Source organism: Rhinoderma darwinii, chromosome 9 (genome assembly GCF_050947455.1).
Source record: "Rhinoderma darwinii isolate aRhiDar2 chromosome 9, aRhiDar2.hap1, whole genome shotgun sequence".
NCBI classification, from domain to species: domain Eukaryota; kingdom Metazoa; phylum Chordata; class Amphibia; order Anura; family Rhinodermatidae; genus Rhinoderma; species Rhinoderma darwinii.
The window spans coordinates 52,089,912-52,234,090 of record NC_134695.1 but is presented as its reverse complement, the minus strand read 5'-3'; the positions used below and the strand labels follow the sequence as shown (position 1 = coordinate 52,234,090).

At 42.2% G+C, this 144,179-nt stretch overlaps 2 protein-coding genes and 1 non-coding gene across 9 annotated transcripts; 1 reads left to right on the top strand and 2 right to left on the bottom strand.

Annotated features, from left to right (window-relative positions):
* Positions 1 to 8,688: 8,688 nt before the first annotated feature.
* LOC142660809 (dispanin subfamily A member 2b-like) lies at positions 8,689 to 12,792 on the bottom strand. The gene is made up of 2 exons (XM_075837695.1): positions 12,341 to 12,792; positions 8,689 to 9,225 (listed from the first exon to the last, which is right to left on the bottom strand). Exons 1-2 carry the CDS (start codon positions 12,581 to 12,583, stop codon positions 9,046 to 9,048), a joined length of 423 nt encoding a protein of 140 aa, XP_075693810.1. The 5' UTR covers positions 12,584 to 12,792; the 3' UTR covers positions 8,689 to 9,045.
* A 13,281-nt stretch (positions 12,793 to 26,073) lies between these two features.
* On the bottom strand, positions 26,074 to 110,744 carry PPP6R3 (protein phosphatase 6 regulatory subunit 3). 7 transcript variants are annotated; one of them, XM_075837687.1, is made up of 26 exons: positions 110,613 to 110,744; positions 87,597 to 87,728; positions 84,495 to 84,628; positions 80,155 to 80,387; positions 77,799 to 77,985; positions 75,689 to 75,826; positions 73,123 to 73,188; positions 69,345 to 69,457; positions 68,562 to 68,675; positions 68,149 to 68,278; positions 67,872 to 68,024; positions 66,586 to 66,732; positions 66,437 to 66,501; positions 59,773 to 59,888; positions 53,793 to 53,878; positions 52,234 to 52,320; positions 50,073 to 50,170; positions 48,298 to 48,352; positions 47,447 to 47,577; positions 41,534 to 41,655; positions 39,127 to 39,289; positions 38,097 to 38,194; positions 36,019 to 36,163; positions 30,370 to 30,387; positions 29,985 to 30,107; positions 26,074 to 28,699 (listed from the first exon to the last, which is right to left on the bottom strand). In XM_075837687.1, the coding sequence occupies exons 3-26, from the start codon at positions 84,504 to 84,506 to the stop codon at positions 28,648 to 28,650; spliced, it is 2,652 nt and encodes an 883-aa protein (XP_075693802.1). In that variant the 5' UTR covers positions 84,507 to 84,628; positions 87,597 to 87,728; positions 110,613 to 110,744; the 3' UTR covers positions 26,074 to 28,647. The 7 variants fall into 7 exon arrangements, with proteins under 7 accessions (XP_075693802.1, XP_075693803.1, XP_075693805.1 ...); XM_075837688.1 differs by having other exon boundaries at positions 39,136 to 39,289; positions 110,613 to 110,743; XM_075837690.1 differs by having other exon boundaries at positions 39,136 to 39,289; positions 50,073 to 50,152; positions 110,613 to 110,743.
* A 608-nt stretch (positions 110,745 to 111,352) lies between these two features.
* TRNAA-AGC (transfer RNA alanine (anticodon AGC)) lies at positions 111,353 to 111,425 on the top strand. The gene has a single exon. It is a non-coding gene; the product is annotated as a tRNA-Ala (tRNA).
* The last annotated feature ends 32,754 nt before the right edge of the window (positions 111,426 to 144,179 follow it).

Sequence of the window (144,179 nt, the reverse complement as noted above, 5' to 3'; positions counted from 1 at the left end):
CACGCATGCCCACTCCTTCGCTATCACAGCGCCTGCACGCCATTTTGTCCCCCCTAGCAGCAGACCTGAAACTATCAGAAGAATGTATGTGATGTCAGGAGCGAGCAAGGAGCTTGTTGCTAGTAGGGCTCTGGACAGTGGATAGTGATATCAGGGAATTCCCCAGAGTCCCGGAGCAGAGTCTATACCAGGGGCAAGTCATAGTGCCCTGCCAATTGCGCCTTTTATAGACGCAAGCGGTGCGATGACGTTATTGCGCCACTTGCATCTTTGAATGGCGCTAATTGGCAGGGCAGAATAACTTGCCCTGTCAATCAGCACCTTTCAATGACACAACCGCCGCGATGACGTCATCGAGACGCTTGCGTCGTTCAACCCCAGTACACCGGCCCAGAACAGAGCAGGTCTGCATTGCCACCGGTCGGTGCGGAATGGGATTAAGGTATGTAAAGTTTTTTGTATCCTAATAAAAACGTGAGTGACATTATCTACAGGGGTGGGCTATATGTGGAACACTATAGGCGGAGCTATATGTGAGGCACTATATACATGGGTGGGCTATATGTAGAGAACTATAGAGGGAGCTATATGTGAGGCACTATATAGAGGGGTGGGCTATATATGGAGCATTATTTATAGGGGGAGATATATGCAGGGCACTATCTACAGGGGTGGGCTATATGTTGGACACTATATATAGGGGTGGGCTATATCTACAGCGTTGCTATATACAGGGGTCGGTTATATATGGAGCACTATAGGGGAAGATATACATGTGGCACTATATACAGGGGTGGGCTATATATGCAGCACTATTTATAGGGGGAGATGTATGAAGGGCACTATCTACAAGGGTGGGCTATACATGGAGCCCTATAGGGGGAGATATACGTAGGGCACTATCTACAGGGGTGGGGTATATGCTGGATATAATATACAGAGATGGGCTATATGTGGAGCACTATCTACAGGGGGGGCCATATGTGGAGCACTATTTTCAGAGGGGGCTCTATGTGGGGCACTCTATGTAGGGGCTATATTTAGGGCACTATCTACATGGGTGGCTATATGCGGGCACTATCTACAGGGACCTATATGGGGGCACTATCTAAAGGGGGCACGGTGTGTGTGTGTGTGTGTGTGTGTGTGTGTGTGTATGTGTCACAGTGTATGGTGCTATTACAATTAGAGTTGCAGTGTATGGCGCTATTATAATCAGAGACACAGTGTATGGTGCTATTATTATTAGAGGTGCAGTGTATGGCGCTATTATATTTAGTGCAACAGTGCCTGGCAACATGAGAACTTTATCTTTGTTTATAGGTGTAGAAATGTTTGAAAAGTGAGAAGCTGAAGACATTTGAGCGGAAAACGGCAGAAATGGGCTGTGGCCGGGAGAAGTCATCATAGAGGTCTGGACCAGAGGGAGACGAAAAGAGAAAAAGAACTATAATCTGAGATCGTCGCCTGTGAGTCACTTAATGTAAATGTTTATTCTGCCTCTAATCAGCACTGTAGTCACTGTATGATCTGCAGTGAGATGATGGTGGTATGATTTATTTTTTGTGAAACAGCATCTGCCAGCATATCCTTACCATTGTTTGGGCCATGCTGGGAGCTGTATACAATTTAGTGCAAACATATACGGCTGGTGTTGTATTTATGTACTGAACTTGGTTCTGGTGCTGTATAGATGTACTGAGCTTGGTTCTGTTACTATATATATATGTATTGAGCTTGGTTCTGGTGCTGTATATATGTACTGAGCTTGGTCCTGACACTGTATATATGTACTGATCTTGGTTCTGATTCTGTATATATGCACTGATCTTTGTTCTGGTGCTGTATATACTAGTCCTTCTCAATGAATTAGAATATCATCAAAAAGTTTATTTCAGTAATTCAATTTAAAAAAAGTGAAACTCATATATATTATATAGGTTCATTACACACAGAGTGATCTATTTCCAATTTTTTTTAATTTATTTTAATGTTGATGATTATGGCTTACAGTTAATGAAAACCCAAAATGTAGTGTCTCAGAAGATTAGATTATATAAACCCAATCTCAAAAATGATGTTTAATACCGAAATCTTGGCCTACTGAAAAGTATGTACAGTATATGCACTCAATACTTGGTCGGGGCTCCTTTTCATGAATTACTGCATCAATGCGGCGTGACATGGGGGCGATCAGCCTGTGGCAGTGCTGAGGTGTTATGGAAGCCCAGGTTGCTTTCATAGTGGCCATAATCACAATTAAAAGAAAGAAATGCTGGAAATAGATCATTCTGTGTGTAATGAATCTATATAATATATGAGTTTCACTTTTAGAATTGAATTACTGAAATAAATAAACTTTTTCATGATATTCTAATTCATTGAGAAGGACTAGTATGTACTGATCTTTGTTCTGATGCTGCATATATGTAATGAGCTTGGTTCTGGTGTTGTATATATGTAATGAGCTTAGTTCTGGTGTTGTATATATGTACTGTGCTTGGTTCTGGTGTATATATGTAATGAGCTTGGTTCTGGTGTTGTATATATGTACTGATCTTGGTTCTGTATATATGTAATGAGCTTTGTTCTGGTTCTGTATATATGTAATGAGCTTGGTTCTGTATATAGATGTTGCATATAGATTTATATTGCTTGTAAAATGTACAAATGCCTTTATGCTCGAGTTACATAAAAAAAATGTGGAAGAAAATGACCCCTCATTGATTGGTAGAGAAAACAAACATGGCGAGGGGGAAAGAGAATAATGGTAAATTAAAAATGTAGATGACGATATTCAGGGGGCATTAATAGATAAATTGAGAAGCGTTGCAGCGATTTAAAAAAAAAAAAAAAAAGTATTGGGAAGACCACTTTAATGAGGGTTGTGTATTTTTTTTATTTCAATACAATATTTTTTCTATGTCTTTGTATTTTTTTTTTTTAAACGTTATTACTACCGCCTTAGTAATGGCCGCTGGCTGATTGATAACGTCCATTACTAAGACGAGGCTTAGTGTTTGCCGGTGAAAAGGCTAACACTAACCCCCATTATTACCCCGGTACTCACCGCCACCAGGGGTGCCGGGAAGAGCCGGCTACGATCCAGTACCCGACCATCTGTAGTGATGGTTGGGTACTTGGGTGGCTGCAGGCTGGTACTATTAGGCTGGGAAAGCCCAAAAACAGTGGCCCTTCCCACACTGGTAAGGCTAGTCTGATTCTGCTGCTATGTTGTAGCTGACTGGTTATGAAAAATGAGGGGGGCCCTACGTCATTTAAAAAACCCCAGTAATAATTAGAATAAAAACTATGTGGTGTCACCACCATTTTTCATAACTAGCCAGATGCAACATAGCAGCAGCAGGCTAGCCTTTCCAGGTTTGGAAGGGCCACTGGTTCTGTGTTTTTTACGGAGTCTTTCTACGACCCGGACACCTTCCCACAAATATATGGGAAGGTGTCCGTGGGCCATAGAAATTAATGGGTCCGTAATTATGGACGAAATCCACGGTCGTGTGCATGGGGCCTAAGCTAGTAACATTGTAGTTGCCACATTGCATTTTGTAATCCTTACGAGCTAGGTGGCAAATGGAAGGTGTTGAAATCAGGTGAATCTCCTTTGTCAAGAGGAATAGTGTACCGGATTATATGTGTTACACATGGGAATCCATAGTTTGTTTAGTAACTTCTGTGACATTTACAAATCCTCGGTGTTGAAATGTATTTGTTCTTTTAAATCATTGTGAAATGCTCTGAATCTCCAGTAACAGATCTCATTATCTCTTTAACCTCTTCAGGACCTGGTCAGTTTTGAACTTCAGTAGACAAATAATTTTTTGGTTTTTTGCCTTCTTACATTCTGACCATCATAACTTTTTATTTTTTAGTTTTACTCTGACATGACTGTACTTTGTATTTTGTACTTTGTATTTTGTGGTGCAAGTTGTACTTGGTTAGGGCACCATTTTACAGTACATATCTAAGGCCGGGTTTCTATGTAGCGTAAATGCTGCGGAATTTCCGCAGTGGAATGCTGTGCGGCAATTCCGCAGCATTTATGTCAGCAGCAAAGTTAATGAGATTAAGAAAATCTCATGCCCACGCTGCTGGAAAAAAATGCAGCGTAAGGGTCAGTTCACACGTTGCGTAAATAACGCGGATTTTCCGGAAAATCTGCAGCATAATTTAGTAGCAGCAAAGTGGATGAGATAGAGCTAATCTCCTCCACACTCTGCGTAAATATGGAGCAGAAAACCTGCTCAGAAATTTACATGCGGTGCGGAATTTCATTCCGCAGCGTGTCAATTGTATTTGCGCCAACGCTGCTTATTTGTTGCGGATTTTCCCCATTTAATTCAATGGGGAGGTAAAACCCGCAACAAATACCAGTTGTTGCATTTTTTTGCAGCGGGTTAGCAGCGATTCCGCTGCAAAAATCGCAACTCACAAAAAAAGAAAAATCTTGTACTTACCCAGAGGTCTGTGTTTCTTCCTCCAGGGCAACCTCCAGGGGTGACGTTTCATCCCATGTGACCACTGAAGCCAATCATAGGTTGTAGGGGCGGCACATGGGACGTCATCCCAGGAGGCCGAGGGAACCCGTGCAAAGGCTAATTCTCCATGTGATGATGGTTAGCCCCAATTTATCTCTACCTCAAAATGTTTTGCCCCTGACATATGACTTTTGAAGTAGTACAATGTGCCTATGGAACCTCAAAATAATACCACCATACAGTGACAGAATTATACAGTGAATAAATAAAACCAATCAATTACACACTGCGTTCATATAAAGTTTATGCCATACATCAGACCAAGACGCACTTTTGCTAAAAAGTCCCTGCATCTTCTAGTCGGCAGTAGAGGGGCTCAGCTGCGCCAGACCCCCTAACTGCTTCCTTAACCCCTTCCCAACCCATGACGTGCCAGCACGTCATGGAGCAGCGGGTGATGTTTGGAGCGGGCTCATGCTCAATACACTGCAAGTGTCAGCTGTGTTTTACAGCTGACACACTGCTCTAACGGCCAGGAACACGTTAAATGCCGCCATCAATAGCGACCGCGGCATTTAAACATTTAGCAGGGGAACGGCCCCCTCCGACAGCCCAATACCCCACCCCCCAATGTGATCGGGCCGCTGATGATTGTCATGGCAGCCCAGGGACCTAATGAAGGCCCCCAGGTATGTCTTCTGACTGCCTCTGCTAAGCCTTGTCTCCGGCAGGGCTTAGCAGAGGCCTGTAAAACTGACAATATACTGCAATACATTAGTATTGCAGTGTATTGTACCAGCTATCTAACGGTTCAAGTCCCCTAGGGGAACTAATAAGATGTGTAAAATAGATACATTTTCAGGAGTGTAAAAAAAAAAAAATATTAAAAGTTAAAAAAAACCTTTTCCCATTTTTCCCCGAGCACAATGTACAAAATGTAAACATTGGTATCGCTGTGTCTGTGAAAGTCCAAACTATTACAATATACCACTGATTAACATGCACGGAGAATGGCGTAAAAAACCCCCCACAAAAAACACTTATTAACACAAGAATCATTGTTTTTTGGTCACCTTAGCAGCAAAAAAATGAAATAAAAAGTGATCAGAAAATCTTATGTGCCAAAAGATGGTGCCAATAAAAACTACAGCTCGTCCCGCAAAAAATAAGCCCTCACACCGCTCAATCGATGAAAAAATATAACATTTATGGCTCGCGGAAAATTGGCAAACAAATTTTTTTTAAGCAAATTGTTTTTTCTTTGTAAAAGTAGTAATAAATTAATTTTCTTTTCCCCCCCTATTTTCTGTTGTCTAAAACCTGGGGGCGTCTTATAGCCCGAAAAATATGGTAAATTTTTTCCAGAAAAACTATTTGTCTTCTCTTTTTAAAATATAAAATATATCCCCACACTTTCTGGCAATACATAGCCTGCTCTGGCATAATTTACTTGTGTATGTGCTAACCAGAAAAAGTCATCCATTAACCAGTTCAGGACCGGGCTATTTTGCGCCTTCAGGACCAGACACCGTTTAGCCATTTTTAGCACGTGTTAGTTAAATGGCTATAACTTTTTTATTTGTTGGGCTAACGACGTGGTTTTTGCGACGTTTTTTCCGTAGACAATGCAGGTTTCTTTTTTTATCGTTTTTATACACACCTTTTTTGCTATTTTAGAATTTTTATTCATAAAGTTTGAAAATAATAGTAAAAAAATAAGCTTTTTTACGTTTCAGCTATTTTTTTTTGGTAATAACATTGTTTTACCCTAAAATAGACCTTTTATTTGTGATCGTCATTGTCTACCATAAATTTTAATATATTACATGTCTATATTAGGGTAATTGGGTCAGCGTTAGCGTTACAACAATGATTGGCGGGGGGGGAACGTTTTTTTTTGGGGTGGGTAATTTATGTGTATTTATTATTTTTATTTTTTTTGCACTTTACTTTATTATTTTTTTATTACTATGGTCTGTCCCTCAAAGGTCAAAAAAGACCTTTGGGAAACTTTATATCTTTTTTTTCTTTCTTTTACACCATCTTTTCCCCTGTAACTGGAGCTGAACAGCAGCCCCAGTTACAGGGGAAATCAGCCCTCTCATAGTGACGATTGTCACTAACTGGGCTGTGCTGGGTCTTGTAAGACCCAGCAGCAGTCTGTCACTAATGGCACCCGGCGATCATGTGACCAGTCACATGATCACCGGGAGGAACAGAGACAGCGCCGCTGCCTCTATTCCTATACACAGTGCGCATTGAGCGCTGTGTAAAAAGACATCGGAGAAGACAGAAGCAGCAAAAGCTGCTTCTATCCTCTCCTCAGGGTCCCCGGCAGTCACTGACACGCGGGCAGCAAGTTAAAACCTGAGCCATAAAAAGTCTATGGCTCGGGTTTTAAGGACCCTGACCACTGGCCGTAAAAATACAGCCAGCGGTCGGGAACCTGTTAAAACTAGATTTAAAATAACAGGAAGTTGCCAATGAAAATGACATCCATGGTGTTGCCCCCCACCCCATATAATGTGCCCATCAGATATATTACATTTAAATAGAACCTGGCAGGTAACCCCCATACATCATATCAACCAGAAAGTGCCCCTGTTAGGGTAGCTTCCTTCTCCCTGTTATTCCACCCCGAATAGCCACCTCTGTAAATTGGAAACTGAGTGCATGCATGGAAGAAATATACCAGGCAGAATAGTGTTGGTACAGATCCTCCCTCAGTGAAGCAGGAAGGACAACTAACTTTATTGAACAAAGAGGTTACAAAAAAAATCTTCTCTGGAGGAAGGTGGAACGTGCTTAAGCCCCATTGGCTCTATTCAGCTGTAAGTTCATCTGTACACTCCTCTTGCATTCCAGGGGCGGTGTCTTCCATAGGTGTGTTCCTTATACAGGCTCCATCTTCTTACATAGATTCAAGCTCTTTGTGTAATATACTGATATATATATATATATATATATATATATATATATATATATATATATATGTAAGGATAATATTTTTGCAAACAATATACAGGCTAATGATCCCTGACACCCCCAGATACAGTGCCTGCCAAAGAGAGCCCCCATATACAGTACCTGCCAGAAAGTGCCCCCTACACTATTTCTGCCAGAGAGTGCCCCAACATACAGGGCCTGCCAGAAAGTGTCCCCATACACAGTTGCTGCCAGAGTGCATCCTAAAAATAGTCCCTTCCAGTGAATTCCCCCCATACACAGTGCCTGCCATACACGGGCCCCATTCACATTAACTAAAGCTCTTAGGCTTTGTTCACATCTGCGCTAGGGCTACGCTCCGATGTTCCGTCTGAGCTTTTCGTTGGAACGGAGCCCTGACAGACACAAACTGAGGTTTCCGTTTCCATCACCATTGATTTCAATTGTGACGGATCTGGTGCCAATGGTTTCCGTTTGTCTCGGTCGTTTTGACTGACTCAATACCGCAGTCGACTACGCTATTCATTCCATCAAAACAACGGAACCCTTGCAAAACGGAAACAAACGGAAACCATTGGCACCAGATCCGTCACCATTGAAAACAATAGGTTCCGTTTGTGTCTACCAGGGCTCTGTTCCGATGGAAAGCTCAGACGGAACGTCGTAACGGAGACCTGGCGCAGAGGTGAACGAAGCCTCAATAATGCAACTGAAATGCAAGGCTTTATTTACATAGCACCAGATAACCCCTTTAACCTTGATGACAGACATACCTGGGAGATCAAAGTACAAGGACTCATGGCCTGAAGGGACACTCTACGTTGGCAAATGGGAGTCCTAAATATAGACCCGTAGGCACTCTGTGTTCCGCTGTATGATGCCTGCATTAGGTGCCATGTTCTCCTCTAGTGGCAATTCTACAGGGTAGGAGACCTACGTATAACGGCATGTGATGGTACAGTCCACGCATTTTTTTTTCTTAACGCAGAGGTAGCAAGCTCTTATGGATCCATATAACACTGAACCATAATACGGCCATATGTATGATGTCTAAGAGCAAGGCAAATTACATTTATTTTTGGCAATAACTAACTATAATTTTTCAATGACTAAAAATATTTCACAAATGTATCTGATGGTGAAACATACAGCAAATACATAAAATGTATAAAACTATGGATAGTAAATCCTGTTATGATGAAATATCAACATATCCATGGTTCATCATAATTGACCACATTCCAAATATAAGAACATATACATTTATTTAAAAAATCCATTGAGTAATTATCACAACATTTTTGCATAAAGTGAATTCTACAAAAGCCAACAAATAAGTACACCTTCATTTCGTAATGAGATTTTCATACTAAAGATCTTGGATATAAGAATCGGTCTTGGGCAGATTAGATCCTAGAAGTCACAACGATGATATGTTGTATGTCAAAGTCTTTCAGGTAAGGCCACACATTATGTGTACGGAGTTTCAGCCGGATGGCCAAGACACGGCCAGACTCCGAGTTGACATGCGGTTTCACCTCATAACGGCACTGTGTTGAAATGATTGTTAATGTCCGTGCGTTTTTTTGCAGGTTAAATTGCCTTACTTCCCAAACCACCCTGTTATTGTAGACCACAGATGAAGGAGATTGAAATAAAGAATGGTTGCCGTGATTAGGAACCATAGTATGGTCAAGACTGAAGCGGCAATATTTAAGGAACGGGCAGTGGCTCCATAATATCTGGCTCTATTTTGATTTCTTACCAGCTTCTGATCCCGAGACTGCAGGAAGAATGAACAAGAAATACATCATTAATTGAGATGGACTATTATCAGCTATAGATGTGACCTTGTCTTTATCGTAAGTAGTCTTAGTAATGAGGTTCCATCTTGAAGGTGGTGATGGTCATTTTTTAGAGCCCTTTGCCTTTTAAATAAGTTATCCAGGATTTTATATTGATAGCATTTGGATTGGCCATCAATGTATGATCGGTGGGTGTTCCACTTCTGGGAGTTGTACCAATCCTCTGAATGAAGGGACAGCAGCACTTTCTCTGTAGTCCACGACACAGCAACGTCCCCGTGCATGGCTGTGTCTGATACTGAAGCCCCCCCCCCTCATTCTCATGAATGGTCTAGGATGCGGTACGAGACAGAGCCACATCCATATGAACGTTATAGTGTCGGTTGCTGTAACCCTCCATTGAGCACCGTCTTTCCTTCATTCGCATCACTCTACTGTTCAGTGATGTCCCACCAATGTAAAATCCTAGAAAACCCTTTAATTCTTATCATCTCCTTGAGGTGTTTAAAGGAGACCTGTCAGCTCGTCCCCTTTCAGAACCTCATTCTCGAGGACATAGTAATGAGGGTATATTCACACGGCTTATTTTTGGCCGTTTTTCAGGCGGCTGAAAAACCGCAAAAAAATGGGAAAGCAGAACGGAAACGTTTTTCAAAACGGCCGCGTAAAAAAACGGCTGTGAAAAAGAAGTGCATGTCACTACTTAGGATGTTTTTGGAGCCGTTTTTCATTGACTTTATAGAAAAACAACTCCAAAAACGGCCGTTAAAAATGCGGCAAAAAACGCGACTTTAATTAAAAAATGTCCGAAAATCAGGAGATGTTTTCCCTTGAAAACAGCTCTGTATTTTGAGATGTTTTTTATTTTGTGTGTGCACATACCCTAAGTGTTTCTCCAGGGCAGCCAACCATTTCCACTGTGCAAACATGCCGGGGAGCAGCTGCCTAGGATTATGTAACTATGCTAGTGCCAGGAGAGGGAGGGGTTTGAATCTGCAAACCTCCTACACTGTGTGCCGCCATTTTCTGAGCAAAGTAAAAAGTAGAACACAAATAAATAACATTTATGTTAATATCATATTAAAAGCAATATGATAAAAAAAAAAAAATAACAACACCTTCCCATTAAAGAGGCTCTGTCACCAGATTATAAGTGCCCTATATCCTACATAATCTGATCGGCGCTGTAATGTAGATAACAGCAGTGGTTTTTATTTTGAAAAACTATCATTTTTGAGGAAGTTATGGGCAATTTTAAATTTATGCTAATGAGTTTCTTAAAGACCAACTGGGCGTGTTTTTACTTTTTACCAACTGGGTGTTGTACAGAGGAGTGTATGAGGCTGACCAATCAGTGACTAATCAGCCTCATACACTTCTCATTGTTCCAGCCCAGCATGATCCACAGCACAGTGTGATTGTGCAGTGAAAGAAGCTGGGCTGGAACAATGAGAAGTGTATGTCACTGATTAGTCACTGATTGGTCACTGATTGGTCACTGATTGGTCACTGATTGGTCAGCCTCATACACTTCTTTACAACACCCACTTGGTCAAAAGTAAAAACACGCCCAGTTGGTCTTTAAGAAACTCATTAGCATAAATCTAAAATTGCTCATAACTTGCTCAAAAATTATAGTTTTTCAAAATAAAAACCACTGCTGTTATCTACATTACAGCGCCGATCAGATTATGTAGGAGACAGGGCATTTATAATCTGGTGACAGAGCCTCTTTAAGCTGAATAGTAGAATAAATATATTTTAGTCTGCACCGTATACTATCTAAACTATGGATTGCCCCCTCAGACTGAATGATCCCTGATAAGTTGAAAGAAAGATAAGTAAACACAAAACATATGTATACAAGGGAACATCGGGAAAGGGGGCAAATATTTGTTCATTGGACTGTACAGTACAGGCATGTTCATATTCTATATAATCATCAGAAATCACAGATGCAGTCTTACAATTATAGCATTTATTTATTTTTTAAACATTACATTCAGTTTCAAGAGATCCTATGGTGTTTCAATCATATATGACAGAGCCATATACATGCACGAAAGTCAATTTTGGGATTTAGCGAAACTAGAGCAGAGGAAATGTTGCTATTGCTTTAGGGTATGTTCACACGGCCTATTTACGGACGTAATTCGGGCATTTTGAAAGCAATGGGCAGACGTTTGTCTGTTCACAAGAGGCGTAATATACGCGCCGCTGTCAAAAGACGGCGCGTAAATAGACACCCGCGCCAAAGAAGTGACCTGTCACTTCTTTGGCCGTATTTGGAGCCGTTATTCATTGACTCCAATGAATAGCAGCGCTAATTACGCCCGTAATGGACGCGGCGTTCAAGCGCCTGCACATGCCGTTACGGCTGAAATTACAGGGATGTTTTCAGGCTGAAACATCCCCGTAATTTCAGCCGTTACGGACGCCCTCGTGTGAACATACCCTTAAATTTCCAAAGAAAAATTAGAGCCTCAAGCTGTCTGGATGCAACAGACAACTCCTCCACTTTTACATTACATGGTTGATAAACCTCTCCCATATCTTTATAGTGGTGGTCTCCAGCCTATGGCTCTCCACGGGTTGGAGATCATTGCCCTAAAGTGTCCCATTCTATACTGCCCAATATTATTTGACCTTTATGCCTAGATTCACATTCAGTGTTTTTCTTTATTTTTTTCTGGCTTTTTTTATTGGCGTTATCACTGCATTTTTTTTAGGTCAAAAACGCTGTGGCCAGATGTTACTTTAAGGTCTACAGTGAAAAATAAGAAACACTTTGGTTTGTAGTGTTTTGTGGTCAGTGCTTTGGGTATGTCATTTTTTTCTGCCATTTTTCCCATAGGCTTTTATATAGGACTTTAAGAACTCCAGAAAAATCTCCTGTTCAAAATGTTACATAATAAAAACCACCATCGAAAACGCTTCTAAAAAAAAAAAAAACACTATGAAAAACACTTGAAATTCATGACTTTGTTTGTTTTTTTTTACAAGCGTTTAAAAACACAGAAGAAAAAATTCCGTCAATCAGGCCAAACGTCTGTTTCTTTGACATTATTATTGTGTTTTCTTTTTTTAACTCACCTTGACAGAAAAGATAAGTGCAATAAATCCAAGGCAGCAGAAGTTCATGTAGAAAGTGTTAAGTATAGACCAGATTATGTGATCTTTTCCAGGATGTTCAGATGTTATGGTCATCATGGTGGGCTCAACTTGAATAGTGGTGTCTTTCAGAGGAATCATCTCTACCTTTAGCGACTCATCCTCTTCATTGGCAACACAATGAAGGGATGACTTAGATAAAGGTTCTTCAACCTTCGTTTCCATTTTCTAGGAGGGTAGGAATAGCAGATGACTTGATGTTGGTGATACTAACTAATGATACAAACGGTGGAGCTGTGGAAAGAAGGTGGTTGAAGAGGGAGGAACAAGTAACATAGGTTATTTTGCTTTTCTTTTTGGTCTTTTAGGGCTTTCCAAAGCCAACAATTCCACATAAACTCATTCTGTGCTATGTGTTGCAAATTCCTGGATGCCAGATCAGAAAGAGATCATTGTGAAATGGAGTAAAGGGTAAAAGATAAGCTAATGAGAGGCAGTCAAAGATAAACAATAGGTTGATCATTAATGGACAGAGAGTAATGGCTGCCTAAATTGTATTTACACTACATGAGATTACATGACTGGGGTATATAATCAACACATCAAGGTAATTTACTTAAATCTGTCCCGGAATATCCCGTCTTTATTGAAGAAAAATAATCATATCTTGGATTCTAATAAAAAGAGGGTTGTGCCTCTCCTGGGGTAACTTTTTTAAGTTACCGCTGCTAGAAGGTAATCAGACATTGAATCAAATTTAAGGGGAACCTATCAGTAAGTGTGGAGCTACTGAACCACCAGCATGTTGTTATGCAGCTGGAATTTAGGGTTTCAAACCTGCCTTACTCAAGCACGGACATTTCAGTGAGGGTATGTTCACACGGCCAAATTTCAGACGTATACGAGGCGTATTATGCCTCGTTTTACGTCTGAAAATATGGCTACAATACGTCGGCAAACATCTGCCCATTCATTTGAATGGGTTTGCCGACGTACTGTGCAGACGACCTGTTATTTACGAGTCGTCGTTTGACAGCTGTCAAACTACGACGCGTAAAATTACTGCCTCGGCAAAGAAGTGCAGGGCACTTCTTTGCCACGTAATTTGAGCCGTTCTTCATTGAAATCAATGAAGCACGGCTCAAGGTTTACGAGCGTCTCAGACGCCTCGTAAATTACGAGGAGGAGCTTTTACGTGTGAAACGAGGCAGCTGTTAACAGTCTGTCTTTTCACACGTAACTGCCTCTCAGCGTGTGAACATACCCTCATAGTAAAGTAAATCACAACTTATCCAAAGGAGTCCGGCATCATCACATGCGTGTGTTGTGCACATAAAGACGAGGACAGTGCACCTTGCTTCACAGCGCATACGCAGTTTACATTCCTCGGCTTCGTATACGCATGCGGCCAATGCTTCTCCTGGTCTCATCTCGGTAAATTGTAATTTACTTCACTAACTATTCCCAAAGAGGTCCGGTTTTGAGGCAGGCAGGTTTGGAACACTGTACTGCATAAATGCATGCTGGTTATTTAATGGCTCCAAACCTACTGACAGGTTCACTTTAATAGCTGGCAGATGACGTTGGCACCAGGGGTGTGGGTACAAAGACCTTTAGTTAGAGTTTCCAATATACATTGAGCATGTAAATAGCTCTTCTATAACCCTGACGTCCCTTCTGTTATCATCACTGTGAGTTCTATGGCAATATTATCCCAGGATGCAGGGCCAGATCCTGGTGCGTGTGTCTGTGCCACTGTCTACCTTGCTCTCTGTTTGATAACCATAGAGCGTAGTGGGCCCTGGCATCTATTCAGGTTTGCTTGGTGCCGACGCCAGCACTAAAAGAAAGAGTTTTTCCACTTAAATTTATTACCATGTCTTTAGTCCTGCCAAAACTTCTTTCCATTTCTTTTCCTTCAGTTCAGTAAAGATTTGTTCTTGAGCTGAAGACCAGAGTAATCTGATCGTTTGCAAGGGACATACAGCCTGACAACCCCTTAGCTGTGTATGACTATCAACCGGACACGACAGATCATTTTCGGATTAATGTCAGACTTTTGAAGAAGCCTGGTAGCAGTCAAGCGCCGTCATACCTTATCTTAAGCTACAGTATTGTATTTATTTTTGTAATCTAGTTAGGAAAACCTACGAGTCTACCTCCACCCAACAGGCTGGTGTCTTTTAAAAGGAGATAACTCTCACAAGAACTCACACTGATATATATCTTGCCATCAAATTAAAAAAAGTACATTTCTACCATTGACAAAATACAATGGGGATATGACATGGTATCCTTGGTACACAACCTGGAGTAACATAAATCATGTTTGAGATATTGGAATACCATTCATTGTATCTACCTTAGATGTCCAAATTAGAATCATAAATATTGAGCACAGTAGTCTCCCAAAGTCCAACCAGCGGTTGAACCGGTTGCATTGGGGCACAGGGGACAATCACACCTTAGCTCCCAGTGGTGCTGCGTTGTAGTGGTCTGGTAAGAGCAGAACACTCGTGTTCCTGAGACTACATATGAATACAGATAGCGACCTGGGGAAAGGAAGCCATACTTGAGCTGTGGCTGACTGGCTGCATGACGTGAGGTCAGTGAAAGATAGAAGAGGCATTAATGAGGTAACTGACCGGCACTGTTGTATTTGGGCTTCATTTGAAGGCACTATGACGATGGGCATGGTCTGGATTTATGGACTTGTGCATTATGACTGGCCTCATCACATGTGGATAGCTTTATGGTTATGGGAACTACAGTTAACATAAAGGCAATATGGCTTTTATTATGTTAGAACTATAACTGTTAATATATGGAAACTAAAGCTAATATAATTATATATGCAATAGAGTCGGCCTATGGATCCAAGGGGCATGGTATAGTGAGAGGATCCCTTCTCATATTCAGCTTATGCAGGCCAACAATGTAGCTTCAGAAATTAGTACCAAGTGCTCAGTCCCAAGTAGGCTGATGTTACTCAACTAAATACTACCACTGTGAAATGGTGGGTATTTCATGTTAGGTCTGATTTTTAGTCCTAGTCGGTCAGGATGCCCTCTCATAATAATCAGTTCTGTTAGGTAAAAAACAATTACAATAATTGCATCACTATGCTAATAATAAAAGACAGTGTCGACTCATCAGGTCTCGAGTTGGGAAGGGCAGACTTCTACTCTTCAAGGACGTCTGGCTCTCTTAAATCCCGATCCCTTGAGTGCAGGGAGTAGTCTCCTCAGGGTAGAAGTTCAAGTTTCTAAGTCTTCCACCTGACAGGTTATTCCAGTCCACACCCCCTCTGTCTCCTGCCAGGGCAGTCAACTTTTTTGAAGAAATAGACTCTGCCTTGGTTCAAGGTTTCATCGTCCCTGTTCCTCCAGACCAGGAATTTTTGGGGGTTTTACTCGAACTTTTTTGTTGTCCCCAAAAAGTTGTTTCATTCTGGACCTAAAATGACTGAACGTCTTTGTCAAGATATGTCATTTCCGCATGGAGTCCCTCCGGTCCGTAATCGCCTCAATGTAACAGAAGGATTTCCTTTCCTCGGTGGCCATCAGGAATGCGTGCCTGCATGTCCCAATTTGCCCGTCCCATCAGCACTTTCTGCATTTTGCAGTCCTCTCTCACCACTATGTTTGTGGCACTACCGTTCGGCATCTTGATGGCTCCACTGGTTTTTACAAAGGTTCTCTCTGGGATCATGGTGATTCTTCATTCCAGGGGGATTTCAGCCGTCCCATATCTAGACGAAATCAAGTCCCTATCCCAGGATGACAACTTGATCAGCCATCCAAATCCTGCCCGACTCCCTGTAAGCGAGTCACTTTCTTGGGAATAGTGTTTGACACCGACTCAGCTCAGGTGTTCCTACCTCTGGAGAAACTGTCCACCCGGCAGCAAGGAGTTTGCGCTCTGCGACATGGCACTCACATCTCTTTCTGCTTTTCTATGAAAATTCTGAGCACCACGGTGGCTTTCATATAGGCCATTGCCTATGCAAAGTTCCACATGTTTCTGCTCCAGAGAGCGATCTCTCCAGGTGAAACTGCTCTTCGGACTACCTAGACCACCGAATTCTCCATTCCTTGATTGTCCACAGATCTCTTTTCTGGTGTCTCTCATCCCTGGCAATCCCTCTGGGTCACGCTTTTCTCCCGCTCGGCTGGCAGGTCTTCTCCACAGATGCCAGCCTTCGGGGTTGAGGGGCATTTCAGAAATACACGGCCCAGCGCCTCTGGTCCAATCAGGAAGTCATTCTCCCCTGCAACCATCTGGAACTGAGGGAAAACTTCCGGTTTCAGTCACTGGACGTCCGTTCGGTCTGTGTCCAGACAGACAATGTTACGGCAGTCACCTACCTCAATCACCAGGGCGGGACACAGAGTTTGGCAGAAGCATCCAAGATTCAGGAATGGGCAGAGCTTCACATCCATGCTGTCACGGCAGTCCACATTGCCAGGGTCGACAGTTGGTTTGCGGATTATCTGAGTAAGGAACGGGTCGAACCTTCATCACAAGGTGTTCTAACAAATCTGTTCCAGGTGGACAAGCTGGATGCAGACTTGCTGGTATCTCGCATCAATTGCCAGGGCACCCTCTTCAGCTCCTGATCTCGGGATCCCGAGGTCGATGCTATGGTGGCTCAACAGAATCACTAGAGCCTGTATCAAATACTTCCCCTGCTGCCTCTTATTACCAAGCTCCACAGGAGGATCAGGGTCGAAGGGATTCCAACCTTCCTTGTCGCTCCGGACTAGCCATGCCGCTATTGGTACACCGATGGCTCTGCTAGCCGACGTTACCTGGCCCTATCTCCAGCCGAGTTTAACGGCGTGGCTGTTGAACCCAATGTGCTAAAAGTTCAAGGCCTATGGCAGTGGGTAATTCAAACAGTGTTAAAGGTCCAGAAGCCTTCTTCGCCCTGCATTTATCACCGTACTTGGAAGACGTATCTACAGTGGTGGGAGTATCGACATCTCTCTGCACAGGCTCCTAAATTTCCTCCAGGTGTTGGATTGGGGCTTGCCCTCAGCTCCCTTAAAGGGCAGGTATCTGCGCTGTCTGTTTTTTTTCACCAGAAATCTAATGTACATACTTTTTTTTCAGGGGGTTACAAACGCTGTACCCCCTACTCCGTCTCAAAATCTGATCTTTGTGTTCTCTGCTATGTAGTCCATTGCTATATACCTCTTCGTGAGATTTTGTTGTGACTACTCACCTGGAAGGTGGTGTTCCTTGTAGTGGCGACCTTCAACTAGGAGTTTTTCGGAGCTGATTGTTCTACCTTGTTGTCCCCTGTATTTGACTCTCCACCAAGATAAGGAGGTGCTCCGCAGTGACCTCCTTTTTGCCCAAGGTGGTCTCCTCCTTCCACAAGGATATCTTTTTGCCGTCCTTCTCCTCCATCTCTGGTGCACCCTAAGTAACTTTGTCTTCACAATTTGCGGGTTTACCTTTTGGTCACTTCCTACTTTCATCATTCCAACTTCTTGTTCGTAGTCCCGGTAAGCCCGGGAAGGGGTTGTCTGCAGTTGACTATTCAAGAGTTCTACCGGATTAAAGGTAAGGAACCTCCGTTCTCGATTACAGACCATTCCATTAGGGCGGTTTGTGATTCCTGGGCTGTGTTATCAGGCTTCAGCTCTTTAAGGCGTCCTTGCACACGTTCAACAAATTTCATAGGGTGCATACCTTGATGTTTGCAGACGCTTCCCTTGGTCACAAGGTGTTGAGGGCACCTGTGGAGTAGATGCCTATGTCCTTTCTTTCGGTTCCCAACCATGTGGACTGCATTAGGACATCCCATTGTCACGGATCTGCCAGACACAGTTTCTGTGTCGACGCCCGTGGTTAATCAGTCTGCATCTGTGCCTAGGTCTGATAGAGTGACTCCATCTGCCACCAATCAGGCTGGGAGGCTGAGGAGTGGGAGAACCTATCACAGCCTGGCCAGACGGTTCTAGCTCTCGCCCTCGGTCTATTTATACCTTCAGTTGTTGCTTGTCCTTTGCTTGTGATTTTCCTGTTTTTCCTGGCCCTACTGCTCCTGCTATTATTATTGACCTTGCTTCATTTTGACCCTGGCTTTACTGACTACGCTCCTGCTCTGCATTTGGTACCTCGTACACTCCTGGTTTGACTCGGTTCACTACTCCTGTTGCTCGCGGTGTTGCCGTGGGCAACTGCCCCATTTCCCTTAGCTTTTGTGTACCCTTGTCTGTTTGTCTATCGTGCACATATTGAGCGTAGGGACCGTCGCCCAGTTGTACGCCGTCGCCTAGGACGGGCCGTGCAAGTAGACAGGGACTGAGTGGCGGGTAGATTAGGGCTCACCTGTCTGTCTCCCTTTTCTGTGAGCTTCCAGCAAGCCACGCGTAATCTCGCGAGATTACGAGGTAAACGAGATTTCGTTTCCCTTGCTTGAAATCTCACAGAAAAGATTCAGAAGTGTCAGGATTCTGAATACACATGACGTCCAGGCTGGAGGTCATGTGTATTCATTATCAGGACACGTGTATGTGGCTGCATATCGTTCTAGTAAGAACGTGATGCTGCTGTGTAAATGAATGGAGAGGAGTGCATGATGCTGATTGGTCACCGATTCGTCAGCATCATACACTTCTATTCACAACGCCCAGTTAGTAAAACAAGTAAACACGCCCAGTTAAAAACACAATACACGCCCAGTGGGACATACGAAAAAAAAACACGCCCAGTTGTCCATTTCAAAGCACATTTGCATATATATATATATATATATATAAAATAGCTCATAACTTGGCCAAAAATGAACGTTTTTTTTAAAAAAACTAAATGCTACTGATATCTACATTGCAGCGCCGATCACATGCAATAGGAGATAGGGATTTGAGAATCTGGTGACAGAGCCTCTTTAAGCGTGGTTTCTGATGCAGTTTTTTTTTTTTTTTCAAAATCCATGAGCAATTTTAAAAGGAATGGGAATAAAAAGTAAGCACTTAAAATGCATTAAGAAAGTCTTTAGACCCTTAGAATTTTTTCACATTTTATGTTGAGGCCTTGTGCCAAAATAAAGAAAATTCATGTTTTTGCCCATCATTCGGCACTCAATACTCCATAATGGCAAAGTGGAAACAGAATGTTAGTAATTTTTGCTAATTTATTGAAAAGGCAAAGCTAAAACATTGCATTGACATAAGTTTTCAGACCCTTTACTCAGTACTTAGGTGAAGCACCTTTGGCAGTGATAATATCCTCCAGTCTTCTTGGGTATGATGCCACCAGGTTTGCACACCTGGATTTGGGGATTTTCTGCCATTCTTCTCTGCAGATCCTCTCAGTTCTGTCGGGTTGGATGGGGACCGTCGGTGGACAGACATTTTCAGGTCTCTCCAGAGATGTTTGATTGGGTTCATGTCAGGGCTCTGGCTGGGCCACTCAAGGACATTCACAGAGTTGTCCCTTAGCCACTCCTGTGTTGTCTTGGCTGCGTGCTTAGGGTCATTGTCTTGTTGGAAGGTGAATCTTCGGCCCAGAGCACTCTGGATCAGGTTTTCATTAAGAATATCTCTGTACTTTGCTCCATTCATCTTTCCCTGAACCCTGACCAGTCTCTGTCCCAGCCGCTGAAAAACACCCCCACGGCATGATGCTGCCACCACCATGCTTCACTGTAGGGATGGTATTGGGCAGGTGATGAGCAGTGCCGGGTTTCGAATAGAGGCCAAAAAGTTAAATCTTGGTTTCATCAGAGCACACAATCTTGTTTCTTACAGTCTGAGAGTCCTTCAGGTGCTTTTTTTTTTTTTTTTTCAAACTCCAGACAGGCTTTCATGTGTCTTTCTGGCCACTCTGCCATAAAGCCCAGATTGGTGGAGTGCTGTAGTCATGGTTGACCTTCTGGAAGTTTCTACCGTCTGCACACAGGATCTTTGGAGTTCGGCCAGAGTGACCATTCTTGGTCGTCTCTCTTAGGGTATGTTCACACACAGTGGTTTCAGACGTAATTCGGGCCGTTTACGCCTCGAATTACACCTGAATAATAAGGGCTCCATTACGCCTCCAAACATCTGCCCATTGCTTGCAATGGGATTTACGGTGTTCTGTTCCCACGAGGTGTAATGTTACGTGTCATCGTGAAAATACTGCACATAAAATGACAGCACGTCAAAAGAAGTGCAGGTAATTTCTTGGGACGTTTTTGGAGGCGTTTTTCATTGACTCCATTGTAAAATAGCTCCAAAAACGGCCGCAAAAAACACGAGTTGCTACAAAAACGTCTGAAAATCAGGAGCTGTTTTCGCTTGAAAACAGCTCCGTATTTTCAGACGTTTTTTGCTAAGCCGTGTGAACATACCCTTACCAAGGCCCTTCTCCCCCGATTACCTAGTTCTAGTCAGAGTCCTGGTTGTTCCAAACTCCTTCCATTTAAGAATTATGGAGGTCACTGTGCTCTTGGGAACTTTCAGTGCAGCTGAATGTTTTTTTTGTACCCTTCTCCAGATCTATGCCGCCACACACTCCTGTCTCTGAGCTCTACAGGCAGTACTTTCCTCCTAATGGCTTGATTTTTGCTTTGAAATGCATTGTCCGCAGTGAAACCTTATATAGACAGGGGTGCATGTTCCCAAATCATGTCCAAACTAATTTACCACAGATGGACTCCAATCAAGGTGTAGAAATATTTCAAAGATGTTCTATAGAAATGGGAGCCCCCTGGAGCAAAATTTCAAGGGTCATAGCAAATTGTCTGAATACTTATGGCTATGCGAAACAAACATTTTGAATCAATTTGCAAACATTTCTAAAATTCTGTTTTCACTTTGTCATGGTGTATTGAGTGCAGGATGGGGAAAAACTTGATTTCTTTAATTTTTTATTTTAGCACAAGGCCTCAACATGACAAAATGTTATAAAGGGTCCGAAGATTTTCCGAATGCACTGTATACTTCTCCTTCCTGCTGGATCAGCTTCTGGCTTCAGCTCAGAAAAACCACATCAAAAACTGCAGTGGCGTTTTTCCAAAGTGAAACTACCCTAAATCTGCTTTACCGGTTGAGCATTAAATTACAATCTTGGATGTCTATAGCCTGCTTGAAGTAGTATAAAATAAAACAAAAATAGAAGAAAAACCACATATGCTAAATTCTTATAACACATAGAAGCACACTTAGGGTATGTTCACACAGCCTATTTTCGGTCGTTTTTCAGACCGTAAACGGCCAAATATCGGAAGCAGAACGCCTCCAAACAAGTGCCCATTGATTGCAATGGAAAAACCAGCGTTCTGTTCCGACGGGCCATTTTTCCACGCGGCCGTTTATCAAAAACGGCCGCATAAAAAACCGGCCACGAAAAAGAAGTGCATATCCCTTCTTGGGACGTTTTTGGAGGTGTTTTTCATAGACTCCATTGAAAACCGCTCCAAAAACGGCCGTGAAAACCGCGAGTTGCTCAAAAAAACTTCTGAAAATTAGGAGCCGTTTTCCCTTGAAAACAGCTCCGTATTTTCAGACGTTTTTGAGTTTGTGTGTGAACATACCCTAACAAATAATTGCACAAAAATCCACATCAGACTTACTTTTTCGCAGCTCCTTATCGCCTATAGTCCAAGTGTCAGTGTAGATGCTGGATTGTCTGTATATGATAACTAAAGGCAGGACATAGAGTTCTCAGAATTGGACTATAGCTCCACCCTGACTCAGGCCAAACTATTATCTGATAAAACAAGAAAATAGAACAGCTACGCACAAGGATGTAGTTTTGTACAGATAAAAAGACACGTTTACATAGAATTTCAATACGTTGCTATGTACCGTTGGACTACTCAAAATATAGTATACATTAAACCATTGTTTCTGAAACTTGGTTCCACAGTCTTTGGAGTTCCCCAAGATGACTATCAGTAGACAATGGGAGGACATGGTGCTGCGGGTGATTTATCAAGTGTTGTAAGATTAATTAATTCAGCAGGATTAAAAAGTGAATATATTAGTTGGGAATGTTGGGACACATTTCTCATTGCTGGCATATAAATATCCGTTCAAAAGTATGTGGACACCTGATCTGCACACCTATATAAGCTCGCTGGACATCCCATTCCAAAACCATGGCCGTTGATATGGAATTGGGCCAAACAGCCTCCCCTGCTGTCAAGGCTTCCAATAAAACGTTGTAACATGGCTGTGGGAATTTGTGCCCATTCAGGCAAAAGAGCATTTCTGATGTAGGTCTGGCTCACAATCGACGTTCCAATTCACCCTAAAGGTGTTGGAATGTGTTGAGAGCCCTCCACCCCAAACCATGTCTTTTTGCACCATCATGCTGGAACAGGAAAGGGTCTTCCCTAAACTGTTGCCACAAATTAAGCCACATACAATTGTCTAAAATTTTTTGTATGCTGTAGGTTATACAGGACACTTGAAAATCAGCAGTAGGGCAGGGAATGGCATTACATAATACACTAAGGCTGGGTTCACACGAGCATGTTACGTCCGTAATGGACGGAACGTATTTCTGCCGGAAGTCCCAGACCAAACAGTGCAGGGAGCCGGGCTCCTAGCATCATAGTTCTATACGACGCTAGGAGTCCCTGCCTCGCTGCAGGACAACTGTCCTGTACTGAAAATATGTTTTCAGTACAGGACAGTAGTTCCACGGAGAGGCAGGGACTCCTAGCGTCGTACAGAACTATGATGCTAGGAGCCCGTCTCCCTTCAGTGTGTTCGGTCCGGGACTTCCGGCCGAAATACGTTCCCTCCATTACGGACGTAACATGGTCGTGTGAATTCAGCCTTCCAGATACTCACCAACATGAAGCGGTCCATACCCAAGAATGGACCGTGTATATGGGAGCACAGTGCTGTGTGTGGGGCCTGAAACAATATCTTTGCAACCACTTGGACTATCACAACTATTTTTACAAGGCTTACTCCATTTTCTAATTAGTTTAATACATTTTTACTTATGAGAAGACTGAACTAAATTTGGTTAAAAAAAAGTTACAGCTCTGTAAGTGTATGTGCACACACAAAATAATAAAAAAAAAAAGTCTGAAAATAGAGCTATTTTCAAGGGAAACCAGCTCCTCATTTTCAGACGTTTAAGCCACTCGAGATTTTCATGGTGTTTTTTTATGGCTGTTTTTCAATAGGCAATGAAACCAGGCTCCAAAAACTGCTCAAGTAGTGACATGCACTAATTCGCTGCCAGTTTTTTTTTACGCAGCCATTTCTCAAAACTGCCACGCAAAAAAAACAGCCTGTCGGAACAGAACACCATTTTCCCATTGCAATCAATGGAAAGATTTTTGGAGGCATTCTGCTTACGATTTCTCGGCCGTTTATGGCTCGAAAAACTGCCGAAAATAAGCCGTGTGAACAAACCCTAGGAGTTAGTCTTCTCTCTCCAGTAGCCTGGATCGCTGTGAGATGAGAGCGAAGAAAGCTACTATATTCACACGACGTCTTAAAAAAAAAAATAAAATAAAATAAATAAAAAAAAAAGAAATAAAATAAAAAAGCCAGTTAAAGGATCAGCTTTTCATGGCTGTTTTGAATCGGTGAATCAAAACATGAAACCAGTTCCCAGCTATGTGACAATTTTTAACCACCTGTCGCCATCTATTTTTCATGGGTATAAAATAAAATTGATTACTTATTCATTTGGTGTTTTCAGGGGGCTGGAACAAAAACCCCACAGTGCCTGTGTAGACAGTCACCTAATCTCCCTGTAGTAATGGAATCCCCGAACAGAGAGATCTGGCCAGGTGATTCCACTTCTAGAGGGAGCCCCTAACGTCACTAACCATATATGACAGGGACAGCAGGGGCTACTCCTGGAGTAGAATCACGCCAGCGATTATATTCCTAGAGGGAGCGGAGGTGGCCCCAGCCACATGAGTGCAGCAATGCCTACACTGAAGCTAAACCCCATTCCAGGCTGCCATTTATATATGTGACAACTGCACAGGGCATCGGAAGTTGGCATGTATATAACCATATGGCAATCTTTAAAGAGGCTCTGTCACCAGATTTTGCAACCCCTATCTCCTATTGCAGCAGATCGGCACTGCAATGTAGATAAGAGTAACTTTTTTTTTTCAAAACCGAGCATTTTTGGCCAAGTTATGACCATTTTTATATTTATGCAAATGAGGCTCTTAAGTACAACTGGGCGTGTTTAAAGTTATGTACAAGTGGGCGTGTATTATGTGTGTACATCTGGGTGATTTTACTTTTTACTAGCTGGGCGTTGTGAATAGAAGTGTATGATGCTGACGAATCAGCATCATCCACTTCTCTTCGTTAACACCCAGCTTCTGGCAGTGCACAGACACACAGCGTGTTCGAGAGATCACGCTGTGACGTCACTTCCCCAGGTCCTGCATCGTGTCGGACAAGCGAGGACACATCGGCACCAGGCTACATCGACTTACCTGCAAACGCCGATGCTGCTGCAGAATCAACTGTAGCCTCTGTCGCCTGGTGCCGATGTGTCCTCGCTCGTCCGACACGATGCAGGACGTGACGTCACAGCATGATCTCTCGAGAACACGCTGTGTGTCTGTGCACTGCCAGAAGCTGGGTGTTAACGAAGAGAAGTGGATGATGCCGATTCGTCAGCATCATACACTTCTATTCACAACGCCCAGCTAGTAAAAGTAAAAACGCCCAGATGTACACACACAATACACGCCCACTTGTACATAACTTTAAACACGCCCAGTTGTACTTTAGAAAGCCTCATTTGCATAAAAATGGTCATAACAAAAAACGTTACTGTAATCTACATTGCAGCGCCGATCTGCTGCAATACGAGATAGGGGTTGCAAAATCTGGTGACAGAGCCTCTTTAAGGGATGAAATATAACTTAATGAACCACACATTTAAAATCCCAATGTGATCTAATGCAGAGAGTGGTCGTGCATCAGTTTGCCAACTACTACAGCGTCTGTAAAGTAACCACGCTGAATGGTATCTAGACTAGCCGCTGCAGTCCGCTATATAGTAAACACAACTCTTCGGCTTTATTCAGACGAACGGGAAAAACGTCCGTGCAATGCGCGTGATTTTCACGCGCGTTACACGGACCTATATTAGTCAATGGGGCCGTGCAGACATGTCCGTGATTTTTACTCAGCGTGAGTCAGCGGAAAAAAAAGTCACGACATGTCCGTTCTTTCGGCGTTTTGCACGAATCACGCACCCATTGAAGTCAATGGGTGCGCTAAAACCATGCATGCCGCACGGAAGCACTTCCATGCGAACTGCGTGATTCTCACAACAGCTGTCAAAAGGATGAATGTAAACAGAAAAGCACCACGTGCTTTTCTGTTTACAAACATCCAAATGGAGTGTGATAATGATGGCGGGTGCGCGAAAACCACGCAGCCGCGCATCATATGCTGATGCCCCACGGAGCTGTTAAGTGGTTTTTGCGCACGCAAAACGCCACGTTTTTGCATGCGCAAAAACGCCACGCTCGTGTGAGTGAGGCCTTAGATTGATGCATTGGTTTGAAAATTGCTAAACTGATGCTTTTTTTTTTTTTCTTTAAACTAGTCACCTACAATTCACAAGTGGAAACAAGTTCAATTGATGTGCTGTGGATTTCTTGAAATCTCTTCCGTTTACAGGAAGGCAGCCTTTCATATGGTGGCAGGAAACCAGAGTATTCAATACTAGAATTTTTAGTCTTGTTGAGCCAGTCACTACACGCACACATGTTGGTCTTGTGGTTTTATTTACCTTGACTTTGGGAAGTCTATAAAAATAATTTACAGCTAAAAATTTCACCTGCACAGTATTCTGCTTACTCGCATGCAGTACAGTTAGTACTGTAACAAAGGACACCAGAGGGAGCAAAGGCAGGCATTAGAATTACATGCCACAATTTTTAATAATGCCTGAAAAAATAATCTCATCTTCTGCATCACTTGTCCCTTCCTCCTACTCCTAAAGGCTGCATCTAAAAACTCCTGCATGACCTGAGCTCACTGTTAATCGGCTTCCTTGCAATAGTCCAAAATACTACACCAGAATCAGACAGTATCAGTGGCGGAGAGGGCAGACCCCTAATGAAGTCCTGTCCTTTTACCCAGTTACGTGACCATACGCACTTAGGCACCTAAAAAGGGAGTACTGATACTTCAAGGATATTAGCAAGTGCCCCATGTATGGAACCATGTGATATGTTCAGAAAATCTGATTTTAGAAACAAAATCGGCACATTAATCCTCGTACAACTATATTGAAGAGTACTAAAGGCCACACTAGATTTTTGCCATTGCTTTATGCCCCACCGTCTGAAAGACTTCAGTGGTGGTCCTGCTCGTATCTATCTAGTTTGGAAACACCCACTAGTTTGGAAACACCCAACCCCCCCCCCCCCCACCGCTCCTTGACGGGTACATCTTTTTCTTCCAGGTTCCTTTTTATAGCAGCTCATCACACCTCCCCTGACCCTTTATCATTTTTAAAAAAAGGAGATGTTCGCTCTCCCTGACATGTTTATTATAGTAAATAATTGTCTTCCTCATTAAATAATTTTAGAGCTTCCTTTTCTTAGAACTTGTTAATTTATTCACACATTTCCAGGAGGAATAAACAGAGGAACAGCACAATGCAGAGCTCTAAGAAAAGATGCTCTAGAGTTATTTTATGGGAAATGTAAATGGTTAGTAAAACAGACATGTCGAGAGTTGACAGGTAAGACTTCTACATACTTTGTCCTAGTATTCAGGGAGTCAGAAACACACTAAGTATAAAGCAGCACTGTATTGTTTGTACTCTATGAATACTGATTGATTAAAAAACACAAAAACAAAAACTTAAATTCAATAGCATGCAACCCAAATACATCTTAAAATGAGGTAAAAGGAAACGATACGCATATTTTCCTTTTTATTGTAGTATGCAATGTAATGCTTAGGCACGTTGCATTGGAGACTACGCCTAAAAAAATTGTTGGCCTCAATCTAGAGTTAACTTTTTCTTTTAAAATAGCTGTCTAGGAGAAGTCTCACAACCCATAATAATCTATTCATGAAATGAGACAGATTTACATCTACAAAAGAAAAAAAAAGTGTGCAAGAGGTGGACAACCCTTATATCAGACTGCCAACTTAACATTGCTTTTTTTTTTTCCTGCTTCAAGAAGGCAGACTGGAGTTTTACAGGAATATAGAAACATTATAAATTACATGGAATTCGCTTTCAGTCACTACCTATGTACAAACCAGTTTCAGACAAAAACAGGGGGGGGGGGGAAGAGAGACGGGACAAAAAAAACAAAAAAAAAAAACTGGTTTTGAACTTGTATATAAAAATAATTCACAGATCGGCACAAACAGATGACATGCAAATTTAAATTTGATCTGTATATTAAAAAATACAAAAATTTATAATAAAATGCCAGTCCTGTTCTAGGAAAAACAAACGACTAGCATTTTATTTCACATAAAATTAAAACAAAACCCAAATATTAAATGTGCATAAAAATAAAATGGGTAAAAATGTCCAGGTGAAAAGTTCTCATTAAGATTTCCACCTGTTGCTTAAGCAAAACAAGACCATGGAGCGTATGGCTTTACATTAACAATCTGTCAGAACTGTAGTAATAAATACTTAAATCTCTACCAATAGACATTTGATTTGAATTGGAAAACAAAAAATACAGCAAAGGATATCCGATAAACTTGCTGCAAAAATGAGGAACACTGGAACAGAAATCTCAATGTTTGAATCACTTTTTGTAACCTAAATACAATGCAAACATTTACAGAAAGTTTTTTTTTTTATCAAAGAATAAGTCAGTTTGAAAAAAAAAAAAAAAAGTGACTATTGTACAAAGTGGAAAAAAATAATGCATGAGCTGGTAAATACTTTGGTCACACTAATTGTCAAATAGTTATGCTTTCAAATACATTAGATCTGTGTGTATACACTTTATAAAAACTATTTTTACAACCATTTTAACCATAGTATCACTATTACTGAAGTGGTGAGTTCTTATGTCGTAGGGCACCAGTTTAGTTCAGAATACAATACAATATAAACATACACAAAAGTCTTATTTCTCAATGTGCAATTTTTTTTTACACTTTCAAGTCTGTACAACACCTTAAAATCTAAGAAAGAAAAACAAAAAAAAAAAAATGTTGCTGGTCCTGATCCCTTGCAAAGTTAGTGCAGCAGTGACTGGCGTCGACAGGCTTCTGACGAAAATCCTCAAGTAACTCCACTTGAAATCCCAAAGGTTAGCAGTCTGCAATCTTCAGCTAAACAGTAGATACTACACATCATACCGGGCCATTGCTAGACACTCCATCCAACACAACTTGCTCAGATGTCCTATATACACAGATAAAAACAAATATACATGTCTTAGACTAGGTGAGCAAGTAATACAAGTCATCATCTGGAATGGTTCGAAGATGTTTTGTCATCAATTTACAACTTTTTTGCTTTTATGGCAATTTCCAATTTGATATTTGTATTATGTTATAAATAAATGCTCCAAATCAAAGTCTATTCAATGTCTATGGGACTGAACACTGCTCGGCTGTTTGTCATTCCCATAGAGTGGCAGGGGCATGCTCAACCACTGCTCCATTCAAGTTCCACCACACTGTGGGGGTGCAGTGAGAAGTATTTGGGACCCCATGTCTCATAATCAGTGTGGGTCCCAGCGATAAGACAGTTATCACCTATTCATAGGATAGGTGATAATTGTAGACTCTGGGGCAATCCTTTTAACCTTCCAATTTCATGTTATTAGCGGATTGGTCATGAGAATTTTTAAGGGCAGCATTTTTTAATGACAAGTCCGCTGGGCTTCTGTATCAAATGGCAAACAAAACAAAAAATGGTGCAGTTTGTATAATATCTGCTGAGCAAGAATACAGTGGACTCCACTATAAAGTCTGCTGTATTTGGTCTTCGCAGCTATTCAGAAAATGGCCCAAATATATATATTTGTGCCATTTGTCTTAATAGCTCAGCAGACCGGTCATTATAAAATACTGTCTTGAGATAGGACCCTATATTTTCTCATGACAGGCCCACTATGAAATTCCCTCAAGATCTTTAAAAAGGTCAACAGAATGGCTGCCTTTACAATCCAATGATAACCCGCAGGACTGCAAATCCTACACTCTGCAAAAAGCTATCAGCAAATTATCACATGTACAGGTAAGCAGCGACTCCAATAGATTAGCAAATGCCGTTTTCCACACAACATAAGGGCCTGTTCACATCAGTGTTGCCCTCCCGTTGTGGGGTTCCGTCGCAGTCGACTGCGCTATTGACTGTCAAAAACAATGGAACCCTGGCAGAACGGCGACAAGCGGAAACCTTTAGCAAGGTTTCCGTCACCATTGAGATCAATGGTGATGCAAACGGAAGCGAAGGTTTCAGTTTGCCTTTCCGTTGAGGGGTTTACCAGACGAAAACCTCAGACTGAACCCCTCAACGGAAGGGCAACGCTGATGCCAACACAGCCTAAAGCAGTTTCATGACCATTCAAGGAGTTTGAAAGAAGCTTCACAATGGCAGTCAGTAATACTTAGCATTTTTTTGCATCAATAAATATCCTTATGAAAACCTGCAGTCATTTTAATAAAACAAAAACACTCACTTCTGTTCCGGACTGCTACTATTTGGCTGTGAAGCTGAAGGATTTTCCATAGCAGAATCAAAGTTCTCCTCCACAACATATTTACAGGCTGAGTCATTAGAGGTAGACAATTTCCCTTCCTCACTAAAAAAGAAATAAAAAAAGCAGAACAAAATAAGAAACTTGAGTAAAATAAAAAATAAAAAACAACAGTAAAATCATGCACTGGGTGCCAATGGTAGGAAAGGCATGAACTAAAAAAAATAAAATAAATGCGTATTTCACAGATGCTTTTGAGAGTAATGTGGGGGGGGGGGGGGGGTGGGGGTAAGGGAAGTGAAAAACAAGGAGCTTTAGGCATACAGGGAAACAAATGGAAAACCTGAGGATCTTTAAAGATACATACCAATAGGATTTCAATACTCTGAAGCCAATAGTGTGCAGTGGAAAGGGAAAGGAGGAGAAGCAGGCATAAACAGAATGCTACTCAGTACATGTGGTGAGCGGAGCAGTAAGAGATGCATAAATACGACACATTGTTCATTCACTGCTGCAACTATAGCAGATGGAACAATAGGTTTATTTCATTATATTCCCACAAAGCCAAATTTCAGTTGATGTAAAGATCGCCTAAGAATAAATGAAACTTACAAGAGAGATCCTTTTAACTCTTTTGTAGGTTGCAAGTCACTTATATATGCCAGATAGTGCTGAACCCCACTGACTAGTGAAAGTGAAGAAAACGAAATATAGAGCCTTTACTCTAGTACCGAGTTCTAGTAATGCCGATATTCCTGGTGCGCAATAGTTTGTAGAGCTGAAGAGCCACAAGAGGCTCCACTGCCATATTAAGTTTTGTTATGTAAGGCGCCATAATAGCGCTACCATAGAGGTGCATAATTCATTTCATATAGAGGCAGAATTTTTTCCCATTGTAATCTGTAAGAATCTGACAAATGTATGGAGATATTCGCCCAGTAGTTTCTAGGGCATATTACCTCCGAACATACGGAGTCTAACGCAGCCCATATGCCAGTACAAAAGGAGCCGCACAGGCTGTGCATTAGTCCTAAAGCAGGCAACACTAGATGAAATAAAAAGACCGGTTTTGCCAATTTTAGTGAAATCAGCGAGAGATCTGGGGTGTATGGGGGGCCTCCCAAATCTCCCCCGAGGCAGATTTCAGGGGAATAAGGAATCAGGCATGTTGAATTTCAAAAAACCAAATCCTTTGTTCCTGTGGGAGATAAGCCGCTGCCAGAGGGGTCTCCGGTAATTCTCGGCTAGTGTTGGTTTTAAAAATAGATTTTTTTAAAAATTTTATTTATAGATTTCTCCCGATCCTCTCTAATGGAATCTTATTTTCATAGTAAAATGAGCGACTCCAGTTTTAGCTAAATATTTAACTTTTGCTGGGGTATGCAGTTGACTTATCTTGAGCCCTGCGAAACGTTGTGCCGCAAGTCCGCTGTTTTCCGGGCCCCCTCTTATGTCATCCAAGATTGCCACTGCTCTTCTCAAGACTACCAGATGCACACACTTCTATTCTTAACCAGACACACTCCCCTGCCATCCAGTTGGCCGGCGCTGCTCATCTTGAGTAGGAGTTGCCAGAGACCAGGGAAGAGTGTCTCAAACTACCGAAGCAGAATGTGAGTCATGTAGTCTGAAAAGCGATGCAGCCATCTTGGACGACCAGAGTGGGCCTGGGAATCAGCGGCACAACAAGAGAAAACGGAGGGCACTAGGTAAGTTAGGGCTTGTTCACATCACCGTTCATTTCCGTTCCGGGGTTCCGTCGGGTGAACCCCGCAACGGAAAGTGAAACTGACAGCACAGCTTCCATTTCAGTCACCATTGATCTCAATGGTGACGGAAACATCGCTAATGCTTTCCGTTCGTCACCATTCCGGCTGGTTTCCGGTTTTCCGTAAGTCACCATTCCGGCTGGTTTTCCGACGGAATCAATAGCGTAGTCGACTGCGCTATTGATTCCGTCGGAAAACCGGAAACCAGCCGGAATGGTGACGAAAGGAAAGCATTAGCGATGTTTCCGTCACCATTGAGATCAATGGTGACTGAAACGGAAGCTGTGCTGTCAGTTTCACTTTCCGTTGCGGGGTTCACCCGACGGAACCCCAGAACGGAAATGAACGGTGATGTGAGCAGGCCCTTAACTGCATATACCAGCAACCATAAAAATGTCTAGCCTTAATAGCGACTCCAGTTTTAGCCATGTCCACCTTCGCAGCCATTTTTTTCCCATTGCTCTGGTTGGGAGGAAAGTGGGTTTAGCTTTGAAGGGTTATCAATTATTTAGGTGAACAGTTCTTTAGGTTACAGCAGCTTTTAAAAGGAACATTAAAACATGCATAATGCAAACAAAATATCCAAACGATTCTCACATCTAGTCTTTTCCTTTGATCCAATTTTGCAATGAATACTGAGAAATATATAAAAAAAATTCTAACATGTGACCCAGGAGATCAGCCCCATATATTCAATCCTATGATTGGCTGTAAGACAATTGGATTTTTTGCCTATGCTTTGATAAGTTTGGTTATACTAAGGGCTGTACTAGTTAATTCAAAGAAATATTGATGGGCTCCCTTTCCTTGCATTCATATAGCACACACTGCCTGCTACACTATATAGGCAATGCAGTACAGCAGTGTCTCCAGAAAAGCCCTTAAAAATCAATAGCTGCAACATTAACCCCTTCAGGACTGAGCCTGTTTTGGCCTTCAGAACGAAGCAGATTTTTCAAATCGGACGCGTCACTTTATGTGGTAATAACTCCGGAATGCTTTTACCTATCCAAGCGATTCTGAGATTGTTTTCTCGTGACACATTGTACTGTTAGTGAAAAAATTTGGTCGATAAATTCAATATTAATTTGTAAAACACACCAAGATTTAGAGAACATTTTCAAAAATGTGCATTTTTCTAAATTTAAATGTATTTGCTTGTAAAACAGATAATAATACCACACAAAATACTTACTAGTTAACATTCCCCATATGTCTACTTTATGTTTGCATCATTTTTATGAACATCCATTGATTTTTCTAGGACGTTACGAGGCTTAGAACTTTAGCAGCAATTTCTCATATTTTCAAGAAAATTTCAAAAGGCCATTTTTTCAGGGACCAATTCAGTTCTGAAGTGGCTTTGAGGGCCTTATATATTAGAAAGTCCCCATAAATCAACTTACTTTGAAAACTGCACCCCTCAAAGTATTCAAAACAGCAATCAGAAAGTGTTTTAACCCTTTAGGCGTTTCTCAGGAATTAAAGCAAAGTAGAGGTGAAATGTCATTTTTTTTTTTGCCAAAATTCATTTGTAACAGAAGGTTTTACCCAAGAAACGCAACTCAATATTTATTGCCCAGATTCTGCAGTTTAGAAATATCCCACATGTGACCCTAGCGTGCAAATCGACTGAAGCACCGGCCTCAGAAGCAAAGGAGCACCTAGAGGATTTTGGCGTCTTTTTTTTTTTTTTAGAATATATTTTAGGCACCATGTCAGGCTTGAAGAGTTATTGTGGTGCCAAACCAGTAAATTTAGCTGGAATAGTTTTTGGGTGTCATGTCGAATTTGCAAAGCCCCCCAAAAGTAACCCCATTTGGAAAACTACACCACTTAATGCTCACTATACCCCTAGATAGATTCCTTTAGACCCCACACGTCTTTTGCAGGATTTATTAGAATTAGGCCGTAAAAGTTAATATCAAAATTTCCACTAAAATGTTGAATTTTTTCAATTTCACAAAGGATAAAGGAGGAAAAAGCACCCCAACATTTGTAAAGCAATTTCTCCTTACACCCCGACATGCTATTAAGCAATGGTGCGCGAAAGGTTTCATGCGCAGCGGATGGTGCAAAGTGAAAATTAAAATTTTCGACTGATGTGCTATTTTAGTGCACTATATGTTGTGTCCAGTTTGTGCCATAAATAAAATATTAAGCGGGTTCTCCCGGGTATGGCGATGCCATATCGGTGGATGTAAACGGCTCTTTGGGCACGCTGTAGGGCTCAGAAGGGAGGGAGTGCCATTTGGCTTTTGGAGCACAGATTTTGCTTGGTAGTAGCTCTGGCGTTTTGATGGTATTTCAGTTTATAATGTGGGGGTACATGTAGGCTGGGCAGAGTACATCAGGGGCATAATAAGAGGGTATAATAATGGGGTAAATAAATAATAATCCGCAAATATGTGGCCAGTGTCGCACTGATAAATGGTGCCCGATCTTATCCGCTTTTGGAACCTTGCACATTTTGCATCGCTATATTCTGGGAGCCGGAACTTTATTTTTTTCACCACCGGAGCTGTGTGAGGGCTTATTCTTTGCGGGACAATCTGTAGCTTTCATTGGTACCATTTTGGGGTACATGCGATTTTTTTTATCACTTTTTATTCCATTTTTCGGCAAGCAAGGCGACCCAAAAACCATCGATTCTGACAATATTTTTTTTTGCGGCTTTCACCCTGGGCTATAAATGACCATTTTATTCTGCGGGTCGATACGATTACGGCGATACCATATGTATAAAGTTATTTTCACATTTTGCAGCATTTGCGCAATAAAATAACTTATTTATAAAATATAAAAAAAATTGTGTCATCATATTCTGAGAGCCATAACTTTATTTTTCAGTCAAAAAAGCTGTATAAAGGCTTGTTTTTTGCGGGACGGGATGTAGTTTGTATTGGTACCATTTTGGCGTAAATGCGACTTTTTGATCACTTTTTATTATTTGGGAGGCCTGGTGACCGAAAAAAAAAAAAAATGGGATTCTGGCATTGTTTTTCGTTTATTTTATTTGCGGTGTTCACCGCGCGGGAAAATTATAGTTTGGGTCGTTACAAACGCGGCGATACCAGATATGTGCACTTTCTTTTCCTATAATAAAAGGCTTATTGTAGGAAAAAACACAGTTCTTGTTTATGTCACTTATAACTTATCTTTACACTTTTTAATATATTTTTATTCTTTTTTTACTTGTCCCACTAGGGACACTTAGACTTGCAGCTCTGATCGCTGCTGGAATACATTACACTACCTACGTAGTGTAATGCATTGTAACGGTCATTGTGACGTGACAGTCACTGACAGGAAGCCTACGACCAGCCTCCGGCTGGTCCTCATAGGCTTCGGTACATGGCAGCCGGGAAGCCATTGTCTGGCGTCCGGTTGCCATGGGTACCATCGCCAGCCATCGTGATTTCACGTGGGGGCTGCCGATCTCCGCTGAACTCCTTAAATGTGGCAATCGGAATCGATCGCCGCATCGAAGGGGTTAACTGACGAAATCAGCGGCGATGGGCCGCTGATCCGCTGCAGGGCAGACACCCTGAACAGTTAAACGCCGCGCGGTGGTTAACTGTCAAAGCACAGACGTAACTGCACGTCGAGGTGCGCGAAGTTACTGCTCATCTCGAAGTGCATTAACGGCAAGCTGCAGGAAGGGGTTAAAAAAAATATTTTTTTAAAAATTACAATTTGATACTACATACCTACATTTAAGTGAAACTAAAATACATGATCGTGAAAAAATAAATAAAACAACTGCAAGTACTTGGAGGATAGGTTTTAACCAAAAGCCTAATTCAACAAAGACCGGAGAAAAATATAAAAATTAACAAACTATAAAGGAGGAGATTAAAAAGTTTAGATTAAGTCCCCCTAAACCTTATTGAAACCTTTCAATATGTAAAATGGGGGTATCCAGATTACTGTAGTTAAATTTTTTTTTTTTAAACCACTGTTTTAGTTCAATGTATGTTATTGATATTTTGTAGGTGAAGTATCAAGTACTAAACACATTTAAAATAAGGTCTAAACAAATGTCTACACTTTGGCGCCACAGCACCTTCACTGTTCTTCCTTGCACAGAGACACCTTGGGCACCCACTATGCAGGGAACTGCAGCACGGCCCCATTCTTTTGGAGGGAGAACTCATGTAAAATGTAGCCTTACAGTCAGGGAGTGCAGGACTAAGATAAGCCGTGTCAAATTGACCTGCATAATTGTCCCATCACAATTTGTTTACCTTTTAAAAACCGCAGTTTCTGTTTTTGCATCAACGGTAAGGCTGAGGGTTTCCTTCATACTGCCATTCATCACAGTTTCTGTCATCTGATCGGAATTCTCCACTTCCTCTTCACCATCAGAGCTAGCATCCATTGCGACAGTAACTAATAAAGTTATTTAAAAAAAGTTGTCAATCAGCTTTAGATAAATCGTGCTCATGACATTTTTTTCTCATTTAGGTTTTCTAGGTTAGGGCAGGAACTGACTTATCCACGGAGAACACGATCGCACACTGCTAATGCAATAACCGGTCATGCTTACATGTTAAACCTCAGAAGTGTTCTAGTGTACTGATTATGCAACAGTTTAACCCCTTAACGACCAGCCTATTTGAAACCTTAATGACCAAGGTATTTTTTACGTTTTTCCATTCCAAGAGCTGTAACTTTTATTTTTGTGTCGACATAGCTGTATAAGGTCTTGTTTTTTGCGGGACAAATTGTATTTTTTAATAGCTCCATTTTTAGGTACATATTATTTATTGATTAACTTTTAGTAACTTTTTCTGGGGGGGGGGGAATAGAGAAAAAACCTGAAATTTCGCCAGTTTTTTGCATCCTTAGGGTATGTGCACACAACCTCTTCAGATGTAATGGAGGCGTTTTGCGCCTCGAATTACGCCTCAAAAGACGGCTCCAATACGTCGGCAAACATCTACCCATTGCTTGCAACGGGTTTTCCGATGTTCTGTGCAGACGAGCTGTCATTTTACATGTCACTGTCAAAATACGGTGCGGAAAATGACGGCTCATTAAAAGTGCAGGACACTTCTTGGGACGTTTTTGGAGCGGTTTTCTCATAGATTTGAAAACCGCTTCAAAAACTGCCGTAAAAAACGCAGCGAAAACCCTGCGAAATACGCGAGTTGCTATAAAAACATCTGAAAATTAGGAGCTGTTCTCCCTTGAAACCAGCTCCGTATTTTGAGACATTTTTGACCCTGCGTGTGAACATACCGTAAATCTACGCCGTTTACCGAGTAGTACAAATAACACAATAACTTTATTCAGCGGGTTGTTACGATTACAACGATACCAAATTTGTATTAGATTTTGTATGTTTTACTACTTTTACACAGTAAAAACGCTTTTTTCTTCAAAATTTGTTTTTGTGTCCCCATATTTGAAGAGCCATCATTTTTTTATTGTTCCGCCGATGCAGTTGTATGAGGGCTTTTTTTTTTGCGGGACGACTTGTAGTTTTTATTGGTACCATTTTGCAGTAGATGAGACTTTTTGATCACTTTTTTTTTTTTTAAGACAGGATTCACAGAAAACCGCAATTTTTCCATTGTTTATTTTATTTTTTTACGGCGTTCACCGTGCGGGTTAAATAATGTAATAGCTTTATAGTCGGGGTCGTTACGGACGCGGCGATACCAAATATTTAACTTTACTTTGGTTTTTAATAGTAAAGCAGTTTGTAAGGGGAAAAAGTGGGTTTTTAATTTATTTATTAACTTAATTAAACTTTACTAGTCCTACTAGGGGACTTTAATATGCGATTCTCCGATCACTTATAATACACTGGAATACTTCTGTATTGCAGTGTATTACTGCCTGTCCGTTTAAAACAGACAGGCATCTGCTAGGCCTCGGGCATGACCTAGCCGGCATTTACTATAAGCAGACCTGGGAGCCTTTATTAGGCCCCCGGCTGCCATCGGAGGCAGAAACTCAGCGATCTTATCGCCGGCTGCCGGTGGGATGAGAGGGAGCTCCCTCCCTCTCTCCAAAACAACTCAGATGCGGCACTCGCTATTGAGCGCCGCATCTGAGGGGTTAAACGGGTGAGATTGATACTTATATCGATCTCACCCGTTCGAGCAGGGAAGCCCCCAGCTACCTGTGGCAGCTGGTAGCAGTGAGATTTAACAGCTCCCTGCTCTGTTTATTTATTCTGATGCAGCGCCGTGAAAAGGCGTATGCATCAGAATAAAGCCCATTAGTGGCCGCTGGGAAAAGGCGTATTGGCGGTCACCAACGGGTTAAAGAAAAAAAACAAAAACACTACATTTCATTAAAACCCTTTATTTACTTTCAGTTTGTGCAGATGCATTAACACTCAAGGGATCCATGGGCTCCGTGCTGGTTTCCATTTCAACAGGAGAGTTACTTCTTCCAGTGTCCTTTGTACTGTAAACAAAAAAAAAAAAAATTAAAAATATAAAGAAATGTATTCACCTTGTATGCGACATAATTGCCAGTGTGCTTGCGCATAGCAGCATTAGTGCCGAGCGCAACTGCAAATATGATGCTACTTTTACAATAGTGCTGTCATTTCCACGTAGGGCGCAAAAGTGTCCGGAGCGTCAAGCTTCTGGATTGTCAGGAGCGACAGCTCCTGGTCACGAATATGCACACTGCACAATTTAGGTGGAATGCACCCGTCAGACCGAGTACTGTATAGGCACACACTGGAAGACAAACTAATACATACGCTTGTCAAAATCTATACATTAGCAGTTCTTGATGATAAAGCGGAGGATGGAGGCAGAGATGGCTAAGGTACACTTTCCTGCTCGCTGCTCTGGACAGAGATGGTTACATCCAAATCAATGTAATAATTTGTCTTTACAGCCACGAGTAGCCAATGTTATCTGCAGAACCCGCAGTTGAACGCTTTCCAGAAATGCCAGTGAAATAGATATCAAATACGTTCTCAATTAGTATGGTACAGATTTGCAAATTGAAAACCTTTTTGAGACGTGAAAGCCTTCAGCGCTTAAAAAATAAAAATGTCTCTGGATACATGGGGGGCTGGAGACAGAACCATGGGTATAGTTCCCTGCCACTAGACACTAACAAAAGGACACCATAATATCTATCACATCGAGGTAGATTATATTAGATGTGACCTTAAATATTGTGATCCGGTGTGAGACACAAATATGACTGGCTCTCAGGCCAAAACAAATTTTTTAAATAAAAGCCAATTAAAAAATGGTTAAAAATCACCCAAGACATTCTTTAATTTTAAATAAAAGCTTTCAATAGTGTTCATAGCCTTTAACAGGGTTCTAAGATAATCCTAAATTACTTTTAAAGTGTAGTTCTTGCGGCCTTACTTGACTGACCCGGTAGACGTTGTGAAGTCTGTAAATGAGGCCCAGCCGGATTCTTTTGCCGACAATGGCTCTTCTGTGCTCCATACATCAGATCCCACAGAGTCCAGGGCGCCTACATGTGCAGTTTCCATTGGGATATCAAAGTTTGCCGGCCAGTTACTTGCTAAAAAGGGGAAACAAAGTCCAATTGTTGTTTATATGACATTTTCCAGACAGAAGCATTTAGAAACAGCAGTGCTTCAATAAAGACCAAAAGGGGTGATCTATGGATTAGGGTATGTTCACACGCTCCACCAAAAACCTCCTCTGAAAATACGGAGCTGTTTAGAAGGGAAAATAGCTCCCGATTCAGACGTTTTTTTATGCCCGTTTTTGGAGCCGTTTTTCTATAGTCAAAAACGGCTCCAAAAACGTCCCAAGAAGGGACATGCACTTCTTTTTTGCGGGCATCTTTTAACGTGCCGTTTTGGGAAAACTAGGCGTAAAAAAACGCACCGTCGTAACAGAACGCAGTGTTTTCCATTGAAATCAATGGACAGATTTTTGTAGGCGTTCTGCTGATTTTTCAGCCGTTTCGGGATGTTTACGGCCTGAAAAACGGCTGAGAACAATACGTGTGCACATACCCTTACTACGTACCATTACTATGAAGCAGTATGTGACACGGATGAAAAACTTAGTAATCAAAGCAAGTATGTTACTATGTAATACCAGCAAAACCATTATAATGAACAGCTAGCACACAGCACGACGTTTGCATAGACTACAATGGGCAAAAGTATGAGGACACCTCCCTTAATTGAATTCAGGTGACTAAAGGGAATGTCGTGAATTTAAAAAAACAAAAAAACTATTTTAAGTAAATGAATTATATTTTTTTCGTTTTGTTGTATATTTTTTTTTTCTTCCACAAGGTGGGGAGAATTAAAAAAATAATTTTACGTTTTCCCATGTTGGCCACCAGAGGGAGCACTTCCAAGAATTCCAGCAAGGTGAATCAGACAAAGCAACCTGACAAACAGCGGCTGTAACTGTGGGAGGGAGACTCACCCCTCTCCCCATTTTTGGCCATAAGCCAGGAAAAGGTGTCTTCAAATTGCTAACAATTGTCCAGCTCCATATTTGAAGAGATTGTACAAATGGTAGCTGGCACAAGCTATAGGACACACCAAAAGGCACATAACTGAATTGCTGCAGAAGATTTCATACGGCCGCAAATCACGGATCCGTGAAACACGTACTGCACACGGATGGCTTCCGTGTGCGGTCCGTTGTTTTAATGGACCAAACAATTGGAATGGCAGAACCTGTTCCGCAAAAAACGTACAGGAGTAGGACATGTTCTATTTTTGTCGGAACGGCCACACTGTTCCGTTCTTTTAACCGAAGTGTGCATGGCCCCATAGAAATGAATGGGTCAGTGTGCTATCCGTTAAAAAAAGCGGTTAGCTCACGGAGGCCCAACTTATTTTTTTTGTAGCTTCCACTGGCCCTACTGGACTACTGCGACGCTCCATGTTTTTTGTTTAAATAAAATGGTTAGTGAGGATTGTGTAGGAGTTTATTTTAATAAAAATATTTTCTTATGTCGGTTTATTTTTAATACTTTATTAACGCCTTGATAGTGGCAGTTTGTCTGTTAGCACAAACCCCCATTACCCCGGTACCCACCGCCACCAGGGGTGCTAGGAAGAGCCGGATACAATCCAGTACCGGACCATCTGTAATGGTCAGGCACTGGGGTGGCCGCTGGCTCGGAAGGGCCAAAAAAATGTGGCAATGGTGATGCTAGGCGGCTGCTGGGTTATATCTGGCATGTTAAAAAAAAACACAAAAACACGAGTTCAGGCTGTGAAAAGGAAGGGTCCGTGTCTCAGTCAGATTTCCCGGCCCGACCACGGTACAGGTGAACGTGACTCCCGGCGTCATGGACATTTCTAATGCTAGGAGTCCCTGCCTCCCCATGGAACTGCTGTAACGTGCTGTATCATTCTGGTCCGTACAGGACAGCAGTTCCGTGGTGAGGCAGACTCTTCGCATTAGAAATGTCCATGATGCCAGGAGTCCTGTTCACCTGTACCGTGGTCGGGCCAGGAAATCCAGCCAAGACACAGACCCCTTTTCACGGCCCTATCTCGGTTATGTGCCAGAGCTGTAAGACATGCTCGAAAAATATCACACACACTATGTGGACACCTAACCATCACAACCATATATTAATTTTATTGCAAAATAGAGGCATTTTATATAGATACCAATAGAGAGAGCTAAACAAAGGGTCCCAGCTATGCAGCTCCGAGAACCGGAATGTGGAATGTTTGTGCAGCTAAAAAGGACGTTTGAGAGAATAAAAAATAATGAAACATTGTGAGCCGTTGTACATTTTGAGAGGCTCTTTAAAATTTACCTTCATTAGCATCCACCTCCATTTTGTCCTCTTGGTTGACGGTGCTCGATTCAAATAATCCCTGTTTAACAGAGTCTTCTTCCTCAGAATCCGTGCTCTCTTCACTGTCCGTGCTGCCTGAGCTATAGAAATAAAATGTTATACTGGACATTAAATCCTGCTCGCTAATGGAGGAGGGAGGGGGGGGGTGGGGGGGGGCGGCATGAGTGACAAACGTTTGCATGGTCTCAAAAAAACAAAAAAAAAAAACAACCCGAAACACTGCGCTTGATACTAAAAGTTCTGTGAAAAATGTAAACATGGCTGTCCTTTAATGCACACCTAACTTTTCAGATGACTGAATATTTCTGCATTTTTATGCAGCTTTCCCCTCTGCAGGCTCTAAGTGGACGGAGCCTAACAGAAGTAATTTCTTCTATACAAAAGAGGAGAATTCTGCGCTATCTTTGTCACATATATAGAAGCAGCTGCAGCAACATGGAAGCCATTATACATTAGCAATAAAAAGTATTCCAGTACTGGGGTGCTGTACCAGCAGTGTCTGCATCTCTTTGCTCGCGTCTCCCTATAAACTTCTATGGGCAGCGTTTCTCTTACTCAGCTCCCTCCTCTTAGACTTCTATAGGCAGAGTCTCTCTGCTCCCTAATCTGCAGATATCTATTGGAAGGCCGTGAAGAAACAAGTCTACTTCCTGCAGACAATCTCCTCTGAGCTCTAACTAGGGATGGGTTTTGCTTGAAAACAGGGGGTGCACAGCAGTTTACAGGAAGGGAGACCACTAGTAGCAGTAACTTCACACAGAATTTGAATGGATAAAACTGAATTTTAATAAGTGGCAAGGTCGATCTATATCAGGAATACTATTAGGTTAGCATAAATGGCTCGAAAATTGTCCATTTAAGGTTGTTATATGTAGCAATGAATTAGAATATCAAAAAGTTTCAGTAATTCAATTCAAAAAGTGAAACTCATTATATAGATTACACAGAGTGATCTATTTCCAGCATTTTGTTTCTTTTAATGTTGATTATGGCTAACCGTTAAGGAAAACCCAAAATTTAGTCTCGGAAAATTAGAATATTGGGTAAAAGTTGAAGATTGTAGACTCCTGGTGTGACACTCATCAGCACAACACACCTGCAAAGATTTCCTAAGCCTTTACAAGGGACTGGACTGCTGCTCAGTGGTCCAAAGTCCTGTTTTCAGATGAAAGTAAATTTTGTATTCCATTTGGAAATCTCGGTCCCATAGTCTGGAGGAAGAGTGGAGAGGCATCAATCCAAGTTGCTTGCGGTCCAGTGTGAAGTTTCCACAGTCAGTGATGGTTTGGGGGGCCGTGTCATCTGCTGGTGTTGTTCCACTGTGTTATATCAAGTCCAGAGTCAGCGAAGCGTCTACCAGGACATTTTCGAGCACTTCATGCTTCCCTCTGTTGACAAGCTTTATGGAGATGCGGATTGCATTTTCCAGCAGGACTTGGCACCTGCCCACACTGCCAAAAGTACTAATACCTGGTGTAATAACCACAGTATCAATGCGCTTGATTGGCCAGCAAACTCGCCTCACCTAAACCCCATAGAGAATCTATTGTCAAGAGGAAGATGAGACACCAGACCCAACAATGCAGACGAGTTGAAGGCCACTATCAAAACAACCTGGGCTTCCATAACACCTCAGCAGTGCCACAGGCTGATCACCTTCATGCCACGCCGCATTAATCACACCTCAGCAGTGCCACAGGCTGATCACCTCCATGCCACGCCGCATTAATCACACCTCAGCAGTGCCACAGGCTGATCACCTCCATGCCACGCCGCATTAATCACACCTCAGCAGTGCCACAGGCTGATCACCTTCATGCCACGCCGCATTAATCACACCTCAGCAGTGCCACAGGCTGATCACCTCCATGCCACGCCGCATTAATCACACCTCAGCAGTGCCACAGGCTGATCACCTCCATGCCACGCCGCATTAATCACACCTCAGCAGTGCCACAGGCTGATCACCTCCATGCCACGCCGCATTAATCACACCTCAGCAGTGCCACAGGCTGATCGCCTCCATGCCACGCCGCATTAATCACACCTCAGCAGTGCCACAGGCTGATCGCCTCCATGAAACGCCGCATTGATGACACCTCAGCAGTGCCACAGGCTGATCGCCTCCATACCACGCCGCATTGATAACACCTCAGCAGTACCACAGGCTTATCGCCTCCATGCCACGCCGCATTGATGCAGTAATTCAAGCAAAAGGAGCCCCGACCAAGTATTGAGGGTTTATACTGTACATACTTTTCAGTAGGCCAACATTCCAGGATTAAAAGTAATTTTTGAAATTGGGCTTATATAATATTCTAAGAGACTTAATTTTGGGTTTTCATTAACGGTTAGCCATAATCATCAAGAAAAACAATGCTGGAAATAGATCACTCTGCATGTAATGAATCTATAGAATGAGTTATTTTTTAAATTGAATTACTGAAATAAATTAAACTTTTTGATGATATTCTAATTCATTAAGGACTAATCTATCCATATCCATCTCCCGTACAGAGCAATATTACAGCTTTGGGAAAGGCTTCCCTACATTGTGCCAATGAGATCCGATCCGCTACATGTATTTAGTTTTCAGTGCCTTGCGAAAGTATTCACCCCCTTGGTGGTTTTTTTTTCCTATTTTGTTGCATTTCAACCCAGAATTAAGTCCTGGACAAAAGTCAAGCTTTGATTGTCACAAAAGTTTGCTGCTTCAGTGTATTTAGATCTTTTAGTCAGATCTTTCTATGGTATACTGAAGTAAAATTAAGCATTTCATACGTTTTTAAACTCTTGAAAAATACATAAATTCATGCAAGGACTCAATATTTACAGCATTGACCCTTTTTTCAGGACTTCTGCCATATGCCCTGGCATGCTAGATATCAGATTCTGGGCCAAATCCTGACTGATGGCAACCAATTATTGAATAATCAGTGCTTGGAGTTAACACATTGTTTTTGTCCAGCAGCTTTTTGAATATTGACCCCCAGATCTCAAGCTTAATGAGAACCTGTAGAGTTTCCTGGCCATGGACCCAAAATTTCATGTTTTGTTCACTGAGCCAATCAGTGATCACTTCTGCCTAGTGTCATGGTGCTCCATCACGCTAGAAAAAGCAATGTTCATCGCCAAATTGCTCCTGGATTGTTGGGAGAAGTTGCTCTTGGAGGATGTTTAGATACCATTCTTTATTCATGGAAGTGTTCTTAGGCAAAATAGTGATGAGTGAGCCCACTCCCTTGAATGAAAAGCAACGCCACACATGAATAGTCTGAAGATTCTTTACTGTTTGTATGACACAGGACTCGTGGTAGTGCTCACCTTTTCTTCTCCGGGCAATCATTCTTCCACATTTCCCAAAACAGTCCGAAGGGGGCTCCATCAATGAAAATAACTTTTCCCCAGTTTTCTGCAGTCCAATCCCTGTACTTCCTGCAGAATATCAGTCTGTCCCTAATTTTTTTTCTTGGAGAGAAGTGGCTCCTTTGCTGCCCTTCTCGACACCAGGACAGCCTCCAAAAGCCTTTGCCAACACCTTGCGCTGACACCTACCTGCTGCCATTCCTGAGCAAGCCCTGAACTGGTGTTAAACCGATCCCGTAGCCAATCCTCTTTAGGAAACTTCTGGCACTTGCTGGACTTCCTTGGGCCCCCTGAAGTCTCCACAGCATTTGAACTTCTCTCGAAGTTATTGTATTCTGATAAATGGTTGATTTAGGGGCAATCTTAGGCTGGATTCCCACGAGCATGTTCGGTCCGTAAAGGACGGAGCGTATTTCGGCCGCAAGTCCCGTATCGAACTCAGTGCAGGGAGCCGGGCTCCTAGCATCATAGTTATGTACGACGCTAGGAGTCCCTGCCTCTCTGCAGGACAACTGTCCTGTACTGTAATCATGTTTTCAGTACGGGACAGTAGTTCCACGGAGAGGCAGGGACTCCTAGCATTGTACATAACTATGATGCTAGGAGCCCGGCTCCCTGCAGTGTGTTCGGTCTGGGACTTGCGGCCGAAATACGTTCCGTCCATTACGGACTCAACACGCTCGTGTGAATCCAGCCTCACAAGCAGCAATGTTCTTGCCTATAAAGCCCTTTCGATGCAAAGCAATGAGGACTGCACGTGTTTCCTTGGAGGTAACCATGGTTAACACTTTTAAAGCAACCAATCTGTTTTAGTGATTCAATTTTCATGGCAAGGTATGACTTTGCAATTAATTGCATTTCACCTGATCAGTTTTTATACAGTGGCAATTTGCATTAACTTTAGATTGATGCTTCACTTCATAACAAACTTTGTGAAAACCAAAATTTGTCAGTCTCAACTTTTAGCCAGGACTACAGTACTGTGCAGCATTTTTCCACAAATGCTTAAAACTTATGTAAACACAGTATTTTGTTAATTGATAAAAAATAAACCCAATACTTTTATTTTTTAAAGCAAAGTGAATGAACAGAAGAGAAAACTAAATCAAATCAATATTTGGTGTGACCACCCTTTGCCTTTAAAACCGCATCAATTCTTCTAAGTACACTTGCAAAGTTATGGATTTTGTAGTAGTATAATCAGGTGTATGATTAAGCAATAATACCAAACAGGCGATAATGATCATCAAGTTCATCTCGGAGGTCGATATAGTCATTAACCGTAACAAACAGCTGTGTAGGAGGAACCGCCTAACTACTACAAAATGTGAGGTTTTGGAAGACCGTTACATGTCCCAGGTCCACCATGGCAAGACTGAGCACAGCAACAAGACACAAGGTAGTTATACCGCATCAGCACGGTTCAAAGCAGACTGGGGATTCAGGATGTGCTGTTTAAGCTCTTTTGAAGTAGCACAAAGAAACTGGCATCATTGAGGACCATAGACACAGTGGTCGACCATGGAAACTTTGTGCAAGAATTCAGAATTACATCTCTAGTAAATCAGATGTCAAGCAGTGCCATTAGCTATTAACTGGCAGAAACCAGTGGGACCCAGTAACACCCATCTACTGTTCAGAAGTCTGGCCAGAAGTGGTCTTCACAGAAGAATTACGGCCAAAAAAGCCATAACTACGTGGAAACAAGGCCAAGCGACTCAACTATGCACAAAAACATAGGAACTGGGGTGCAGATAAATGGCAGCAGGTGCTCTGGACTGATGAGTCAATATGCAAAATATTGGTCAGAAACAGAAGGCAGTTTATTCCCCGAAGGGCTGGAGAAGTAGTACAATAATAAGTGTTTGTAGGCAACAGAAGGATGGTGGAGGTATCTTGCAATTTTGGGGCTGCATTTCAGCAAATGGAGTTGGGGATTTGGTCAGGATTAATGCACCTTCAAAGTGGTGGTAGGCATGTGTGAATCAGATGGTACAGATCGTGCTAGCGTATCAATAAAGTTCAATATTTTTGGATTGCCTTTTGTGCAGTCTCAAGTCATAAGATCAGAATGTGCATTAAGTGGTTTCATCAAATAAAGTGTTATTCTATTAAATTTTTTAAAAACATTTTCTGAATTCTACAGTTTAATATTTCTGCTTACGGTTATTTAATTGGAACTTTCATCGTTCACATGACCAGAACAGATTTTTATCCCTGGATGTAATGATCACAACGCTCATTACAGGAACAGATATCAGGGATCGGTGATGTAATCAGAGATCACCACATGACCAGGACAGAATTGTATCCACTGTAACTAACCAATACAGGTTCTTGTTGAAGGACTAAGCACAGATCTTTAAAACAATGACTGGAAGCCAGGGGTGCGATCTGTAATCAAACCGCTCTTTGCATATGGTTACCACCACCATAGTCTGTAGTACCTCAACAGGACTTGTAATGTAAAGATTTTATGTAGCTGACACGACATTTTACAAATACCTGCATCTTCTTTGTGTATCTTGTGTGAAGGCAAGGCTTTTTTCCTCCCAGATATCTTCCTCATCAGATCCTCCATCATCAAACTGTTGTATTCTTTCTTTGCAGCAAGCTTCAAACAAGGCTATGTTTGCCTAATGTAATAAAGAAAATATTTTCTCGTTTATTCACCCGGCAAATTGGGAAGGTGTTGAATTTTGCGCACATTAAATTTGTGGCCAGTTTAAGAGCCGTTTACCTTTAAATCCTTACTAGCTAACCTCATTGGGATATGTCTGGGAAGTAATATATGTGGAATTATACTTCTGCATTTCCCTATGCCACAGTTTCTGCATTAGGGTCCCTGGGAGACAAGCGGCCAAAGGCCTATAAAATAATCCTCTGTATAACGCCCACTTGGTCGAAATTAAAAATATGCCCACTTGGGCATTAAGAAAGCTCATTAGCATAAACCAAAATCGCTCCTAACGTTGTGAAAATGGATCGTTTTTTTAAATAAAAAGCATTACTGTCACCTACATTACAGTGCCCATCTCCTTATATAGGAGATAGGGCACTTATAATGTGGTGACAGAGTCTCTTTAAAATAGTACAACTTGAAATGAAAGAAAAAAAAAACAAAAACAAACTATGAATAGGGAAGTTTATTTGATTTGAAAATTAACTGAAAGATCTATCAGTATGTACAAAAATCTGTAGGGGACACCAATGAAAAGCATACGTTACATTCACTAGGAATCAAAACTAGGAATGCAAAACCCAAAAGACTGAAAAAATTCTGGCTTTTTATTTTTAAATGCATCTCAAACAATCTATTAATTCTCGCTGGTGTAAGAGCCTCTAAATTTACTTACACTTTCATTTGCATTGAGAGAGAAGTTAATGTCCGAGACACGGTCAAATGAAACACTGTAACAGAAAAGAGTGGTATGCACATAAGGAGCATAAGTAAATGAACATTTCAAATGCTTGCAACAATACTGCTGCTTAAGGGTATGTGCACACGGCGGGGGTCCGTAACGGCTGAAATTACGGGGATGTTTCAGCCTGAAAACATCCCCGTAATTTCAGCCGTACCGGCATGTGCAGGCGCTTGAACGCCGCGTCAATTACGGCCGTAATTAGCGCTGCTATTCATTGGAGTCAATGAATAGCGGCTCCAATTACGGCCAAAGAAGTGACAGGTCACTTCTTCTACGCGGGCGTCTATTTACGCGCCGTCATTTGACAGCGGCGCGTAAATATACGCCTCGTGTGAACAGACAAACGTCTGCCCATTGCTTTCAATGGGCAGATGTTTGTCAGCGCTATTGAGGCGCTATTTTCGGGCGTAATTCGGGGCAAAAACGCCCGATTTACGTCCGTAAATAGGCCGTGTGAACATACCCTTATTAACTCTTCACTTGCAATCCAAACTATGTATTGAGCGTCCCCTCTAAGTTACGGTTTCACTAAAAAGTTGATCATACCTACTTGGAGCAGCAAAGCTGCTGCACAAATTAGGGTACTAAAAATGTATAACTATTTACATGAAATAGAAATTATGAAATCTGCTTAGGTAAAAACTGCAACGGAAAACGCACCAAATTGCAGTTACACTACAAGCAAATTTTCAATGTGGTTCTAGTTGCAGCTAAACCACAACATGTGAATAGACCCTTCGGCTACATGCACACATTGCGTAATTTCGTGGAGAATATCTGCACTTAAACTGCAGGTAATTCTGCAGGTAAAGTTCACACCTAAGTGAATTTTTAGGTACGGTTTTTAAATTTTGATGTGGAAATAGGTGGTTTTATGCTGTGGATTTTGGTGCGCTTTTCTTTTTAATTTCCGAAGCCATTCTCAGGCAGAAACGCAGGATAAAGAAACATGCTGCAAATTATAAAAAATACACACCGCATGTTGCGATATCTACATGATTACTTGAAATCTTATTTACCTTTCTGGTACTATATTATGCTGAAGATTATCCGCAGGAAAACATGTGCTGCGAATCTGCGTGTAATATGTATCATGTATATTTGGCCTTAAGTTTCACAGTGACTTTCTGTGGCATGACACTTGCAGTCCGGAGGACTACATGGATTTGAATGCAACTCTGCGCTTTTGTGGACTGCAACTCACTTGCTGCAGTTAGGGGGGCGCGGGAGGAAGGGAAAAAAAAAAAAAAAATAAATAAAATCGCACTACAAGAGTTGTAGTGGAGCCCTAGCCGCATTTGGAGTGCGCAATGTATGCAATTCCCAAATATACTCATGGCTATTTTGTGAAGCATCTGTCTTTGCTGAACCCGAGACAATTTGACATTCTGCTTTCAATTCCAATAGATGCACCAGCATACAAAAATGTTAAATGTATCCAATTAACCACCCGCCCAAATGAAGGAAAAAGTGGCATGATTTAAGAAACACTACCATTAGTACGATTATCAGCTGCGCAGCTTGTTTTTAGCAGCAATAAGGCAGGTGTTGAAGACCTTAAAATCGATTTACCAAAAGTTTGATTAGTAACGGATTTTGATCAGAGCTGAGAAACCAGAGCAGAAGCAAGAAAAGGCCCGAGAGCAATTACTAAAATCACCAGACCCCAAAACCAGATGTTAAAATCACAACAGAGTCATACTCACTTCCCAATGTCATCTTGGTCAGCAAACTTCTCATCATTGAAGCCAAACTGGTCAATAAAATTGGACGTCATTTGTTGCATCTGATAATCAGAAAAGGCCTGGCAAACCCAGGACCAACAACAGTGGTATAACATATAGTCTAGACTGCTCCTCAAAAAAGCTTTTCATTAGGGTGTCGCTCTAGACACATGGCAAATATGGAGTTAATTCTAAAGACAGACCTCAAGCATGTAATTACAAGTAGCAGCGAAGTGTGGCGATGCTAAAGGGGTTAATCATTTGGAAAACACAAAATTAATTTACTGTCTGGCTATTACTGCAGTGTCTAAATCACATACCATAGTCTGCATGGGGGCTTAGTATACAACTTTTTGTAACTTCACACTAGTGCAAACTACCGTAAAAAAATAAATCTCTAATTCCGGACCCGCCGAGTTCTATTGGCCGCGGCCACTTTCCATAACGCTACGGATTGTGTCCGTGCCGGGAATTATGGAGCATGTCCTACTTTTCGTTTTTTTACAGGCCATGCTCCCACACTTTGTATAGGTGCGTGGCACGAAAACGGGGCCCGCGACCAGCCCGCAATAGCGTGTCATTACGGGCACGGCCATGTGCATGAGGCCTTAGTCTCATTTTTCCTCTGCGGTGTAATAGGTAGGGCACAGTGATGCAATATCCTGTGGGCATCATTGGATTAGGAGGTCAGCATGGCATTATTTAACTATGGCGGATACATCGCTGCTGCCCAGTCATAGCAATAGACTGTGGGATGCCAGTGAGGAAGAATCGAAAGGGAAGTTTACAGGTTTCTCAGTGTGGAAAAACATAAGTCTTTAACCCCTTCCTGCCACGGCCATTTTACGGATTTTAAACTCTTGTTTTTATCCTCCCCACCTTTAAAAAGCCGTATCTTTTATTTTTCCATCAATATTGCCATATGAGGGCTTGATTCTTTGCGGGACGAGTTGTAGATTTTCACAGCACCATTTATTGTACCATATAATGTAGTAGGAAACCGGAGAAATATTTGTGGGGTGGAAGAGGGAAAAAAAAAAAAAAAAAAACAAAACAGCGATTCCTCAATCTTTTGGGTGTGTTTTTTTTTTTTTACAGCGTTCACCGTGTGGTAAAAACGGCATATTAACTTTATTATGCAGGTCAATACGATTACAGGGATACCGAATTGTTATGTTTTACTACTTTTACACGGAAATAACCGATTGTTAATCAAAATTTGTTTTCGCCATATTCTGAGCCATAACTTTATTTTTCCATTGATTTAGTGGTACGAGGGCTTATTTTTTTACGGTTGAGCTGTAGTTTAGAATCGGTACCATTTTGTGGTAAATGAGTCTTATTTAATTTTTTGTGGTATTTTAAAGGGACCATAAAACAGCAATTCTGACGGTTCTAATTTTTTATGGCGTTCACCGTGCAGACTAAATATATGATATTGTAATAGTTCAGACTCTTATGGACACGTCGATACCAGTTGTGTTAATTTTTTTTCTGTTTACTTTTTTACTAGTCCCCCTAGGGGGACTTGAACCAACGATTTGGTTACTGTATTGCAGTATATGGTGATTGACAGTCTCCTATGAAGCCCTATGAAGGCAGGGCTTCATAGGAGTACAAAGATAGCGTACCTGGGGGCCTTCATCAGGCCCCCAGGCTGCCATGCCAACAAACGGCACTCCCCGATCTCGCCGTATGGGGGGGGTGGGCTTGGTACGTTACAGAGTGTCGGTCCCCTGTTTTCAGTGATTTAAATTCTGCAGCGCTATGGACCGCAGCATTTAACGGGTTAGCCGATACACTCGTCCTATGGAGCGGGCTCAGCATGTGGGCCCGCTCCATATTCACCCACCCGATGTCCGCCGTATATATATACACGCGGTGCATGTCGGGAAGGGGCTAAGAGCTAGTTAGACCACTGCAGCAACCAGATTGATTTTGTTTAGAGGGCGGATGAAACAGAAAAAAAAAAATAATAAGTTAGGCACCACAATTCAATTTCTAGAACCATGGGCCTCCTATGATTTGTCCAGCCCCGTGGTAGCCAAAATATGAATGAATTTGGTCAGATACTTCTTGTGTATTTGTAGTTACAGTGGAAGGTAGTCTAATAAATGTCATGAAACAGAACATATGTGCTAACCTGCTGTATGGAAGAATCTTGTGAGAATCCTGGATCTTTGAATTCGATTTCATCATCACTGGAGGAGTGGATGTGTCGTGTGGTCACCTGAGAAGACAACACACATTTACAAGACATAAGAACATAAGGGTGTATTCACACATATCAGTTTTGTGATGTTTGCTAGCACATGTAAATAAACCCCAAAAAGGTCTTGCCGCATTTAATAGTATTTCACATATTTTAATACATAATGCACCTGCATAGAAAATCATCAATATGATTAGGCCTGGAAAACCGGGAACAGTTTTTTGGGGGATTTCGCTCGAGGAATCTGCACTGACATTCGGCAACAAATTATCATTCACTTAGAGCGTAAAAAAAAAAAAAAAAAAAAAAAAAAATCCATTCTAGAAATGCTGCAGATTTTTATAAAGCATTGCGGAAATGCAGCGGATTTTGACCACGGATAAGTCTGCAACAAAATGCACATGTAGTACATACGGAATTCTAAGCTAAATCGACAGCGTAATATTAATGCAAAGTGTAAATCCAGCCTTAAAGGGCAGAGCAATATGCTCAGGACATATATTCTCTTGCAGAATATAAGAAAAAAATATATAAATGTTGAAACTAGAGATGTCACCTTTTATGTAAATCACTAAATTAAAGGCTACAAAATGGAGTTAAACATATTAGAAAGCTGGTGAAGCATCTAGATGTTATGGTACTTTTATGACTTGTTCCTCTGGGCTCCTGTACAGGATTATGCCAAATTCCAATTAAGTGAAGTCATCGCCAGCAAGAATAGATTTGAAAACTTTGGAAATTTACCTATTTCCAAAGCAGATAGTTTGCAAGTTATACAAGCTACACCCCCAAAATTGTACAAATACTGGCTTTATCTTTAAGCAGCACTTATTTTTTTCCGCCCTGTTTGCAAATGTAATGAAGAAAGGTGTATTGATTTACCTGGTATTGTAATGCATGGGATACGGAGCGGCGTCCCATGAAATACAGAACCAGGTAAGTCAATACACGTCACTACATTACGGGGAAACAAACCCAGAGTCCTTCTTTCATGTCAATTCAGTCAGATTACTGAGTATTCATTCCATCACATCAGACCATCCCTAAAAGTGGTTTGAGTGAACAAAACCGAATTAGCAGACGTTAAAGTATTCCTCAATCGATTAATGCAACTGCCACAATCACCACTAGAGCCACACTAAGCTTTTCTGCCCTGATAACATAAAATGTGAATGGTGGATGCTCCACACATGAACGTGGTTCCTGCAGCATGTGCATGGATTTCTGCCAGGGCCATTCAGATAAATGAGACTGTCACACAAACCTACCGGCGTGAATTGACCCTAAAGATTTTACAAGCCTTTAACCCCTTCCTGATATTTGACAAAAAGGACCAGTGTTTTTTTCTCAATTCCAGCGCTGAGAAAACAAATAATTTTATTGCCGCTGCAAAAATTCCACCATGTGAACATAGCCTTATACCTATTTCGTACACGTGTTCAGGGCTTCATGCAAACCTGAGAAAATATACAAAACAGCGCACAACTTACTAGATCTACAGTGTTCCTCTTGTTTATTTCTCCTAAAGAGATCGTGCAGAAAGTTTCCCATTTTTCCTGAGCTTCAGTTGGCAGTTCTGTAAGAGGCGAAGATAAAAATTAAAACCCTAGCTTAAATATTCTAAGGGAGGATAGAGACACAAAAAGCATTTGGTATATTCTATACTAAAATGTTCACACCAAAATTACCTTTTATTTATGTGAATAGGATATTTAAAACACTTTATTCACGCTTTGCAGCAGGTCCTAAAGCTTTTTTCTGCCGTTTCTCAAATCCACTACATACTTTCCTACAGAAATCCCACGATTTCACTTAAGGGGGGGGGGGGTGGGGGTGTTTCACCTCAAACCTAACCAAAAAGGTGCTCCTGGTATGGTCTCTCCCTGAGTAAGAAGTGGTATTGTACATTTGATTGATGCTTTAAGGCAGTGTTCATGTTTATCTACCGAACGCAGTGGCGAACACTTATCGAAGGGTAACCGCATAATGGTATTGGAGAATGGTACGGAGAATATTTATCAAGCCCCTACCACAAAATGTAGGTACTTTTTAGAAAGAGGATATGGATTTAAATTCTTAGAGTGTGACCGAGTCTTCCACCACTTTGTTAGAACATGAAATTGTTTAATAGCTGCAGACAACGTGCTGAACTGCCCAAGAGGCACCCAACTCGCTAGTGGAATGGGGAGTCACCCGGAAGGGAGGTTACTGGCTCTTCAACCAGCACGAGTCGCCAATGGTGGACTGAATTTAGCGGGTTAGAATAGTTGCCTTTGACTATGCCAGACCCTGCCGATATGACAAAGACTGAGCGGCGGATAGAAATAGGCTGAGCAAGGTCAATCTGCAATGTATCCAAATCGTGGAAGGTCTGTTATCTAGGGTGGGGGACAGAAGGAAAAGAGAAAATAGTCTTCATTATCTGAAAGGTGGGGAGGTGTGTGAACCACCAAAAACAGGAATTTACAGAAAAAGGGCTGCCAGTTAAAAGACAAGTCAAAAATCGAGGTGTTTGCCACAAAGAGGGATACCTCTCAAAAGGAGGTGGAGAGAAATACTGTCCAGTAGCTCAAATGCAGAGAAGACTGCAATGCATTAAAAAGGACCAGATTAAGGTCCAAGGGAGTAGGCCGTCTGTAAGAGGGCACAGTATCGGCCACCCCTAAAACGAAGGTACAGACAGTGGACTTGGCTTTTTCTGCTTTCCATCACTCTTTTGAAACAAACACCTGACTCAAGAGAGAGCCAAGGCCAAGCCCCAGATCCATTGAAGAAAAAATAAAATTTAATTTAATTTAAAAAAAACAGGCAATAAAGAGAAAAGTGTAAAGGAGGAGGGTGCCTAGACATCCACTCTATGGAAGTTCCGAGAAATGGTTTTCTAGCCTTAAAGAGGACCTTTCGGCTCTTATTTAGAGAACATTTTCACTCTACATAAAACAATTCTGGAGCAACTATTCTTAGCAGAAACACCGCGTTCTGTTATACCTCCTACAAAATGTAGGAATAAGTTGACAACTGGGCCTTATCATTCCCCTAGTCAAAGATGCATGTCCCTTCAGTCAGCACTGATTGGAAACCGTATGAATAAATTGACGACTGTTTTTCTCTTCGATCCCAACTGGTAACCCAAGCAAACCACAACACACAGAAAAGATGGCCCAGAATGGTTATATAATGGGGAACACAAGTATTTATTAAAACAGGCATGTCATGAGCGCAGACAGGCCCTCGTCCTGAAAAATCAGGTTGCCTCGGCCATGCGGTCAAAAGAGATGCTAAAAATCAGGTGGAAAGGATGTAAATTGTAAAGCAGTTCTTCCGAGAGGTAGACAGGTGGCGTTAGCCAGAAAAACGACCAGGTCGACATACAGGGCAAATCTGGGGCAGAGAAGATTCACTGAAATGCCTTCTGCTTTGATTTTCTTAAGGATCCAAGGCAGGAGGGGAACTCCAAAAGATGCCTTGGAATGACCAGCGAATCCAGCACGATCGCTAGAGGATCTTGGAGATTATGTGAAGCAAGGAAGCTTGTGATTCAATCTAGAGACCATGAGGTCTATGTCTGGCTGATCCCACCTGCAGCAAATCTCCCTGAAGCCTTCAGGATGAAGGGCCCACTCCCCTGGGAAGATACAATCGGATGAGGAAGTCGGAATACAGTTGTCCACACCTGTAATGTGGACTGCCGGAGTGTCTGTCCATGTCCGGATGCTGGCCATCGGACATGGCTGCGGATCTCAGGGTTCCGCCTTAGTGGTTGTCCAACTGTGGCATGGTTTGTCTGAACCCTGATCGAATGACCGGACAGGAGGTGGGTCCAGTGTCCGAGGAAGAGGATGACTAAGCTTTAGGACATTGGAGTATACCCTCCCGGGCAGAGGGAACCACACACATTAAATGGTTAGACTTTGGAAGACCACATCAACACCCAAGGAGACTGGCTTCCCATTGTCATGGGCTACCTAAAGGGAGCTACCGAGAGCCACTTTTGGGGAGAGTACTCACTACTGGAGAGATCAGCTTAATGATCGGGGCAAAAGTATCAGACAGTCCAGAGCTTGTAGACTTGCTGGCCACTGCAATAATGGTTTGTTGAAGGGGAAAAGTATGAAACTGAAGGTAATCGCTGCGATGGAAGAGACCATAACGCCCAAAATCTTAATATAGTGGCGGATCGACACTGGAAAAAGCCCGCAGAGGGACCGAATGCTCTGTTGCAGGGAGAGGTGCTTGTCCTGCAGGAGAATCCTGGTCTGAACTGTGTGAAAATACACGCCTAGAATGAGCAGACGTTGTCTGCAAGTGGAAGAGGGATGAGGAGGTTGATGACCCAACCAACAATGGGACAAAGGGTCCAGAGTCGCTGACATGGAAGGCTCTTTGATCACAAAAATCCGTTGGGCCTTCAACCCTCCTAAATGGGAGAGCCAAAAACTGGCGATGGCAGGATCGGATCGCAAAACTAAGGTACAGGCAATGGGGACGTGCACGTTAGTGTCCTTTATGTCCACTGAGGGCTGGAACTCCCCCTGCTCCATGGATTCAGATCTAACACTAGGTGCACTGTTCCCCTTTTTTTTTTTTTAAATGACAAACACTATAATGGACAAAAGTATTGCCACCTACAGCAGATTTTTTTTGACATCCCATTCTCAAATCGTAGGAATTAAAATGGAGTTGGTCTCTCCCTTTGCAGCTCGAATAGCTTCCGCTCTTTTGGGATGGCTTTCTACAAGATTTTAGCGTTTGAGAATTTGTCCATTCATCCAGAAGAGAATTTGTGTGGTCAGACACGGATGTTGGATGAGATGGCCTGGCTCGCAATCTCCGTTCTAGTTCATCCCAAAGATGGGGTTAATGTCAGGAATCTGTGCGGGCCAGTCAATTTCTTCCACACCAAGCTCACCCAACCATAACCTTATAGACCTGGCTTTGTGCACTGGAGCACAGTCATGCCGGAACAGAAAAAGGCTGAGCCCCAAACTATCCCAACAAAGTTAAAAGCATACAATTGTCCAGAAGGTCTTGGTATGCTGAAGCATTAAGACTTCTCTTTACTGGAACTAAGGGGCCTACACCAACTTCTGAAAAATAACCCTGTAGCATTATCCCACCTCCACCAAACTTTGGAACAAAGTTCCAAAGCTCTCCGGCCCATTCAGTAGTGGCTCTAATCCCCAAGAGGTAGAAAAATCTGGATCAGGGTCAGCTGCTTCACAGGAACGTCGGCAAATTTTTGCAACTTGTAGTCACGGTGGTCTCAGAAAGACGCCAAGTCAGTCATAGGTTGAGTAGGTGTTATTAGCCTGGCGAAAAACCGGTGCCTGCTTCTGAGGAAGTTGACCATTTGTTGAACAAATCCTTAAGGAATGGATGTAAGACGTCAAGGTGCTTGGGCTTTGAAAAACGGCTATGGACAGAAACTTACACTTTAAATAGAACCGCTTCACTCAGAAGGAAAACATTTTGGAAAGCGCCTAAATTATAAGCCCTGGACTTGTCAGTTGTCTCACAGCTGAAATGAGAATTTCGACCAGAGGACAGCTTGGACGTCTGCTCTGCCTACAGCTCAGAACCAGAGGCTTCACCCATGGAGTAGAAGACTGAGCAGACTGCTGGAGGTGGAGAGGTAGATGAAGATGGATAAACTGAGGGGTGAAGAGTACAAGTAAAAATCAAATAGAATTAAACAATGTAAAATTAAGGATATATGGAGGCCAAGAGCAGCAAGAGAAGAGGGCTGAAAGAGAGAACTGGCAGTGTCTACCCGGAGCTGTATGTGATCTAACAGGAGTCTGCACTGGAGCTGCTACGCTGATTAACGCACAGGGTATAGCACTCTTGATTAGGGGCAGCAGATATACCCAAGGTCATCCTCTGTGTCCCTAATAATACTGGCTAGAGGAAAAAAAAAATTATGTCTCATGTTAGCGTACATCTGGCATGTTTCAATCTGGATATTATTTACTGTATAGAAGAATGTGGGCTGCAAAACAGAACGCCACAAAAAAAAAAAAAGAAAAAAAAAAACAGTGTTATCTAGACTTCTCCGTATAAGTAAATATGCCCCAGTAGTTTAAAGAGGCTCTGTCACCAGATTTTGCAACCCCTATCTGCTATTGCAGCAGATAGGCGCTGCAATGTAGATTACAGTAAAGTTTTTATTTTAAAAAAACGAGCATTTTTGGCCAAGTTATGACCATTTTTGTAGTTATGCAAATGAGGCTTGGAAAAGTCCAAGTGGGTGTGTTTAAAAGTAAAAGTCCAAGTGGGCGTGTATTAGGTGCGTACATCGGGGCGTTTTTAATACTTTCACTAGCTGGGCGCTCTGAAGAGAAGTATCATCCTCTTCTCTTCAGAACGCCCAGCTTGTGACAGTGCAGATCTGTGACGTCACTCACAGGTCCTGCATCGTGACGGCCACATCGGCAGCAGAGGCTACAGTTGATTCTGCAGCAGCATCAGCGTTTGCAGGTAAGATCGACTTACCTGCAAACGCTGTTGCTGCTGCAGAATCAACTGTAGCCTCTGCTGCCGATGTGGCCGTCACGATGCAGGACCTGTGAGTGACGTCACAGATCTGCACTGTCACAAGCTGGGCGTTCTGAAGAGAAGAGGATGTTACTTCTCATCAGAGCGCCCAGCTAGTGAAAGTATTAAAAACGCCCCGATGTACGCACCTAATACACGCCCACTTGGACTTTTACTTTTAAACACACCCACTTGGACTTTTGCAAGCCTCATTTGCATAACTACAAAAATGGTCATAACTTGGCCAAAAATGCTCGTTTTTTAAAAATAAAAACGTTACTGTAATCTACATTGCAGCGCCTATCTGCTGCAATAGCAGATAGGGGTTGCAAAATCTGGTGACAGAGCCTCTTTAAGTGTCTTCTTTCAAAACACACTGGGAACAGATATTTTCCATATGTACATTTGAGGCTTCGTTCACATATCCGTTGGGGCCCTATTCTGACATTCCGTCTGAGGTTTCTGTCAGAATAGAGACCTGACTGACACAAACTGAAGCCATAGTTTTCCGCTTCCTTCACCATAGATTTCAATGGTGACGGATCGGGTCACAAAGGCTCCCGTTTGTCTCAGTTGTGCAAGGGTTCCGTCGCTTTGACAGAATCAATAGCGTAGTAGACTCCGTTATTGATTCCATCAAAACAACGGAACCCTTGCACAACAGCCAAACTGAAGCCATTGGGACCAGATTCATCACCGTTGAAATCAACAGTGATGGAAATAGAAACCTATGGTTTCCGTTTGCATCAGTCAGGGCTCTATTCTGACGGAAACCTCAGACGGAACGTCAGAATAGGGCCCTAACTGATACGTAAACGAAACCTAACTGAAATGGAGACTAGCACGGACATGTCTCCTGTAAGCCTTAAGGTAAAATTCTGAATCCAAGAAAATATTGAAACAAAAAGGTAAATTTAAGCATGTTTAGGGAGATACCTTTAACAAGTTGATGTGCTAGTGTACTGTTTGGCCCCTTTTCAATGCTGTGGACTATACAATTTGCGATTCTTGTCAAGTGTCCCATGTATCCGTACCGCTGTCCTCCTTCTGACCTAAGACAGTAAAATAAGTAAAAGCACTTAAAACACATATACAGGCTAACATATTAATTCATTTTTCGCCACCTATCATATTGCATAGATGTTTATTTCAGTATAAAAAGGCTAAAATACCATCAAGCTCTAACATAAGATTTTTGTTCTTGTACATTTTCATATTTGGTTTACCAATTTATTTTTTTAAACTAGTTTTATTGAAAAGTAAATTTGAGTTTATCACTGTATGAATTATAAAAGGTAGTGGACAACAGCATCCCATTAAATGTAACAAAGCACTCGCAGGTGCTGAACGCAACGTTACAGTAGTACCGTAACAAACACTACTATCCGAATAAGGCACAAAAAGACATCAATCTTCGCATACACACCATAAGGTACCTACAGAGATGCCCATATGCAAGAGGCCCGGGAGGTCCAAAACAAACAATCAGAACCGTATCTATCTCCCCACTCCCCCCACCATCGCGTCCACTGCGAGGTCTAGCAGCCTGGAAGAGTAGGTAGTATCTGGAAAACTGCACCACAAGTCCCATATTCTATGAAATTTGTCAGGGTGATGTCTGTGTTTGAAAATGATACGTTCATACGATACAGTAGAATTAAGCATGTGTTTGTTTCCAAATTGCAATCTTAGGAGGTTGCCTATCCATCCATCTCATAGAAATACCTTTACAAGCCAAAAATAAAGTCTCTTGTAAAAAGGTTCTAAATATTTAGTATGCTGGACTCCCTAGTGCTAAACTAGGGATATTAACCAGTTTGACAGCTCAAGTTTGTTACACTAGCAAACTTTGGATTTTTGTACTTGCAGTAAAAATTCATTGAGTGACGCAGCACCAGGGATAGAGGCCCTTGCTGCTAGGTAGGAAAGTCTTGGCTCTTGGAAGGAAGGACTCAATGTGAAAGGACAGAAAGGAACACCACTTTATCCTTACGGATAATTAGGAAAGGAGATTTGCAGGACAGAGCAGCTAATTCTGAAGTCTGCCTGATGAAGATACCTGGAATTTTTTTATTTTTTTTTAAATCCCGGAAAAGGGAGACCGTGCAATTTCGTTGAAGGGTTCAAAAGAAGATACCTGCAGATATCGGAGAACAAAAGAACAGGGTTCACTGATAAAGCATAGACAGAGAAGGGAACCAACTCTTGAGAATATAAGTCCATTCTCAAGACCGGGTTGCAGGAAGAAGACCCCCAAGTATAAAAATAGACCATGGGGTGGAAACTGGAGACCCTAGGCTCTCCAAACCACAGCTTCAACAGTCACACTATTAAACACAACGGAGGTAAAGTGGAATGGAATAGCGGACCTTGGAAAAGGAAGTTGTGGAAAGTGCCACGGTCCATCTGCGACTAGGTTGAGCAGGTTGGCTTATCAGGTGCTGTGAGGCTAGGATTGTGGGAACTCCTTCAACTGTATCCTCCTCTTGAGGACTCTGGGTAGTAGCAGAAAGGGAGAGAAGAGATCCAGAAGAGACAACCCTTCCCAGGGAGTGACCAGGGCATCGACTGATGGCCTTGGAAACCCATGCTTTGGCCATGTAGGCTGGTACATTGCGGTTAATACAAAACATGGAGATCCACGTCTGGAGTGCCCCACTACTGGCAGATCTGAAGGAAGCCTTCCAGGTAGAGACCATTACCAAAAAAATCCAGCGATACCAGACTGAGGAATTGCCCACTCTGTAGGTTTACCAAGTGGAGAATCAAAAAGGCCTCCCACACAGTGCGCCTTGATGGTATAGATGTGGGCAACCCTGGAGAATTAGCCCAATGGGAGAGGGCCAAGAACACACATGTGCCCTGAGACGTGCTCCAGCTCGTGAGAATCGCCCCTTAGGGTATGTTCACACGAAGTCTCAAGAATGGCTGAAAATTACGGAGATGTTTTCTGAGAAAATCTGCCTCTGATTTTCAGCAGTTTACGAAGCTGAAACGTTTGAGGCTTTTTTTGGAGCAGTTTTTCTATGGACAATGAAAAACAAAAGAAAAAAAAGACGGAAGAGTTAGTGTTCCAGCAAAGGAGAGCCACCCCTGCTCATATGCCCTTGTCTACCACGAGATGAACCTTGGCTCCCCTGGTGTTAACCCCTTAATGACCAGCCTATTTTGGACCTTAATGACCAGGTCATTTTTTAAGTTTTTCCAGCGTCGCATTCCAAGAGCTATAACCTTTTTATTTTTGCGTTGACATAACTGTATAAGGTCTTGTTTTTTGCGGGACAAGTTGTATTTTTCAATAGCACCATTTTGGGGGACATATTATTTATTGATTAACTTTTATTTGGGGGGAAATAGAAAAAACCTGAAATTTCGCCACTCTTTTTCGCGTCTTAAATCAACGGCGTTTACCGTGTGATATAAATAACACAATAACTTTATTCAGCGGGTTGTTCCGATTGCAACGATACCAAATTTGTATAGTTTTTGTATGTTTTACTACTTTTACACAGTAAAAACATTTTTTTTTTCAAAATTATTTGTTTTTGTGTCTCCATATTTGAAGAGCCGTAACGTTTTTATTTTTTCGCCGATGCGGTTGTATGAGGGCTTTTTTTTTTGCGGGACGACTTGTAGTTTTTATTGGTACCATTTTGGAGTAGATGCGACTTTTTGATAACTTATCACATTTTTTTAATTTTCCCATAGTTTTTTATTACATTTTTTACGGCGTTCACCGTGCGGGTTAAATAATGTAATCGATTTATAGTCGGGGTCGTTACGGACGCGGCGATACCAAATATGTGTAACTTTTTAACTTTATTTTGTTTTTTTAATAGTAAAGCATTTTGTGAGGGGAAAAGCTGTGTTTTTCATTTTTTTTCACATTTTTTTTTTAAATGAACTTTATTAAACTTTTTTTTAACTTTTTTACTACTCCCATTAGGACTATAATATGCAATTCTGCGATCGCATTTATAATACACTGCAATACTTTTGTATTGCAGTGTATTACGGCATGATCTAGCAGGCATTCACTCCAGGCAGACCTGGGGGCCTTTATTAGACCCCCAGCTGCCATTGGAGACACAGACACTCGGCGATCGTATCGCCGGGTGTCGGTGGGGGGAGAGAGGGAGCTCCCTCACTCTCTCCAAAACCACTCAGATGCGGTGCTCGCTATTGCGCACCGCATCTGAGGGGTTAAACGGGTGAGATCGATACTAATATCGATCTCACCCGGCAGAGCAGGGACGCTCCCAGCCCTCAGCTGCCTCTAGCAGCTGAGAGCAGGGAGATTTGACAGCTCCCTGCTCTGTAAACTTATTCCGATGCCGCGACGTAAAAAAAGTCTATGGCATCGGAATAAGGCCAGTTAGTGACCGACGTAGAAACACGATGGGCCGCCGGTCACTAACGGGTTGAAGGTCATTCCCAGAAATTCCATACACTGAACTGGGACTAAGGAGGGCTCTGTTGATGTACCACCTGAAACTTTTCAACATGTCCAGGGTAATGACGCTGAAACCGGTGTCCTCTCAGAAAGGGCCTTCACCAAGAGGTTATCCAGATAAAGGATGACAGCATCTCCCCTGGCAAGGAGGATCACTGTTCGTGTGGCCAGGACCTTGAAGATCCTTGGAGCAGTCGGCAAGACCATTGGGAAGGGCGCCAAAATGGAAATGTTGAACAGCAAAACGAAGGAAACGTTGGTGGCCCTTTGCAAAATAAACGCTGAGGTAAGTATCGTGAATGACTATGGAATAAAATACCTTCTTGTTCTAGCAATGCGACCACTGACCGAGGGGGATTCCGCGCAAAAAAAAAAAAAAAGTCAGTGGGTCAGTTTCTTTAGATCCAGGATGGGTCTGTCCTTTTTGGGTACCATGAAGAGATTAGAGACTACTCCTAAAAACCAGTTCCAAATGAAACTATCCTTTCCTGGACAAGAGAACAAATAGCCTGAAAAAAAAAAAAAAAAAAAAAAGAGCACCATCTGGTGCCTGAGGTGAAGTTGACAATTCTTAGCCATTCCCCCCCAAGTCTATTTTGTACCCTGTCGATATTTGGGATGGCAATCGGTTCAAATACTCAACCACAGAGTAGGAGTCTGGCAATGACTTCTAGGGTCTGGGAAAAGCCGGTAGAGGGGAATCCTGGGATGTTTTGGATTGCAGGTACTGTGGGCAAAAAGAGGTCAAGCTCGCCACACGTGAAATTTTTTACAGATGCCACAAGCATAGTAGTTAACTCGACACTTAGGCTGGCTGCCTGCTGGGGTCCTCCCTAAAGACATGCTACAAAGGAAAGAGACAGACAATTATTAGTGTCTGAGGGAAGAGTTGACAACTGGTGGAACCCCACCTAGGACCAAAAATTTTTTGTAACCTGCAACAGTAAGAATTGAGCCCACAGGGCTGGCATATCAGACTCCAGTCAAGCTGCAGATGAAAGGTTTTAAACTGTCTGTAGTCAAGCATCTGAGGTGAAACTGGTGGACACCGCAGGAAAGAAAGAACGTCCCTGGAATCCAACACTTTGAAGCGACAGTCCAGCACAACAGGAAGCAGCCCCCAACACAGCCAGATCAGCATACCAAGAAGTACTATAGGATGGAAAATGACACGTGACGCGAGTGGGTGGCGCAACAGCCCAGGCCGATAAGAATTCTGGTGCTAAATTTAACAGTGGCGCTGCTCGAATGAGCAGCGCATGCTACAGTGGTCCAGGGGTAGTCTGGGAAGTGAAAAAAAAAAAAGCCCCCAAACACTATGGATACTGGCACTTCACCTGCAGAAAAAGGTCAGGGGACCAGCGGTGAAGGAAGTGCAGTGGTGAGGACTGCCTGGTTTCTCAGGACATGCAGGGTTTTGACTAGGCTAGCAGTCCAGGCAGACAACCCATCGGGAGCTAAGGCGAAAAACAAACCTAAAATACATAGCAGACCTGAGAATCACGACGCTAGGCGAAGATGGATTAAAGGTGTTTTCCAGCCAGTAGAAATTGATGGCCTATTCTCAGGATAGGCCATCAATAGCTGATGTGTCGGGGTCCGACTACCAGGACCCCCGCCGATCAGCTGTTATGAAGGGGGTGCAGCGCTCACATGAGCGATGCCTCCCCTTCATTTCTACTTGCTCACTGTGAATCTTTGACACTCATTTAGTGGCGATTCACAGGTATTGCAGCCTTTTCTCCCATTCACTTCAAGCGTTGAACATTCACAGTGAGCAAGTAGAAATGAAGGGGAAGCAGCGCTCGTACCAGCGCTGCACCACCTTAAAAACAGCTGATCGGTAGTGGTCCCGGGGGCAGGACCCCAACCCATCAGATATTGATGGCCTATCCTAAGGTTAGGCCAACAATTTTTACTGGCTGGAAAATCCCTTTAAAGAGACTGTCAGCACATAAGTGCCCTATCTCCTACATAAGGAGATCAGCGCTATAATGTAGGTGACAGCAGTGCTTTTTATTTAGAAAAACAATCAATATTTACCACGTTACTAGCGATTTTAGCTTTATGCTAATTACTTTCTTAATGCACAACTGGGCGTGTTTTTACTTTGCCCACTTGGTCTAGAGGAGTGTATGACGCTGACCAATCAGCGTCACACACGTCTCTCCATTCATTTAGTCAGCGCATAGGGATCCTGCTAGATCAGTATGTGCGGTCTTCTACGGACACATTAACGTTACTGAAGTGTTTAGACAGTGAATAGACATTCCTTCCAGCCAGGACGGGATGTCTATTCACAATCCCAACACTTCGTTAACGTTTGTGGTACTTACAGCACAGCAAGCGTAATCTCTGTAACCTGTCATTTACTGCGTGATCTCACGAGATTACGCTTGCTCTGCTGTAAGTACCACAGAAACGTTAGTGAAGTGCCGGGATTGTGAATAGACATAATCGTCCTGGCTGGAAGGAATGTCTATTCACTGTCTAAACACTTCAGTAACGTTAATGTGTCAGTATAAGACAGCGCATACTGATCTAGTAGGTGAAAATGAATGGAGAGAAGTGTATGACACCGATTGGTCAGCGTCCTACACTCCTCTGTACAACGCCCACTTGGTCTCAAGTAAAAACACGCCCAGTTGGGCATTAAGAAAGTAATTAGCATAAAGCTAAAATCGCTAATAACGTGGTAAAAATAGATAGTTTTTCTAAATAAAAAGCACTGCTGTCACCTACATTACAGCGCCCATCTCCTTATGTAGGATATAAGGCACTTATGTGGTTACAGAGCCTCTAAGCCATTGTCTGTGGGATCGGTATGGCCTGTCTAGATAAAGTCAAGATTCTTTCCTAAATAGTGTCAACCACCTAGTGGCAAAGGGTCTATACCCGTGGTGTGGTGTCCAACGATAACGCAAAATAAATATTTCCAGTTTTCTATCAGAGCTTGATGGAATAGTCATCTAGATTCATGAGAAGGGCACAGAGAAACAAAGTACACAAGATTTAGAGCTGAGTAGCAGAGCGATGCCTATACAATATAATGGAAACAAAAGTTTGCTGGTCTTAAAGGACCTGTGTCTGAGAAACAGTTTTGTCACGGACACCAGCCGTGTGCGCTTTAGAAATAAAATTACTTACTGTCTCTTTTCATTCAAGGCCCATGCTTCAAGTATTCTGTCTATTAAGTGGCATTTCAAAAAGAGCTGGAAGAGAATTAAAAAAGACATAAGAACATTTTTTTGGCAGCAGGGTGGATAATATATTCAGCTGCCTGAATGGGGACATACATGTTTTAATAAGATGTGGTCTCCTGCAGCATTCGGCTCACTAATTGTGCTGTCTGGACTCTCACAAGGACTAGCGAGAATCAAAGCAATGCAGATTTCCACTTGTGTGTGAAGAAAATTGTTCCATGTGTATTTGAAAAACATATCCTACCAAGAAAGGGAAATATGAAAATCTATTATTACACAGAAGAACTACATGTTCAATTTGGATGTAGCGGTTAGGTAAAATTTAATCACACGTACCAAAACCAGAATGTTTGGATTAAGGGAAGAATCAGATTATTACTGTCAGCCTGTAATATTAGACCATCAATAATGTTGTAACCCCTTGGCACACTGACAAATTTACATCATGGAAAATCCATGACACACTGTCAAGTAATACACTGCCAGGCAATAATGCTTTTGAAAACACTATTGCAGATTTGCTGTTTTTTTATTTTGCGGTTATCTGTATTCCAAAACGGTGGGAATAAAAACTATATCTCGTCCCGCAAAAAACATGCCATCAGCTGTGCCGAAAGGGAAATTAGTTAGTCTCTTGGAATGTGACAAACTAGGCTGGACCTTAATGGGTTAAAGAACATCTAAACTACAGAGCAAAACATTCTAGCCAATCACAAAACCACTTCTGTTTATTATGCAAAAGACCGTTAATATGAAACATAGTAAGACTGACAGGAGCAAGCCTAGACCGGGATTAACATTTTCGTTAAACTAGACAGTGGCCAAAAAAAAGGTTTCTTTAAACGGCATCCAGTAATCCAGAAAGTCTGATAATCCCAACACTTCCAGAACTGCAACATGGACATCAATAAGCAATTAAAGTAAGCCTAGTCCATACAGTGCAGTTTGATAAACATAAAAAAATTAGCCAAAAGCCAAACTTGGATCAAAAGTATGAAAATACCGATCTAATATTGTATACATTCCTGGTTTGTTTTTTTCTTTTATTGTAAATTACAAGCTTTGCCGATTTTTTCCCCCCTCATCGTTGCATTTGGACAATTTTATTTTCCCCGTCTATATAGCTGTATTAATGTTAGTCTTTTGCAGGACAACTTGTAGTTTTCATTGGCAGCATTTTGGGGTTTATACAGTTTAAACTCTTAGGTGCCACGGTTAATAGTTCCAACGGCCAGAATCGGAGTGCTCAGATTTTGGCCGTTGTAGTAGGATTTTTGCTGTATATCACAGCTGTGCCTGGGCATCCCTGCACTGCATATTTACAGCATGGTGCAGGAAGGTGTTAAAGGGGCCGATTGATTTAGAAAGAAAATACTTACCAAAATAACTCCTATAGTATTCAACTCTATTAACTCCATATTGATGCTGCGTGTGTTAGTCTGTAGTAGACTGGCTATAAGTCGGATCACATGTAACCGAGTGTTCCCTACAGGTGGATCTAATACTCCCCATGTTGTCTTCATGACATCAGTCTAAAAAGTTGAAATGGAGGAAAAAAAGTGAGAAAGATAAAACTCTTAACATGTCCTAACGCTTATGAGCAATAAACTTGAGCTACCAAAACCAATAGCTACACAAACAAGAAAAGAAAATTACTTTTGGAGGGTCTAGAAGGAGCTGGTGAAAGGACGGAAGCTTTTCCTGAATGGCAGTCAGAACTGTTCTGTTAACCGAAAAGGCAGAATGGTTGAGTCCTGGGGGGCAAAGGTCTATGTGCCCTTCAAATCTGAAACAAATGAGGGGGAGAAAAAAAAATACGCTCTTTAATACACACAATTGGTAAGAAAACTATAAGCGACCATGTTAAAAAAATAAATACATATACAAAATATTAAAAAAGTCACGTCGTGGTAATACTGCTATTTAACTGCAAATCACAGGCATAGAAATGTCACCAGTGTCCATCAGGAAAGTTTGTTTATTCTCTCATAAAGACCCACTACAAGCAGCAGCCATCTACCAAAGTGAATATCAAATAAAAACAAAACAAATCAAAATTTTGGACTTACGCTGGCCGTCTAGTTTCTAGCAGAGTGAGCAGTATTTGGATTGCACTGACGATAGCAGACTCATTCTTCTCTTTCAAAAATATATTTGACAATAACTGTTCTAAAATTTCTTGCCTACAGATTAAAGAAAAAAAAAAGTTAAAACGTGAAAAAAGTATAAATAGATTTTCTTTTACCACAACGCCTGAAGAGGCAAACATCCCTCTAGGCCCTTAGGACCATAAAAAGTAATCCGTTGTCTACCAAGTAATCCAGCCTTACTTACACTTGAGGACTTTCAAAATGGGTGTCACATGCACCTTTTCAAAGATGCTGACTGGCTGAGAAGGGACCATGTGATACAACCTTTCACTCCAAAGTCAGGTAGTGCTTTTTTCCCCCAGACACCCAGCAGTGTCACAGGGATATGCAAATTGACCATACATTTAGGCTGGCCATACATTTGACAATTGGTTGTGTAAAGGATACGAGGTCTTCAGACAACCAAAAGCCCTCAATATCACATGTTGAAAAACCATTGCTGCAAGGACACAAATTTCTATATACCAGTGCACTGGCACCGAAGCTTGAGAGTAGTCACATATCATTGAAAATGTACAGCGCCATCTACCGGGGAAAACTATTGCATCCAGTATCGCTATAGATACAATGAATGAAACCCAGTATCAAAGATCTGTTCTATTAATATTCAATGCATAGCCAATTTTATTAGCGGGATAATCATATTAAGACTGGATAGTTCTCTCATAATTCATAAATATCTTTTATAGTTAAATTGCATACTTCTCTAGTGTAGCCAGAAGAGGGTCTGGTTCCGGGCTGTTCTGAACTTGTAACATCTGATCTCTGCTCAGACGTATGATTTCACAAAGGGACTGTGATGCATTTGAATGTCTCTGCAAGACAGAAAAGTACTTCAACATCCCACACCAATGCAGTTCATAAAGATAACGCCCGGGGGGGGGGGGGGGGGATAAAAACACATTTCAACATTTCAAATAAGAGCCTTCATAGACCCTAATGTTTTTGCCAGATTTCTGTCGTGTAGGATCGTCATACCACCAGAAACTGGACTTAGATGCCGATACTTTGTGTAGTATTGCGATTCCATACCAAGATGATACTTTGCCAATTATACATAGTTACATAGTTAGTACGGCTGAAAAAAGACACATGTCCATCAATTATAAAATAAAAATTTCCATTTTCGGATGGGGCACGGTATGAACTTTGAACCTCCATGTGCTTTACATTAATTGTAATTAACCACATAATGTTTCTCAGTCATAATGGACAACATTGGGTTAATGGGTGAGGTACATGGGGTTAATTACTATTAATGTCTGGCACATAGTACTAGATTCATAACACCTTGTGCCTCCCACTAATAAGTGAAAGAAAGCAGGTTTTTTGCGCTGGTTTTTATTACAGCGTATACATCATAAATGGCGCGATAAATTTGTTGTGCAGATTACGGTCACGAAGATACCGAATGTGTGTATGTTTTATGTATTGAGACTTAAATAAAAAAATATATAAAAAAAACCACTTTACAATAAACATTTTTTATTTGCTTTTCTATTTTTAAACTTTAAAGTAATGTTAATTTAATGTACTGGCATATATCTACTGTATGCCCCAACAGGAAACCCGGTCAGACAGCCCTGGGGTCCTTCAATGTACCCTGGGCTGTCTGCCATATATGGTATTGTCCCTCTATCGCGTCATAGGGATTTCCTGCGCCTGGATCCAAGGGGCATCCCCTTCTCATTTTCAAACCATTGCATGAGGCAGTCCGCTTGGATCGTGGCATTCAAGGGAATAGAGGCGGCAGTCAGAGGCTTTTCTGATCTCTGCCGTTAGAGCGGTGCTGCAGCTGTGTAATACAGACATTACCCTGTTCCTGACAAGTGTGCGCACGCAGTTAGCGTAATGTCATGTGGCCGGCGCTGCACTAATGAGCGGCGGCGCAGACACTGAAGAACGAACATGGGGGTGTTTTGCAGGGCGCCCGCCATATTCTGTCCTCAATGCCGGCGATACATCACGCTGACCACGCGCGCACTATTGTCAGGATCGGGGAATTGGCTGTATTACACAGCCACAGCCCTGCTCTGACTACATTCATGTGTTACAATACTAAGCTGTACGACCGCACAGCTTAGTATCTAAATACATGCATTAATTGTATTGAAAGGTTTCAGGGTGCACGGCATCAAACTAGTATCACTATTTCGATGCATCGTGCAACCCTACTCTGGTGTATGTTCAACGTAGAAGCGTGGAATGCTCCCAACACATACGCCAAACATATCCGCAACATATAATAGGACACTATTTTGGCATATCAGGCCTATGTCATACAATTCCATATTTAAGGGGTATATGGCTATTTGGTGTGAAAAGAGCCTTAACCAGTGTCTAGGGGCTTTGTCTCATCCCGCTTTCCCTGTATACACACTCCAACAGTGCCTAAAATATCAGTCTGTTCCCTTCCTCATTTCCAGTGATAGGTCCAGCATAGTGAGTTTCTATAGTACACGGATACAATGTGGAGGTAGCAATCTTGCAAAATGTTGACAACAGTCACTTCACTGACAAGTGTAAGTCTCCAATTAATTATTTGGGAAAAGAAAACGCAAGTTAATCATTTAAATACAATTAAAGTTATTGCGTAAAAGATGGAGCTTCTCCTGCAAGGCTCCAGATTTTTTTTTATATAGTTGCAAATGCATCCACAAATTGCTACTAAAATGGTGACTGCAGCCACTGCTTGCTGTATACCTGTACTGCCTCCAGATGCAAAAAAAAATGTAATTGAAAAAATAAAAATAAAAAAGTTAATTTGCTAGGAAAATTACCAACATGTAATGTTTTTTTGATCACCAGATGAAAAATCATGTGGCTCCAAAATTTTTAGATTTAGGAGGCAAAACACGTGCGGAAATTCTGAATCGGATTCTGCAGCATGTCAAAACGCTGCAGATTTTCCCGATATGGTTTATTCGTGAAACTTACTTTAGGTTAGTGGTAAGTTTGTCAAAATATTGTTTGTGAAAAATTTCTTGTAAGGCCTCATGCACACAAACGTATTTTTGTCACACGTATTCGACCCGTATTCCACCAGTATTTACGGACAAGTAAATACGGGTCCGGTGTCACCAATATTCCACCCGTATTTACAGACCAGTTTTCTCTGCACTAATCGGCAGCCCCTTCTCTCCATCACTGCTGAAAAGAGAGAAGGGGCAGCCGTTTTGGGCAGAGTTTACGCAGTGATTGAAAGAAGTTCATACGTACCGTTGTCTTGGTGACGCGTTCCTCTTTTGACATCCAGTCCGATCTCCCTGGATGACAGCAGTCCATGTGACCGCTGCAGCCTGTGATTGGCTGCAGCAGTCACATGGGATGAAACGTCATCCCGGGAGGCCGGACTTGAGGAAGGAGCAGGTAAGTTAACTTTTAATACTATTAACTCCAGCGGTAGTCACTGTCCCGGGTGCTGAAAGAGTTACTGCCGATCAGTTAACTTTCAGCACCCTGGACAGTGACTATCCCCTGACGTCGCCTAGCAACGCTCCTGTAATTACGGGAGCCCCATAGACTTATATGGGCCTGCCCGTGCCGTTATTACGGCCTGAAATAGGACACGTTCTATATTTTTTAACGGCACGGGCACCTTCCCTAAGCATACAGGAAGGTACCCGTGGCCAATAGAAGTCTATGGGCCCGTAATTACAGGCGTTTTTACGTTCGTGTGCATGAGGCCCAAGACAGATACTTAAACGTTAGTAATACCACACAAACTTGTTACCATAGGTCTGCCTTATGTTTGCATAATGACTTAAGTCTAATTATTTTTAAGGGTGTTAGAAGGCTTAAAGAATGAAAAAAATAAAATAGCTTTTGACATGTGAGTATTGTTCAGTGGTTCTGCGCACCGAGACCCCCACCGATCGCTAAAACGAAGAGGCAGAACCGTTTGGGCGAGCGCGGTTCTGCTTGGTTTCTTTTCAGCCAGTGCCATTATTTAGCTATGCCAGGTCTTTTTTTTAACTGAATTTTTTTTATGGTTGGCCGGTCAAGATTATTATTAGTTCAACTGCAGTGATCGATGGGAGGGGTTAACAAAACGGTAAACCTCAAAACACACGGAAACCAGCATATGCCAACACTACCTGACATTCTTACTCCCACCCTCAGTAGCTCAGTAGTAACTTCAATGCTTTGCTTCCCCCTCCCCTCCCAATAGTCACAGCAGTGCTTTAACTATTGTTGGGGTGGGGGGGGGGGCTGTCGGAGAAAAGTCCCTCACTCCATTGAAAGTGCAGCAAACAGTTGCTGTGAGCACTATTCGTCCGAGCAGAAGTTCCCTGTGACTACCTCTGTCAGAAAAAGCAGATGTGATTGGTTGTTATGGGGTTCTGCTCCAATATAGTTTGAACCAGCTTTTACATTTCCTTTGCTAGGTTTATACAAAAGAGTTTAAAATTACATAAAGCTGATCATTGCTACAAAATAAAACAAACTCCTGGTTATATTACATTTATATAATACTTACATCTTCATCCTGAGTGGGGTGAACTAACTCTACAAGTCTCTGAATTATCTTCTCTTCATTAAGCCACTGCAGAAGAAATATAATAATAACTTGAGAATGTTCTGGTACAATAGAAATTGTATAGGTTTTAAAGACAAAATGACAAGCAAAAATGTTGAATAGAAAGATCAAATGAACTAATCAAAGTTCAAAAACCTTCTGTAACCCAAGTAAAGCGATGTTCAAACTGCGTTTTTGACTTCCGTTTAACACATGGCAGAAAAATCTCCCATTGTACATGTAAAAACGGAGGCTATGACTGATGCCTAACAGTGCCATCTGTCACTCAAATTATAGCATTAGTTTAACAGATACAGCATGAAGTGGATGACGGATGCCTCTGTTTAGGCATCAGTCACAGCTTCTCGGGAAGCTCCAGAGGTGTAACTATCCATATAAAGGCTGTTCTTCATGGCTAGGAGGACGAAACACATGGGGAAGTAGTCAAGCTGCGCCTCATACACGTGCCTACAACTTCTGAGTGAGCGCACTTACCTCCTCATTCATGATGTCCATACTCCTTTCGTGATTTCCCTAACCTTTGTGCCTCCCCCACCCAAACAACAATACCCCAACCATTTATCTACAACAGGAAAGCTCCAATGACGTATTTGGCCCTATATGGACAGTTACATCACTAGGCTTACTCCCGGAAACTCCAGTGATGTAGCTTCCATGGACTAAAGGCGCAGAACGGCCACTCACTACCTCTGTCAGGGAAGTACCAGCGCAATAGAAGCAAAAACTAAATCCGCAACACTAGAATTTGATTGCGTTTTTTTAGCTTCCCCATTAAATTCAGTAGGGAAAATACACAACAAATCTGCTCATTCAGTTATAGGAATGGATATGGTGTGAATTTAAAAATCTGCACCACGGATTAATTCCTGCAGTATATAATATGTAAAAGAAAAAACCTCTTCCAATTGCCTGCTACTGTATTCCACTGCAGGTTCTCTGTCCGCAAATCCGGATGGAAACGTGTGGACCTAGCCTTCGACTACATGAAAACATTGCGTAGTTTGCTGTGGAAAATTCGTACCAAAACGCAGAAGAGTCGCAGGTAAGAAAACTCCTAAATCTGGAGTTTTTCGGTCCGGTGCGCTTTTCAGTGTGTTCTCATGCTGCGGGTTTTGGTGCGATTTTCCACAGCACTAGGCAGAAACCGCACGTAATACACAAGTGTGCATTGAGCCTTATTCATACGAGTGTATTTCATGTCCGTGTGCTGTCAGGTTTTTTTTCACGGCTATTCACACATGCATTTTGCACGCAGCATGTGTCCGTTGCGTGAAACTTACTGCACGTCCTATATTGGTGCGTTTTTGCGCACCACACAGCCCATTGAAGTCAATGGGTGCGTGGAAGAAACGGACAGAACACGGACGTCATCCGAGTGCGGTCTATGATTCACACAATTGCGGAAGAAAAACACCTACTTCAGTTGTATTGCAAAAATGACAGTACTGCAGTGCAAGAAAAAAAAAAAATTAGTGAGTTTTTATGCGCGCAAAACGGACTCGTTCGCGTGAAGGTCTTACAGCGAGCCTGCAGCCATAAAAACAGTTGTTTTTTTTCCCCCTTTCACAAAACGCTTTACTGATTTGCAGTCTTTATACCACGCAATGTACAGTAATCTAATGTAGGAAATACTAAAGACAGCCACACACTCACCCACACATTAAATCATGCAAGATAACCCCATAGATCCAATATGTATAGGGCATCTATGTACATGGATCCCAAAAAGAGATCTGTACCAGAAAACCAACAGTTATACATTCTGCTATTTTTGGTGTGGTTGAGAAGGAATATAACCAGCTTTAAGGGGTTTGCCATCAGAGACATTTATGGCATATCCACAGAGCTGTAGTTTCTATTGATACCATTTTGGGCTACATGAGACTTTTTGATCACTAATTTTATTTTTTGTGGGATATGAAGGGACCAAAAAACAGCGATTGCGTTCACAGTGCGGGTTAAATAAAAGGTATATTGTAATAGTTTGGACTTTTACGGGTGCGGCGATACCAATTTTATTTATTTTTTTACATTACTTTAGAGGGAAAACGGGAAAAGGTTTTTTTTTTTAACTTCATTTTTTCATACACATTTTATTAGTCCCCCTAGGGGACTTAAACCAGCAATCATTAGATCACAGGTACAATACACTTTGTAAATAGTGTAATTTTTACAGTCTCCTGTTAAGCCTGTAAACAAACATCGGCAGCCCCTGATCACGTCACCCGGTGGATGGGGGGGGGGGGTGCCCCCCTCTTTCTAACATTTTGATTGTGATAGATCGCAGCATCTAAGAGAGTTAAACGGCCAGGAACAGCGTGATTGCCGTTTCTGCCCATTAGTCCCGGGTGTCAGCTGTAATACACAGCTGACACCAGCAGCGTATGGAGGGTGCTTCATTCATCACCCCCTGCATGTCGTGGTGCAAGAAGGGGATTAAGTCACAAAATTTACTGTATCAAATTAAAAACATAGGTAGGTCATGATGCAAAACCTTGTAACTTACATTTAGGACATCTTGCCTTAGTTGCGATGGCTCAATACACGTGAGAAGTCTTAGCAGCAAATCCATAATAGCAGAGGTTCCTATATGTTTTATGATCAAGTCAACAAAATCATCCTTATTCTTTAAAAACGCTACAATCTGCAAAATAAAATAAAAAACAGGAGACTTTACAAAAACATCAAAGAGTGTCAAGGAGCCAGTCTTCCTCACCAACACCTACAAAGCCTTAGGCCGGGTTCCCACAGGGAAGATACGCTGCGTAAAAATCACGCAGCGTGTGACCTGAAGCCCGCAGTATATTCCACCCCAAGAAAAAAAAAAATACAACACACTTTTAAAAATCGCAACACATTGTGGTTCGGTTTTTCAAACGGAATATCTGCTGCGGAAGAAAGCCGTTCATACTTACCCTTTCCCTCCTCTGACTTCTGCTCCGGCGTCTCTGGATGATGTTGCAGGCTACGTGATGCTGCAGCCTCTGATTGGCTGCAATGTAATTTTAGGAGGCTGGACTGCAGGAAGGAGAGAATTCTGGGCAAGTATGTGGTTTTTTTTCCCGTAATTGTGATTTTTTCTTAATCTCATCCACTTTGCTGCTAACTGTAAATGCTGCGGAATTTCCACAGAATTCCACTGCGGAAATGCCACAGCGTTTACGCTACGTAGGAACCCGGTCTTAGGCTTCACATACATAATTTCAACATTTTAAAAATGCACAAAAGATACGCCATGTGCGTCTAATGGCATTTATTTAGTGTCATTTTGTACATTAAATTGTCCTGGCATTTTTAAGTGCCATAGAGAAGCCTATGGAGAAAAACACCATACCCAGAGAATACAGTTTTAGGGGCTAGGAGGGGGAAAAACACAGCACTCTATGTAGGCTCTTTAAATACTACAATGAAACCCCTGTTTTTTGGGCCCAACAAGAAAATACGCACCAATAAGCAGATAAAAAAAACGCAGATAAAAATCCGCACCCAATCGTGCGTTTCATTCCGGTCTTTAAGTTGATGCATTTTTCGGCGCGTTTTCATGTGATTTTCCACAGCACCAGGCAGATACAATACGCAAGTAGAGAAAAAAGATAAATGGACACGCTGCAGATTTTAAAATATGCACCGCAGGTCAATTTCCATCCTGAAAAATACTGCAGTGTGTACATGATATTCCCTGGAATCTCTGACTATGCTGGTACTATATTCAGCTGCAGATTTGCCGCACGCAAAACAGCACGTAATACGCATCGTGTGAATTGAGCCTCATAGTACACTAGTGCATTTAATAATCCTATTATGACTGACAAAATTGTATGTAGTATTTAATAGAAACGACACTAGCTTATGCCAGTCAGGTCTCGGTTTTAATTCTTTATTACATCGAAATATTTTGTCAAAATTTGCTCAATGTCTTGGCACCGTTAATCCGGCCCACCAAGCTCTACAAGAACATCTTCTGTGTCTCTGAATGAATTTACGAATAGGCATTTTAACAGGGTAATACTAGAAACTATTAAAAGGGTAAAACATTTTTCATTAAGCTACAAATACACAAAAATCCCAAATAAACGGTGGTAGAATCCCATAAGCTATATATTCAGGCTGCAACGTGAAGGAGGGATATCCTGCCTATAATAGCGCCCAACATGCCTGTGTTTATAAGTAATATCATGAGACACCTACAGCAAGGCAAGTTCACATGCCGCGGATTTGTTGTACAAATTTCAGCAAGAGACTTATTTATCTGAATAGAGCTCGCAGAGTTCCTTGAAGATGAAAAAAAAAACCAAAAAAAAAACGACCACATTTTAGATATATAGACAGGATTGTCAGTTGCAGAGACAAACCCTGAGAGAACCAACACAAGTAGTGGATTTGTTGCCGGAATTCAGTGAATCCACTTCCAAATCTGCGTGTTGTGTGCATTTAGTGCAGATTCGGAAAGATGTGCCTGCTTGAAAACATTACTGTAACTGGCAACAGGTCCAAACTGCGTAACAATAAGCCACGATGACAAATATATGTTGCATGACTGAACTTTATCATTCCACGTAGAGAAAAAATAAAAAACAAAACACTGACAAAGCAAAAGAACACAACTTCGTATATACCTGTTCAGGTTTCCGGCTGATTAAAATGCTTAAAACTTTGCTGAAGAAGCTGGCAAGCAACGGATTCAATGGTGAATCATTTACAAGAAAACTATAAAGTCTTTTGAGTAAAGACTCATCTTCTCCAAGTCTGTCATTTATCTGCGAAACATCTGATGTCAGTAGCTCACAAGATAAATTAGGGTACCTATAGATAGAAGGAACAGTACAAAAACAATTTAACAATGGACAGTAGTTTGCAGTATTCCAATATTCCTACATATCTAATATTCTGTAATACTCCAAGGGGTTTCTGGCTTCAGCGAGCTTTATGAGACACTGGTATCCGGAAAATGACACTAAATTCCCATTGGTTGATCAGAGGCACCATGTGACATCTACAGCACTTTTAAAGAGGCTCTGTCACCACATTATAAGTGCCCTGTCTCCTACATAAGGAGATGGGCGCTGTAATGTAGGTGACAGTAATGCTTTTTATTTAAAAAAAACGATCTATTTTCACAACGTTAGGAGCGATTTTAGTTTATGCTAATGAGTTTCTTAATGCCCAAGTGGGCGTACTTTTACTTTCGACCAAGTGGGCGTTGTACAGAGGAGTGTATGACGCTGACCAATCGGCATCATGCACTCCTCTCCATTCATTTACACTGCACTAGCGATATAGTTATATCACTATGTGCAGCCTCATACACAAACACTAACATTACTACAGTGTCCTGATAATGAATACACATGACCATCCAGCCTGGACGTCATGTGTACTCCAAATCCTGACACTTCTGACTTTTTTTTGAGAGATTCCGGCAAGTGAACCCAAATCTCGTTTAGCTCCGTGATCTCGCGAGATTTCGTATCCGTTGCTGGAATCTCACAAAAAAAAAAAAAAAAAAAAAAAAAAGATTCAGAAGAGTCAGGATTCTGAGTACACATGACGTCCAGGCTGGATTTCATGTGTATTCATTATCAGGACACTGTAGTAATGTTAGGGTTTGTGTATGAGGCTGCACATAGTGATATAACTATATCGCTAGTGCAGTGTAAATGAATGGAGAGGAGTGCATGATGCCGATTGGTCAGCGTCATACACTCCTCTGTACAACGCCCACTTGGTCGAAAGTAAAAGTACGCCCACTTGGGCATTAAGAAAGCTCATTAGCATAAACCAAAATCGCTCCTAACGTTGTGAAAAAAAGATCGTTTTTTTAAATAAAAAGCATTACTGTCACCTACATTACAGCGCCCATCTCCTTATGTAGGAGATAGGGCACTTATAATGTGGTGACAGAGTCTCTTTAAGCCAGAGAGATCACACGTAGGCTGGATTCACATGCGGTAGATTTTGTTGCAGAAATTTCTGCAACTAAAACTTTGTTTCATTCACCTGAACGGAACGTGCAGAAATCCATGCGCTTGCAGCAGAAACACCCCCATTCAGATGAGTGGAATGGATTTTCGATCACAGAAATTTCTGCAGCAAAATCTGTAGTGTGTGTTTTAAAAATAGGCTCCAAAGTGGGGAATTTGGTGCTCTTCAGTGGGAGGGGAGCTTATTTTCTGTAAAGCATCCCAAAGATGCTTCTTCAGGGCTCTTTCCTAATACTTCAGTTATGAGAACAATGCAGCATTAACCTCTTGGACTTCTGGAATTATTCGTGGTGGAAACAAAAACTAGGGATTAATCCCAGTTCCGTAGCAGTACCATTTTTTCCCCACAGTGCCAGAAATAATCCAGCAGGCATCAAAAGTCAGCATGAACAAAATAAGGAATATGAATTTCACGTACTTAAAGGAGAACTCCACCCTCCATTTGTACATCTGTGTTTCACTGGGGTGCTGTGTGCAGAAATACTTACCGATCCCCGCATCTTGTAGTTTTTCAGGTCCAGCACCGCTCACGTGATCTTCATTCTGAGCTGGTCCAGAATCGCTGTAATTCAGAAAACCGGAAGACTGGTTTTCAATGCATTCCTATAGAGCCTTGTTCTGGCTCCCATAGGAATGCATTGAGAGCCTGAGTTCTGGTTTATTCAAAAGCAATGACTCCAGACAAGTCAGAGGGAAGAACACGTGAGCAGCGCTGAACCCGAAAAATACAAGATGCGGAGATCAGTAAGTATTTTTGCACACAGCTCCCCACTGAAACACCAATGTACAAATGGAGGGCGCAATAAAAAAATAAATAAAGTTGAGTTCTCCTTTAAAAGCAAATATTTACCCAGTCCTACCAATTGTTAGTCAAGTTCATTTTTGCGAAACAAAGATTTTTTTTTTTTATTCTGCTCTATTGTATAGAAGGCGTTTATATGGATAACGTTGGATCCAAAAAGTTGGCGAAAACAAAATTTCAAGCTCTTACTTGTAGCGAATCTTTTCATCCATATCTTGTGGAGGTTCTTCAGTGATGAAAGTCACCAGATCTTCCAAACATTCAGATTTTAATAAAAACTCCACAAGCTTACGATTCTGCGCCTTGCATTCTTGCAAAATGTCCTCCTCATCCATAAGCTCCTTTAGCGTCACCTCATCTTTTTCTAAGAGGGTGTCTATGTGAGATGAAGAATGCAGGTCGAACTTCCAAAACATACTTGGCTGATAAGAAAAAGTTACATTTTAAACATTGGAAATATCAACTATGCATTTGCCTTAACGAAGCACTCTGGAAAAATCTGCTGTTTGTAAACTAGGTTAGGTAAAAGGTAGTCAAAGCAATCCCCTTACTGGTTGCTTTATTAGGCTATCCATTCCAGCCGGCTGGTTGATCACGTGATCCACAATGACTTCCCAAAGCCTACGTTGTCTGCTGTGCGGACTGGTAATCAGTCTCTACACAAGCCTCGATGTAACCAATTTTACAAACGGAGGGGGGAAAAAAAATACAAAAAAAAAAAAAGATTTTCCTGGAGTGCTTCTCTAAGATTCATGAACACGTAATGCAAAACCATTAATAAGCAGACGTGTAAACTAAGATGCCAGCAAGATCTTTTATAAAAATAAAACTTGCTGGGAAGGAAAGAGAAGAATGTATTAAAGATCCCTGGAAAGGTAGATCAATAAGGGAACAAATTAGACACAGATCTGAAAAAAAATAAAAAAATGAGGGCAAGAGATTAACCAGTTAGTAGTACATAAAAGTATAGGCATGTTCAGGGGATGTGCTTCCACCAGTGAGGCAGATTTATCAGTGGACGACATGTCAAGCATCACAGGAAAACCGACATTAAAACAGCTTTCCAGTTTAAGGTTTTTTTATGAGGGGGGGGGGGGGGGGGGAATGCCTAATCACTGTATAAAATTAAAGTGCTTTGCAATATACTTTGTTTTAAATCCTTCCCATTTTCAAAATTAACGTTTGCCGCCAGTGACTGGTTCCTGACTGTCAGGAGCGCTGGTAATAAATGGGAGCTCCACTTGCTTTTCCCTGCACTGACAGATATCAGTAAAGGATATGGTAGATCTATGCCTCTAATGACTGCTTCCATGTATCTTCTATGTCAGGAGCAGCACACAGGAGACCGATTACTAATAGTGCACTGTGTGGCTGGAACGCGACTACGGTTGTCATGGCAGCTCAGGTGCCTATTGAAGGCCCCCAGAGATGCCATCACTCTACCTCTGCTAAGCCAAGCCTGTGGCAGGGCTAGCAGACGCCTATAAAAATGGTGAGGGCCTGGTTCCTCTAACGTTCGCTGGTCCAAGTCGCTAATGAAGTGTGAAAAAAACCTTTAGTATGTGAACAAATTAAAACTTCAAAAATAAAAACCTTTTCCCATAAAGTAATGTAAAAAGTAAGTAAACAAAATTTGTATCGCTGCGTCCGTAAAAGTCTGAACTATTACAATATAGTGTTATTTAACGCGCAAGGTGAACGCCATAAAAAAAAAAAAAAAAAAAAAAAACAACTGCTTTTGGTCAACTTTGCTCAAATTTTTTCATAAAGTGTTCAAAAAGCTCTACGTACCAAAAACCGGTACCGATAAAAAACGACAGCTTGTCCCGCAGAAAATAAGCCCTCGCAGCGCTCAAATCGGTAAAAAAAAAATTATGTAAAAATAAAGTGATAGCTGTCAGAGTGTGGCGACAAAATATATATATATTTTTTTTTTCATTTTTATCAATAAAAGTTGTAAAATACAAAAAAAAAATTTTTTTTTATCACCGCAACCGTATTGAGCCACAGAATAAAGTTACGTTGTCATTTTTACGGCATGGTGAAAGCCGTAAAAACGAAACACAAAAAACAATTGAGGAATCGCAGCCTGCAAAGAATTTTTTTTCAGTTTCCCAGTACACTATATGGAACTATAAATACCAAAAGAAACTACAACTCCTCTGGCAAAAAAATAAGCCCTCACACCACTCTATTGACGTAAAAATAAATAAGTTATGGCTCTTTGAAAGCAGGGAGTGAAAAACATTGTGCCATGTTACATTGCTTTCAAGGGAGAAGATCTCCAGAGTATGCCGCTGTACTGGGCACCATACAGCAGCAGAGTGCCAATGGCTTGGTAACATGATTCCGTGACTACATAGACACAATTGTAGCAAACTGAGCAGAACTGGGCCTGTACAGATTTTAAGCTCCAGCTGTCAATGAATGGTAACACATGGACCCAAGTTTACACAGCGGTTTTTTTTTTGTGCCGATTGATGTGGAAACCGCACCACGATCAGTACCAAAAAACCGCCCCCTATATCTCGTTAAAAAAATAAATATTTTTTGTGGTGCCATATTTTAAGAGCCATAATTTATTTTCCGTTGATGGAACGGTGACTGCTTGTTTTTTGTACGGCGAGCTGGAGTTTTTAATGGTTCCATTTTGGGGTACATAAGACTATCAGCTTTTGCTCTAATATTTAAGTAGAGATGAAGTGACCACACAACAAATTCTGGTAATTATAATTTTTTTTTACTGCGTCCTCTGTGCAGGATAGATTTTAATAGTTCAGATCCTTTACGGATGGGGTGACTTTACTCCCCTCCTGTGGTGCTCCCATAGAAATGCATCCCTTCTCTCCCGGGAGCGCCAGGAGAGACAAGTGTCTTTTTTTCTCTTAATTTTTTTTTCCTTGTGGATTTTGCTGTGGACATGAAGCTAATTTACAACAGTGGGCATTTGCTGCGGATTTCGAAACAATAGGGAAACCAGCAACATAAATGAACATGCCGCGATTTTGAAATCCACATCACAGGTGAATTTAGTTACATTCTATGCAGATTTTGTCCGCAGAATGGAGGAGATTTCTTAAAATGTCATCTACTTGGCCACTACAGTAAACCCGGAAAATCCACCGTGTGAACATGCTCTACTGAAATGTTACAATCAGAGAGCAGAGATCCTCCAGTGGACAAACTGCTGTAAACCCCCCCCCCCTTCTGCCCCACCTCATTTAGATATTCTCTTTTAAAACTGGATGCAACTCTAGAGAAGAGCTAAAATGTAGAGGACCGAAAATACTAACCAGTTATAGATAGTGTAAAAGCAAATGGCAGCTTAACAAATTACACTTGCACTGAAAGCAGATACAACCCATGGCTAGATTCAGACAAGCGTTGCTCATCGGACGTGAAAAACTGTCGAGATATCACGCATCCCCCATAGACCAGAGCCTATGGAGGGATGCGTGAAAAAGATAGGACATCTCCTATTTTCTTACGGACCCTTCACACGGTCCGTTGAAACTACTGCCGTGTGAAAGGCCAAATTGAATTCTATAGGTCCGGTCTGTGAGACGGCAGTTGTTTCAAGGGCCGTCACACGGACGTTTAATACAGTGTGAATAAGGCCTATAAGAGTGGTTGCCAATTTTCTGCAACCAAGAGCTATAATGGTTTTGGAATATAAAAAAATAAAAAAAAATTAGTTAAAGGAGTTTTGCAGTCCTCAAATTGATGGCCTATCCTCAGGATAGATAGGTCATCAGTATCTCATTGGTCGAGGTCTGACTCCCGGCACCACGCCGATCAACTGTTTTAAAGGTGCCACAGCATTCATATGAGCGCTGCTTCCCCTTTCACTTCCTTTACTGCTCGAATTGAATGGCCGAAACACTTATAGTGGTGGTTCAGTAATACAGCCTTCTCCTATTCACTTCAAAGGGAGATGGCTGTAATACAGTAATCTGCTGCTATAAGCGCGTCAGCAATTCAGTGTGAGCAGTAAAGGAAGTAAAGGGGAAGCAGCACTCAAACGAGCACTGCTGCCCCTTTAAAACAGCTGATAGTTGGGGGGCCTGGGAGTAGGACCCCGACCGATATTGATGGCCTATCCTGAGGGTAGGCCATCAATTTCTTAGGACTGGAAACCCCATTTAAGCAGTGTCTACCATATACATCGGGGACTCATTAGGAATGCGGGTAAAATGGATAACATTGCCACTCCATAGAATCAGATTCTCTTTTTCCCCTTGTCAATTTTAAATGGATATAACATTAGGCAAAAAAGCATTGGTTATGAATCAGCAAATAGGACAATTATAGTAATTGGTGAAGGTTATTGATTAAGAGGTTAAAAAAATTAAGCAGAATAACGTTCAGGTATTAAAATGCAGTAAGGACAAATTACGTGCCTAAATTACAGAATGCAAACAAGTAAATCATGTATTCATTATCTACTTCTCAAAAAACAAAGTGTAAAATAACTGTAGCACCAGTGCGCAGATACAAGACAGACAATATTAAATATGGAGTGATCGTACTGCTGCAAACATGTTACTGTGAAAGGTCAGAATGTTTCTTCGAGGCAAGATGACATTAGGGGGTTTTCAGTCAACGGGGAGAGGTGGAGGCAAAGAAGATTAGTCCATCAAATTCCAAAATGAAAGCAGGGTCCCTTGGAATAAGGAAAAACAAAACTGTGAAAAGTGGCATGATGAAAACGTATGAAATCTTTACAGTGCAGCTTTACTGGGACACTACAATCATTGGAGTCACTAGGGAATTGTTGGTACAGAAGTTTCCTAATCCACTCTAATAGCGGAAACTCTCAATTTAAGAAACTGCCATCAGATATCACTCAATTAAAACGAGCATTTTCAAGTCTTACATCAGCCTCCGACTACAGACTGCTAGCTGCATTTTACAGTAGTTTGTAGTCAGTAAATGAGTTTGACTATAGAGAGACATGATAAACCTTCAGTGGTTATAGTTGGGGAGGAAAGGTTTCTACAGTATCTTCCCCACAGAGGCTGTTAAAGAGGCTCTGTCACCAGATTTTGCAACCCCTATCTGCTATTGCAGCAGATCGGCGCTGCAATGTAGATTACAGTAACGTTTTTATTTTTAAAAAACGAGCATTTTTGGCCAAGTTATGACCATTTTTGTATTTATGCAAATGAGGCTTGCTAAAGTCCAACTGGGCGTGTTTAAAGTAAAAGTCCAAGTGGGCGTGTATTATGTGCGTACATCGGAGCGTTTTTACTTCTTTTACTAGCTGGGCATTCTGACGAGAAGTATCATCCACTTCTCTTCAGAACACCCAGCTTCTGACAGTGCAGACACACAGCGTGTTCGAGAGATCACGCTGTGACGTCACTCACTTCCTGCCCCAGGTCCTGCATCGTGTCGGACGAGCGAGGACACATCGGCACCAGAGGCTACAGTTTATTCTGCAGCAGCATCAGCGTTTGCAGGTAAGTCGATGTAGCTACTTACCTGCAAACGCTGATGCTGCTGCAGAATCAACTGTAGCCTCTGGTGCCGACACGATGCAGGACCTGGGGCAGGAAGTGAGTGACGTCACAGCGTGATCTCTCGAGAACACGCTGTGTCTGCACTGCCAGAAGCTGGGTGTTAACGAACAGAAGTGGATGATGCTGATTTGTCAGCATCATACACTCCCATTCCTAACGCCCAGCTAGTAAAAGTAGTAAACACGCCCCGATGTACGCACATAATACACGCCCAGTTGTACTTTTACTTTTCAACACGCCCAGTTGTACTTTTGCAAGCCTCATTTGCATAAATACAAAAATGGTCATAACTTGGCCAAAAAAGCTCGTTTTTTAAAAATAAAAACGTTACTGTAATCTACATTGCAGCGCCTATCTGCTGCAATAGCAGATAGGGGTTGCAAAATCTGGTGACAGAGCCTCTTTAAGGCCATGTTCAAACAGGCTCGAGGCTTCGCCAAGTTTCCATTGCTCGAATAGCAACAACACAGACTGCGGCGCTCTTCTACCTGAATTCATAATTTTTTTGTAACCCTGCAGCTCCCTTATAAAAAGGGAAATTGAATGGAGGGGGGAGAATTTTCACTAATGAAAGTATACTAGGGAACCGCTGTACGAACAAACCACCAATAACTGGTAAACACAAGTAGCTCCAAAGTAAAGCTACACTTAGGCCTAAATTTACTAAAGCTTAGTTCACACCGAGTTTTTTTGGTGCTTTTTTGAAGCTGGAACCGGGCCAAAAAAACTTTTGAGATCAATGGGAGGCGATGGAGTTTTTCGTGCTCGCGGGGAAAAATAAAATAAAAAAATATATATATTTTTCTTTTCGCGTTTCCATCTCTTCCCTCCCATTGAGACCAATAAAAGGCAGAGAAATGGGTTGTCACTGCGTTTTTTGCGCACGGTGCTCAATGGCCGCCACAAAATACGCAACAAAAAAAAAAAAAAACGCAGCAAAGAAAGTGCCTGAAGGAACTTTGACAGATTTTTCTGCCTGCAAAAAGCTGTGAAGTAGAACTTAAACTGTAGCCCGCTGGCATAAGATGCAACAAATTTATTGGCGCACGTCGCATCTTGGGCTCTATGCGTCAGAGTGAAATCTACATCAGCAACAGCTTAAGGCCTCATGCACACGACCGTAGCCATGTGCACAGCCGTAATTTTCGGGTCGGCCGGGGGCTGAGTGTCACCCGCGAGCCGCCCGCAAATCGCAGGCCGTGCACATGGCCGCAGCCATTATTTGCTATGACCCTGGACCGAAGAACACGGCCGTAATAAGACATGCCCATTCTTTCTGTGGTCCGGGATCCGGGGCCATGCACGGACGATGGAAACCACGGTCGTGTTAATGGCCCCATAGGAATGAATGGGGCCGAAAGTCTCCCATGGTTTTTCGGGGGAATTGCGGCCGCAAAAGCACGTTCATGTGCATGAGGCCTAAAATCATTGTAAATCTGTTGGCCTGCAGGTGGCCCCCTACCCCTCATGCCAATAACACTTTTTTTTTTTTATTAAAGTGGTCTTAAAAAAAAAATGTAAAAACAAAAAAAGTTGTAAATTATTGGGCAACTATAACGTGAGCCATAATTTACACCTTTATTTTAGGCCGGCAAAACTGGTGTAAAGCCATTCTTCAATTCCCCTTAGTGTCCTAGGAATCTAGTGCAGAGTATTGGGCACCAATCACAGCACTATTGAGTTACATGTGGGATACAAACAGTCTAATGATTAGAACCAAGGAAGAGGAGAATATCGCCATGCTGGTTACTATACAATTAAGAATAAATGACAATGAGTTACACGTACAGGTTAGTCATACATGAGTTTTATGAATGTAACCGGATTAATGCATGGGGAAAGTTACATGCTATGACAAGATGGAGAGGACGGTAAATACTGTCAAATAAAGTATAGGCATCATTACTTATTGTCTTGTCAGCAACCGTGAGGGAGAAGATCGCTGCAATATAAGAGTGGAAAATACCATACCTGCCGCTCCATGCATATCTGTAGTCTAAACCCAGTTAATAAAACAGCAAAACAAGGTTAGTGTTACCTTTTACATTTGCAAACGTTACACTGGGCTACAGATAAAAACCATCAAACTTAGGACAACTTTACACTTACCTGGGAAAATTTGCTAAAAATATTAAGAAAATAAAACAATTCTTAGTTGGTTCAACTTCTGGCCCATTACAGGGTGTCCCGACTACATTAAAGAGAAAACTGTATAGCTTTTTTTTGCAGAACACTCTTTGCCTAGAACAAAAGACAAAAAAAAAATTTTTTATTAGATAGTGTTTCTCTAGACTATAAAATATTACAACTCTTCATTCTGATCTTGATTACACAACCTCCGCAGCACATACAACTCAGAATCCACAAGGAATCTGCCAGAAAATCCTGCCAATTTTGGTGTGGATTTCCCTGGATCCTCGATTCATCTCTTCACAGCCCTTCTCCTGTGATGAGGTTGTCAAACACGACTGCTCCGTAACAAATCCAAACATTTTTCCAATGTCATCTTTTGCTGCATTTACCCCAAGAAAAATGCTGTCGCCAGATGTTACTTTAACCCCTTCCCGACATCTGCCGTATATATACGGCGCACGCCGGGTGGGGGAATATGGAATGGGCTCACGGGCGGAGACCGCTCCATAGTGAGAGTATGTCGGCTGTGTGTTACAGCCGACACTTTCGGGTAACGAGCGGGATCCCTTTCGAGCGCGATCCCTCTGGTTTAACCCGTTAAATGCTGCTTTCAATTGCGATCGCAGCATTTAAATGACTAAAAACAGGGGGGGGGCGACCCCCTGTAATGTCCCAACAGCCACCCCCGCGATGATATCGGGGGGGGGGGGGGGGGGAGCCGTTGCTTGGCACGGCTGCCTGGGGGCCTGACGAAGTCCCCCAGGTCCGCCATCTTTGTACTCCTATGAAGACCTGCCTCCGGCAGGGCATCATAGGAGATTGTCAGAATCACGATATACTGCAAAAGTTATGGCTTTTGGAAGGTGGGGAGGGAAAAAAAACTTGAAAATCCGAAAAATGGCTGCAGAGGGAAGGAGTTAAAAACTATAGTAAAATATGAGAGCCTATATACACAGCGTTTTAATTAGTGGCGCTATGTCAGCAGCGGTTTTTGGAGTTTTGTCCCAATTCGTAGCATGATCTAGATATAGCGAGTTTTTCAATAGACTTCTCTATCATTTTAAAAACACTACCAATAACGCATGTAAAAATTAAAAGACGCATGAAGTTTGTTATAGATGCTCTTTAAAAAAGGTGTGGAGGCCGAAGACTTGTACATCTTTCTTGTAACTGGCATACATCGCAACCCACATAAAATCGGTTTCACAAGTTGGTTGTTGGAAAAGTAGTGAAGTCTATATTATATGGAAAACGTTTTATGCATTTTAGATAAATGCAATTAGACAGATGCGACATGTGCAAGACTATGGAAAATAATGGACACAAAAGCAAGAAACTACATAATTAGGACATTATTCCTCCTTTGATTTTTAAAAAAACTCCTGTGTGAACAAGTGTCTGCAGAAGTCCCAAAGCACTGATCAGATTCTTACACGGACCATCACACTTCATGGCTTCACTTCAACAATCATGAAGTAAATATCAGAACTGGGGACCAAGTTTGTGGGACCTTTAAAACAACCCCTGTCCACATGCCCGAATTAGGGACTATAGATACAGGAAGGACTGACCGCTTCAGCCATCTGTAGTATTGGATGGCGGTTATTCAATGTCTGGCTGACCGCGGCATCCCCCAGCTCCAAACGGAAAGGGATTGTCTCTGATCAGACAGAATCTCTTTAAAATAAAAAACAAATCCACAGCTCATCTTACATGCCAATTTCGCTGCAGACTTCACCCTATGCCATGAAAAGGGTGAAATCCACAGAATTGACACGCAGATTGCAAAATTCATGGTCATTCAAAAGTGCAGATTGTCCAGAGATTGTTTTTTTACTACATGTGGTTTAAGGTTTTATTAAACCACATCCACATGTTGTACTGTAAATTGCTGTGGATTTTCTTTGCGAAATCCAAACCCTAATAAGTCTCAGTGCACATATATTTAGTGACAAGGACAGGATTGGCTCCCATCATGTGAGATCAGAGAAGCAGTTTCCAATCTATGTATTGGCTAGGGGTGGGGAATTATGACCTAAATCAAAATCACGATTAATTGAACATGCAACCTCGATTACAATTAATTAACTATTTGGGCCACACCCTTTTTTGCAGTCACGCCACCTATTTGCATGCTACGCCATTGGATTCATATTTATTCCTTGAGCCTGCTGTATACCAGTGTATATAATATACCCCCTGATACTGCCCCACACAGTATAATGCCCCTATAGTTGCCCTCCGCGCAGTATAATGCCCCTATAGTGCCTGATCATTATACATACTCTGCTCCTCTGGTCTGTGCAGCTCGGCACAGACATCGCGATGACATCACTGCCTCGCGTCCGTCAATATATATAGTGAATTGTAGGGCAGAGACATTTCGGTCCCCTGCTCTACCATTGGTTCCAACTGTATCTGCGTCCTGAAGATGTACATACAGTTTAAGCTGGGAAAAACGTATTGATAAAACTGAAATTTGCAAAATGGCGTTTAATTGCCCTGAATTTTGATTGATCATTTTTCGATTAATTGCCTAGCCCTAGCATTGGCCGTACTTTTTCACTGGTCTTTATAAACATACACCCAGTTTTTGCCTTAGGCCGGGTTCCCACGTAGCGTAAACGCTACGGAAATCTGTGGGGAAAATCCACATCATTTACAGCAGCAGCAAAGTGGATGAGATTCAGAAAATCTCATGCCCACGCTGCGGAAAAACAACCACAGCGTAAACGTTAATAAATTGACCTGCGGTGCGGAATTTAATTCCACAGCAAGTCAATGCTGCGTTTTCTTTGCAGGTTTTCCCCATTGAATTCAATGGGGATACAAAGCCGCAACAGAAAGCGGATTACACAGCAAAAATGGATTACACTGCAAAAATTGCAACTCAGGAATAAAAAAAATAAACCATACTTACCCAGAACTCTCTGCTTCGTGTAGTCCGGCCTCCTAGGATGACATTTCATCCCAAGTGACCGATGCAGCCAATCACAGGCTGCAGCATCACATGACTTGTAAGATCATCCAGTGAGGCTGGACTACACGCAGAGGAGGCTCGAGGTTAGTATGAACTGCTTTTTTCGCATCGGAAGTTACGTTAGAAAAAAACGCACCACAATGTGGTGCGGTTTTTCGGATGGAAGGTGCTGGGAGTTCCAGGTCGGATACAATGTGCAGTTTTTACGCAGCGTATCCGACCCGTGAGAACCCAGCCTTAACCCTTTGGCATTACAAGTATGAAGCACAGCAGGTGTGCTCAAGCAATCGGGAGCGTGGTGACCGATTTATTAAACAGCGACTGACATCGGAGAAACCTATGATCTTTGCTGTTAACACTTTGTGAAGGGGTAACACCGTTTGATCGCATCACAGGGATTTTTTGTTACTTGGGAAAGGCAAATATATCATTTATGGACAGGCAGTCCAAGGTCCATTGAAGGACCCCAGGACTGTGACCAGATTTCTGGTTATGGCACTTCGGTATGCCCTTACAACTAGCTGTGTGACATCAGTACTCCGGCATTTGTACGGACACAGATATATATATGCCAGTTCATTAAAGTTGAAAAGAGTTGAAAATCGCCCTATGGTATTAAAAATTGCATTTACAGTTATTTGATATTGTCACAACCTGCACAATGTAAAGCATCGTTTCTAATCATCATCATATGCAGAAATTTTTTTAAACTATTTATATCCACCCCAAAATAAAATTGCAAATAAATGAAACGCTAATGTGTACGTACGAAAGACAGCACCTACATAAAGTACAACTTGTCCGGCAAAAAACAAAGCTTCACCCAGCACCAAACAAAAAAAAATAAAAAATGTAAAACATGTTATGACCGCCAGGATGCAAAAACATTCTGGTCCTCAGGGTCAACATTGGAACGGTCTTTAACCCCTTCCCGCCTAAGCACTTTTTCATTTTCTTTTTTTTCCTCCCCACCTTCCAAAAGCCGTAACGTCTATTTTTCAGGCGATATAGTACTATGAGGGCTTGTTTTTTGCAGGACGAGTTGCAGTTTTTCGTAGCACCATTTATTTTGCCGTATAATGTACTAGGAAACGGGAAAAAAATAATTTGTGGGGTAGAAAATGAAAAAAACAGCGATTCCTCCATGGTTTTCTGCGCGCCGTTCTTACGAAATTCACTGTGCAATTAAAACAACATGTTAACTTTATTATGTGGGTCAATATGATTACGGAGACACCAAATATAGTTTTTTTTCTATATTTTACTACTTTTACAAGCAAAAATAAAAAATAAAAATTTATTTTGTGTCGCCAAATTCAGAAAGCCATAACTTTTTTATTTTTCCGTCGATTAAGTGGTACGAGGGCTTATTTTTTGCGGGATAAGCCGTAGTTTTTAATAACACCATTTTGGTGTACATGCGACGGTTTGATCACTTTATATTTATTTTTTTGTGGGAGATGAGGTGACCAAAAAAGATATTCGCGTTCAGAATTATTAAATTTTTTTACGGCGTTCACCGTGCGGGTTAAATAATGATATATTGTAATAGTTCAGACTTTTACGGACGCGGCAATACCAATTACCGTATATATCGGCGTACAAGACGACTTTTTACACCCTTAAAAAAATGTCAAAAGTGTGGGGTCGTCTTATATGCCGGATATTGTCTACATTAGGGATGCACGTTGCAGCCGCACAGCTCAGTATAGTGACACATGTATGTATGGGAGCGCGGCTGCGGCTGTGTAATTCAGCCACAGCCCCGCTCCTGAGTCATGATAAGTTCGCGGGGTCAGGATGATGCAATGCGGCCAGCGCTGCACTAATGAGCGGCGGCACTGGAGACAGAACATGGCGGGCGCACTACAAAACACCCCCATGTTCTGTCTTCAGTGCCTGAACTGCCGCTCATTAGTGCAGCGCCGGCCGCATCACCTCATGCTGACCGCGCGCGCACTTCCTGTCAGGAGCGGGGCAATGGCTGTATTACACAGCCGCAGCCCCGCTCTATAACGGCGGAGATCAGAGAAACCGCTCATCTCCGCCGTTATTCCCCTGAATGCTGCGATCACAGCTGACTGCAGCATTCAGGGGAAAGTGAGAAGGGGGGATGCCCCTGGATCGCGTCACAGGGAATTCCTGTGACGCGATCGAGGGCCATACCATATATGGGCAGACAGCCCAGGGTCTATTGACGGACCCCAGGGCTGTCTTACCATATTTCATGTTGTTAGGACATACCCAAGTATGTCCTAACAACTGCCTGTGTATTATCCGTCCACAGGTTAATGTACTGGCACATATCTGATATATGTCAGTACATTAAAGTTTAAAAATAAAGTAAAAACAAAGTATTGTTAAATTTTTAAAAAAATACACATTCACCTTTTTTACAATAAACATTAAAATAAAAAAATGAAATAAACACGGCTTTCATTCACTTATTAATGTGAGGCACGAGGTGCGATGAATTTACCCTCCATGTTCCTCACATTAATAGTAATTAACCCCATCATGTACCTCGCACATTAACCCAATATGACTGAGAAACATGATGGGATTAATTACTATTAATGTGAGGCGCGTTCAAAATTCATCACACGTCGCGCCTCACATCAGAAAACGGAAGAATTTTTTTTTTATTACTGTTGGCAAAAGTATCGAAATTGGTATCGAAATCGCAATACTAAACGAAGTATCGGTATCGAAGTCCAAATTCTGGTATCGTGACATCCCTAGTCTACATATTGTCTACACACAGGTTGTGTGTTACCTTGTGAGCCTGCAGTCCGGTACACAGGCTCCCGGGATGCACGGAATCCGCCACGGATCTGAGGGAAGCCGGTATTAGCCGCCAGGGAACATCTCTGTAAGATCCTCTGGCCCGCCCTTTCCTCTCATTCCCTGCCTCTCAGATCTCGCGCGATGAAGCAGCCTATCTGCGCATGCGCGAGTTCAAAGAGACAGAGAGTCCTGGGTCCTGCCGCCGATGGCCATAGTGAAGCGCTCCTGCACGAAATGGTGAGTATATCTTAAATTCTATATTTTAAGGGTAAAAGTTGGGGGTCGGCTTATACGCCCAGTCGTCTTATACGCCGACATATACGGTATGTTTGTTTATTAATTTTTTTATTTTTTTTTTTACTATGCTCTAGGGCGAAAATGGGAAAAGGGGGGTTTTTTGAACTTGTAATTTAATTATAATTATTTTTTTTTGACACAAAAAAAAAAAAAAAAAAGTACACTTTTTTTTTTTTATTAGTCCCCATAGGGGACTTCAACCAGCGATCGTTCGATCGCTTGCACGATATATTGCAACACTAATGTATTGCAGCATATCGTGATTCTGACAGGCATCTATTAAGCCCTGCCGGAGGCACAAGGATGGTGGACCTGAGGGCCTTCATTAGGCCCCCAGGCAGCCATAGCAACCATCGCCCACCCGCAATTGCGTTGCGGGGGGCGCGATGAGCTGTTAGAGGGGATCGCCCTTCTCTTTCTAACGATTTAAATGCCGCAGTCGGTATTGACCGCAGCATTTAACGAATTAAACGAGGGATTGCGCTCGAGCGCGATGCCGCTCGTTACGCTGAAGTGTCGGCTGTAACAAAAAGCAGACACCCGCATCGTATGGAGCGTGAGCCCATTTCATACTTCACCTACCCGACTTTGGCGTATGGATAAGTCAAATGTCGGGAAGGGGTTAAGATGAACATTTAGGCCTCATTCACACGACAGGGTCCGAGTGTCGGCCGGGAAAATCGGCCGTTTTTGGCCGATTTTCCCGGCCGGTTTGCATCCGATTTGCATCCGTTCCGATTCCGTTCCGAGTTGCCGTTTTTACCGGCCGATTTGGACCCGATTTGCATCCATTTTTTTCCCTGTCCGTTTTAAAATCGGATGAATTTCATTTAAATTTGTTGCCACACACAGCCCTTTGTAGATAATGCCACCCAGCCCCTGTTGGTGATGCCACCCTGCAGGCGATGCCACCCACCAGCCCCCTGTAGGCGATGCCACCCACCAGCCCCCTGTAGGCGATGCCACCCACCAGCCCCCTGTAGGCGATGCCACCCACCAGCCCCCTGTAGGCGATGCCACCCACCAGCCCCCTGTAGGCGATGCCACCCACCAGCCCCCTGTAGGCGATGCCACCCTTCTCCTGAAGAGGAATTCCCTGCCACAGGTCGGGAATTCCGCTTCAGAAGTGAGTGACGTCACTGTGTCCATATATGGACAGTGTAGTCACTCACTTCTCCTGTAGCGGAATCCCCGGCCATAGAGTCGGGGATTCCGCTGCAGAAGTGCATGACTTCGCTGTGTCCATATATGGACAGTGTAGTCACGCACTTCTCCTGTAGCAGCATCCCCGGCCATAGAGTCGGGGATTCCGCTGCAGAAGTGAGTACACTGTCCAGATATGGACACAGCGAAGTCAGTCACGCACTTCTCCTGTAGCGGAATCCCCAATCCCCGGCAGGGGATTGGGGATTCCGACTCCTACAGCGAGCAATAAAAGACCCTCCTCCTCCTCCTCACATGCACTCTGCACTGTGAGGAGGAGAGAGAGTGCGCGAGCGACGGTAGACCCGGCCATCACTCGGGACACATTCCGGTGATGGCCGGGTATTACCCGGCCCCATAGACTTCTATGGGAGCCGGGCACCCGGCCGAAAACAGAGCATGTCCTATTTGACGGCCGGTTTTCCCGGCCGTCAAAAAATCGGTCGTGTGAATAGCCCCATTAGGGGTCTATTATTCCTAATGCAGCCGGGTGCCGGCTGATTTATGAACGGCCGGCACCCGGCCGGGAAACCCTGTCGTGTGAATCCCGCCTAAGTCTACAATATTTTGTTTTCTCAGCTTAAGCCATCAATACAGATTTGAGGTCTAATTATCACAGATTTTAACCTATTCTAATCCAGGGAGGGGGGAAAAAATGCACATTAGATCTGAGAGCTCTCCATTTGCCTCATTTCATTTTGTTACTTTCATGATTGAGCTTCTCCAGTCAACAACGAAGAGCGGTTTACGGGTGCAGTCACATGAGGCAGATCTTGTTGCAAACATTCTGCAACAAAAAAAATAAATAAAACCTTCCATTCATCAGAAATCCATGAACTTGTTGCAGACACAACCACATTCAGATGGATGGAACGCAGAAAATTTCAGCAACAAAAAACTGCCGCATGCGACTGCACCCTTAGGCCTTATTCACACGAACGTGTCCGTTTTGCGCGCGTCTGCGTTTTGTACGTCACACGTTTTTATTTTTTCTCATTTCTTTAGCAAATGGTGCATGAAAAACACGGACAGCTCACGGATGACGTCCGTGTGCTGTCCGTGATTTTCACGCACCCATTGACTTCAATGGGTGCGTGATGCACCAAAAACGCACAAGTATAGGACATGCAGTGAGTTTCACGCAGCGTGTATCCGCTCAGTTCACACCTCGTTGTGTACACGTTTGTGGTATACGATGACATACATTTTTAAAGTTACACAAACGTATGCATTTGTAACATGCTTATTTGTTTGTAGTATACGTCGTATGTTTTTATACGTTTGTCCGTTCTTACTTATAAAAACTTTTTTTGTTCCTTCACTAAATCAAACTTTGTAAAGTCAAGATTTCCCATAAGAGGCAACAAAAACGTATAAGTTTTACGTATGCAAACGTAGGGTTTAATATTGCATACGTCGCCATTGACTTCAATACTAATAAAAACTCAGACTACGCTTTTCAGGACATGAAAAAAAAAAAAGGATACAACGTAAGCAAACAAGACGCATGTACAAACTACACCATTAGGGAATCCCTCCTGACCATAGAAATCAATGTGCACGTTGTGGTAAACGTTTTGACACTTTTCTCAGGTCAAAACGTGCACATCAGACATACAGTAAAAATTAGATGTGAACTTCGCCTAAGGCTATGTTCAGACGAACGTAGCACATCTCAGATGTGAAAAACGGCACAGTTTTTCACATCTGAGGTGCACCCGTGCTGCACCCCTGCGGGACGCGTTATTACGCACCCCCCATAGACTTTGTATGGGAGCTTGCGCCGAAAATGTGGGCTGTCGACCGTGCCTGCAATTGCAGGCACTGTATTCTTATTGATGCTTTTTATACTCTTCAGCCTTCTTGAAGCTATTTGTGTCAATTGGAATCACATGCTCTAATCACAAATCTCATTTATGGAGTCTTGAGTTGCAAACATGTGATGTATGCCAATACTTGGTCGTTTATTATAATCACCTTATCTCCTCTGGCACTATTAATTTACTAAGAATTATAGAATTGCTTCTTTGCGGCCATCACGTTCATCGACTGCAAAGAAAGTAACTGATAATCGACAATCAAACATTACACTTCGGCCAACATACATCGAATGTTTATGGCCACCTTTACATAATGACTATACATAAAGGTATATAACCCAAAAAAAACGATGGGGGAGATTTATTAATACAGTCTGAAATCTACACAGTATAAAACGAAGGATAAGGCCACACGGTGCGTTTATGTTGTGTTTTTAAACTGCAGCAGGTCATTTTTGAATAGAAGTCAATGGTGAAATTTGTGTTATGGACAGACTGATGCTATTATATACAATGTGTTTTTTGCGCGGTTGAACGCATCTTCATAATGTCCAACCGCACGTGGTTAACCCCTTCCCGCACCTTGGCGTAAATGCACGTCCAGGTGAGCAGTAACTTCGCGCACCTGGGCGTGCAGTTACGTACGCGCTTTAACAGTTAACCGCCGCGCGGCGCTACACCGCAGCGGCGGTTAACTGTGCAGGGTGTCAGCCCTGCTCTCCCTGTTGCCGATCAGCGGCCTGTCGCCACTGAAATCAGCAATTAACCCCTTCGATGCGGTGGTCGATTGCGATCACCACATCGAAGAGGTTTACAGCGGATCGGCAGCCCCCCACATGCATTTGCAGGGGCTGGCGATCCTTATCATGGCAACCAGAGGCCAGACAATGACCTCCGGGTTGCCATGTACGGAAGCCTCGGAGGAGCAGCCTCCGGCCGGTCCTCCGATGCTTCCTGTCAGTGTGACAGTTAGGGTATGTGCACACACACTAATTACGTCCGTAATTGACGGACGTATTTCGGCCGCAAGTCCCGGACCGAACACAGTGCAAGGAACCGGGCTCCTAGCATCATACTTATGTACGATGCTAGAAGTCCCTGCCTCGCTGCAGGACAACTGTCCCGTACTGTAAACATGATTATACTACGGGACAGTTGTCCTGCAGCAAGGCAGGGACTCCTAGCATCGTACATAAGTATGATGCTAGGAGCCCGGCTCCCTGCACTGTGTTCGGTCCGGGACTTGCGGCCGAAATACGTCCGTCAATTACGGACGTAATTAGTGTGTGTGCACATACCCTTAGAACACATTACACTACGTGTGTAGTGTAATGTGTTCCAGCAGCGATCGGAGCTGCAAGTCTAAGTGTCCCCTAGTGGGAAAAGTTAAAAAAAAGTAAAAAAAAAAAAATGTTTAAAAAGTGTAAAAATAAAAGTTAGAAGTGACAAACAAAGAATGCTTTTTTTCCTATAATAAGTCTTTTATTATAGGAAAAAAATTAACACGTTAAAAAAAGTACACATATTTGGTATCACCGCATTCGTAACGACCCCAACTATAAAACTAATATTTTTCCCGCACGGTGAACACCGCGAAAAAAATAAACGAAACAGTGCCCGAATCACAATTTTTTGGTTACCAACCCTCCCAAAATATGCACTAAAAAGTGATCAAAAAGTCGCATGTACGCCAAAATGGTACCAATACAAACTACAACCCGTCCCGCAAAACACAAGCCCTTACACTGCTTTTTTGACTGAATAAAAAAAGTTCTGGCTCTCAGAATACGGCGACGCAAAATGTGCAGTGTCCAAAAGCAGATAAGATCCGACACCATTTATCAGTGCGACACCGGCCACACATCTGCGGATTATTTACTGCATTATTATACCCTGATGTACCCCGCACAGATTACATATACCCCCACATTATAAACTGAAACACCAGTAAAACCCCAAACAGAACTACTACCAAGCTACATCTGCACCCCAAAAGCCAAATGGCGTCCCTCCCTTCTGAGCCCTGCAGCGTGCCTAAACACCAATTTACGTCCACAGATATGGCATCGCCATACCCGGGAGAACCCGGTTAATATTTTATGAGGTATTTGTCTTCAGTGGCACAAACTGGGCATAACATGTAGTGCACTAAAATGGCATATGAGTGGAACATTTTAATTTTCACTCTGCACCATCCGCTGCACATTAACCCCTTCGCGCACCACGACATAGCATGTCTTAGTGTGGGGGGTGATGTATGGCGCGTCTCACGTGAAAAATAAAGAATTTAAAACGGCAAAATCACTGTTTTTTTGGTCACCTTGGCTCTATCTAAAAATTTAATAAAAAGTGCTCAAAAAGTTGTATGTACCAAAAAATGGTACCAATAAAAACGACCGCTCGTCCCTCAATAAATAAGCCCTCATACCGCTCTATTGACTGAAAAATAAAAAAAGTTGTGGCTCTTGGAACGCAGGGAGGAAAAAAAAGAAAAAGAAAAAAAAAATGGATCAGTCCAGAAAGGGTTAATTACTTTCTAATGAAAAAAACATTTATGACCACACGTGGGGTATTGCCGTACTCGGGAGAAATTGCTTTACAAATGTTGGGGTGCTTTTTCCTCCTTCATCCTTTGTGAAATTGAATAAATGCAACATTTTAGTGGAAGAAATGTTGATATTCATTTTCATGGCCTAATTCTAATAAATCCTGCAAAATACTTGTGGGGTCTAAATGCCCACTATATCCCTAGATAGATTCTTTAAGTGGTGTAATTTCCACTTTTGGGGGGGTTCCACTGTTTTGGCCTCTCAGGGGCTTTGCAAATGCGACATGGCACCCAAAAACCATTTCAGCTAAATTTGAGCTCCAATAGCGCTCCTTCCCTTCTAAGCCTTGCTGTGGGTCCAAACAGAAGTTTATTACCACATATGGCATATTTACGTAATCGGGAGAAATTGTTTTACAAATGTTGGGGTGCTTTTTCTCCTTTATTGCTTGTGAAAATTTAAAATGCCTACCTTTTTTCAGAAAAAAAAAAGTCGATTTTTACCTTCACAGAATAATTCCAATGAATTCAGCAAAACAACCGTGGGGTCAAAATGCTAACTTTACCCCTAGAAAAATTCCTTGATGAGTGTAGTTTCCAAAATGGGGTCACTTCCCGGGGGTTTCCACTATTTTGTTCCCTCCAGTGCATTTCAAACGCGACATGGCACTGAAAACTATTCCAGCAAAATCAGAATTTCAAAATCCAAATGGTGCTCCTTCCCTTCTGAGTCCTGCTGTGGGTCCAAACAGCAGTTTATTACCACATATGGGGTATTGCTATAATCGGAAGAAATTGCTTTACATATGTTGGGGTATTTTTTCTCTTTTATTCCTTGAAAAAATTAAACATTTCTACGTTTTTTCAGAAAAAAAAAGTAGATTTTCATCTTCACAAACTAATTCAAATAAATTTAGCAAAAAAACTGTGGATTCAAAATGCTAACTATACCCTTAGATAAATTCCCTGAGGGGTGTAGTTTCCAAAATGAGGTCACTTTTGGGGGTCTTTATTGTTTTGGCCCCACAAGACCTCTTCAAACCTGACATGGTACCTAAAATATATGCTAAAAAAAAGGAGGCCCCAAAATCCACTAGGTGCTCCTTTGCTTCTGGAGGCCTGTATTTCAGTAAATTAGCGCACTAGGGCCACATGTGGGCTATTTCTAAAAACTGCAGAATCTGGGCAATAAATAATAAGTTACATTTCTCTGGTAAAACCTTCTGTGGTATAGAAAAAAAATGTATTACAAATGAATTTTGTAAAAAAAAAAAATGACATTTGTAACTTTCACCTCTACATTGCTTTGATTCCTGTGAAACGCCTAAAGGGTTAATACACTTTCTGAATGCTGTTTTTAATACTTTGAGGGGTGCAGTTTTCAAAATGGGGTGATTTATGGGGAATTTCTAATATATAAAGCCCTCAAATCCACTTCAGAACTGAACTGGTCCTTGTAAAAATCGCCTTTTGAAATTTTCTTGAAAATATGAGAAATCGCTGCTAAAGTTCTAAGTCTTGCAACGTCCTAGAAAAATAAAAGGATGTTCATTAAAATGATGCAAACATAAAGTAGATATATAGGAAATGTTAACTAGTAACTATTTTGTGTGGTATTATTATCTGTTTTACAAGCAGATACATTTAAATTTAGAAAAATGCTAATTTTTTTAAAATTTTCTCCAAATCTTGGTGTTTTTTTTACAAATAAATATTGAATTTATCAACCGAATTTTTTCACTAACCTAAAGTACAATATGTCACGAAAAAACAATCTCAGAATCGCTTGGATAGGTAAAAGCATTCCGGAGTTATTACCACATAAAGTGACACGTCAGATTTAAAAAATCGGCTTCGTCCTGAAGGCCAAAACAGGATCAGCTCTGAAGGGGTTAATGACCGCGCTGCCAATGTTGTTGCTGAACTGCTTGCGTTTTTGCTAACAGTTTTGAAATGCATTGTAATGAACTATATACAGGAAGCACCTAAAACTCCAGCACCAATGAAAAATGTCCATAAACTATGCTTAAAAAAACCGCAACAGAACCGCAGCATTAGAGACAAAAAATGAATGAAGTTGACCGCATGCAGTTTTCAAACGAAACAATACCGCCTCGACTCATTGTGGGCCTTATCCCTAGAGTCAAAAAACGCGTCAACAGTAGCGCACGTTGTATGATAAATTTGGCATATCATGCTAGACAGCTGTTGTGTGACAAATGTATCAATAAGGCTTCGTTCACATCTGTGTTGGGGTCCTGTTCTGACGTTTCGTCTGAGGTTTCTGTCAGAACGGGACCCTGAGCAGACACAAACTGACACCGATGGAAACCAGAGATTTCCGTTTCCATCACCATTGAAATCAATGGTGACAGATCCGGTGCCCATTGTTTCCATTTGTGTCTGTTGTGCACCGACCAGTCGTTTTGCCGGAAGCTATAGCGTAGTCAACTACAATATTGCTTCCGGCAAAACGACGGGTCCGGTGCACAACAGACACAAACAAACCATGGGCACCGTATCGTCATCATGGAAATAAACGATGATGGAAACCTCTGGTTTCCATCGGTGTCAGTTTGTGTCTGCTCAGGGTCCCGTTCTGACGGAAACGTCAGACGGAACGTCAGAACAAGACTACAATGCAGATGTGAACGAAGCCTTATTGATACATTTGTCACACAACAGCTTCATGATAATCTTATGAAAGTTACATACATATACACTATTGATACTATGCACCAACACTAAGCAGCTTTGTTTTATCAAACCTCTAACGCACTTAGGATATATTTGGGGAGGATTATTTAATTATTTTTTTTAAACCACTAGATGGGTACCTGCGAATAGTGCAGTGCCAACCATTCACCAAAATGAATGGAAATTCCAGAAAGCTTCAGATGAGCGCACGGTCACAGTCCATTATCGCGTACCACCCGTGCAAAATAAAAAACTACACACTGCGCTTAGTTGCCCTGTTTACACCAGGCAATGATCGGAACAAGCATTGCCTGACCATTGGCCTATGTAAAAAGGGCCTTAAAGAGGCTGTCACCACATTATAAGTAGCCTAAGGCTATGTTCACACGGAGTATTTTGGGGGAGGAATATCTGCCTCAAAGTTCCAAACGGAATTTTGAGGCAGATATTCCTCCCCCAAAATACTCCGTGTGAACAGCAATTATCGCGCCGTTTTTCGCCCGCGGCCATTGAGCGCCGCGGGCATAAAACAGCGTGATATACGCTTTCTCCTGCCTCAGAATTGAAGTCAATGGGAGGTCGGAGGCGGAAGCGCCCGAAGATAGGGCATGTCGCTTCTTTTTCCCGCGAGGCAGTTTTACTGCTCGCGGGAAAAAGACGCCGACGCCTCCCATTGAAATCAATGGGAGGCGTTCTCGGGCCGTTTCTGCCGAGTTTTGCGACGCGGTTTCCACGTAAAAAAACTCGGCAAAAGACCCCGTGTGAACATAGCCTAAGGCTGGGTTCACGCACCCTATTTACGGACGTAATTCGGGAGTTTTAGCCTCGAATTACGTCCGAAAATACGGCTCCAAAGCGTCAGCAAACATCTGCCCATTCATTAGAATGGGGTTACGATGTTCTGTGCCGACGGTAATTTTTTTTAACGCGCCGCTGTCAAAAAAGACGCCCACGTCAAAGAAGTGCCTGTCACTTCTTGAGACGAAAATCGAGCCGTTTTCCATGGACTCCATAGAAAAACAGCTCCAATTACGCCCGTAATGGACGCAGCAAAAAGCGCCTGCAACATGCCATTACGTCTGAAATTCCGGTTATTTCAGCCGTATCGGACGCTGCCGTGTGAACAAACCCTAACTTCTACATGATGCGATCGGCGCTGTAATGTAGATTACAGCAGTGTTTTTGGTTTTTTTTAAACGATCAATTTTGACGGAGTTATGACCTATTTTAGATTTATGCTAATAACTTTCTTAATCCCAAACTGGGCGTGTTTTTGCTTTTTGACCAAGTGGGTGTTGTACAGAGGAGTGTATGACGCTGACCAATCAGTGACCAATGAGCATCATACACTTCTCTCCATTCATTTACTCAGCACTTCGTGATCTTGCTAGATCATGATGTGCATTCACATACTCACACATTAATGTTATTGAAGTGTCTTGAGTGAATAGACATCGCTTCCAGCCAGGACGCGATATCTATTCACAATCCCGAAACTTCGGTAAAGTTTGTGTGGGACTTAATGACAGCAAGCGTGATCTCGCGAGATTACGCTGTAAATGACAGCACGATCACTCACTATATGTGGGCACTATCTACACAGGCGTTTTCAGAGGATTGGGAGAAAAAAAAAACTAAGATTTTTTTTTTTATTTTTTTTTTTGTAAACGGCCATGAATAACGGACGCAAATGCATGAGAAACTGACTTTAAAAATAGACAGACTGGAAATGGATGAAAATTTGGAAACACGGATGCAAAATGGACATGAAAAACTGACCATTTATCAGTTTTTAATGGCTATTTCTTTGCTTAAATGTCTACGATGCCAGGAGTTCCGTTCACATGTACTCTGATCGGGCTGGGAATTCCGGCTGACACACGGACCGTTTTTTACTGTCCAATCACATTCGTGTGCATCTGTCCTGAATAGGGATGTCACGATGACAGAATTTGGACTTCGATACCGATACTTCGATACCGATACTTCGTGTAGTATTGCGATTTCGATACCAAAACGATACTTTGCCAACAGTAATAAAAGAATAAAAAAAGTTCTTCCATTTTCTGGTGTGATGAATTTTGAATGTACCCCACAATAGTAATTAACCCCATCATGTTTCTCAGTCCTAATGGGTTAATGTGTAGGGTACATGATGGAGTTAATTACTATTAATGCTATTACTATAAGGCCTCATGCACACGACCGTGTTTTTGCGTCCGCAATTCAACCGCAAATCCACGGGTTAATTGCGGACCCATTCATTTCTATGTGGCCATACCCACTATCCGTGTTTTCACGGCTCTCCGCATGTCCGCACATCCGTGCCGCAGAAACTCCGGACATGTCTTATTATGGGCCGCAAATGCGGTGCGGACATGCCAATAGAAGTCAATGGGCCCGTGGAAATTGCAGATACACCTCCGTGTGTCATCCGCAGTTTTGCGGATTTGCGGAAGTGTTGCTAGGCGACGACCGGGAATGAGTTCTGTCGTCATCCTGTTTTACCTAGGCTTTTTTTTTTTCATCCGCATTTTGCGGATTACATACGGATGAACTGCGGATTACATACGGATGAACTGCGGATGACATTTCACGGAACACGGTCCTGGAATTTGCGGACCAGAAAAACACTACGGTCGTGTGCATGAGGCCTAATACTATTATAAAAGCTGTTTTTATTTAATTTTTTTACAGCGTACACAAATGATGCAAAAAAATTGTTGTGAAGGTTATTATGGCCGCGCCAATACCGAATATGTATATATTTTATATATTGAGACTTATTTGAATGTTTATTGAAAAAAATGTGTGTATTTTTTTTTATTTACTATTACTTTAGTTTAAAAATAAAGTCAAAACAATGTACTGGCATATATCTATATGCCAGTACATTAGCCTGTGTACTGATAGTACACAGGCAGTTGTTAGGACATACCCAAGTATGCCCTAACAGGAAATATGGTAAGACAGCCCTGGGGTCCTTCAATGGACCCTGGTCTGTCTGGCCATATATGGTATGTCCCTCAATCGAGTCACAGGGATTCCTGTGATGTGAACCAAGGGGCATCCCCCCTTCTCATTTTCCCCTGAATGCTGCAGTGGCGGTCAGCTTTGATCGCAGCATTCAGGGGAATAACGGCGGAGATAAGAGGTTTCTCTGATCTCCACCGTTATAGAGCGGGACTGTGGTTGTGTAATACAGTCATTGCCCCGCTCCTGACAACAAGTGCACGCGGTCATCATGAGGAGATGCGGCCGGCGCTGCACTAATGAGCAGCGGCGCAGGCACTGAAGACAGAACGCGGGGAGCGGGGCAATGGCTGTATTACACAGCCGCAGTCCCGCTCTCTCAACATTCATGTGTTACTATACTAAGCTGTGCGGCCGCACAGCTAAGTATCGAAATACATGAAATAACTATCGAACCGTTTGGGGGTGCACGGTATCGAAACAGTATCGATGTATCGTGCATCCCTAGTCCTGAATGTCATTTATTTAAAACCCCATCGTGGGGCCGGTACTGCATAGGGTCCTGCTCAGACTTCAGACACTATAATGTAATCTCACCTCAGAGTGCCTGCTCTGCCTTGCCCTGCTGCAATTTACACTGCTCACGCCTGCAATGTCGGAGAGCGGATGAGGGGGTGACAGGCAGAGAGAAATGTAAGGCCTCATGCTGCATTTTCGTGCCATACTCACATACAAATTATGGGAGAACGGCCTGTAAAAATCGAAAAGTAGGATATGCTCCATAATTCCCGGCACGGACACCCTTCAGTAGCCATATGGAAAGGTGTCCTCGGCCAGCAGAACCGGGCAGGTCCGTAAATGCGGACCATATTGCGGTCCACAATTACGGAGTTTTTTTTACGATCGTGTGCATGGGGCCTTAGTGCACGCAGTGCATCATTGATTATAGATTCTGTTAACCTGTTCCCTGCTGGGAAAAAGACTATCAATTCGATAAATTTTTGCAATTGTATTTCTGATAAAGGTATTTGCAGAGGTCAAAAGCTGTGAAGTTACGTACAATAATTATAGAAATATATGTTAAAAAGTTATTGATATAAAGAAAATAATTTATTAAATTATCTCTTGGTATTACTGTTACCTAAAGAGAAAAACAAAATGAGAAAATGGAGTTTCAAATCGAAAATAGCCCAGTGTTGGGGGGAAAAAAAAAAAAAAAAAAAAAGACAGATTTTAAGTTTGTCAAAATCTCCCAGCCCTTATATCCACACATATATATTCATAACTTAGATGTGACAGATTACAGGTGGATCCTGCCAACCCTGAATCTGTCAAAGTCCTCAAAGGTGTACATAGCCTTTAAAAGTGTTGTCCGAGATAGCATCATATTTTCAAAAACCCCTTTAATGAATGTAATTTATAAATGTAAAAACATTTGTAATATACTTACATTTTCCAAAGTGGCCCCGTTTCCAGATCCTGCCATGGGGTACTTGACTGGTGACATCACTTTCTGAACTGGCTCTACCGCTTTGTTTATCTTCAATTCTTTGCCGGGTATACGACACGTCACTGGTCACGTGGTGTATATCAGCCCGTTCTGTTGTAACGCGCATCCGCGGCCCCTGCTGTTATCTCGAGAACAGCAGGGACCGCGAGAACAGCAGTGACAGCGCATGCGCGTTACAGGCTGTGAAGCAGAACAAGCCGATATACACCACGTGACAAGTGTCATGTCGTATACCCAGAATTCAAGATCAACAAAGCGGCAGTGCCAGTGCAGAGAGTGACGTCACCCGTCAAGTTCCCCACGGCAGGATCTGGAAAAGGGGCCACTTTGGAAAATGTAAGTACATTTATAAATTACATGCATTAAAGGGGTTTTTGAAAATATGATGGTATCTCGGACAACCCATTTAACAGCAGAGAGGAAAACTATGCTACATTGGTCAAAATGCTTATTCATGCTTCACCCTTCCATCAGTGGGAATCGGTTTTTAGTACCATACACCTAATTATTGTTAAAGATTGTAACATTGTATGGATTGCTAAAGATAATATTTACATCTATAGGCAGCTCCAGCAGATCACAAACTCTCGGTTTGTAACAGCCATGAGTTTCCCAGTTTGTTTGAAGATATCCTCTACACCAAGCTATGTAATATAGTTCAGACTATGGAAGATGTTCGTGAATTGCAAGTGGATTTAAACAAAGTGTTTGGGCATCCACTTGGCAAAAGAAGTTTAATGTAGATAAATGTAAAGTTATGCATCTCGGTACCAACAACCTGCATGCATCATATGTCCTAGGGGGAGCTACACTGGGGGGAGTCACTTGTTGAGAAGGATCTGGGTGTAATAACCTGCAGGCATCATATGTCCTAGGGGGAGCTACACTGGGGGAGTCACTTGTTGAGAAGGATCTGGGTGTACTTGTAAATCATAAACTAAATAACAGCATGCAGTGTCAATCAGCTGCTTCAAAGGCCAGCAGGATATTGTCGTGTATTAAAAGAGGCATGGACTCACGAGGCCTCATCTAGGATATGCAGTTCAGTTATGGGCTCCAGTTCACAGAAAGGAGGAAAAAATACAAAGAGCAACGAAGCTAATAAGGAGCATGGAGAATCTAGGTTCAATTCTTTTAATCTTTCCTCATAACTTATTTAGACTTGAAAAAAAGACGACTAAGGCGGGATTCACACGACCGGGTCGTTCCCGAGCCCGAGTGTCGGCCGGTAAAATCGGCCATTTTGCCCGGCCGGTTTGCATAAAGTTATGCATCCGTGCCGGGCCGGGCAGATCCGGACAGTGACATCAGCGGCAGCTCCTGAAGGGGAATCCCCATGTGTTCGGGGATTCCGCTTCAGGAGTTTCCCCTGATGTCACTGCCCAGATATGGACAGAGACATCAAGCGCTCTGTCCAGGAGCGGAATCCCCGAAAACACGGGGATTCCGCTCCTTCAAGGAGCTAAAGTGCGGCTAGCACATAGCAGAGCGGGGAGATACCTCCCTGCTCTGCTATAGTGGCGCCGCTACAGTAGTAGCAGCCGCAGCAGCAGCAGCTGCTGCTACTACTACTAGCGGCGCCATCGAAGGTGTCGCCGAGCCAGGGTGCTTTTAACAAGCAGGGGAAGGGAGCCAGCGCAGCGCTCAATTCCACCTGCTGTACACCCCGGCCCTGCAACACAGTGTACAGCGATGCCATTCGTCAGAATGGCATCAACTCCTCCTCCTCATATGCACTCTGCGCTGTGAGGAGGAGGAGATAGAGCGCAAGCGCCGGGAAACCCGGCCATCACTCGGAACACATTCCGGTGATGGCCGTGTAATACCCGGCCCCATAGACTTCTATGGGAGCCGGGCGGCCGGGTGCCCGGGCAAAGATAGAGCATGTCCTATTTTTTGACGGCCGGATTTCCCGGCCGTCAAAAAAATCGGTCGTGTGAATAGCCCCATTAGGGGTCTATCATTCCTAATGCAGCCGGGTGCCAGCCGATTTATGAACGGCCGGCACCCGGCCGGGAAACCCTGCCGTGTGAATGAGGCCTAAGGGGGGACATGATTAACTTATATAAATATATTAATGGCACATACAAAAAATATGGTGAAATCCTGTTCCATGTAAAACCCCCTCAAAAAACAAGGGGGCGCTCCCTCCGTCTGGAGAAAAAAAAGGTTCAACCTGCAGAGGAGACAAGTCTTCTTTACTATGAGAACGGTGAATCTATGGAATAGTCACCGCAGGTGCCGTCACAGCAGGGACAGGAGATGCTGCAAAAAAGGCTTAGATAATTTCCTACAACAAAAAAGTATTAGCTCCTATGAGTAAAAATGTTTCCCTTCCCTTTTACCGTCCCTTGGTTGAACTTGGACGTGTCTTTTTTCAGCCATACTAACTATGTAACATACAGCCATCCCATTTTGCCTTTTCTTGTAGCAGCTAAATAGGTGTTATGGGACCACACAGCTTGCAATCTAGACTGTACACACAAAAGCAACAGTCCTATTATTTCAATGAGCACTTTGTAATGCTTCATGATCAGTCTGTGGTGGCTTCTCTCGGAGTACAGCTGATCGCCAGGGGATCCAACAGGACACTGCATCATCACCAAGGTTACCCACTGCTGAACAACTCCTTTAAGGCTCTGTTCACACCTGCATTGAACCATTCCGTTCTGCTCCCATCACAGGAGCAGAACAAGGGAATAATGGAACCAACCGTTCTGTAGCACAACGGACACCGCCGCTTGCCGACGGAACACAGGCTTTAAATAGGTTCCGTCGGCGTGTCTGCGAGGCTGCTGGACACAAAAGCGCAGCATGATGTGTTATGCTCTCCGGGAAACCCCACTAGACCTGTGACAGAGGCCTCTAAAAGTTGTACAATTTTAAAATATACTTTCTGTATTCATTCCTCATGGTTTTCAAGATCTCTGCTTGCGGTTATTCAGTAGGAACATTCATTGTTCACTACCAGGGGCTAAAATTCTGTCCATAACCATGTAATGGACACTGTAACAAGCTACGCACCTGTGCGTCCATCACATGAACAGGATTTTATTCACTGGAAGTAAACAACGGAGGTTCCTACTGAATGACAACAAGCAGAGATCTTGAAAACCGTGAGGAATTAGACAGTATGCTGGAAAATTGTACAAATAACATTCACTTTCTGAAACCAGACAATACTTTTAAGCATTAAGTAAATTGATCACGATTTAAAGGGACAACATGACTAATCTGGACGTCTGTGGTGACGAAACAATTATAAGTGCCCAATAGAAAAAACTGTTCATCAAGTGGTATACTGGTCAGACACACTTCAAATATTTTCTGTACCGATCAAGGAAACGCAAATATTCACATACGCCGATTGGCGCAAGATTTTCCCAGGGATTGTCATATCTGTCGGTGATTTTACTTTGTGACGGTGTAACTATCGACAAATCACATGCCCGGTTGGTGATCTCTTCCGTTACTTTCATAAACCTCAATATGAGAAGCTGTAATACTTCATGGGAGGACGAACGTGGCATTATATTCTACCAGAAGTCTCGGAAAACGACCATTACAAGACACGAGCGACGGCGACAACCGCCTTTTATACAGGGGAATGTTCGCTTTCAAGAACGATCGCTTTGCTCGCAAATAATGTCGGTTAAAATTGCTTATCGGTCGCACTGCAACATAAAAATAATAATAATTTGCATCTTCAGGTAACTTGATCAGGTGTATACAGGGAAACTCCAGAGACACATGACTGCAACACTTGTAAACACTGCACTAGTCCCTACAACAGGTCCTGGTGACTGGGGGGGGGGGCCTTAGTCCCTTAAAGTAACACTGTCCCCATAAGCTTGTCAGTGAGCAGACATATATGACCTGTGACCTGGCAGGGGGGCTGTCACTACACCCCCGGGGAGCGGGCTCAGGCCTTACATAGGGCCTAGCAAGAAAAGAGCTAGGAGGGAATGGCTCCAATGTTGCTGCGTTATGGGAAGAACTCCCCTCCCTTCCTTCCTTGTCCTCCATACCCAGTAACACTATCGAAAGGTGCCCTGCGCCCCTCACAGGACAAGTTACCCACCGGACGACGGACACACTCCCGAGGAAGCACCGACACCCCCCAAAAACCCTTACCTCAACATTAATATGTAGCGGGAAAAAAGAAGCCTATAGTTACCTTATATGACAAAATAACCCAATCCAGTCAGGCGGGAAAATTGCTCAGCACTATAGGCGACTTTTCAAGATGGTGGACATATCAACTCTTGCAAACCTCCCCCTCCTCCTTCAGGGGACGCCTTCAGCCAATCAGAGGACAAACCCTACCTTCGCCTTTTAAACGTCAGCTGTGATTGGTTTAGACTGATGTCTATCAATAACAACCGCCTTGTTGTGCAGCTTCAACTGTCGCGGATAGGACGCTCTCGCTGTCAATAAAAAAGAAAATGCGTGACGAATGTTATCAGGACCTGATTGGTCGCCGTTCAAAGGAGTCAAACTTCAACTCTTCCAATGGCCAGTTATGGCCGACGCGGCTACAGCCTTCTAGGCCTTAGCAACAACGCTACGTTAGACTGATTGACAACTCTCCTGACCAATCGCTTGATGAGAATTTAGCACAGTCGCCAATAAAATCCCGTGGTTGACTGTGCAAGTAAACGAATGGCCCAGCTGGGAAGGCGGGTGGTTACGGCACTGTATCGGGGCAGAAGTGAGGGGGGATGGGACTGCACGGTTTCCCGTCGCTTCAATAGTCACCGTTCTCAGTCATATAGGATAATGCAATTTGCGGCCATTCAGCCTGCGATAATAAATGTTCACAGTATCAAACATTTTTTACTCGCTCATAATTACAGCAGAACAGGATACACATTTCGAAATAGCAACATGAGAGAGTGATATAAGCATCATGAGAACGGGGGATTAGCTCAAATGGTAGAGCGCTCGCTTAGCATGCGAGAGGTAGCGGGATCGATGCCCGCATTCTCCAATTTTCGTTTCCAAAAATTTTTTGGGCCCTAAAATATGTTAAATCTATTTTTTGGGGCCAGTAATATACTTAGTATTTCTATGCATTACTTATGCGCAGGACTAATTTCCCACAGCACCTTATACATCATGTGCGTGGAAGAAAAAATCAATTCCGCCATTGTATTTTTGGGTTTTGTTTACCGTGCGGACGGTATAAATTACATGGACGTTACAATTACAGCGATAACAAATATATATCGTTTTTCGTTTTCTACTTTTGCACAATAAAAACGTATTTTACATATTCAAACAGCCATAATATCTTATTTTTCCGTTGACGGAGCTTTGAGGGCTTGTTTTTTGCTGGACGAGTTTTAGTTTTTATTATTACCGTTTTGGAATATATTTGTCTTTTTTATAAATTTTTATTCCGTATTTTGGGGGGAGGAGGGATGAACACAAAAAAGCAGCAATGTTGGCACTATGTTTTTTTTTTATGAAGTTCAACGTGCGGGATAAACAATATGTTCATTTTCTCGTACCGGTCATTGTTGATGTGGCGATAACAATTATGTATACTTTTTATTTTTTTTACAGTGGCTGCTGCAGGGGAAATGCTTCCCTCCCCCTGGTTTCCCATAGCGACGCGTCACTTCTTCCAGGGCTGGTGTCAGTGCTACCCGGCGTCCTGGGATGACATTTCATCCCATGTGACCGCTGCAGCCAATCACAGGCTGCAAGGGTCGCATGGCAGAAAACGTCATCCCAGGAAGCCGGTAGGACTGAGATCAGATGGTGGAGTGAGGTGTCACTAGGGGAACGCCAGAAACAGTAAATATCCATTTTGTGGGTTTTTTTATGGCACGTCTTAGGGCCTGTTCACATCAGCGTCGGCCTTCCGTTTATGGGTTGAGACCTTTCCATTGGAGGAAACGATGAACGGAAAGCCAAATGGAAACCATGGTTTATGTTTGCATTGCCATTGATGTCAATGGTAATGCTTCCGTTGCAATTGGTTTCGGTTTCTTTCCATTCCGTAAGGTTTCCGTTTTTTTTTCGTGGAAACAACAGTGCAGTCGACTAATCTAAAAAAAAAAGGAAACCTTACGGAACGGAAACCAATTGCAACATAAGCATTACCATTGACATCAAAGGTAATGCAAATAGAAGTCCAGGTTTCCATTCAGATTTTCGTTCATAGCTTCCTCCGACGGGAAAGTCTAACAGAAGCCATGAACGGAAGGCCGATGCTGACGTGAACAGTCCCTTACGATTTTTGCCAGCAATTTCACAGCTTTCTCCCAGCACAAGTCACAAGACTTGCTATTAATCGCAGAACTTCACTTCCCAATTGAAATATGGAGTCAATAATAGATTGTTCCACCATCTAATCTCTCTAATTTTTATTAGTTCTCATATGCATTAAAAGAGAGTGTTTAATGGCTATGGACCCCTTTGGGGCAAAAAAAATATGTTTTGAATGCTTGTTCAAAGAATCACCCATCACAACATCCTGTGGCAGAGAGTTCCATAGTCCCACTGCTCTTACAGTAAAGAATCCCGTCTACGAATATGGTGGGAACGATCTCTGTACTGTCCAGTTATATATTTGTACATTGTTATTAGATCGCCTCAAAGCCGTATTTTTCTAAATTGAATAGCCACAAGTTTGATAAAATTTCTTGGTACTGCAATCCGCCCATTCCCTTAATTACCTTGGTCGCCCCTCTTTGCACCCGTTCTAGTTCAGCCATGTCCTTCCCATACACCTCTATATGCCTCTTTTGATGGATCCCATGATTTTATTTGCCTTGGCAGCAGCTGCCTGGCACTGGTTGCTAAAGGTAAATTTACTGTCCACCAATATCCCCAAGTATTTTTCGGTAGCACGACCCATTGACTTCTATGGAAGAGTCTACTAGGCATGCTCTGTAACCTATGTAGAGGTCATTCTACAGGGAGGGAGAAGAGGGGAGCTTTGTCCATCACCTATTGTCAATGGTGGATCCTGTGTCATCTATATATACGTGAAACCTTTCATTGTAATCCTGCCTGTAACGATAATTAGATGACTGCTGAGAAGAACAGGAAGTCTATTGTGGGGCTCAGTGGCCAGAGAGAAAACTGCAAGATTTTATGGTAACTTGTTAATTTAGATAATGCAAAGAAAATAAAAAAAATCCCCAAAAAATTCTTTAAAAATGTTGTACATAAAAAATGGAAACATTAGGTAATTACTTGATGACACATTCCCTTTTAAGGCCTCATGGACACGGTCGTGCTCGTAATTACGGTCCACAATTACGGGCACGGCCGGCCACGGACAGCCACCCGCATTTTTGGCCGTGCTCTCATACAAAGTACGGGAGCACGGTCTGTAAAAAGCAAAAGATAGGACGCGTCCTATCTTTTGCGGAGGCTTTCTACAGCCCGGACACCTTCCTGTAAATATACGGTAAGGTATCCGTGGTCAATAGAAGTGAATTGGACCGTAATTACAGACAAATTCTACAGTCATGTGCATGGGGCCTAAATGAGCAAAAAGGCAACAGAAAAAAAACATGTAAAAACTATTGTCATAACAAAGTCTTTATTGTCTGTTTACGATACAAAAATGTTACTTCCATAGATATAGGCAACACAGAACAGGATAAAAAGGTAGTAGATCCGTGTCAAGGCAGCATCAAAAGTACAGATCCATACATTAGGTAGCATCAACGGCATTAGTGTCCACAGATGATACAATTCATATAAGACAAGTGTAATACATAAAGAAATATGTAAATGTATATTAGATTTTAACCCAAATCCTAAAAAGCTAGATTTTTCTGCTATCTCTTGTCTGCCATCTTCATCCTCTCTAAGATTTCTCCTGTGCCGAGCCATTTTTATAGAAAATAGGGCCGTAGGCGTCAATTAGAGTAGGGCCCCCTGCTTGAAATGTTCAGCGTTTGTCCTCATAATTTCAGACCACATAATACAGCCATATAGTGCCCAAATAATATGCAGCATCCAAATAACACTCCCATACTGCCATTCAAATCCCGAATAATAACACCGCACCTCGCTAAATAATAATGGGTGGTTTAAAGAGGACATGTCACCTGCCAAAAATCTGCAGCTGACATCTCAGTTAGATTGCTGGCGCTTTATAGATTCTGGCGCTGTTTTTTTTTTTTTCCTTCTGGCCCCCACCGTTCCTTAGATATCGATGTCATTAGTTTTGGTGCCCAATATGCAAGCGATGCCTTTGACTGTCAAGGCGGCGGTTAACACCGCTGACTTTCCAATCAAAGGCCTCATTTGCATATCCGGTGCCAAAACTAATGACATCGATATCTAAGGAACAGTGGGGGCCAGAAGGAAAAAATAAAAAGCACCAGAATCTGTGAGGTGCCGACTTTCTAACTGACATGTGAGCTGCAGTTTTTGAGCAGATGACAGGTCCTCTTTAAGGTCCTAGGAAACTGGGGTTCTGGACAATTGTCCAGTTTGCCAAACCCTGTAAGTCGGGCTTGTTCCGATGCATCCCCCAGGCTCTGTAAATCGCCATCACAACACATCAGACTCTCTCCCACCATCCAAACTTTCAATAGCAACTTGAAAACTCCCCTCTTCAGAAATGTAGAGGACTTGACACCACTACACAGCTAAAGAAACAGCTTCTACCCTCACTTTCTGGCTCATTTCCCTTGTGCATTGTATGCCCTCTGTCCTTCTGTAACTTAATAGTGCTTTAAAGGCTATGTACACTTTTGAATGTCTTTTTTTTATATATTAAATCAATGTATTTTAAGAACTTTTCTAATTGACTTTTCTCAATTTTTTTTTAACTTTTAATGATACTGCTTCAATATATCTTGTATACATAGAAGCTGTATCGTTCTGTCTCAGCAGATTTCGTCAGTTCAGCTGACGGCTTTGCTAAGAGTGAGTCCTGCTTGTCTCTAACACACATGATCCAGCTAAAATCATTCACATCTAAGTTGATCAACTTAGATGTGATAGATATTAGCTAGATCCTGTGTGTCAGAGACCCGCAGGACCTGCTCTCAGCCGAGCCGTCAGTTCAGCTAAACTGACAAAATCGGCTGAGACAGAACAATACAGATTCTATGTATAACATAAAAGCTGTATTGTAATAAAAGCCAATAAAAAACGTTCTTAAAAAAAACGCCAAAAAACATTGATTTATTAATAAAAATTAAATTCAAAGGTGCACATAGCCTTTAAAATAATAATAATAATAATAATAATAATTTGTCATTCAGTATTTAGAGAAAGCTGAGTGACAATCTCTGTGTGAACGGTAATGGCTGTAATATCAGTTGCCACCCAAACTCATATGGCAAACACTATTTAATTACTTGAGAGAAGATGGCAACTTAGAAACTTTTTTTTATTGGCCGTTTTTTTTTTTCCTTGCCTTACTTTAGGGGATGAGCTCTTTAATGAAGGGTTGTATTAACTTACACAACCTTGTTGTTACATAAGGCTGAAGCTTCTCCTCCTTGATCAGACATGACCCTATTCATCTGGCTATGATTAAAATATCAAAGCGTGCTAACTAAGGCAGCGCTAAATAGTATCATTTTATGTTTTGATTGTTGCAATTTCCTGTAGTGGGATTTCAGATCTTTCTAACTGGCTGTTTACAATGAGAGTTTGTTTATGCGGTTGCTAGCTCATCTTGTTAGATCATTGTTATTGGTCTACTGTTGCCTGGTTACCGCCTGGGTTTGGAGCTGTTGTCATGGTAAATCATAATATCACAAGTGTGACTTCCACGTTCCACTATCTGTGTACTATTTTTTGGCTCTGAGGAGATGTATTAGATAATTTTCAGATGGTGCTCCAGCATTAATATTAATACATAGTATCTGTAACATTTACTTATGTGAGGGTTGTTTTATAGTGAACAAAAAATGCGGGTCGATCGGATATATTTATGCCTTCTTTCTTCTCACACAGTTTTTTCTGCGTTTTTTTTTTTCCTTTTGCTCGTGCCATGAATTTCAAGCGTTTTTTAATTGTAATTTTTGGTGGTGTTTTTTCTTTTCATTAAAGGGAAGGTGTCATGATTTTTTTTTAAATTATATTGCTTTTAATAAAATATAAATAAAAATTGTATTTATTAGTGTTGTCACTTTCTAATTTTTACTGTATTCAAACTTTTTCTTCTCTATGGGGGCTGCCATTTTTTTTTCATCTCTGTATGTGTCGATTAACGACACATACAGAGATGGAATACGGCACATACAACCCCATAGAGAATGTGAACGGGAGCCGTTCCATTCACTGCAGCGTACGCCGTCTGTGTGGGAATGGCGCATGCGCCGCTCCCACACAGTCCAAAACGAAGCTCGTTTGCAGAGCGAAATGCGGAGCCATTTTCATGTGGACCGGAAGCTGCTGCCGGACAGTAAGATGACGACTTCCGACCGCGGCTTCCAGCCATATGTTCAACGAAGCGAAGGCGCAAGGAATAGGAGTGTAGACCAGCAGAGGCGGCGGCAGGAGCAGGTAATTTATGTTCGTGTATGTGCTGTGTGTATTATGTTCGTGTATGTTTGTGTGATACTGTCTGCTGAGCCCTGTATCTAATCCTCCTACACTGTGCAGTCGCTCAGAAAATGGCGGCACACAGTGTAGGAGGTTTGAAGATTCAAACCTCTCCTTCTCCTGGCACTAGCCAGAATAAGAGAGGGTGGATTGTGTGAGGACACTAGGGAGAGTGTGTCCACCCCAAATTTGCAGCATAAATCAATGAGGTTGCTTTACCACAGTGACCATGCTGCAATTTTTGGAACTGCTCCCTCTAGTGCCCAGCAGATGGAAATTTTATAAATTAGAATCTAATTTATAATATTTCCTGACTTGTGAAAAAATAAAAAAAAATAAAACAATGTGTAATCACTCAAATACTAATTGTTTAACTGAAAAAAAATCTATAATCATTTTTATTGACACATTCCCTTTAAATTTGTAACATGCGTTCCTACTGGTGTTTTTCAAGTTCCGTAAAGAAGCTCTTGGGAAAAATGGTAAAAAAAAATGCCGCCATACCTAGAACATGCTGCAACCAAAGGTCAGAAAAACGGCACAAACAATACAGCATTGTTTGTAGTGCGTTTAATTTTTTACTATATACTTTTATCTGGCTTCAGCGTCTTTGTCCCCCCAAAAAAATCGCAAGGAAACATGCCACAAAAAAAAGCTATATGTGAAACCAGCCTTAGGTAGGTAAATAAAACCCATTTGGGCCCCATGCACACAACCGTAGCTTTCATCCATAATTACGGATGAAAATGCGGACCTATTAATTTCTATTGGCCAAGGAAACCTTTCCGTATATTTACGGATGTGTATCCGGGACGTAGAAATAATCCGTAAAATATAGATCATGTCCTATTCTTGTCTGCAATTGCGGCACGGACTCACCCATAGAAGTCTATGGACGCTTCCACAATTGCGGACGGCTACGGATGTGTATCCACAGCCGTCAGATCCGTGTTTGCGGACAGTAAAACCCTTATGGTCGAGTGCACTGTTCTCACTGAATGCATTTTCTCTTTTATTTTTTATTATTATTTTTTTCATAGGGGTATTCTAGCCATAAACAACTATAGGATATGCCATAAATGTCTCGTAAATAAAAACACTACCTATGTTATTTCTCTACAATATATATCAGCCTAGACAAAATTGCCAGCTGCATGTGACCATAAAGTGCCACTTTCTGCTTCTTTTTCTGTGAATGCTAAAAAAGCTTTTGTTAGGGTAGGATGAGGGTGCCTGGGAAGACCTTCAGGAGCATTGGCCTGGCCTGAAAATGTTATTGAGACTAATGGCTCTTTATCATACTCCTAGAGCACAGGTTAGGGTGAATGGGAACCTTTTACCTCCATTTCACATAGGAACGGAATACGTTAGGGTGGGCCTATATCTCCTCTTTTGTATACCATGTATCATGGAGGTCCAATGACTCCATCAGGGCCCTCTCCTTTGGGAATACACGGCACAAAGTCTCGCTGTACACAGCCAATCTGCCTATTGCTTCACCTAGGGGGGATCTAATCCTTAAACACTTGATCGTTTTGGTGCATTGAGTAAATTTACAGAAATCAGAAGGACTAAATATTACTGTGCCTAATAAGGAGAAGGGACACCTAAAGGAAACTTTAGATGGCAATGTTCATCTTTAAAATATTTAGGGATCTCCTTGACCCTATGGATCTGTTGAACTTAAAGTTCTTCCTTTTATTAGAAACGCTGGAGTCAGATTTCAGATGGTGGTCACCATGCCCCTTTTTGTGGTTGGGAAGAATGAATCTATTAAATATGTATACTCTTCCTAAGCCTTTATATTTGGCCATTACTCTACTGACTTCCATCCTTGAGGCCTATTTTTTATGTCTGTGGAGGGAAGCTAGAAAAACTTGTATGGTGGAGCTTACTTTATGGTGCGTTTTCATTAGTTTATTTGCTCCTAGTTGGGCTCATCTCGGCCACGTAATATATGTTTCTCGCAGTTCCTACAGCAGGTTTTAAAGGAATAAGATAGGATGGCACCTAAAATCAACATATCCAAGACTACAAGACCACTGACCGTGGTTTTTGATATCCTGAGATTCCCTTTGTGGCTGGTTTGCCCCACTTTCTTGGGGGTATGTAGGAATGCTGCTTATAGAACAAGTATGTCCATTATACTTATCAGCATGGGAGATGGAATTGGTCATACATTCTCGTGGAGGAGAGGGAAAAGACGATTCTATCTGAATTTCTCTTGCTTTCCCACAAACTCCAGGAGACAAATTTCAAATTCCTAGCCAGATAGTATAGGACTCCAATAGGCTTCCCCCTCTCTGAACTGTTGGCATTGCCTCTTTTGAAGTAGGCATCATGAAGCATATTTGGTGGAGTTGTCCAAAGGTTCAACTTCCATAGTGCGCTGTATTTGCCCTTTACAATGACCAAACTCAGGTCCCGAGCTATCTTGAGTTAACATTGCTCTTAAAAGAAGCTCTGTCACCAGATTATCAAATCCCTATCTCCTATTGCATGTGATCGGCGCTGCAATGTAGGTAACAGTAACGTGTTTTTTTTTTTTTGAAAAACGATCATTTCTGGCCAAGTTCTGAGCAATTTTATATTTATGCAAATGAGCCTTTCTAATGGACAACTGGGCGTGTTTTCTCCTATTTCCAACTGGGCGTGTATTGTGTTTGTAACATCTGAGCGGGTTTACTTGTTTTACTAGCTGGACGTTGTGAATAGAAGTGTACGTCAGCATCATATGTCAGCATCATCCACTTCTATTCACAACGCCCAGCTAGTAAAACAAGTAAACACGCCCAGATGTTACAAACACAATACACGCCCAGTTGGAAATAAGAGAAAACACGCCCAGTTGTCCATTAGAAAGGCTCATTTGCATAAATATAAAATAGCTCATAACTTGGCCAAAAATGAAAGTTTAAAAAAAAAATTATCTACATTATCTACATTGCAGCGCCGATCACATGCAATAGGAGATAGGGATTTGATAATCTGGTGACAGAGCCTCTTTAATGTTTCTTGGTCCGATATGAGCGATTAAGAAGGGCAGAACTTTACTGTTGTTGCAAGGTTAGTAATCCTCGGCTGTGAATTTTGCAGAAACCTCATACATGGGCCCAATGCGCTCATACTCTAAACTATATTATGAAGATAAAACGCATGATAGAGGAATAACTCCATAACACGTCATAGAGTATATTTCACATTGTTCCACTTCAGAGATTCTTTAGACTTCAGTATTTGGTTATTTTCTAACTAAATTAGCTTGTGTCTTGAACTGTTAGGCCGGATTTACACGGCTGTGTTTGGTCTGGATCGCATGTGGGCCGTATTTCCCGGGCCGACTACAGTTCAGGGAGCCAGGCTCCTAGTATCATAGTCCCTGGCTCTCTGCAGAAATACTGTCCCGTACTGATATCGGCTCCCTGAACTGAGGTTGGTCCAGGAAATACGGCCGACATGCGGTCCATATATCACAGAGTGAACACGGCCGTGTGAATCCGGCCTAAGGCCTCATGCACAAAACTGCATTGATTTTTGCGGTCCGCAAAACCACTGGTCTGTTGCAGTTCGTTGTCATCCGGATCCGCAACAATTCACCAATATTGGTGAATCCGCAAATCTGGACTGTAAAATTACTTGTCCTGAGATTTTGTGGCCCCCGCACTGATCCATGTAAATCACAATCGTGTGCATGGGGCCCTAGAAAAGAATGGGCTCGCAATTTATACGCAAAAATACGCTCGTGTGCATGTGGCCTTTGGGTTACATCTTTCCCCCGCTCTCCCTCCTCCCTTGTTTCTCTTTTCCCTATCTTCTCTTTCATCTGCTTTCTGGTGCTGCCAAAGGTTGGGATTGGGACTTTCCAAAATATTGGAATAAGATCCTTTCCTTATTAACTGGACTTTTTGTCATGGATTTCTTCTAGGCCTCTAATGTGCCTACATTTGCCTTTAATTTCATCTGGCGGCATATGGAGATTTTTTCAGTCAATTTCCGCATCATTGTTTCTAACCCTGTACATACAGAGCTCGATAGCCGCTGTATGGCAGGGCATGGGCCCATACCGTCTCTTGTCATACTCCTTATCCTCCAATTCCCTGTCCCCTCAAAAATTACTGGATGTATTTTTGTATGCTGTTGCGCTTCATGGTTAATTTTTTATTTTTAAAATGAAAAATAATATTTTTATAAAAAATCTGTTAAAAAATAAAACAATAAAATATAATGAATAATGTATATAAAAATACAATAAAATAAAAAAAAACAGCAGTAGGTTCTTGTTTTCTGTTTGCTATATTCTAACTGATATATTGTATATTGCCACTAGGTGGCAATACTGACATGCAATGCGTTTAAAGGGCCACTAACATACTGTATGGCTACCTGAAATCTTTTTTAAGTGATGTTAAATACCTTGGTGTCAAAAAAGTATTATAGGAGTGATAACTTTATTGGCTAACTACAGAAATTATTTTGTGTCTTTTCAGCTCATTTTTCTTTCCTCTCTCCCTTGTGTAGTAGTTGACTGAAGGACATGAAGAAAAGCTGCGCTGGGGCAGAATTATCAATACTGTCACAGAAGAGTGTGGACATATATCTTATGCAAAATGCCGCAAAGAAGCTGCTTAAAGGCTATGTACACCTTTGAAAACTTTTTTTAAAAATAAAAATGTGTATCAGTGTGATTGGTGCAACTTTCTAAATACTTTTTATTAAAAATAATTTTTACTTTTTGAGATATATCTGTTTTGTATCCTGTATGCAGAGCAGCTGTATCTAGCGCTGAAACCTGATCCCGTCAGGTGGGCCCAGTGTCAGCGGGTCCTGAGTGTCTCTGACACGCAGGATCCACCTGTAATCTATGACATCTAAGTTATGAACTTAGATGTGATCAAATTAACAAATTCAGAGCCTTAAAGGAACAGTGTCATCACAAATAATTTTTTTATATGTTAAAGATGTTAGTGCTTTAATAAAAACGTTTATATTCATTTGTGTGTTTGTGTTTTACTGTCTCTTATTTTTACACTTTTTCTTCCCTATGGGGGCTGCCATTTTTTGTTCCATTTCTGTGTGTGTCGATTAACGACACACACAGACATGGAGTACGGCAGCCACAGTCCCATAGGGACTGTGAACGGCTCCCGTCCCATTCACGTCCGTGTACGGCGTCTGTGTGGGAACTGCGCATGCGCCGCTCCCACACAGTCCTATTCGAAATTGGCGCCGTCCGGCGCCATTTTCCTGTGGACCGGAAGTCGCGGCCGGACAGTAATATTACTACTTCCGGTCGCGGCTTCCGGACTTGTGCACATGGAACAGCGGCAGCAAAGGGAGCGGACGGGCCGGAGGGAGCCGCGGCGGCAGGAGCAGGTAAGAGATTTCAATGTATGTTAGTGTTTGTTTGTGTTTACTACTGTATGTAAACCTACTACACTGTGGGTTACCTCAAAAAATGGCGACACACAGTGTAGGAGGTTAAACCTTTCAAACCCCTCGTTTATCCCGGCACTAGCCAGGATAAAGGAGGGGGGATGCTGAGAGCTCACTAGAGCGAGAGCTTTTAACCCAATGTTGCAATGCTGCAATTTTGGGAACTAGCTCCATCTAGTGACCAAAAATGGGTAGTATTATAAATTAGAAAAAATTTATAATATTTCCTGACTCGCGAAAAAAATAAAAAAAATTTGAACAATGTTTAATCACCCACACACTAAATGTTTAAATTTTAAAAAAAAAACATGTTTTTCGGGCGACACCATGCCTTTAACAAAACCAAACTATGGTGAAGAAATAATAAGCAAAACATCTGTGCACCCCTCTAATATTCATTTAATACTGTATAATAATCTGACACCACCATCACCTTCTGCATATACTGTGATGTTTTTCTGCAATTAGAATAATTTATTCACAATATAAAAAACAAAACAGCGTTTATCAGGAAAACATAACGATAGATAATGTCATTGGAAATTGGTTATAAAGGTTCAATAAATAGGACAGAAGGAATTGATTTCCGTGCAAACAATCAGGGGAGCGCCATAGATGCCGGGATAATCACACTGACTGCCAATGTGTATGAAGCAACAATCATTGTGTCACGATGCAGGGTATGGACCCACTGCGCCGTACCGCGTAGCGGGATGGCAGCTTGCCAAACAGGTATAGTACAGAGTCTATAGTCCAGAAAGGATACCTGTGGCAACTCGGACAGTAGCAAGGCAGGCTCGGCTGGGACCAGGCGGCAGGTAGACGTTAGGCGTGGAGCAGCAGAACAGGCGTGGAACACAGCACAACATGACAACAGCTCAGCACGGCACTTAACCAGGATAGCACGGGATACAGGATACAGGAACAGTGAACACTTGGAAACTGGAAGACACTAGGAGACCATTTGCAAGACAAACTTTGGGTAACAAACAACGCTCAGGCAAAGAACAAGAGGGCAGAGCCCTTTTTATAGTCCAGTAGCATTCTGGGCTTGATTGCAGACTTCCTGCAATTATGCGCGCACTGGCCCTTCAAGACCGTGCACGCGCGGGTGCGCGCGCCCTCCGGGAGACAGTCTCGATACCAGGAAGTGAGTGCCAGTGCCTCACAGGGGGACGACGCTGCAGGGAACTCACATGTCCATGGCCGCGGCCATCGAGGCGTAAGTCAGAACGACGGGCCGCGGCCAGAGACGTTACACATTGTAAGAAGGTCTCATACCATTCTATACCTTTCAATTGGTCAAAAGCAACGACATTGGCACAGTAGTTGCATTATGTCTCTGAGAAGGAAATACAGTGTAGCTTGGGTGCCACAATGACCTCCACATTTATGGCCACCATAAACTTATTTCAATGCACCAAGGTCAAGTCTTTGATTCCTGTCACATAACACATCTGTGATCCTTTCTGCCAAACTTGTCTTCTCCAGTGCTGAACTATGACTGCAGAGATTGGCATAGGAAGTGATGACTTCATTCAAGTGGCTGCTGACAGCCTAGTACAGAGCCATGGGGGAGACAAGTGTGTTATATTGTAGGGGCACTGTGGCTAGCACATTTATATGGGCTCTGCGGCAGCTGGCACATCTATGTGGGCACTGTTGTAGTAGTTACTCAGTGGGCACGCCTATGTCATTGGGATTCTTTCATGGACACTATTATTTGGCTAGCACCGTATTATGCATACTTCGGTGTGGCAGGCACAAGGGAATGGGTAATCCTTAGTTCATATTATTTCTGTGCTGGCACTACTGTTTGACCTAAACTACTTCATGGGCACAAAATTGAGAAATAGCTGAAAAGTTTCAACATTGTATAGGTAGTATGTGTCCCATTGGTGGGATATATGGGTAGGCAAAGTAGGCGGTCGCCTAGGACACCAATCTGAGGAGGCTAAATTTATAGATTTACAATGAATGTCCATCCATTGCCCAACTATCATCCTAATCTTCAGGGACTGAGGAGGGTATGCGCTTTGTGAAACCACTGCTTTGGGCACCTACAGAGCTTTTTTCCGCCCCTGACGTGGCCCTAGTAAGGAGACGGTACGGTGTGAATACTACTTTTTGGAACAATGCAGAGGTGCACTTTACATCACTAGCTCTGGGGACTCGGGTGAAGAACACTGAATTGTCTTGAGGTTATATTTAGGGTTGGTTCTGGAGTTGAGTCCAGGATATATTTACATTGGTTGGATGACAAGTCCTGCACGAGCTCACCAAGGATTTGGAGCATGTTGAGATGACTTCTCCTACAATAGAATGATTATAAATACAACAGGTAACTAAACCACCAGTAAGAAAAACAAAAGTCACGTGTGGATTTTCCTATAGGCATTAGAGGCTTGTGCTTATAGGAGGCTCAGTTGAAGGGACACAATCCATTTTGCAAATTTCTCTTCTAGATCACTATTAATCCTTTCACTACCCTAGACACCAGGGATAAGATAAGAAAAGGTCTTTGCGTGAAGCCAATCGCCCAAAACCACACCCCATTTTATTCGGCCAGAGCCTGGGTGCGACTGCTACCTTTACATTTCCTATGCCTAAACCTCTGGCAATTGGGCAATGGTGGCATTTGCTAAAATGGTCACTATCACCATGTTTCAGTGGGTAGCATATGTGCACCGTATACTGTATGTCATATTATTTATTCTTTATAAAAGTTCTTAATGGGAAAAAAAAGCTTCTGTGGGAGAAGTCACGTGCTTCCTTGAAGTCCAATATGGGTCAAATTTCGCCAGTTCAGAGAGGTTTTTTTTTTTCACAATTTTCAACTACTTCTGCCACTTGGGTTCGGTTGTCTGTGTCTTCATGTTTGATGACCGACCTCTTCCACTTTATTGTACTCTCCATTGTAACAAAGGCATAAAATCACACAAAAAAAAAAATCATATTTGATTCATCATAGGAGTAAATATTGCTATTAGATCTTATTACTATTGATGTCATTAGAGCCTAGATTATTCTATAAATCTTATATGAAAATCCACCATCATCAATAAAAAAAAAAAAAAAGTCCTGGCTTGTTTTTTTTTTCTTCGTTTAAGTTATTGGGGAAGAAAACAAAACAAAAAAAATAAAGTGTTGGCAAATGTTGACAAATCAGTCACCCCATTCATATATATCGGAATAAGTGGAGCAGACTAGTCATAAATATGGCATTTGGCTCGAAAACCCAACTTGTTTAAATGGATTTACACCAGATAACTGACGTAAATACGTTGATCAATCTGGGTCAATATGTCAATCAAGCCTAACTTTAGTTTTTACTTTAATTCTGGCATTGTGTTCATGAACCAGGAAGAACAGGATGAACAGACAGTGTTAGGGTATGTGCACACACACTAATTACGTCCGTAATTGACGGACGTATTTTGGCCGCAAGTCCCGGACCGAACACAGTTCAAGGAGCCGGGCTCCTAGCATCATACTTATGTACGATGCTAGGAGTCCCTGCCTCTCCGTGGAACTACTGCCCGTACTGAAAACATGATTACAGTACGGGACAGTTGTCCTGCAGAGATGCAGGGACTCCTAGCATCGTACATCACTATGATGCTAGGAGCCCGGCTCCCTGCACTGAGTTCGGTCCGGGACTTGCGGCCGAAATACGTCCGTCATTTACGGACGTAATTAGTGTGTGTGCACATACCCTTATACATTCCTCCAGCTTTGGAGTGTCTGAAGATGCTCTGCATTGCATGGAATTGTAGGAGAAGAGATGAAAAATAATAATAGGTGTACACCGCACATTTTGATCAGTAAGTAGTGCTGGATTGTTGCCTTCAATTTATGGGGGTGTCCTTGGTGGCTTTTTGAATGCGTAATTTCTCAGTTGAGCCTGCGGACCCCTCTCTGGTACCTCACTTTTGTAGAAGGATTAGCTGCCAATAGTAACATTCGGTGGATCCTGGACACAATGAAGATAAGGAAGTGGAGAGTGAAATATCCTTTTGACATGTTTATAGTACTAGTATAATTTATCATGAGCTCACCGCATCCTGATCATGTTTTGTTATGATTTGCGACGGGACATTAAACAGAGGATCAGAACAATGCTTAAAAGGACAAACTAATTAAAGAACAAGATAAATTTACACAGCAACACCCTCAGGGAGCCGAGCAAACGGTGTTTAAAAAAAAAATATCAGCCACTCACAGATGGAGTGGCACTAAGCACAACATAGAAAAATAACATCTATGATTAAAGACAGTAGGACAATAAAGACCAAAATTGCAGAGAATCCATCATGTCCAGATCTTCTCCGATAGATAATTCTGCAGTTAATATCTAAGATGTCCACGTCTCTAAAAGTACCAAACATACAAGTCTGACATGTAAGGCTCTGTTCACATTTGCGATATAAATTACATTTTTCTGTTCCGTCACAGGAGCAAAAAAAACAGAATTCAATGCTGTGAACGATCCATCACATGACAGATGCTAACAGCGTCCGACAGATCCCAGTGACTTTAATGGGTTTGGATCAAGATGTCAGTGATTTTACCGGAAAAAATAGCGCTGTTTTTAGGCATTTTTGAGAGTCTGTGACGGATGCTGCTAACTGAGCCTACAATGCAGATGTGAACACAGCCTGAGCTACGCACAGAGCTGTTCTGGAGGGGCCGGGGTTATGGCACCCATGTTTGATGGACAGTGGGACCCACTGGCATAACTTTAGTGAGTGCAGAGTAAAGGGGGTTTTACACAGGGCTATTATTGTGCATGCGAGGGTTCATAGAACGCTCATTGCCGATAATTGCCCTGTGTAAACAGGGGAACGATCACCAGATGAACGAGCAAACGTTTGATCATCTTCTGATCGTATCGTTTTAAAGAAAGTAAAATATCATCGTTGTTGGCAGCACATCTTGGTGTGCAAACAGGGAGACGCGCTGCCGACATGATAATAATGGATGGGGACGAGTGATCGGACTAACGACCACTCGTCCCCATCCAAAGCTCCTTATGACAAGAGCAAACGAGCGCCGATCAACGATGTCTCGTTGATGGGCGCTCAGTGCACCGGCCGCTTATCGGCCGGTGTAATAGGGCCTTTAGCTATCGCAACTGGGACCATGCTTTTGGGGGACCCCCAATGATATATAAGAGAACAGCAGCGCAACCTAATATCATTCTTGAATTTTATATCTTCAATAGAACCTAAGCAGCGTGCTGTAATCACATACAGCTAAATGTAAACTCTTTTCCACACAGGTAGAGGGCCCGGCTGTGGGGTCCAAGAGATTCAAGCTAAAACCTCTGCTGAGATCGCTGGTCTACCTACTCAAAGTATACCAAAACCACTTTTCAACTCGCTAATTTTGGTGAAGCCATTCAAGGAAGATTAAGGACAGGACATGCAGTGGGACCATAAGGATCAATCTCCAGATATTTTATTTTTTTGTTTTCAAAAAGTTTTATTGATTTTACAATAAAAATAGATAAATGCAAACCTTTTACGCGAAAGATTGATAAGAAACAAGCATCCTATGATACAGCAATGAACCAGAACAGGTATCACAGAGTCTCAGCAAGACAAATAATAACAAATAATAACTATAAGTAGTGAAAGAAGAGAAAGAGAAAAAAAGGGGGGGGGAGGGGGGAAACTGGAAGGGGTATAGGGACTAGTTAGTCCGAGGTTCAGGAAAAGATTACAATTCAGTAATCGTGGCGGCAGGTACATGAGAGTAGGCGTAACTGATCCAGGGCTGCCAAAGTTTCTTAAACGTAGTAATCTTGTCGAGTAAAATGCTGGTGAGATTTTTATTAATAAATATTTGGACCATTCTGGATTTGATGTCCGCAAAAGTAACAGAGCGTTTTTTCCAGAAGTGGGCTATAGTAATTTTAGCGGCTAGAAGAATGTCGGAAAACGGCTGAAATTGTGCATTTGTAAGCTCGGGGGGTTGAGATGAAGGAGAGTAAAATTGGAATCCTTGTGGAGAATTATACCAAATATGCTCTGGGTGAGGCCAAAAACTCTGCTCAGAATCTAGTGAGTTTAGGACAGGACCACCATTTGTGAATCATGTCGCCAGGTGAGGAGCAACCACGGAAGCAGGAGGCAGAATAGGTAGGGAATGCATGTGCAATTTGGCTAGGGACTAAGTACCTCTGCATCATGACTTTATAAGCTGACTCCATAATAGTCGTGTTAATGGAGCAGTGTGAAACTGTGCACCAAATAGCACGCAAATCTGATGTTTCAATCGTTGTCCCCAAATCCTGTTGCCATCTATCAACATACAGTGAAGGAAATAAGTATTTGATCCCTTGCTGATTTTGTAAGTTTGCCCACTGTCAAAGACATGAACAGTCTAGAATTTTTAGGCTAGGTTAATTTTACCAGTGAGAGATAAATTATATAAAAAAAAATAAAAAAATCACATTGTCAAAATTATATATATTTATTTGCATTGTGCACAGAGAAATAAGTATTTGATCCCTTTGGCAAACAAGACTTAATACCTGGTGGCAAAACCCTTGTTGTTAAGCACAGCAGTCAGACGTTTTTTGTAGTTGATGATGAGGTTTGCACACATGTTAAATGGAATTTTGGCCCGCTCCTCTTTGCAGATCATCTGTAAATCATTAAGATTTCGAGGCTGTCGCTTGGCAACTCGGACCTTCAGCTCCCTCCATAAGTTTTCGATGGGATTAAGGTCTGGAGACTGGCTAGGCCACTCCATGACCTTAATGTGCTTCTTTTTGAGCCACTCCTTTGTTGCCTTGGCTGTATGTTTCGGGTAATTGTCGTGCTGGATACCCAGCCACGAGCCATTTTTAATGTCCTGGTGGAGGGAAGGAGGTTGTCACTCAGGATTTGACAGTACATGGCTCCATCCATTCTCCCATTGATGCGGTGAAGTAGTCCTGTGCCCTTAGCAGAGAAACACCCCCAAAACATAATGCGTCCACCTCCATTCTTGACAGTGGGGACGGTGTTCTTTGGGTCATAGGCAGCATTTCTCTTCCTCCAAAAACGGCGAGTTGAGTTAATGCCAAAGAGCTAAATTTTAGTCTCATCTGACCACAGCACCTTCTCCCAATCACTCTCAGAATCATCCAGATGTTCATTTGCAAACTTCAGACGGGCCTGTACATGTGCCTTCTTGAGCAGGGGGACCTTGCGGGCACTGCAGGATTTTAATCCATTACAGCGTAATGTGTTACCAATGGTTTTCTTGGTGACTGTGGTCCCAGCTGCCTTGAGATCATTAACAAGTTCCCCCCGTGTAGTTTTCGGCTGAGCTCTCATCTTCCTCAGGATCAAGGATACCCCACGAGGTGAGATTTTGCATGGAGCCCCAGATCGATGTCGATTGACAGTCATTTTGTATGTCTTCCATTTTCTTACTATTGCACCAACAGTTGTCTCCTTCTCACCCAGCGTCTTACTTATGGTTTTGTAGCCCATTCCAGCCTTGTGCAGGTCTATGATCTTGTCCCTGACATCCTTAGAAAGCTCTTTGGTCTTGCCCATATTGTAGAGGTTAGAGTCAGACTGATTAATTGAGTCTGTGGACAGGAGTCTTTTGTACAGGTGACCATGTAAGAGCTGTCTATAATGCAGGCACCAAGTTGTTTTGGAGCGTGTAACTGGTCTGGAGGAGGCTGAACTCTTAATGGTTGGTAGGGGGATCAAATACTTATTTCTCTGTGCACAATGCAAATAAATATATATAATTATGACAATGTGATTTTCTTTTTTTTTTTTTATATAATCTATCTCTCACTGGTAAAATTAACCTAGCCTAAAAATTCTAGACTGTTCATGACTTTGACAGTGGGCAAACTTACAAAATCAGCAAGGGATCAAATACTTATTTCCTTCTCTGTATGTATGAGAAGCTGGGGTTGGATTACTGAGGAGCTATTTGTATAATATGGATATCACACCTCTAGAGGTTGGACCGGTTTCGCAGATTCTCTCGAATTGAGAGTAAGACTCAGATTTGTTGCTGAGGAGAGAATTAATCCAGTTCTTGAGCTGTAGATAACGAAACAGTTCACCACTGGGGATTTGTTTCGAATTTTGAAGATCACAGAACGAGAGAACCCGAGAGTGGGTGGGTCAGAGACCATGAGACCATGAGACCACCACCAGTTAAATGCCTGATAACTGTCTGCTCCTGGGGAGAAGAAGGGGTAATGCCATAAGAAGATGAGGGGTAGGTGGGGAGAGATTAATCTGCTAGAGTATTTGATATTGTCCCAAACCGAAAAAATATGTGTGAGAGAGGGGTTAAGAAGGGTAGGGCGTAGGGGGGGGGGGGGTCCATGGCAAAGATTGGATGGGGGTAGGTGATACCTCCGGAATATCCAGGTACACCCGAAGAGACATGTTCGCGGTCGCGTGTAATTTAGTCAAGGGTGCTGCTATATAATATTGCTTGGTAATATTTAGAAATATTTGGAACACTTAAACCCCTGTCATGTTTCAACGAGTATAGGGTGGGCCTGGATATCCAAGGACGCGTGCCACGCCAAATAAATGAGAAAATACGATTTTGAAGGAGACGTAATATGTGTGGTGGGACTTTAATTGGCAGGGTTTGAAACAGATATAAAAGTTTGGGAAGGATAGTCATTTTAACCGCATGTATGCGTCCAATCCAGGAAAGATATGTAGATTGCCATGACACCAGAGAGAAGGTGAGAGTACGGATAAGGAAAGGATAATTGGCAGAATATAGCTGGTCGTAGGAGGGGGTGAGGTGTATGCCCAGGTATTCCAGTGATTGTTTGGCCCATTGAAAGGGGAAGTGACTACGCAGTGAATGTATGGCTTCAGAGGGAAGGTTAATATTTAATGCTACAGATTTCGAGGGGTTTATTGAGGCAAAATTAGATAGAGTGTTGATTAGGTTGGGAAGGGAGATATTGGGTTGGGGGAGTATTATCAGCATGTCATAAGCAAAAAGGGATAATTTTTGGTGCATGCTGCTAGCCCCAGTCCCTCTATATTCGGATTTTGGCGAATCTTCATGGCTAGGGGCTCAAGAACCAGGATAAATAAGATGGGAGAGAGAGGGCATCCCTGTCTCATGCCACGTTCGATATTAAAAGGATCAGAATGATAACCGGCATAACAAACTTTGGCTGTTGATGCCAAGTTGATATTATTTTTTTTTACGTTTTTGACTAAATAATGACTTTAAAGAGGAACTGTCATGTAAACCAACTTTTTTAAATGGCCTTCAAATTTTCGCATGGCCTTCTCCGCAACTCTAATTTGTGGAAAGTGTAGATCAGAATACAGTGGGTGTAACAGCACCCACAAACTTAGTTTTATTAGGGCAGCCACGTCTGATGCTCTTCAAAAACATTGCTGATATATATTTTAATGATCAATTGTGCATTGGGTAGGTTCAATCTTCTGGGGCCACTACCATTGATTCTTCCGTTTTACCATACCTTGATAACCCTTCCGTGCTGCCAGGAGGAGTCTACATGTGAGCCCTCAGAGCATTTGTTCTTTGATACAAATTATAACTAAGCATGCACAAATTATTAAAGTGGATTCGTCACATAATATATCACTCCAGTTAAAGGGTTTAAAAGAAATTTGCGTAGCATTGTTAATTTCTTCTAGAAACAGCGCCACTCTTGTCTATGGGCTGTGTCTGGTAGTGCAGCTCAGTCCCATTCAAGTGAAATCTAAAGCTACAGTAGCTGACACAGCCCATGAAAAAGAGGCGCTATTTCTGTAAGGAAGTAGCAATACTTTTCTTATCGCATACAATCCCTTTAACTAGGGCGCATCATATAAGAGACAGATATTAAAAGAACAATTCCAATGAGGCCTTGTATGATTCATACATGTCCGTAATATACATGACTGATATGTAAAACTTTATATATGCTTATTACTAATAATAATGCAGTCAGTATTTTGCACATCCCGGTTTTCTTTCTTTGGTTATAGATAATGAGACCCTTTTATGGCTTTCTCCTGGAGACATCTGCAGAAAATTCTCCGCATACTTACCCAGAGATACAGCACCCATTTTTTATGTCTGTATGGATACCACCATACAAACAAGGTTTGGTATTGTGTGTGTGTGTGATGAGGGGGCGCAAAGCCGGAAGCCCGAAAATAGGTTTAGTTAAAAGCCTCTTGTGTGGACACTGCGTGATCCACACACTGAGAGCAAGGACTGGGCTGGAGTTCATGTTACTAGTTGAGTGTGGAAGTTATGGGGTCTGCAACAAGTACAAAGGATAATGCCTGGAGCAACGGACTGCTGATTCGTTCCAGATGTGTTCCCAAGCAAACAAATAGTAAAAAGTGATCGTGGAAGTGAGTGCAGCGAGGGGGGGAGGGGATGACTTCTTTCTCTACCATAACAAACCTTATAGCCAAGTGTAGATAGTGTGTGAGCCCCTGAGACCTGCTAGAACATCATTACATTATAGGATACAAAATGACCAATAAAACAAATATGGCAATTTTTTATCTCTATAATGAGCCGGAATAGCTTCAGGGACCGCATAACTGAAAGATTTAGGTAATTGAGGATGACCTCAGATCACTCAGTTATTTCTATGTAACACATCTTGTATGGGCAGGGCTCTTTTTTAACGTCTCTAGTCCATAACATACACTAGGGTTAGATAAGTGGTCCCTAGAAATGTATTAAAAGTTGCACTTTTAATAAAACAACCAAAATGACCCAGCTATAATAAACAGAAGGAATAGGGAGGTTATCCTGGCTACTTGATTACCACACGGTGAGGCTACAGGTGACTTAAGTCTCCTTTTTCTGCCATGACCATGTACGACAATGCAAAGGTGATGGCCCTATATAAATCAACACAAATAAATATAGCAAAAGTAATAATAAAAGATACAAATGACCTTAAACTTACCAATGATTTTGCTGTTTAACCTCTTTTTGTATCTCTCCAGGAGGTTATTTTTTCATTTCGGATTTTGAGTGTTTATGTGAAATTTGTTTTGTAACGGAAAGTTTAGAACACAACGCCTGAGGCTTCTCAGAGAGATATACACAATTACGCACATGCATTTTCCTAATAAACACTACGTAGAAGCAAACATTTGCGCAGCACAGATAGAGACACACGCAATCTTGGCACATCAGAGAGTGTGACATCTGGGAGCGGATAGAGAGATCTGCATCTGGCAAAGCTTTCTATCCGTTCCCAGATGTCACTGTGGGGCCACTTCCTTCTTACTATGATGTGAGGGGCTTCTATCCCATCAAATTCATCAGCAGCAGAGCAGAGAGGGAGAAAGTGAGTCAAAGGAGGGAGAGCTAGAGAGAGGGGAGGATGGAGAGTTTTCGAAGGTGATCGCCTGGGATGGGACACTGCTAAGGACACGCATTAGGGAAAAAAGGAGGCAAGAAGAAAACAAATATCTAAATACAGATAGAGGGGGAAAAGAAGGCGGAAAAGAGAGTGACAGAGTTAGGACACGGATGATCAGGGGACAAGAAAGGGGTAGAGGACGTCAATGAAGGTCAAGCAAGAAGCAGAAATTCTGTAGGTTGATAAAGTGGATAGACAGGAGATAATTTTTTTTTTGGAGTAAAGGTGACAGAGACACAATAGAGAGGAGAGACAGTGCAGGGAGATCCCACTCACTATTGGTCACTGCTGGATTTGGGGCTGGATCGAGAGCTCATCATGATCCCATTTTGGATGAGGGTGTCCTGCATACTCCTCCTAACTGCTGGAAAAGAAGGGAGAATTTACAACGGGAGGAAGAAGCCGCCAGCAATGACAGCACAGAGGTATATTGACACAGCAACTCTGACTCAGAGGAAAACTCTAGTTCTGCAACAAGTATCTCCAGGCATGCGCAGATATTCAGGGGGACTGCATTACATGAGGATGGTGCGTACTACTCATGCAATGCACTACACCCAGATGTAGCTGTGCTAAAGAACATCAAGGCATTTTTATTTCACTATACTGTCCATGGAACTTTAATATACTAAATTACATACAGAAAACCTACATTGAGACCGCAGTAAACCTGTTTATATGTAACTTACTACAACTAGACATACATGTTTTTTGTGGCTCTCTGTGTTGTAGGGGCACTGTGGCTGGCACTGCTTTGAAGCAATGTTCCTGCCACTTTGACTAAGGACACTGTGTCTGGTATTGTCATGAGGCATTCTTGCTGGCACCATTATGGGGGCACAGTGGCTGGAACTGCAATTAAGGCACTATAAGAAGGGGAACTGTGGCTGCAATGGTTGCTTACTCTTTATGGTGCACTGTGGCTGTCCCTGTTATGGGACACTATTGTTGGTGCTGGAATAGTGCTGGCTCTGTGGCCAGATTTGTTAAAGAACTTTTGCTGGTTCTGATATGGGGAGGGGGGGGGGGGGGGGCTGTTACTGGTTCTATTATGTGGCATTCTGGCTGTCCCTGTTATTGTGATACCTAGGGCAGAACTGTTATTGTAACACTGTGCTTAGTACTAATATGGGAGTAAGGTGGTTGCATTGTTATGAGGGCACTGTGTCTGTCATTGCAAATTTTCGTACTTCTGCTGCCACTGGGACATGACTCTGTGACTGACTTCTTCTTGGGTCAGACAAGTGACATTTATTGGTGAATTTACTTTATTCCTCTGCATTTCATCCAAATTTTGTCTTCCTGAAGTTCAGTGTTTTTGTGGCTCATCGTCAAATCATCCTATTCAAGACAAGTGAAGTTTTTTATATTATGGACGGTATTTCTGAGGTGCCTCCCAAACTGCAACTTTGCTATTATGTCAGGTGTATTGGTTAATATTAGGTCCTCCCTTCAGTTAGGTTCTGCACCCGTTGGGAAAGGTAATTGTCTTTAGTTATTGACAAAAACTTGTTTCCTTTATGAGATCCACAAGTTCTAGTTTCTCAATTTATATCTGGGTAGTTAAAAATCCGCCATGACAACTACCTCATTGTGATTTTCTGCCTCATCTATTTCCTTTAGTAGTAGCTTTTTCGTTATGGAACACTGTGGCTGGCACTATTATAGAGAACTGTGGCTGGCACTATTATGGAGCACTGTGGCTGGCACTATTATGGAGCACTGTGTCTGGCACTGTTATGGAGCACTGTGGCTGGCACTGTTATGGAGCACTGACGCTGGCACTATTATGGAGCATTGTGGCTGACACTGTTATGGATCACTGAGGCTGGCACTATTATGGAGCACTGTGGCTGGCACTATTATGTAGCACTGTGGCTGACACTGTTATGGATCACTGAGGCTGGCACTATTATGGATCACTGAGGCTGGCACTATTATGGATCACTGAGGCTGTCACTATTAGGCTGGGTTCACACATCCTATTTACGGAAATAATTCGGGCGTTTTAACCTCGAATTACGTCCGAAAATACGGCACCAAAGCGTCGGCAAACATCTGCCCATTCATTTGAATGGGCTTTACGATGTTCTGTGCCGACGGTCATTTTTTTTACGCGCCGCTGTCAAAAGACGGCGCATAAAAAAGACGCCCGCGTCAAAGAAGTTCCTGTCACTTCTTGAGACATAATTGGAGCCGTTTTCCATTGACACCATGGAAAAACAGCTCCAATTACGCCCGTAATGGACGCAGCGAAAAGCGCCTGCACTTGCCATTACGTCTGAAATGCCGGAGCTGTTTTCTCCTGAAAACAGCTCTGTAATTTCAGCCGTAACGCAGGCTGCCGTGTGAACATACCCTTATGGAGCACTGTGGCTGGCTCTGTTATGGAGCACTGTGGCTGGCACTCTTATGGAGCACTGTGCCTGGCACTGTTATTAATACACAGTGGGTAGCACTGTTATGGAACACTGTGGCTGGCACTGTTATAGAGTGCTGTGCCTGACACTGTTATGGAGCACTGTACCTGGCACTGTTATTGAAACACAGTGGGTAGCACTGTTATGGAGCACTGTGCCTGGCACTGTTATTGATACACAGTGGGTAGCACTATTATGGAGCACTGTGCCTGACACTGTTATGAAGCACTGTACCTGGCACTGTTAGGGTACATGCATACGACCTCTTTTCAGACGTAATGGAGGCATTTTACGCCTTGAATTACGCCTGAAAAGACGGCTCCAATACGTCAACAAACATCTGCCCATTGCTTGCAATGGGTCTTACGATGTTCTGTGCAGACGAGCTGTCATTTTACGCGTCACTTTCAAAATACGGCGCGTAAAATGACGGTTTGGGACGTTTTTGAAGCCGTTTTCTCATTGACTCTATTGAAAACAGCTCCGTATTTTCAGACGTATTTTGTTAATCGTGTGAACATAGCCTTATTGATACACAGTAGGTAGCACTGTTATGGAGCACTGTGGCAGGCACTGTTAGGGTATGTTCACACGGCCTATTTCCGGCCGATTTTCAGGCTAGTAAACGCCCGGAAAATGGCCAAAAAAACGGAAGCAGAACACCTCCAAACATCTGCCCATTGATTTCAATGGGAAAAACGGCGTTCTATTCCGATGGCCCGTTTTTTGAAGCGGCCGTTTTGAAAAACAGCCGCGTAAATAAACGGCCGCGAAAAAGAAGTGCAGGTCACTTCTTGGGACGTTTTTGGAGCCGTTTTTCATAGACTCTATTGAAAACAGCTCCAAAAACGTCCGTAAAAAAACGCAGTGAAAAACGCAGCGAAAATCGCGAGTGGCTTAAAAACGTCTGAAAATCAGGAGCTGTTTTCCCTTGAAAACAGCTCCATATTTTCAGACTTTTTTAGTCTAGCGTGTGAACATTAAACCAAAGAAAAATCTTGATATAATAATATTTAATCAAAGTAGTTTTATTTTATCAAAACAAATAATTTATTACACATAAATACAGAAATAGAGATACAAAAAATAACCCCCCTCCCAAGTATATACTATAGACAATTAAAATATCATAAAATATATGCCAGGTATATTATGATGAATAAAGATGGTAAATATGATGGTATCAAATCAGAGGTCCTCATGCAGAAAAGCATGTACCCTTAAAAAAGGATAGGAGAACAAATATATGTATCTACATGCAATAGCAGCATCAGAACACCAGGGAGCTGATATGGATAGTGCTGCAATAACAGGTCGCTCCAGTGACAAAAAATACAATGATATAAGTGAAACATGGAGCACTAAGTCAAAAATAGAGGAATATCAACTACAATTAGTAATGGAATAGACTAGACCTGCAGAGGACATGATGGAGGAAATCATACACCTGGACACCGAGCACCTCAAGCGTGTGAGCATACCTTAATTGATACACAGTGGGTAGCACTGTTATGGAGAACTGTGGCTGACACTGTTATGGTGGACTGTGCCCTGCACTGTTATGGAGCACTGTGGCTGGCACTGTGTTGGTTGTACAGTGGGTAGCACTGTGTTGGTTGCACAGTGGGTAGCACTGTTATGGAGCACTATGTCTGACACTGTTATGGAGCACTGTACCTGACACTGTTATGGAGCACTGTACCTGACACTGTTATGGAGCACTGTGCCTGGCACTGTTATGAAGCACTGTGGCCGGCACTCTAATGGGGCTTTTTGATATTTAAAAAAAATTGCTACAGTGCGCCGATTCCTGTCCATTCTCATTTCCAATAGCCGTCCAAAATCATTGATAGGCTGGGTTCACATGACCTATTTTCAGGCGTAAACGAGGCATAATATGCCTCGATTTATGCCTGAAAATACGGCTACACTACGTCGGCAAACATCTGCCCATTCATTTGAATGCGTTTGCCGACGTACTGTGCAGACGACCTGTAATTTACGCGTCGTCGTTTGATAGCTGTCAAACGACGACGCGTAAAATGACTGCCTCGTCAAAGAAGTGCAGGACACTTCTTTGGACGTAATTTGAGCCGTTTTTCATTGAATTCAATGAAGAACAGCTCAAATTTACGGCCGTCAAAGACGCCTCGCAAAATGCGAGGAGGAACAATTACGTCTGAAACAACGGAGCTGTTTTCTCCTGAAAACAGTCTGTAATTTCAGACGTAAAAGGCAGCTATCGTGTGCACATACCCATACTGACATATACTGTGAACTACGTCCCATTTCATGCATGGCACTATATCCTGCAGCAATATGAATTGTCTATGAGGCCTTATAATGAAAGACCCTAAGACATATATATATATATTACTATAGCTCGGTGTATAAAGAGATCCAGACACAGTACATAATGCACTAGACTAAGAAATGTGATCTCACCCAGACCCATATACACAACACTGCAACACTGGCCCATATCCTCCACACAAAGTATGGCGCAAAGTCACCGACCTTGATCTACAGACATTGCAGTCCACTCACACTCTGTAATTTTCCATCTGTAAGGCCTCATGCAAACAGCCACATTGGTTTTGCAGTCCGCAAAACCACGGGTCCGTTGAGGTTTATCGGACCGCAAAAAAACCTTTGTTGTGCATCCGTGAGTCATCAGAACTCACGGATCCACAACAATTCACCAGTATTTCTAACATACCAAGAACAAGGAGTATATAGCCTTATGTTTATAAAAATATAACAAATTTTATTTATACGTATAACGATGTTTAAAAATTGTGATACATCAATTCAAAAAAGACTCTAGTATTAATAAATGTTATAACAGAACAGACTAAATGCTGGATCAGAAAACGTTCTATTTTCTCTATAATAGAGTTACATATAGTATATGGACGGCTGGACGGCGATGATCTGCTTCCACAGAGGAAGCAGATCATCACGAAACGCGCGTTGGGGTATATACTGGGTACGCAGGACCACTTGCTGTGATGGGTAAGGCTGGCTTTTGATCAATTTGAAATACTATTATGCACTGACACTTCCTTTCATCCCAATGACATAAATCCCTGAACAGGAATACGAGTACTGTTTACAGAGTGAATAGAGAGTTTATAGAGTCATTCTGGGGTTACTTTAAGAATTGTGTATATGCAGCCGTCCATATACTATATGTAACTCTACTATATAGACAATAGAACGTTTTCTGGTCCAGCATTTATAGTCTGTTCTGCTTTGCCATGTATTAATACTAAAGACTTTTTTCCCATTAACCCACATAAAAAAATTACAATAGATAATCAATGAGTTATATGTACCAAAATCGTACTATTTAAAAACATAAATCGTTCCACAAAAAACAAGCCCTCATAAATTATGGCTCTTGATATGTGATAATACAAAAAAAAAATGTTTTTATGAGAAATACTTTTATTGGGCGAAAGTAATAAAATATGAAATGGAAAATGTCAGCGTCAGTTGTAAGCAAGGAACGCCTCGACGTGTATCGCCCTAAAGACCGGCTTCGTAAGGAGGCTAACTAAATGTAAGATTATAGAAATATAATGAGTACATAATGGCTCTCACCTGCAGTAAACACGCAAATCGGAGCTCGACCCTCATGTTGGACGCCGCTGCATCCCTGGCAGCGCCATGCGCTGGTGTGGTGACGTTGTGGCGCAACAAGAAGTATCGGATGTAAGTCACAATAGAAACACCAACCCAGCTCCCAGCGCATGCGTACTCCAGCGTCTGTGCGTGGACCACTGATGGGACGCCACCTACAAGAAATAGTAAAATCGTGACCGTATGATGCGCGTGTGGTGAGAGTATGATGCGCTACAATTAAAATTGCTATTGCGCCCCTCATAAGAGATACTTTGGTCCTGTAGGAGGGTGATGTGTGCACTACGTATATAACTACTGTTATATACACATTGAGTAACACATCTGTCTCCGACATGGGTTATACGCCTCCATTCATTTGGAAACGATCAAGGTCAAAATCCCTTGTAGATAGTGCCACCTGTAGATAGTTCCCCCTGTAGAAAGTGCCACCTGTAGCGTCCTCTGTAGATAGGGCCCCTGTAGCATCCACTGTAAATAGGGCCCCCTATAGCGTCCCCTGCAGATGGGTCCCCCAGTAGAAAGTGACCACTGTAGCGTACCCTGTAGATGGGGCCCTCTATAGAGTCCCCTGTAGATAGTGGCCCCTGTAGCATCCCCTGTACATAGGGCCCACCTATATAGTGCCCTGTAGATAGGGCCCCCTATATAGTCCCCTGTAGATAGGGCCCCATGTAGATACCGCTCCTATAAAGTCCCCTGTGGATAGGGGCCTCTGTATAGTCCACTGTAGATAGGGCCCCCTATATTATTCCCTGTAACTAGTGTCCCCTATATTGTCCCCTTTAGCTAGGGCCCCCTATATAGTCTCCTGTAGATAGGGACTCCAACACTGCCCACTGTAAGAAATAAAAAAATGTTATGCTTACCTGTCCCAGTTCCAGCGCTGTCCTCCAGTGACGCCAGGCCTTATACAGCTGAATGATGCAGTGGCGCGATGATGTCATCGCGCAAACTGCGTCATCGCTAAAGTGCTGAATGGCGAGGCATCCTGTGCCTTGCCAAGGCAGCACTAGCCAAATCAATTGTATCCGCGTCCAAAGGACTTGGAAACAATTGAGTGCAGGGGACCGGTTCTGGGTTTCCGCTTCACCCTGGTTCTGGATATGCCATATATGTCTGTCATGAGACGACCCTGTTAATAACTTATTTAGAAAAATGGTTATTTTTTAAAATCTTGCAATAAATCTACAATAGTTTTTCTATATAATTGGAAGTACACATTAAATTTCCATGTGGGAGACCCCCTCTATGAAGTCCATATGTCCCAATCCTAGTAGGAAAAACCTGACTACTACTGCTCTTCCAGAATTGAAATTTGAAGGCTTTTTTGTACACTTGACTTATCCGGTAGGTTGATCATCATAATAGTCCACATTCTACAGTTTACATTCCCTACACGTTTGAGAGTTTCCTGTTTATCAACAGCTAAGTGATTTTATTGTTTTCGGTGCGTTGGACTTTATTTTCTTCATGCCCATATGAGTACCATGGACAGGGCCTAGTCTAGGATAATAAGAGGACCAGAATACCATTAATTAACATTTTACTAAAGGCACTAACCTAAATATATAGGTTTGCCGCCTTTTAACCGTAATGATGACAATTGTACTGCACTGTACATGAATACAAGATGATTTTATATATATATATATATAAACTGTTTATTTCTCTCTTCCTTTATCCCAGCAGAATGCGCTCTGGACCTCATGTGTGTTTCTCAGGTATGGGCAGTGGATGCTGTCCAGGTTGGACCGTTTCTCCAGGCACTGGACTATGCCTCCAGCGTAAGCCTCCGGAAATGTGACAATTATTGGCTTGTCTGGTCAAAACTGCGAATGAATGTCATCTTAAAGAGGCTCTGTCACTAGTTTAATAATGCCCTGTCTCCTAGTTAATCTAATAGGCGCTGTCACACTGATAATACTAGTGAAAATTGTGTCCCAAAACGTTTATTATTTTAAAAGTTATGAGCTTTTTTTATAAATATGTAAATGAGGCTATACAAGCCAAGTGGGTGTCGCCATCAGCGATTCTCCTGAGGTGGAGCCTCCTCACAGCCTCTGACACTGTCCTATCAGCATGAAGCTGCTTCACACAGTTCGAGAGACTGAGGCTGTAGGGAAGGGGGATGACTGAAAACAGCCATATCTCAGGCTGTGGATCACAGTGGTTCTGGTGTCATATGAAAGAGGAGATTCTAATCTTTCATATGACAGGATCGCAGTTCTAGCTGTGACACAAACGGAGATATCACCAGTTGAATAGTCAGGAATGGAAGCTGTATACTATATGATCACGCTGTGTTGCTGGGCAGGGAAGGGGGAGAAGCTGTATGCTGATTGGACAGAGTCATATATAAAACATGACACCGCCCAGAGTGAAAAGAAAGAGTCACCTCCTATTTGGCTATTAGAGCCACATTAGCATATTTAGAAAAATGCTCATAACCGCACAAATAATAAACATTTTTGGAAAAAAATCACACTGTAGTTATCAGCATCATAGCACCTATTAGATTAGTTAGGAGATAGGGAATTAATAAACGAGTAACAGATCCTCTTTAAGTTATTTTTTTCCGCCTACGATTTCTCCAGAAACGTATAAATTACTCACCAGAAAAAAAAAATGTTTTGTTAACATTTTAAAGCCTTACTATTGTTAGAATGTTTTTTTTTTGTTGCATAAATCAATTGTAGATCTGGTGAGGTAAGGTGGCTTAGTCCTCATCCTTTAGCAGACTGCAAATTCTCTTTCCTAGCCAGTAGGCTCTCAGTCCTCCCAAATGTTTTCTAGACTAAGGCTCTGTTCACATCTAGTTATTTAAATACATTCGGATGGATAATCTCCCGTCACTTAGGCGGAATGTATCTATTGACATATGCCGGGCTGGTATGAAGTGGCACCCTTTTCTTTTTACTGTATAGGAAAACGTAGAATTTTGTGCTGTTCTATAAAGAGGGAAACCTAAAAAAATGTATACTGCATGGTATAAGTTTTCTTTTTTTTACAATTAGAGTCAATGAGCGATGTGTAATAGTAGACAGAGGAAAAAGAGATATCAACTGCCGTCTCTCTCTCTCTGTGTCTGTGAGACCGTATGCTTTGAGAGGGGAGGGAAACAGAAGCGGGAGACATCTGATTGGTTCAAAGTGCAGTAAAAGCGCCACTTTTGTGGAGCCCGCCCACTCATTAGGCATAGAGAGAGAGAGAACATTTTTTCATTTTTAAACATCATGCAAAGGGATGAACACGACCCAAAAATAGATTAGACAAACAATATCTGGCTAAATTTATTATACATCTGCAGAATATAATTGTTAAGGAGTAATTGTCATTTTTTTTTAGTAACGCTCGGTGCACTTTACGATTCCAACTTCAATAAAGGACAATATCAAAATGTTGTATCAGGCTTCATACACATCTGCGTTGTGGCATCTGTTTTAGCGGATCCATTGAAATAAAAAAAACAAAAACTGAGATACTGACAAATGCCAGACTGAATGCAATGTTTTGTTTTTTTGAGGGATCAGTTTACCGGATCCGTCATAAAAACTCACTCTTTTCTTACCGTTTGTGTAAGTTTGTCATCAGTTATGCTCCGTTTTAACAGATCTGTTTTTATCTTTGCATTTTTCTTGCTTTAATTTTTAGTCTGCGCATGTGCAGAAAAAAAACAGATCTGTTAAACGTAATGATTAAGGGCAACTGCGCTATTGATTCCGTCTAACGGAAACCTGCCGGAATGGTGACAAACGTAAACCATTAGCAATGTTTCCGTCACCATTGATATCAATGGTGATGCAAACAGAAGCTAAGGTTTCCGTTTGACTTTCCGTTGCGGGGTTCCACGACGGAACCCCTGAACCTGAACGGAAAGCCAACGCTGATATGAACAGACCTTAACTGATACAAACAGATGACATATCAGTTTGTATCCGTCATCCAACGACTTCAATGTTAAAAAAAAAACCCGGAAAGGTCTGTTCCGTCAGGTTTCCGTAATTTTTGACGGAAACAATAGCGCAACAGACTACGCTATTGCTTCAGTCATAAAATGTAAACCTGACGGAACGGAGCCTAACTGAGCACAACTGATGCAAAAATAAAACCTATTGAAATCAATCGATTTTTGACCGAAACGTTTACTTCCGTTCTTGTGGTCCTCTGTCGGATCCGCTAGAACAGAAGGCATAACGCAGATGTGAACGAAGCCTTAGGCTTCATGCCCACTTCAGTTTTTTTCGTCAGGGTGCTATCGTTTTTTTTAACTGATAGCACTCTGACACATTCATTTCAATGGAGCCAT

Excerpts from the sequence above, each read along its gene's own strand:
- PPP6R3 (XM_075837687.1), bottom strand. Across the intron at positions 59,889-66,436 it reads GCCTTGAATGAAAAGAGACA|GTCAGAAGGAGGACAGCGGT; the intron begins GTAAGTAATTTT and ends TTACTGTCTTAG. Across the intron at positions 50,171-52,233 it reads AAGATTCTTCCATACAGCAG|GCCTTTTCTGATTATCAGAT; the intron begins GTTAGCACATAT and ends TGGGTTTGCCAG.
- LOC142660809 (XM_075837695.1), bottom strand. The coding sequence starts at position 12,583 with ATGGAAACGAAGGTTGAAGAACCTTTATCTAAGTCATCCCTTCATTGT. Across the intron at positions 9,226-12,340 it reads CACTTATCTTTTCTGTCAAG|TCTCGGGATCAGAAGCTGGT; the intron begins GTGAGTTAAAAA and ends TTCTTCCTGCAG.